The following is a 144179-nucleotide window of genomic DNA, read 5'->3' as shown; positions in this document are numbered from 1 at the left end:
TTTCATCCTAGTTTTCTGTAGTAACCATTCCTGCCATACACTTAATCAGTGTCCCTTCTTTTATTAATCCCCTCAGTAAGATGGTGGGTTTTGCTAGAGTTGGGAGCTCCAAAGATTTTGTCAGGGTTCCATCTACTCCTGCCAGCTGCAGCACCTGTTCTGTACTTGCACTTGCTCATTCTTAAGGCAAGAGCCAGAGGAGGTGGACATCTTCAGGGCAGATGTCACAGAAGAAGTAAGGTTAGAACTATGTCTGGACATGCCGGGGCATGCTCATCTTCCATGACGACCAGGAAATGTGTGAAGCAGGCGGAGCCAGTGAGGGATTGACCACTGCAGGTCATGTTGTGAAAGGGAGCTCCATCACACCTCATCTTCCATGAGGCCAGGCAGAAAAGTAGCAAAGATCTCTCTCTACATAGGACACTGATAGTATTTCAGAGCCAATACAGCTATGGAAGAGCAAGCCCAGTTTTATTTGCCTCACTCACCTAAGTCCTGAGTGCAGAATCTTCATGAGGACATCAGAGGCAGAAAGAACACAACTTGATCTCCACCTGACAGGCTGAGTTTGCAGAGCTGGCACTTAGAAAAATTGTCTTTTGACTTGTGAGCTGGACAAATATAATGTGGGGAAAACTTGGGAGAAAACAAATAGCGAATTCCACAAAAGACTTTATACAATCACTTTTCTGACTATCTGCAGGAGGTCAACAAAATTAGACAATCCCTCACAAACTATGGTCTAATTCAAAGCCCCATGACATCAGTGATTCCCACTGATTTCCATTGGTATGGGCTCAGGCACAAGATCAGCTTGGTAGGTAGAAAAAAACTAAAACACTTGATTTTATTTTTCCAGTTAAAGAAAAAAATTCTAGCAACAATGACCTTGATACAGAGAATTTCTTTCACCTTGAGCCTTCAAGTTTCCCAGCCAGTAATTAATCCAAAGGAAATGCCCTTTGCCTCCATCCTTATTGCTTAAACAATCCATCCTATTTCTGTTCTAATGGTAATCTACAGGCCGATAACCCTAAGTATAAACCCAGGAGAAAATCAGAAAGGTTTACTTTAAAAGGGAATATGCTGCAGCCAAAAAGTAGTCCTTATTTACTGTAACAAAGGCCACATCTCATTATTACCTCTGCATTAGATTCCAAGTCTTAATATCCTGCTGATTTTTTAAATAATGAACCAATATATTTCTAGAAATCTTTAATGGACTCATTCTGATGTTAAATTATTTTACTTTCCAGTGCTGCCTAGGGCAAGTATTACAGGCAGTTTCAAACATGACTGTCAGCTCCTTGAAGAAGAAATGTTTCTTTTGTACCTTAATCAATTACATGCATCCTTAAAAGTTTGCCAATGGGCCCATGGTACAAAGACTTTAGAGCAGTACTCCATTAAGGTATTTTTACAGTATTTTCCAACACTATCTTTATAGTATTCCCCAATGGTATTTTTGCAGCAATAAAAAGTAATAAAGAAATTAACATCGATCAAAGCAACTAATCAGAACAAAATGCTGATCTCAGTCTCATGTTCTGTTTCTTTTTGGATAGAGTGGATTTGCTGATATGTATGTTAGTCTTCTAATCCTTTAATGGGGGCACAGTCTTTTGAAGACTCCCTCTCAGAGGTGCTATTACCAAATATATGCTTCTAATTTAACTTCCCATGCCGTATTACAGTAGCCTGAGGCAAGCATAGGTGTTGGGTTTGTGAGAAAAGCCCAGTGTTGATGTTTATCAGATGACCTTTTAAAGGGTAATGCGGGGGTTATCCACTGAAATGATTAAGACCACATGTAGGTCAGTTTTCCCAGGCGTTCTTTACTGCTTTTCAAAATCCCAAGGATTTTCCCCTAAATTCAGCCAGGTACCATCCATCTCTGATATTTATAGGCATCACACTGGGGTTGAGCCAAAGTGATCTCCACTTTTGAGCGGTCACCCATTCAAAAACTAAGGAACCCACATTCACAAATGTATTTTGATTAATAATAGTGATGGTATCTAGAGGTCCCAAGCAGGATTAGGTGTGGTAGGTGCTGTACAAACAAAACCAAAGATACTATTACCCTTGTCTTAAAGAGTTTACAGTCTAAGAAGACAAGTGGCACAAAGGGCTGTGGGGTGTGTGTATGTGAGGGATATAATCATATAATTACAGTTTTAGATACATAATGTCCAATTTCTTTTCTTTATCATTATAAATAAATATAGTAACCACCACTGCCCCTCTTGCAACCACTACTGCCCGTCTTGATTTATTACAGAAATCACAGAGGAGGTTTGTCTTTTGTCTCCTAAGATTTCACAGGAAAGTGTTGTAATGTTGAATCTGGACTGACACCAACAACTTAAAACATTAGCTAGCTAGACATGCTCATTTTTTAATCTGCTGTGGCCCATTACAACACCCTTCAGCGATCAGGGGGATTTCGGTTCTGAGCACTGATGGAAACAATCTTGCAAGAAGGTCCAGTTATGCAGCTGCTAGGACCTCTTTGGCCTCATCTGAGTACAGCTTGGTGGCAGACATAAATTCAGTTATTCTAAAGGGGATGGAGGGAACCTGTCTCCTTTAACTTCCAGCTTCCGCTGTCTTTCCCCCAGCCCTCATCCCTCAGCTTTCAGCTGGCAGGGACCTGAAGAAGGGATGCCCATTCTGAGGGTGCTGATGCACATGGCAGCACTTGGCAAACTCCCAGATTGCTCAGTTGGCAGGAGGCAGCTGGAGTCCATCTTCCTGGACACTCCGGCTCCTTGCTGGACAAGTAGGAAACTGCTGCTGGGATTTCTCTCTGGGCTGAATCAGCTCCCACCCTGCCTGGACCTCTCCCATCCTCCTCTGCCCAGAAGAAGGAGAAGGAGAGGACCCAGCTAGGGCAGGAGGGAGCTGAACCAGCAGAAGAGGAGATTCAGCATCTGTACCCACCTCTGACTCTGCAGCAGAAGCTTTCACCCCTCCTGTCCCCAATCAAAATCCAAGAAAAGGGGGGACCGAGGCACAGAGAGAATTTGAGGGGCTCTGGAGAGATGAAGAGACAGAGGCTGGGGGAATAGGGGAGCTGGGGGCTGTGACCCAGAAGAGTGTAACAGGGAGTGGCAGGAGCAGATGGGCACAAAGGAAGTGGCAAAGGCTGGGGGGTTGGGAGCTGATTGGGGAGGGGAACCTGAGGATGGCCTTAGAAATCTGTGAGTCTATGTCTGGGGAGAGGTCGATGAAGCTCGAGAATTAGGGATAGAGAGGGGCATTTGCAGGGAAGGTAGAAGAGACTGAGGGACTAGACAACAAGAAAGGAGAGGACTAGAGTGGAGGCCTTCTGCACCATTCCCATAACATGGGCCCCAAACATGGTAACTCCAGGGACAATTTAGCACCCTGCTGTGCTGGAAATGGGTCTGGCTGAGGGGCAGAGAGATTGCTGGCTCAGACCATTATCTCAACAGCCAAGCAAATCTCCAAATTATGGGCCAAATCCTGCCAGAAGCTCCCACTGGCTTTAATAGGACTTCAGGATGCTGAGTGCCTCATGCCGTCCCACCCTGTTGGATGACCTGGCGACTCAAGCCTCACCCTGAGAGGTGCTGAGTAAAGCTAGGCACATAATGGATGTTTGGAGTTCTCTAGCAATTTGAGTCATTCAAAATATTTTATTTCAACAAAATGGAAATGTTTCCATTTTATCTGGAGTTGTGGCAGGGACACACCCATGAGTGCCTCGGGTTTGATGCTGCATACTCTCCTGCGCCAGACCTCTCCCAGACCAAGGCTGTTGACCTTACTACGTGGGCCTTCAGTGGTTCAGCCCTCTGGCCAAATCACACAGTCTAAAATAGATGAACCCTTCTGGGTTATTCAAGTCCAAAACAAACACAAACAAAAAAGTCTTCCAATCCCTGGCTCAAGCTGGAGTGAGGCCCTCCTCCTGAGGGTTCCTTCTCTCTTCAGCCCCTCCTGGCTCCCTTAAATCCAGCCCTTACCTCAGGCTTCTAAAGGAAACTCATCCCCTTCTTGGGGCTCAGTAAAGAGTCCCATTGGGACTGTGAGTCTACCCTCACAAGGACCTTCAGCTCTGTCTCTGAGCCCCTTTAAATCTAGCCCCTTTTCCTGGGCTTTTAATCTAGCTGTGTCCCCTTTCCAAGGTATAAACAATCCAGCACTGGCTGGGGGGTTGGGGGGGGGGGGAGGGAGTGCACCTGGGCCCACCCACTACTCCAGATCCCAGCTTCCAGATTTAGCTAATGTAGCCCATCGAGTTCCCTCTAGCCACAGTGGACCATCCTTCCTTGCCCCTTTGGCCCCAGCCAGGAACTGAGCAGCTCAGCCCAAACAGCTCCTTTTATCTGAGCCTGCTGGGCTCTGATTGGCTGCTGTGATTCAGCCTCCCTAGGCAGGCCTAGAGGACCCACCTCTGCAGCTCCTTCCTGGGGTGAGGTGGTAGACCGCAGGGCCTCCAGCAGGGGGCATTGAGGGCCAGGTACAACCCATCACATGACCATTTCTAAATGGTTTTGATTTATTTGAATCGATACTAAAGGACATTTTGAAGCAAAGGCCATTTTTAATTTAAAAAATCAATTTGTTTTGTTTCAAAAATGTCAAAACAAAACACTGATTTTTTAAAAAAAATTAAGTGCTTTTTAAAAGCTGAAATAACATGGCAAAACCAAGATGAAATCATGAAACACTTTGGTGTTGCTATATCTAGTGCTGAGCGCTCTGGCAGGGCGCTCCGCAGGCAAGCACCAACAAGAACTGAGGGTGCCTGGCCCATTGCAGGCTCTTTAGCTTGCTGCAGGTTTCTGAAGAAGTTTCCCTGTTCAGCAGCCTTTAGTAAAAACAACATCTTTTCTATGCAACTTTAATTACATGTTTTATGTGTTAGGAAAGTAAATGTTATTCATGGATAAAAGCAGGGGGGAAGAACCCATCAAAGAAATGTATTAGGCCTTTACACTTCAGAGATCACTTTTCAGACATGAAGATGGAAACAGTAAAGTTCCTCGCTGAGATAAACGGACTATTTATATTTTATTTTACCAAAGGTACCAACTCATTGAAGTTAAATGTCTCTCTTATAGCAAAACATGCCCTGGAGGATGCAAGCACAAAAATGTCAATTATAAATATGGTGACACCGCCTGTTAGCAGACAACTACAGCATTGGAATGTCACTCAGATACGACCTCCCACAGACTCATTTCATTCCACAGGAAAACTGAACCCAACACAAAGGCAGGCTCCTGCGAAGTGCAACGCGTCTTTGGCTTCCATTTTCTTCAGTGGAAGTTCAACATCACTCTGCATTGCTCGACGTCTAGGCAGAATAATTTGTTGCTTCCTGGAAATCTTTGAAAAACATGCTATTTTAAAACAATTCTGCTTCTACTTGCCATAATGTCTACCTCTCTCTTTCCTCATTTAATAATAAGGAGCACATTTGCACAAAAATCAGATCTTGGTGTGATTACAGTCTCTGCTTCCTGCACTGAGTAGAGTGGTAAAACTGTAGACCAGAGGTCCCCAATCTGTGGGGTGCGCCCCCTTAGATGGGTGCTGAGGAATGTTTGGGGGGGCACAGCTGGGCCTGGCCCAGCTCCTATGGCAGGACGCAGAGGGAGTGCAACCCTGCTCTGCTCCTGGCCCCGGGGCACCAACCCCAGCTGCCGGCCCCACACCCGGGACTCTGCTCCCAGCAGCCGTGCCCGGGGTTTGCTCCTGGCCATGCACCCGGGACTCTGTTCCCGGCCCTGCATCTGGGGCCCTGTTCCCGGCCCTCCATCTGGGGCCCTGGCTGCCGGCCCCATGCCTGGGGTCCCGGCTGTCAGCCCCACAGCTGCCCTCAGATGTGGCCCCAGCCATGGCCCCCTTATCCCTGTCCGTGGCCTCCCCTCCCGGAGCCATGGCCCTGCTCCCGGACACAGCTGTGGGGCTGGGGGAGGCACAGATGGGGCGGGGAGAGGGGCGGGGGGGAAGGACGGGGGGGCACGAGGTAAAAAGTTTGGGGACCACTGCCATAGACTGAGGATTAGAGCTGGCTGAAATATTTGGTGTGAACCCTTTTTTTTCCATTCATAATGCTTTTTTGTTTAAAATTTTACTGAAATTTTACACGTTTATATATAAAAAAGGTTAAAACCCCTGAAAATGAAATGAAACCTTTTGTTTCAGGCTGAACATAAAGGTTTTGTTCAACCCAAACCCATTTTTGGTTCAGCTCAGCCGCTGACCTGAAAAATCATTTGGCACAACTGCACCTGGGATCAACGCCAGCAGAGCAACGGAGCCACATGTGATGCCTAGGGGCAGCCCAGGAGCGCATCGAATGGGACAGGGATTCTATACAGAGGCCACAAGCTCTGTTTTAACTTGAAATGGGATAATTAGATTCTAAACTCTTTGTGGCAAGGATTGTACTTTCATGGACCTGACCAATGGGCCTGGGCCTGCAGTCCTTTACTCATGCAAGTAATCCCATTACTGCGCGTATTAATTCTAGGCATCAAAACGAGACTACCCATTAGACTAAATTTGCACGATTGATTCCTGCATTTGTAAAACTCTGCATAAACGTCTCACGTTATCCAAATACTTAATACTTAATGTCATCAATAAATACAGACTCTAATTAAGAATGAGGACCTGCTTATGCTTTGACTCCCTTATTTTACAGAATTTGCATTTCTCTAGTTAAGAGACATTGTTTCCACAGCATCAGCAAACCATAGAAGTTATAATTTCAGGTGGGAAATAAGATGTAGGAGAACCTGCACTCTTTAGAGATAGCTCCAATGTTTATATATGTGTCAGTGCCAGTAACGAATTGGGAGAGAAGAGAAATCCTGGAAGTATGTGCCATGCAGGCCGAATTGTTTCTCGATACTGTTGAATGCCATGGAAGTTCTTCCTGCAGGTGTCAGAAGCTTTTTGGGGATTTGTCTGTCTGTGTTTTAGTCCAACAAAAGTTTTCAAGCTTAGTACAGGGTTAACTGAGTGAAATTGGATGGCCTCTGACATGCACCAGGTCAGACTAGATGATCAAATGTCCTATTCTGGCCTTAAAATCTATGGAGCTTATAGATTGAAAACTACAGCACTTGTTCAACTGGAAATGGCAAAGTAAGCTGTAAAAAAAAAGAGGAGTACTTGTGGCATACAATGGAAAATACAGCATCCGATGAAGTGGGTTTTAGCCCACTAAAGCTTATCCCCAAATAAATTTGTTAGTCTCTAAGGTGCCACAAGGACTCCTCGATTTTTTTGCTGATACAGACTAACAGGGCTACCATTCTGAAATGTAAGCTGTGTTCAACTACATTTTCTAGCCAGCAGGTGGCACTGTTACTTTACTCTGCTCTCCTGAAAGCAGGGAAACAGCTCCATTGGACAGTGCTAAAGAAATCAGTGTTTTTCAGGAAAGCACTTTGCAGCATCTCATGCTGTCACAACTCAGGACATGCCCGTCACCTGCTGCACTCATGATGGCTTAGGAGATGGGTTTACTGCACACAGGAACAAAGAACATGGAAACCACAAATTTTCAGTTTCTGCTCCATGACAGGGAAAACCTTGGCCTCTGTCCTGCTTCTGCATTAAGCACAGAACATTCAGTCTCATCACACCATACCTTGTGGACTCCACTCATTTGCCACATGTCTACACTGCAACAAAATGCCCACTGCACGGCCGTGGCTGGCCTGGTTTGGGCTTGCAGGGCTGAGGCTGCAAGGTAATAAAATTGTAGTGTAGATGCTCAGGCTTGGGCTGGAGCAGGGACTCTGAGCCCCACCCCCCCTCGTGGGGGTCTTAGAGCCCGGCTCCAGCCCAAACCCAAATGTCTACACTGCAATTGTATAGCTCTGCAGCCCGACCCCCGCAAGCATGAGTCAGCTGAGCTAGGCTCTGACACTCGGTATTGAGGGGGTTTTATTGCAATGTAGACATACCCTCTGTCACTACACTCGGGGGTGGGAGGGTGGGGGGCATCCTGGTCTGACTGAAGTCAATTGAAAAACTCCCATTGATTTCACCAGGGCCAAGATTTCATCCCAGGAAAGCCCCCTTTCACTCCCAGCCAGCCCCAACATGCCCCCTGCACCTGGGTAGAAGGAGCTAGATGAGAGTGAGGTAGATATGGCTTATGAGCCCTCATTATGAGCTGGACAAATCCTTAGCTGCCCCTGTGACAGAATGCCCCCCTGTATTCGCCCTACACGCTACTGTAATAATCTTTATGCAAAATATGCCTTGGGAGGTATCATTTGAAAGCTAGTAACTTGATAGTCAATAAAATCATGGTGACATGTACACAGTAACCTTGTGTGAAAAGTTATGAAATCCCCCGATATGTTGTTAAAGGCACATGTTCAAACAAATGTAGCCCCAGTTAGGTAGAACTGATCAAACAGGCCTGTCTTAAAAAAAGGAATGTGTGTTTACCTGAATTTGTGTATAAGCTGTGAACAGAGTCCTCAAATAGTGAGGGCAGGGGGAAGAAGACACAGAAAATCTGCATTTCAGCATAAACAGGTGAAAAGAAACAGCACAACACCTCTTCCCCACCAGACTCCACATCTCCTTGTTCTCAGCTCGAAAGAACTTTGTCAAGGGGTTACTCTCAGGAAAATGCATTTCAAAGGGTGACTGGCCTATAAAAGTAAGAGGCAAAAACACCCCGAGTTTTCTCTCCCTGTGCAACTCTCTTGTTTCACCTACACAGACAGAAGAAATAGCTTTTGGACTTTGGGAGCAGATCCTGACCTGAAACTTGGCCAGCAATGCTACTGAAAACCTGTGATAAGAATTTCACTTTGAACCAAGTCTAGTTTGTTAAGTTAGGAAGTGTTTTATCTTTGTTTTTCTTGTAACCATTTCTAACTGTAATGCCTCAATACTTGTATTCACTTAAAACCCTATCTTCTTTTGTTAAATAAACCTGTTTTATTCTTTAATCAAAATTAATCCAGTGTTGTGAACTGTGTGGGTAACTCCACTGAGGGTGGCAAGTTGTTATATATTGTTCCCTTCCAGGGACAATGGACCTAAAACTGTCCAGGAGGGCTAGAGTGCATTGGGGTCACCCTGAACGTAATAACCCAGGCTGGTGGGAGCCAGGATGTGACCTGCATGCTGTCAGGATGTTTGTGAGCAGCTCAGATGGGGGCTACAGCAGCAAGGCATTGTAAGGCACCCAACGTTGCAGGGCAGGGGTGACAGAGCCCCACCCCCCACTGGTCTGAATTGTGCCCCGGAATGTCATAGCTCCTTTATTATTATTATTTTGTATTACTGTAGCACCTACGAGCCCCCATCATGGACTGTTGTGCTAGGTGCGGTACAAACACAGAATAAAAAAGACAGTCCCCTTCAGGGAAGCTTTAAGATTATTATGTGCTGCAGTGGTAATGCAGTAACCATAGCAAGAGAATCCCACATTTAGACACATATGTGATTTTGCATTTTCCTTTACAGTGAATGCAAATGGGGCTACTCAAGGGAGAAAGGGTTGTAGAAGAAGTCACATTGCTCGGCAGTGCTCATGGATTGCCATTTAACTAGACTTAAAGTTTGCCCAATTAGCACAGGGACGTTGAGCTATTTTTACAACTCTCTGTGATTTACTCTGCCCTGAAATTTAGGATGAGATTTTTTTAATGGGACTTGGGTTTCTAAATACCATAGGCACCTTTAACTGCCTCACCCTTAATAAATAACAAAATAATAAAGTGATAAGCTTAACCCACTCTAATTTCCTCCCTCAATACACTTCCGTGGCATTTTATCTCTTTACAATGGGTGTGGAAATTGTCCTGTTTGTTGCGACATAAGCCAGGAAGCTCCTACGCAGTGTGATGCAAGGAAAATGTATTATTTGAAAACACATTATGTCATTTGCTTTGGTAGAAGGTGGTGAGATTAACTATTTTTAATCTGTAAATGGGTAATAGTGAGAAAATATTTTAACACTTGTGTTTTTTGCTATGATGAGGAACATTCAACAACCTGGCATATCTGCTTTTCGTCATTCAGTTGTTCATCCTATATGTAGGTAAAAACTTTTTTTAAAATTAATGGATTTGCCACTTTTTCTGCATAAATGGGCCTAAGAATAGCTCATGGGTGGCAGGACCAGTAGCCGTGAATGTTTGAGGCAATTTAGATCAATTATTTCCTACTGTACCACTTGCAAGTGAAAGCCACTGCATGAGCACTTCCATGATCGTTCCCCTCTATTTGACATTGGTGAGGCCTCATCTGGAGTACTGTGTCCAGTTTTGGGCCCCACACTACAAGAAGGATGTGGAAAAACTGGAAAACGTCCAGCGGAGGGCAACAAAAATGATTAGGGGAATGGAACACATGACTTATGAGGAGAGGCTGAGGGAACTGGGATTGTTTAGTCTGAGGAAGAGAAGAACGAGGGGGGATTTGATAGCTGCTTTCAACTACCTGAAAGGCGGTTCCAAAGAGGATGGCTCTAGACTGTTCTCAGTGGTAGCAGATGACAGAACGAGGAGTAATGGTCTCAAGTTGCAGTGGGGGAGGTTTAGGTTGGATATTAGGAAAAACTTTTTCACTAGGAGGATGGTGAAACACTGGAATGTGTTACCTAGGGAGGTGGTGGAATCTCCTTCCTTAGAAGTTTTTAAGGTCAGGCTTGACAAAGCCCTGGCTGGGATGATTTAGTTGGGGATTAGTCCTGCTTTGAACATGGGATTGGACTATATGACCTCCTGCGGTCCCTTCCAACCCTGATATTCTATGATTCTATTAGCCAGTTGTCAGAACTTTCTCTCTTGTTTCCATGTCAGACTTTGCGCTGTGAAGGGGGTGTGTAGGCTGAAATGCACGGCAGAGGAACAGAAACCATTGCTTAGCCAGAAGAACCTCCAGCGTGTAGTTCTATGAAAATGTTTAGTTCCTTTAATTTTCTGTCCTAACAAATCCCTGAGTGCCATCACACAACACTACTGGCACCTCAAGATGTTAAGATTGAGTCTGCTAGGAGGGAAAAAGGTCTGATTCTTTACTGCTTCATCCCCTAAATATGCAATAATAACCCTGAACTTTTGCAGGACTTTTTCACTGCATGCTCTACAAACATTCACTCATAACAGCTGTTTGAGGTAGGTATTTCTTTTTGCATCTCTTTTACAGGCAGGTGAACCAAGACCCACAGCTCCAGATTTTTAAAAGAACTCAGCCCTAGAGCTAGGTGGATAATTGATTTTTTGGTTCAAATTAAAAAAAAAATTGGTTTGGGTCACCCCAAGTGGACATTTTAGTTTCTCACTAAAACATAAAACAAAACAAAAACCGAAAAACCGTTTCTGCTTCAGGGTTTTTGACTTTTTAATCCTTTTTTTTTTTTAAAAAAAAAGTTCAATCTAGCTAATTTTCAAAGTGAAACTTTCACGATGAAAAGTGAAAAAGTTTGAAATATTTCACTGACATTTTAAAAACAATTTGGGGAGGGTGAAACTATTCAGCTAATTCAAGCAGAATTCATGAACAATTGTGGTTGACCTGAAATTTGAAAGATAATATAATAATTCAGCCAGCTCTATTCAGCTACCATTTAGCCACCTATGAACTTAGCTCCCTGGCCACCCGGGCTGCAACACAAAGGGGCCAGATTGTCACAAATGCTCAGTGCCCTTAGTTCCATCTCTCTCCATTGCAGTTGCTGAGTGCTGATTGATCGTTTCTGAAAATTGGGCCACTTCATTCAGGTGTCTTACTGGGAAATGCGTTCTTTTGAAAATCTGGCCATAAGATTAACAACAGGAGCTTCTGGGTTCTGAGCGCTTTTGAAGCTCTAGCTCTAATTTAGGTGCCTAAAATGAGAGTTGAGGTCTTGCCCCAATGATGAATCAAGAACACTCCAGAAATCTGGTCCAGAGAGGTTAAAGTGACATACACAAGGCCACAAATGAGTCAATGACAGGCCTGGAATGGCAGTCCAGACCTATGCTCTTATCATCGTGCAACATTTCCTTTCATCCCAGAGCAATTGTGCCTCCAAACCAAAGTCAAAAGCCATTCTTATTTGAGGCTTTCAAGGTGTGGAACTTAGTGGGTGAAGATTTTTTTTTTAACAGAAGTTTGCCTTTAAAGAAGTGATAGCTGAAAAATCAAGCGTTGTGGTTTTTAATTTCCCCAGTTATGTTACTGTCCACAGGGGTTTTGTCAAAATCTCCAGCTCTGTTCGGATGGCTCTGGGGGACCCTCAAGGCCATTTGTCAATTAGTGGGCGCTCAAAGGTTTCGAGCAGTGATTTTTCAGTTACAAAAATTGCAAGCCGTCTGCTCTGGAAAGCCTGTGGGGATTTCTTCCTTTCCCAAGTTAAAACTGGTTAAAAATAAAACTGATTTCTGCAAGTGTAACCCACACACCTCCTGGGTGTGGTGTTCTGTCCATCTAGTGGCACCGAGACCACTTAGAGAGAGTTAAGTGAGTTTGCTCTACAGCTTTAGTTAACAGTCAGTTGGCTTTTAGCTCATGGGGTAGAGGCTCATGCACTAAGCTCCAGAGGTCCCCGGTTCAATCCTGCCCGCGGATGACCAATGTTTGTCAGCGTTACACAAGAACTACCCAGTGAGCTCTTAGAGGGTGTGAACTGAATATGCAAGGTAGAGTGCCAGTTCACAGAGGTAATGAGCTGTATGCAGAATAGATCCAGAGTAAACTAACTATAGATCCCTGAAAGGATGGCTAGAGCATGGCCATAACAGGGACTCAAATTTCCCAGTTTCCTGGCTCTGTGATTCACACATTCTGTGACCTCCGACTAGTCACTTACCATCTCTGTGCCCTCACAGTTTAGTCAATTGTAAAATGGAGATAATACTATCTACCACAGACTTAATTAATAAGTGTTTATAAAGTGCTTTGAGATAATAATACTTAGTACGCACTACACACAGCTCTCTAGTTCTTCAAGGCTCTCTACAAAGATTAACTACCCCTTTGATGAAAGGCACTACAGACATCAGTTGCTCTCCACCCAAATCATCGGGGATCCAAATAGTGTTGTCTTTTTTGCTTCATGTAGTTTGATATTACCTCGTAAGTCACTGTGGGATGCTTGGATTTCATGCCGACAATGATAAGACCACAAAATTGATATCCAACCCAGTCTTTGCAGCCCCTCTCTCTTTTTCCAGTATCTGTGCACTATAGTTATCTTCTTTGCTTGCCTATGTCACACTCAGAAGAGCTCACCATTTCTAAATGACTCTGTCAATAAACATCCAGAAGTAGTTATGCCGCAAGTTTAATAGGGGCAATCTGGGAAATGTTCATCAGATCTGCTTTCCAATTTTTCATCAGGTTTTTGTAGGAAACCTCTGATTATTTTCTATTCCCATCTTTTTAAGGTGCCTTGAGCCAGGCTTCCAAAAACGGAGACCCCCCAAATCACTTGTCACTTTTGAGAACTCTATTCAATGCCAGTGTGTGTGTCTAAACTAAGGCATGCCTTTCCTTTGGCTGTGACCATGTTACTGCATAATGCATTATGGGTGTGATGTGTTACATGATTTATTTACACTTCATTCATCATCAGAGCTATTGGCTGTGACCCTGTCACATTCTGAAACAGAGCAACGAAGTATTCCCACTATAAGACCTGATAGGAACCCATTAGAGAGATAAAGGGAGAAAATCTAATCTCAGATAAGCACTGTGCTTTGCTGCGTGTCTCAGAAAATGCCACGGTTGTACTTGTACAATGGGATCTCTGTATAGAGCAGGTTTGCCTAAAGAAGTTAAATGTCATAGATACTCAAGCACCTATCTGTCTCCCCAGGTAGATACATACAATCAAACCAAACTTTCTGAATTGTTTCATCACTATGGAAAGTTGATTTTAAAGGTGTGGCAAGCTTGGAAGGAGGATTATGGTTGATGCTTCCAAAGCTTTTAAGAATAACATTAACAGAATTAAAAAACTAACCTGGTTTAGAGGGGAAGTGAAGGCAGCTGTAAAAAAAAATAATTAAAAGATATAAGAAATGGAAGAAAAGGGACTTTGATGGTAAAGGTAATAGTGTTGGCATAATAGATCTGGATTGCTTGGTAAATTGGGCACAAGCAAACAATATGCATTTTAATATGGCTAAATATGAATGTACACATCTAGGAACAAAGAATGTAGACCACACTTACAGGATGAGGGACTCTGGCCTGGGAAGCAGAGATTCTGAACAAGATTTGGGGATCATGGTAGATAATCAGCTGAAATGAGCTCCCAGTGTGATCCTGTAGACAAAAGAGCTAATGCAATTCTGGGATGCATAAACAGGGGAATCTCAGGTAGGAGTATAGAGGTCATTTTACCTCTGTATTTGGCACTGGTGCAACCGCTGCTGGAATACCATGTCCAGTTCTGGTGCCCACAATTCAAGAAGGATGTTGATAAATTGGAGACGTTTCAGAAAAGAGTCACCAGAATGATTAAAGAATTAGAAAACCTGCCTTATAGTGATGAACTAAAGAGATTGATCTCCTTGAGTCTAACACAGTGAAGGTTAAACGGTGACTTGATTGCAGTCTAAGCATCTGCCTGGCAACAAATATTTAATATTGGGCTCTTCAAGATATCAGAGAAAGGTATAAATTATCAAATGGCTGGAAGCTGAAGCTAGACAAATTCAGACTGGAAATAAAGTGTAAATTTTTAATGGTGAGTAATTAACCACTGAAACAATTTACCAAGGGTCATGGCAGGTTATCCATCACTGACAATTTTGAAATTAAGACTGGATGTTTTTTCTACAAGATCTGCTCTAGGAATTATTTTAGGAAAGTTCTCTGGCCTGTGTTTTACAGGAAGTCAGACTAGACGATCACAGTGGTCCCTTCTGGCCTTGGAATCTATGAAATATGGACAGTTAGCCACCTCCTTGGCTACAACAAGGGAGCGCACATTGCAGCCCAAAGGGGTTGGGTGCAAACCTGCCCTTTTCATTCTCCCTATCCTGATCCTTCTCCATTCTGGGCCAGTCCTAGAGCATAAGTTAAGAGCAAATTGTGGGCTACTTGGTACCATAACTAACCCGAGAACCAACCACTCACCAATTAAGCATATCATTCTGGAGGCAGAAATGCACAGGCCCAACCAGAGACTCCAAGGCACAATGCCGTGGAAGGCGTAACAAGAGACCCTGCTCTGAGAAGAATGATACCTCATCCCAGCTACTACTGGGAAAGAGGGGTTGTAACCAATGTTCCCTCTAATTTTTGACAGGCCATGTGTACAAAAAATTTCTTCTGTGCAAATTTTTGTGCTTCTGTGCAAATTTTTGTGCTCGCGGTGTTTCGATGTACGCACACGGCTTAGAGGGAACAGTGGCTGTAACCCTTGGCTCCTTAACAAGGCCTTTGCTCTGAGTACAAGCCTCAGCATGCCATGCTTGGAGATGTTCTAGGCCTCTTCACATTGACATTGCTGTAGATGGGGGCTGTACATTGACTTCTATGCTTCACAGCACTTGATGCATCTCAATCCCTCATGATCCCGCTGCCACACTGACAGGAACACAACTGAGTTGATCAAGATGCACTGAGGACAAAGCTTCTGGCATCGGACAGTGCCTGCACAATGGGTCATCTGTGTGGAGGTGAATACTGCAGAGTCCGGCTACCCAGGGCAGGGGGCTGACCAAAGACCAGCTAGGTCCAAAATCCCTTTGACTTCAGAGTGCAGCAGAAGCTATCACAGGGGAGATATCACAACAAAGCCAAGAGCCATATGAAAAGCAAAGCAGCTCAGCTAGGAAATCTAACAATGCAGAAAGGCAACCGGCGCTTCTTTGAGTGGGCAGATCATCTCTACCTCTCATCAGATGTATGCTCTTCTTATTTGAAACTGGCAGAAGAGAGCCAAAGATACTGAAATAATCAGTTAAAAATACCAGGGGGAAGCCCTGGAATAACAAAAATAGGTATAGGGGAGTCCCACACCAGAATAGCCAGAGAGAGATTCTTAGTGATCAGCGGGCACCAAAGATACTGACAGCTAAAGGCATCAGTGGCAAGACTGGAATGTTCCATTTGATGACAGCTCATCAAACGTCTTTTAGCTTCAGGAGTTCTGGTGCTGAGGGCTTGAGATTCAAAAATGAGATTGCTGCGATGGTGTCCTTAAAGGAATGGAATTACCCATAACTCTGATGGGTGCATGGTTGCACCAAGATCATATTAAACCTCCTCACACCTTCATGTTCCAGCCTCATAGGCCAGTTCCAGCCACTGTAACAAAACCAGTGCTTTTGGAGTAAGGGCTAAGGTGGAAAGAAATGCATGGAAATACAGTGGTCCACAAAGCCTGAATACCTGTAGCTAGAGGATAAAGCTTGTTACACTGTGATGGAGAAACAGGATGGTTTCCTTGATAAATTGTATCAATAATTTGTACCTCTCAAGACCCACATCATGCTATCTAAAAAGCCTCAGAGTAAAAAATTGTTTTTTTTTAAATATTTCTAATCACTTTCTTCTTTGATTATAGTCAGGAGTTTAGCAGAAGAACTTTTAAGATGACAAAGCAGAACTTGCATACATTGAACTATAACTTTGCCTGGTCATATCCTGCATCTATAAGATCAGATTCCAGAGGACACGCTGTGCACATTAGAGATTTGAGGATGCCAGAATCTTTAGCCATCAAAATGAGGTGTAATCAGTGGCAGAGCATGAATTTGCCTATTGCAATGAGCCTCGTACCTTAACACTGAAAAACAAACTCTGATTTTGCACATATGGGTGCTTGTTCAAACCAGCCTTCCCAACCTTTTGAGACATCCCTGTCACTAATTGTTAATGCAGAGCAACACAAGAGGAGACAGAAGTATGGCTGGGATAAAAACCAAACTGAAATCTGTCAAGCATGTCACCTCCTTAGTAATTGTAGACTAAAATGAAAGACAAGAGACAGGTAAATGACTAGTAGAATTTCCTAGTAGAATTTTGACTGGTAGAATTTAGGGTATGCCTACACTGCAGTTAAAAACCCATGGCTGGTCCATGCCAGCTGACTCAGTCTCACAAGGCTCATGCTAAGGGGCTGTTTAATTGTGGTGTAGATGTTTGGGCTTGGGCTGGATCGTCTAATCATCTCTGTTGGTCCACTGGGAAGAGGAGAAATGGACTTTGTAGGTAGGTAACAGCAACATCAAAACTGACTACACAATCTTAAAGCACAAGGATCCAGTGACCTGTTGGAGGAATGTACCCTCCAGGTCACCCTCTTATCTTCCACAATAGTTTGGTGACTTCATTTCTCATTGTTTTCTTCTCAGAGTGAGCCAATGGAGATGACTGGATGATCAGGAGCAATACTGGAGAGATGGTGAACATGGGTACTGCTAAGCATGTCCATAAGCTAGTTAAGAAAACATTTCTAGGATTGCCTATGTTATCACCTAGGCATGTAATTGTCTTTCATGTTTAAAAGACAGTCACTTAAAAAAACAGGATAAAAAAAGAAGCCTACTGACTGATATTAAGTTCTGTTCATTTGAAGAGTCTAGCTTTAGCAATCAAAATATTCCTCTAAATTTGTGTAAAGGGCTGGATCCTCAGCTCGTGTAAATCAGCGTAGCCCTTGGGGGTCTGGCCCAATACTCTTCCAATTCCAAAAATCACCACCAAAATATCACCAACATTGCATAAAGCTGCATCCAATCCCTTTGTCTAACTGAGCTCCTCAGGCACTGACATAAAGAGGTAATTCATCCTTGTAATGATGCTTCTCAGCTACAGGGTTACTTGGTAACAATCCTTCCATTAGGGAACAGTTGCATCAATAAGGCAACTGAAGGCGGAATAGTACAAATCAATCTGCCCCTTATTACAGGAAGGAATAGAATGCATAATGGGGAAAGGAATTGATGAAAGAGTGACAAGGTGAGTGAAGAATTGGTGAAAAGCGGAAGTAATTGAAGGAGAAAAGGGGAAATATTTATGGTTTCAAACTGTAGTTCTTGCTTTTCAGATAGTTTAAAAAAAAAAGAAAAAAACTCTAAACAAAAATACCTTGCCTCACATAAACAACATTACATGTGTCATACATGCATTTATAGAGCTTATTTTTCATATCAGATTGCTTATGTGATGTAAAGCTCTTTTTTGTTTTCAGAAAATTAATAAAATATTTTAGAATATAAGAAACATTTTCTATTATGTATATTTTAAATTATACATATGTACACCCCCCTCCTTCAAACCAATTATTTTACCTCTGTACATAAAATGTGTATAATAAATGAGGAGCTGTTGCCTGATCTATGGATTGTGTATTAATTATATTGATTACTTAAGAATTCCCAGTTACCACACTGAGCTTTGATAGGTTCTTGTCCCAAGATCAGGCCCAATATTATTAAAATTACTGTTCATTTGGGGACCCCGTTGTGCACGATTGCAACACTCTCACTTAGGAAAACGCTTCTGTATTTGTAATAGTTTTCTCGGCACAGTTAGCGAAGTTAGACACTCGAATCCAGCAGGGAGAGACAATACAGAATGTGCATTTGAGCCTCCTCACACCATCCCTTGCAAAAGGACACAAAGTGTTATTCATCCTCACCATTATCATCACCAGTGGTCATCATCCTGGCATCTCCCCAGAGTTACATCTCCAAAGGCACACAGGTTGGGATACATCTGTTATAATGTGTTACCTTGACACCACTATGCCCCATTCATATTAAGCAGATATTTCATCCCCTTTTCCTTATCTGACTTTCCTCTGTCTACTAATGTTGGGTTGCCCTTCTCCCATAGGTTACTAGGCCTTTTACCTGAAGGTTATTAGCATATATGTCATTAGTTACCATGGCACTCTTGTGGTCAGCCATCTGCTGATGTTCCTAACTTAAAATATCCCAAGTTGGTATAAACTAGCATCTTGTGGTTATCTGCCAGCAGTTTAGTCATTACACCATTCTAAGGGCAGGTCTACACTACAGCCAGCATCAACGCTCTGAGATCGATCCACTGGTGGTCGATTTAGTGGGTCTAGTGAAGACCCGCCATATTGACAGCAGATCGCTCTCCAGTCGACCCCTGTACTCTACTCCTGACGAGAAGAGTAAAGTAAGTAGATGGGAGAGTTTCTCCCATCAACCCCCTGCAGTAACTCCACCTAAGGTACATCGACTCCAGCTACGTTATTCACGTAGCTGGAGTTGCGTAGCGTAGGTAGACTTATCGCAGTAGTGTAGACATAGCCTATCTTGCGATAGCTTATCATCTAGGGTTACTCCTGGTTAGCTGCTTATGCTAAGGCTTTGGGGCCTTATGCCTTGTAGGCTCATTACATTACTGCCTTACCTCATACCCATGTCTCTTACCTAGCAAATACCTACAGGCTCCAGAGCAGTTTCAAAGTATTCACTCATCTTTTCACTCCTCTATACAATATTATAGATTTGAACAGTTATTCCCCATACTTATGAGGAGAACTACTTGCTAGACCCTCTAATGTCCTACCTACAGGTAAAAGGGGAAAAGAAAACATTTTCATTGCACTCACTAGATGTGTCGCCCCTCTGCCGAGTTGTAACAAATTTCAAGGCTTCGCTGGTCAGTTTTGATCAGAGGAGAAATCAGTGACATGGAGTCTGGGTATTTTCTTATTGTAATGTCTTCTATTTACACTATATTCACCAGTCTTTGAACAGAAGTGGTCACAGAGCAGGCAGGATGGCCATCTCTGTCAGCAATCTCAGCCAAAACACCAATGCCCAGTTCCCAGGGAGCAATTATGTCCCAAGAATTGACTTTCATTAGAGGGAGATTAAGGTAGAGCAAACTCTCCTACTTGTTGCAGCAGCTCCCCATGAAACATCACCACAAAACTAATAATGCAGCATGTTTTCAAATAATGAACAGGGCTTGCACGCTCAGAAAAGGAACTTTTATGAATGTATGTAACAATGCCACCCAGTGACTCCTATCTCAATATATATTCAAAATATTTTAAGGTAGAAAATGGGTATTGCAAATTGTGCTCATAAATACATCTACTTTCCATGGGTCTGATTGTGTCTGACTGATCTGTGGATACATAAGAAAAGAGGCGCGTATAAGAAACCTCTCCTGGGTTTGTGCCCCCAGTCAGTGCTGGGCATAATCACAGTTCGTGGGCTCCCTAAGAACAGCAACTGCTCCCTTAAATACCCCCGTGGCTTCCCCAAGGATGGGTTGGGAAAGACAAGGAGAAGTTTAGCTATTGCCCCATTCCACTTCAGCCCGTGGGTCTTGCCAGGTGCACAGGGGAGTACATGTGCCATGGAACCTTTTAGGTTCTCTCACTGCCCATGTTAGCTAAGCAGCACAAGGTGTACGTTTTCCATTGACTGCAAAGGGAGTTTCATGCCTATTTGAAAATGAGCATGGTCTAGAGGAGAGGACACTGGATTGGGACTCAGGAGACTCAGTTCATTTCCACCTCTGACACTGACCTTGGTCAAGTCATTTCTCCTCTCTGTGATTCTGTGTCCCCTCCCATCCTTTATGGATCTTGTTTATTTAGATTGCCAACTCTTTGGTGCAAGGACTATTTCCAACCAGAAGTCTGTACAGTACCTAAAACAATGGGCTCTGATCTTACTTAGGGCTGCTAGGTGCTATTGCAATACAAAACAAACAATAATAATCTAGAACTTACATTATAGAAGCAAATGTGCTCTTCTATGCTGAAGTTCTCGAGGGAGAGGAAATCTTTTGATCATAGAAACATAGGGCTAGAAGGGACCTCAAGAGGTCACCTAATTCATCTCGCTCTCACCTACACCTAGACCACCCCTGACATCTGTTTTCCCAATCTGTTATTAAAAACCTCCAATGATGGGGTTTCCAAAACTTCCAAAGGTAACCTATAACTATCCTTATAGTTAGAATGTGTTTCCTGATCTGTAATCTACATCTTCCTTGCTTCAAACTAAGCCAATTACTTAATTTGAAGAACAATTGATCACCATCGTCTTTGTAACAACCTTTGCCATTTTACTGCCTAGCTCCCTAAAGTCTAGCGATTAGAGTTGGTTGGCATTCTGTGACTGAAAAATTTCCCAGGCAAAAAATAGGATCTTATCCAAAAAATCATTTTTGGCAGGAAAATGTCTTGATTAAGGGTTTTGGTTTGTTGTTTGAAACGTTAATTTTGGCTTGAAAGAAAACATTCATTTAGTTTCCATTTTGAAAATGGAAATATTTTTGAAATTTCAGATTTTTGTTTTTTTCCTGTTCTGCCCTTTCCCCCTCCCCTCACCCCCCACCCCCCATTCTGCCACTAGCTGCAATAGATATTTAGATTTGGGGAGTTTTTTCCTCCTTTTTCCTTTGTTTCACTAATCCTTTTCCCACTCCAACTCTTCCAAACTTCCTCATCTCAGGAAACTTAACAGTGACAGAGTTACAGGATTGATTGATTTAGATTCAAAATAACGACACCTATCCAAAGCTCTAGGCACCCTAACATAATGAATCATATAATAAGTACAAATCTTTACAGCATTAAAATCAAGTTTCATTTTTCCTTTGATGCATTGTCAATTTTCCAAAGTTAGAGAAGTTTTGTAAAGTTACCACATGGGAAAAAGAAAAGGGGTGTGTGTGTTAAACTGGTCATTATTGAACTCAGCGAACGGGAAACAACTTCAAAATTCAATTCTTTCCTTACTTTTCAACCTGATCTGCTTATGACTTGTGTCCGGTGTGTGTGTGTGCTGGAGTAGGATGGAGGGACAAATGGATTTGGACAGTCTCCTTCTTCACAGTTCACCTGTGCAGGAACAACTGGACTTTGTTTCTGTAAATCTCTAGTGGATGAGAGATGTTGGCCCTTAGAGCGTATATCAGAATTTCTGATCAACTGCAAACCCTATATTGGAACCTAAGCATCTCAAGTTTCTCTGCTTCTAATGAAGATTCATTAGCAGACAGTGATAAAAGTGATTAATTTCCCTTTTAGGTACTTTTGAGAAAACTGAATCATTCCGAAATGTTTCTAAGATTAAAGAGGAATGCTGTTCATGAAAAGAGACACAGATCTGATGACATAAATATTTATATACAGCTAGATTTTCAAAAGAGCTCAGCTCCCATTTAGGCACATAAATAAGGGTCAGATTTCCAGCAGTGCTCAGCACCCAGCATCTCCCATTGTGACATGTATGGCCAGCACCCACTGTGCTGAGAGTTGTTTGCAAATCTGGCCCTCTGTTTTTTATATTAGCATTTATATTATTTGCATATTGTGCAATAAGCAGGGCCACTACAAACTGCAGCACGGGAGAAAGGCTTTATCATCCATAATTATAATCAATTGACATTTGTCTAGCAATATAGTCAAATAAATAAACAAAGACTGCTTGGGATTTTACTCTTTCTATGATTACACGGAGCAATCCAAAGCAGCATGGCTACACAGCACAGAGTGTCTGCAGCAGGCTTTCTGTAGCGTTATCGGTGGAAGAAACATGGAACAATCTGAAGGAAAATATAATCCAAAATAACAAGCCGGCCAAAACAAAGAAGGTCAGTGCTTAAAAGTCACTGTTGGGGAGAAGAAGAGACTCAGTGACTCTGTGGGCCCAAAGAATTCCTTTTTTGTGAGCAAAACAATGCGCTTGAACAATATAGCTACTTATAGTGGTTTCGAGGCAGTAGATTAATTTTGTTTCATACTGAATGAAAATTGGAACTGCTTCTGTAAATAACGAACACTGGCCAGAGAAGAAAGCATGAGCTTTCATAGAGACTTGAAAATAACCCAAAATAAGGAGTGCATTGGCAAACTGTTCTGTTTTCTCTCTCTGAACAGCCCAGAAAATGCAATGCAGCCAGGAGAGTTAATGACGAGAAAGGCTGAGAAGACAGATTAGAAGATATGATGTAGTTATCTTTAACATGTCAACTTCTGTTTTATAAACCAGCATTTGAGGACAGTCACTTCTTGATGGGGATAAGGAAATTGATGAAAAGTTTTGCCAGCTCTTTTTCCAAAGATTTCAAATCTTATGTTATACCGTACCCCAATAGACTGGTTTATTCAGATTAATTAAACCGGCATTTATTAGGCCCTCCTCCCCTGATTCAGTATGGTGTTTAAAGCATATCCCTGACTTAAAGCACATAATCTTTAGGGCAGGGATCCATTGTTCTCTTCTGTGCCTGTACAGCCCCTAGCACTAAAGGGCCCTGGACGGTGAGTAGGGCTGCTAGGTGCTAGAGTAGTACAAATACATAATACTGAGCCCATTGACCTCAACAAGACTACACACATTCTTAGGCCATGTCTACACTAGGGCCACGTTGTGGCATAGCTATACTGTACCAGTATACCTCCTAGTGTGGTTGCAGCTTACCCTGGCAAAATGACACTTTTGCTGATACAGTTTATTCCAGCCCTCGGTGTGACATAAGCTCTACCAGCAAAAGGGCAGTTTTACCAGTATAACTGTCTGCACAACTGGCTTTTGCTGCCACAACTGTGTCAGTCACAAATCACGCCCCTGAGCAATACGGCTATGTCAGCAAAACTCTGTAGGGTAGATCTGGCCCTAAAGTAAGGCATGCGGTTAAGTACTTTGCTGAATCAGGGCCTAAGCCCTGGTCCACACTAGAAGGGTTATACTGGTATAACTATGTTGGTTAGGGAAGTGGTATTTCACCAGTATAGTTATACTGGTACAAGCCCTAGTGCCTTAGCCCTGGTCTACACTAGGGGGAGGGATTGACCTAAGATACGTAACTTCAGCTACACGAATAGCGTAGCTGAAGTCTACGTATTTAGGTCAACTTACCTCAGCGTCTTCATGGTGCTGAGTCGACCGCTGCCACTCCCCCGTCGACTCTGCCTCCGCCTCTCAAGGCGGTGGAGTATCAGCGTCGATGGGAGAGCACTTGGGGATCGATTTATCGTGTCTAGACTAGACGCGATAAATCGATCCCCGATAGATCAATCACTACCTGCCAATCCAGCGGGTAGTGTAGACCTGTCCAGAGAGTAGTACAGTTTATTTTGCTTACCCGCTCTTTGGTATAAGTGCCTTTAAACCAGTATAACTGCATCTACACTAGGGGAAGGTTTGCTGCTTAACTATATTGGCGTAGTTAAAGCAACAAAACTTTTTAGTATAGACAAGCCCTAAGAGAAGTCACTCCCAAAAATGTCACCATTATGGCCAAAAGGCCTTTAACATGACATATGTTGAGGAAGAAGAAACACTTGTATTTTTGTGACTGCTACCTGACCTAATAAATACCAATTTAATTATTTTATATGAGTTGGGTTTGGAACGAATATAGTATAGCCGGGGGCGGGGGAGGGGGGTCCAATTGGAAGTCAGCATTGTTGAGAAACAACTGTCATTTATAGGATCACCCTCGTTATTATTTCAGAGTGGTAGCCATGTTAGTCTGAATCAGAATATTTGTTAGTCTCTAAGGTGCCACAAGTACTCCTCATTCCTCGTTATTATGAATCTTTCTGTTAGCTATTTTAGAGTACCAAGAACTTCTTTTTTATTGTCTTCTTGTTGTCTTTGAAACTGAGCTTTGTAACTGTATTTAGAATGAAAATGTCTTTATATATACAAAGTCATAGAGTTTAAGGTCAGAAAGAAAGACCAGAGCACCCACTTTGACTTCTTATACATCACAGACCACTAAATACCACCCAATTACCCCTGCATTGAGCCCAATAACCAGAATTAAATGAAAGTATTACAGCCCTCTGGAGACAGAACTACTGAGGTACACCAGTGCCCAAAGCCCTTGCAACGGCAGCGAATTGATTAAGTGAGATATACCCAGGTGATTCTATTAAGTGACCCAGGACTCTTCCTGCAGAAAAAGGTGAAAAACAAAAACAGGAAACAAAACCCAAGGTCCCTACCAATCTGACGAGGGGGGAAATTCCTTCCTAACCCCCAAAATGGTAATCCATTTGACCCTGAGCAGGTGAGCAAGAACCCCTAGCTGAGCATCTCAGAAAGAATTCTCTGTCCTGCTTTAGATCACCAGCCCCTTCACCTGGTGGCCCATTTCCAGCTAGAGCCTTCTCTGACGCTTCAGAGAAAGGAGACAACAAAAAATGGGGAAAAAAACCCCAACCCCCAGAATACGTTGTGGGAAAAGTTTCTACTTGACCCCCTCAGGAGACTGGCTGAAACACTGAAACATGAGATTTAGGAGTTAAGACACAGGGCCAGAAGGGACCCCATGTGCCACCAATCCCAGCCCCACCATCCTAGGCAACCCAGTTATGCAATCACACTTATAAATTTAGCAAATTCTATCTTAAAACTAATTAGGTTGTTTTCCCCCACTATTCCTATTGGGAAGCTGTTCCAGAGCCTCACCCCTCTGGAAACATTTTTCTAATTTCCAGCCTATGTTTACTCATGGCCAGTTTATATCTATTTGTTCTCTTGCCAACATTGTCCTTTAGCTTAACGAGCCCTTCTCCATCCCTGGTGATTACCCGCCCCCCTTCCCCCTCCCCGCCACCCCCCGATGCATAGAGAACAATCATATCCCTTCTCAGCCTTCATTTTCCTAGGCTATTTAGGCTCCTCTCATAAAATAGGCCCTCCATCCCCTGATAATCCTAGTAGGCCTTCTTTGCACCTGTTACAGTTTGAATTCATCTTTCTTGAATGAGGATGACCAGAATTGTACACAGTATTCCAAATGAGATTTTACCATTGCTTTCTACAATGGCATTAATGCTTCCCACTGTCTACTGGAAATACCTTGCCCGAGGATCGCATTTGCCTTTTTTGCAACTGCATCATATTGGTGGCTCATAGTCAGCCTGTGATCAAGTCATACGTCTCCTCTGTCACTTTCAAGTGATAAGCCCCCAGTTTATAGCAGAAGTTCTAATTAGTCCCACAGTGCATAACCTTGTACATTGTACTATTAAATGTAATCCCATTTCTGTTACTCCTATTGTCTAGGTCATCCAGTTCTTTCTGTATAACAGTCCAACCTTCCGCTGTATTGACAATGCGTCCCAACTTTGTGGCACCAGCAAACTTCATTAGCACACTCCCAGTTTTGTCAAACTCATTAATAAAAACATTAAATAAGATCAGTCCCCAGGCTGATCCTTGAGGAACTCCACTAGTAACCTCCCTCCAGCCTGATAATTTCCTTTACAGCACAACATCTTCTCTCCTTACTCACCTTAAAATTCTTGTACGAATCCCCATCTTATCCAACTTAACTACTAATTCCCCATGTAGTGCTGTATCAAAGGCTTTCCTGAAGTCCAGATAGATTAGAGCTACCGCATTTCCATTGTCTTAAAAACCAATTCTCTTATCAGAGAAGGATATCAAGTGAGATGGCATAAACTACCTTTGGTAACACCGCATTGCATTTCATACCATTTTCCATTTACCTCCATGTCTTTAAAACAAACTTTGAAGGAAAGAATAATTAAAGCCTTGAAGGCTATTGTAGTCACACTAACAGGTGCATACCTGCCCAAATCAATCTCCACCCCACCTTCTTAAATATAGCTATTCTCCAGTCAGAAGGCACCACCCTTGAATTGATACATTTTTTCTTATGTTTCTGCAGGCAGTAAACTGTGAAGCTGCCTCTGCACCATCAAAAGACTTTCTAACTAGCAATAATCTGTCATCTACAAATACTCTAGAAACCCTAAATCATAACATGGAGGACCACAATGGACTTTCTTTAACATAATCCATGGGAAACTAGATAGAAAATGGGATACAGATCCTTCCACCTATAAATTGCTGCTTGAAATCTAGCCCAGCTTGGTGGGGAACATAAGAATGGCCATACTGGGTCAGACCAATGGCCCATCTAGGGCAGTGTCCGGTCTTCTGACAATGGCCAGTGCCAAATGCTTTAGAGGGAATGAACATAACAGGGCAATTATCAAGTGATCCACTCCCTTTTGTCCAGTCCCAGCTTCTGGCAATTAGAGGTTTAGGGACACCAGAGCACAGGGTTGAGTCCCTAGCCATCCTGGTTAATAGCCATTGGTGGACCTATCCTCCATGAACGTATCTAATTCTTTTTGAACCCAGGTATACTTTTGGCCTTCACAACATCCCTGGCAATGAGTTCCACAGGTTGACTGTAAGTGAGAAGAAGTACTTCCTTTCTGTTTGTTTTAAACCTGCTGCATATTAATTTCATTGAATGACCCCTGGCTCTTTTGGTATGTGAAGGAATAAAATAACCCTTCCCTGTTCACTTTCTCCACACCATTCATGATTTTATAGATCTCTGTCTCTTTTCTAAGATGAACAGTCCCAGTCTTATTATGGGTACTGGAGTTAGGTTTACCAGCCCATAACTACCAGGCTCGCCTCTGGAGCCTCTCTTAAAAATTGGTATTCCATTAACTAACATCCAGTCATCTAGTATAGAGGCTGATTTAAGCAATAGGTTATATGCCAGACCACAGTTAGTAGTTCTGCAATTTTATATTTCAGTTCCTTCAGAGCTCTTGGGTGAATACTATCTGGTCCTGACTTATTACTGTTCAATTTAGCAGTGTGTTCCAAAGCCTCCTCTAAGATACCTCAACCTGGGACAGTTTCTCAGCTGTGTCATCTAAAAAGAATGGCTCAGGTGTGGGATTTCCCTCACATTCTCTGCAATAAAGACCAACGCAAAGAATTCATTTAGCTTCTCCGCAATGGCCCTATCTTCCTTGAGAGCTCCTTTCGCACCTCGATCATCCAGTGGCCCTGCTGATTGTTTAGCAGGTGCCCTGCTTCTGATGTACTTAAAAAAATTGCTGTTAGCAAATGACACAAAAGCTCATTGCTCTTCAAATTCTCTTATGGCCTGCCTAATTAAATTAAGGACTTAAAGTCGTTGCCTTCTGGCAGATGTTCAATGGTGTGGATGGAATGATATCAGTCCAGTCCCTAGTGGACAAAGCCATCAGCATTAACTGGCACCCTCAGCAAGATTTCACATTTTTTAATGGAGACAGAACAAACCTTTGAGCCACAGAAATGGTGTCTTCAGGTTGGCACTGAGGCACGTTGGCAGGAGCCTGCAGTAGCTGCGCTCTAGATAAATAGAATGCTTGATTCTCCAGGGTTGCCAATCTTGCACCTTCCATGAACTGTGAAACATCGAAAGTAATAATCTTTGTCCTGTCAGTACAATTAACTTCCCTTGCATTTCACGGTCTTTGAGCAGAGGCGGAATTATTTTACCTCCATAGTCAACAGGAAAAACTTGCTTTTGTGAGCACAATGCCCTAATCAGCCACCTCAAAGTATGTTTTCATATATAGAGCAAGAGTTCCCAAACTTTTTCATTGCACAGACAGCATTTAGATATGGAGATTGCCTGACGGACCACCTCTCATCCCATTCACAATTGTACAGATCACCACCTCTCATTCACAACTGCATTACAAATTTGTGGAAACTATTGTAAGTGTTTACATAGGAAAGGAACATTAGCATTTAATGTATACAGAGATATATTTTAATCCAGGTTAAGGCAGATAAAACAGCACCTTGTGACCAGCTAAGTTTGCAGGCCTCCAGTAACTGCTCTATGGAAAACAAACATAGATCCTTCCCCTACAGCTCATCATTGAAGACAACCTATGTAGCAAAGGAAAGCAATGCATTTCTGTGCCCAGCAATGTGACATCCTGCTGTCTACTGAGCCTTGATGGCAGAGGACTATGTTGGGGACTGTGTAGTCGCACAGCCCCATTGGAAGCACAGGGGAACATTGTACCTCTGAGAGACAGCACACCTGCTAGAGGTCCCTGCTATGCAGAAGGAGCATGTCAACTGCCCCCCTCCTTAGGGAGTGCTGTGTGCTCCATTGGCCAGAGCAGGAGGGTGGATCTAGTGGGGATCCACAAGGGTCAATGCTGGGTCTAACACCATTCAATATTTTCACGACTTGGATAAAGGAGTGAAGCATATGCTCATAAAGTTTGCAGAGGGCACCAAGCTGGGACACTTTGGAGGACAGGGTTACAATCCAAAATGACCTTGACAAATTGGAGAATTGGTCCGAATTAAGAAAGACGAAATTTCAACAAAGGTAAGTTCAAAGCGCTTCCCACAGGAAGGAAAAATATCCAATACGCAAACTACAAAATGGGGGACTAGCTAGCTAGCTGCTAGCATTGCTGAATAGAATTTGCGGGCTATAGTGGATAGCAAATTAAATTTGAGTTAACAATGTGACGCAGTTGCAAAAGAGGCTAATATTCTGGGGTGTGCTAACAGGAGTGTTGTATGTAAGGCACAGGAGGTAACCGTCCTGCTCTGCTCCGCACTGCTGAGGCCTCAGCTGGAGTACTATGTCCAGTTCTGGATGTCACACTTTGGGAAAGATGTGGACAAACTGGAGAGAGTCCAGAGGAGAGCAACAACAACAAAAAAGGTTTATAAACCTCACCTATGAAGAATGGTTAACTCCTCCCCCCCCCAAAAAAACAAAACAAAACAAAACAACAAACTAGGCATGTCTAGTTTTGAGAAAAGAAGACTGAAGGGGGAACTGATAACAGTCTTCAAATATGTTAAGGGCTGTTACAGAGAGGATGGTGATCAATTAGTCTCCATGTCCACTGAAGGCAGGAAACGACATAATGGGCTTAATCTGCAGCAGAGGCGTTTTAGATTAGATTTGAGGGGAAAACTTTTTAGCTGTAAAGGTAGTTAAGCTCTGGAACAGGCTTCCAAGGGTGATTGGGAAATCCCCACCACTGGAGGTTTTTAAGAACAAATTGGACAAACGTCTGTCATGGGTGGTTTAGGTTTCTTTTGTCCTGCCATAGCACAGGGCGCTGGATTTGAAGACTTTGAAGTCCTTTCCAGCCCTACATTTCTATGATTTTATGAAAGAGGCTAGTTATTACCATCTAAGAGATTTTTTTTCCCTTCTAAAGCCTCCCTCCAGCTAAAGGGAAAGAAACCAAGTGATGTTAAAACAAATGCCTTATTTAATATTTTACATTTCAAATAAATGCTTTAACTGTTTTCCCTTCTTTTTCTGTATCTTTACTAAAAGGCTACAAGATTTTTAATGATGTTTGCGTCATGGTACTGGGATCTCTGTATACCAAACCTTGAACCTTGTTTAAAAATGTTTAATGTTGTACAATGACGGGGTTATATTAATACCTTCGACTCTTTGAGCCGACCTGAATGAATACAACTCATACTGAAGAGTTATAGGTGACACCTTCTCCAAATCCTAGAAGGGGCAAATTTGAATGGCTGACGGAGGGTGCTATTAGTCAATCATCTAATTAGCTGCAACTGTTACACGTGTAACTCCTATTGAAGTCAAGTTCTTCATGCCCAAGGACTGTAGACTAAGACCCCCAATGCTGCAATTCTATAGGTCAGGGGATCCAGAAATGTCAGCATTGAGAGCAGCAAGTATAACCTACACACACTTTCTGGGTGTGGTGTTCTGTCCCATCTAGTGGCACCAAGACCACAAAGAGAGAGAGAGAGAGAGAAAAAATGAGTTTACTCTACAGTCTTGTTAAGAGCCAGTTGGCTTTTAGCTCATGCGGTAGAGGCTCATGCACTAAGCTCCAGAGGTCCCCGGTTCAATCCCAGCTGCCGATGACCAGGTGGCATTATACAAACATCAGTCTTGGAGGATCTGTTCTTCCTACTGCAGCTTCTGCACCCAGTCAGTCTAATTACTCCTGATTTCTTGCCCATCAGGTTATGAAATGCTTCAGAGAAAAAGATCAAAATGCGGTCTAAACCTCAGGAGGAAGAAGGCATCTGTCAAGACAAGCTCACACTAGAAATGGTATCAAGCATTCCTGTTCACTAAATCTTTCAACTAGTTCAAAGACAATTCAGAAGTCTCATTAGAAGAGAAAACAACTAAAAAGCCCTCAAAACAGCTAATTAAAAGAAATTGCCGGTGTTGTGGCTTAGCAGAACATAATACCTTATAAATCCTTAAACGCCATAACCTGTGTAAGACAAACTTTGTCCAAGGAGATCATTTTGGCCCTATGCTAAGTTGTCAAATGAACAAAGTGAAACAGATAGATTCTCTGTTTGCTTCTGAGTTGCTCTCGTCGCCTATAAAATATGTTACCATACAGAAGACTTTAGACATCAATATTCACAAGGAACACAGTCAGTTCTTGTGTGTGTTAACATGAGCTATAAAGATCTAAAAGCTCTAAGAAAGCTGTTTGGATTTAAAATAATACTAGCTCAAAAACATTCTGGATAAGTGTATGAGAAGAATTAAACTGGCATTGCAGTCTACTATGTATGAACTGGATATACACAACAATGCAAATCCCAGCTAAAACCTAGAGTTCACATACAGTGTAACTGAAAATCAAAAACAAAGCAAGGATACAGAACTTGCCATGGTTTTTTGTATGAGTTTATCAAACAAGCGAACAAGTGATCCAGATTACCTCCTTCTCTGGGTAAACCAGTCAGAAGGGAATGGAGGAAAAACAATCTGCAAGTAGGGGGTTATAGATTTGGAAAGCTGCCAACAGCTTGGATCACAGAGAGCCTGATCCAAAATCTATTGATTTCAATGGGAGTTTACATCAATGAGCGTTGGATCAGGCTCAGAAAGCGGAACTATGTTGCAAGCATGGTCTAGGCCAGCTTGAAAGCGTAGCTCCTTCAGAATCTTTTTTACAGAATCCCTGCAAGAATTTCATGACAAACTCATACCCCCCATTCTCCCCCCACCATACCCTCCATTCTCCTTTCCATCATCCACAATCTCCAGGGTTTCCCCAGGCCGCACTTTTCTCCTGGATGGTCATTTGGAACCTGACTCTGTCCTCCATGCTCAAGGCAAAACCTTGACACTCTGCTTGAGTTTAGAAGTGCAAGGCTGGAGCCATTCTGCAGCAAATTTTCCTCCCCACTGCCTGTGTTATTCTTCTTTAAAGCCCTTTCACCTTACACTCTGCAAGTAATACAAAAAGCATTGCCATTTATATATATATAAAAAAACAATACAGCTCCCACAACAACTTAACAACATTGGACAGAAATGATTACTACTGTATATAACTCTTCCTTGTCCCTAAAGGCACTGAGAGAAAGGAAGAGGTTCAGTTATGGAACCTCAGTGTCATTCCCTTTGTGATCATACAAGAGATATCAGCATCTGTGGTCTAATACAAAAACCTCTTTGTCGAGAGTCTGAGAGTCGAGCCTAGAGTTTCAAGTGCTTTTCAGAAACAGGCAGCAGGCGCTCCTTAAGAGCAATTGTTTGAGATGGACAGGAAGCAATGAAAAGAATGCATGGTTAAACTTTTGCCCATACATCTGGTCTGTGCTCATCACGACCAGGTTATCTTTTGATAATAAATTAGTCAAGTGCTTCACCTGTTTTGCACTGCGTTTATTTTTGTTTTGAACCTAATTACCAGCTACATATTAAATATAATCCTAGTTCTATGGAAAACCTTAGTTGTTAAATCAACTAAAGTTTTTTTTTTAATTATTAAAAAAAAAGGCTTTAAAACATAGTTAGATCAGAGGGTTCACACTGCCAGTTATCTAAAGCTGTGGTTTCTTCCATGCCTATGTTTGATATTAACTTTGCCCCGAGGTGCTAACCTGACATGTTAAAAGGGAATGAAAGACGTTACATTTGGAGAAAGTGGTGCTCAATCAATCACAGAGAAACCCAGAGAAAGCTCCCGACAGCCATCTCTGGAAGCTAGTGTGCAAAAGCGCACAAACTGATCTGCTGTTGCCATCTGCTGGATGCCTCCTTGCATATTATTAGTTCCTTATTATGAACACTCTCCCTTTTGCCATATTTGAATGTGGATATCAGCAGCACATGTGGTGTTTATATACGTGCACGTATATTCACTGCTTTAAACTTCACTGAAACAGCTTGTATTGCTGATGTTCTTTCTGTTCAGAGTAGTTACTGTACCAGTCCCTGACTTTGCAAAGTACTTAAGCAGGTGCTTAACTTCAACAGCAGTGCAGAGTAGTAAACACAACAGCAATACCTTCATTATATGACCCTACCACCAATGCTAACTCACTGCTAGATTTAAAAATCTTCTGTGACCTGCTTTTATCCTCTGTAAAAAGCCTGATTTCATTAAGTTGAATAGCTCTTGAATTGTGCCTTCAGGCATAAATAATTGTTTTCCTCAGACACTCATTGTGATATCGCTAAGGCCCACAGAGAAGGACTTGGAAGTACTGGTCAACCTGTTTTCAAGCTCCTGCTTTGTGCTGGAATAACAATGTGTGCAAATGAATTCTGACTGGCTTTCAAAAATCTTCTCTCAGCTATCTTCCAAGCAGGTCTATTTCTCTGGTTCAAGATTAACAAAAGGTTTTCAACTGAACTCTTAGCACTGGGTTACTGAAATGCGTAAGTGGAGAGCAGCCTTCAAGCTTCTCTGAATAGAAAAAGTCTCCTGAGTTTGTTGTGCAAGGATAGAGGCCCCAATTCCGAAAAGCACTTAAACACATGCTTCAGTGTTTTGCTGAATATGGATGATGTAAGCATGTGTTTAAAAGTTAATCATGTCCATAAACACATTGTTGAATCAAAACCATAATTTGCAAACATGTCAGAAAGTGCAAATGTATAAGACAGGAGGCAGAGTCATTCTTTTTGCACTTCTGAGGAGGTGCTGATCCAAGAGCTGTTTGCAAGCACTGATTTATTCCTTTATGTGTTTATTTATCAAATGTGCCCCTCAGTCATTTTTGCCCCATTTATAACTAACTGTGCCTATGTATGATTTATAGCAATAAACCCATCAGGATGATATGCCAACTACATAAGAGCTGATTAATGCAACAACTTGACTCCTGAACCAACCCAAGACTTGTCCCACTCCATCAAATATGCCACTCAGGAAGACTGGGTAAATAAATACAAGTTTTCATCCACCCATATGTTAGTATCAGCCTTGGCTACTCCACCAGCAGCACGGAGAGGAACTTGGTCAGTTCAACCAGGATGGGGTGGCCCGTACAGAAGCACAATGTGGAGTGGGAGACTCCTACATGTAAGATCAGATGCAGCCAGCTTATCCACATCACCTCCCTGATGCTCCCATCTTTCATACTGTGACTGCAATATCACCCAGCCAAGTGCTGGCCAAGGACATCATCCATGATCAAACCACAGATGATGGTAACTTTCTTAATCCTACCAAGAGTGCAGGGGATTGGCCTAGATGACCTCTCGAGGTCCCTTCCAGTCCTATGATTTTATGATTCTCAGCACACTGTTATAGATATCAAAGATAAGATCAGTGAGACTCGGGTAAACACCAAACACCTAGTCTATGCCTTAAATATGACTTTCCTTGTGTCTACCTTCCCTTGCCCATCACAACAGGGACTAAAGAACACAAACCCCTGCAGCTATCCTTCCACCAAGCTCCACATCTCCAGCTCATGGCACTATTGGTCAATTATCTTAGCAGTCCTAACGTGACCACTGAGTAAACAAAACCATTGCAGTGGGGTGTATGAGGAAGGCTGTCTCTAAACTAAAACAAAGACAGCCTTACAGAAAATTAAAAATAGAAGATAGTCCCAGTCCCCAACAAGCCCTTGACAGAAACCCAAATCCCACCCAAAAATAAAACCACTGGCCCACCTAGCAGTCCACAGTCCAATCAGAGTGCTGACACGAGCGTTATCCAGGAAGATCCTAGATTCCTGCAGGTTTTTACACTTGCTGACCAAAGTGTGTAGCTTTAAATTGCTTTGGCCTTGGTCCTTCACTAACCTGCTGTTCAGTAGTATCTGCTATTAGAACTTTACACATAATCAAGCCATTGACTTATAATGTCCTTCCATTGACTTCGATAGGCTTTGGATCAGAGCTGTAGGGCAATGTGGGAGGAGATGCTGGAGTCCTTCTGAGGGCAATGCTGAAAAAGCCCGGTCTGTTTGCATGTGTTGGAATTCTTATTCTAGAAAAGGATTTTCTTGTTCTTGCTGATAGTCTGCTCCACCAATTGAGCCAGGCTGATTAACCGCTGTCCGAAACTATACCTTTTCGCATCCAGTCCACAGATGCGTGGCCTGTAGGAGGATATCAATGGCATGGTGAGGTGGAAGCACAGGTAAACTAGTTACAACCACCTACAAGGACAGTGACAGTGGTCAGCACTTCATCCTGCATATCCCATTGCTATTTGCAGGTTGTTCCTACTGCATATAAAACTGAAGTTTAGCCTTTGTGGCATGGAGAAGTCTGCATCTCCATTCATCGGAATTTCATGAGATTTCAGCCCAGCTTTGGAGCAACAAGGTACATGGGGCAAGCGAATGCTTGTAGTATCTCATGCTGAGGAGAATGTCAGAGTGCACTACCCTCCGAGCCACCAACATCTCCTGGGATCTCTTGTCAGGTTTAAGCAGCCCAAGGCCAGCTAAAGGGACTCCGTTTATCACCACTAGAATTGGCCAAATACTGAAAGAAACCTGGGTCATGAATATATTTGCAAATAAATGACACGCATGCCATTCACTACAATTTGTGGGGGATCGTTACTCACAGATATTGGGATAATCGCTCAATGTTCACAAAGCATTCCTGGATCTGAAATGTTTCACATATTTCTTACTGGGAGTGTGTTACTTGTTATTCTTTTGTTAAAATTAGAGCTCAGCGAAATTCCGCATGTCCATCTCATCATAAATAATGACATTTCAACACGTTGTCATCCCAAATTGGGACAAGTTGAGATTTTGAAAGATTTTAAAGGAACAAAACACTCCATTTTTAGTGAATTCAGTGTTAAACGGTATTCCTGTATTAGCACATTGCCTTATGGGAGTTGCAGTTCTGGTCCTATGCTCCCCATAATCCAGGCTTTGTCTCCCATTCTGCAACCATAATCATGTGACTCTCATGAGGCACCATGCATAGGCCAGAGGGAAATCCACATTGCACTGTGGGAGATGTAGTACTTCAGGGAACCTGGCCCATTGGAAAGAATGGGGACCTGAATTACAATCCCAATAATGCACTGAGACAGAGAAATGTAGTTGAATGTTATATTGAACTGATACAAAACAAAACATTTTGGGACCGTAAAAAAAAACAAACAAACAAAACCCAAAAAACAAAACAAAAGCAAATAACCCCCCCAGAATGAAATGTTTCAGTTTTATTTTCTTGATGGAAAATCAAAATTTTTCGGCACAATCAGAATTTTTCCTTGGAAAATTCCGATTTTGCAGAAATTGCACTTCCATTGAAAAATCATTCCAACAGAAAATTTCCGACCAGCTTTAGTTCAAATGTTTGTCAGCCAATCAGGGATCCAAAAAAATACCATGTCACCAGACTCTGCAAATAGGGCTCAGTCCTGCTCTCATTGAAGTCCATGGCAAAATTCCCGTTGGCTTTAGCAGAAGCAGAATCAGGCCTGTAGTGAACTGGCAAGTGAACAACACGTAGTCTGAAAATTATTTGTCCTGATACTTATGAATATTAAATGTTGGGTGTGTGTGTGTGTGTCTGTGTCTCTCTCTCTCTCTCTCACACACACACACACACCTTTGCTTGACTAGCTATGGGGTTTGCTTTAAGACTTTAAAGCAAATGCCAGAAACATTTCTCTTCTCCTTGATTTTCTTCCCTTGGCTGAATCTCACCACAACAGTACAATGCACTGGAGAATCAGACCAACTCTTGTGTTTGTGCCTCTGAAAAGGGAAAAGCCATAATAATTCCCAGTCTCCCAACCTCTGCCCATTCTGCCTATTTAGATTGTAAGCTCTTTGGGACAGAGACTGTCTCTTACTATTTGTATGTACAGCACCTAACACAACAAGGCTCCAGTTTCATTTGGGGCCTCTAGGCGCCGATGGAATAAGAAGAACTCTCACACATAATTCACATATTGTATAACTCACCACATCCAGCACGTGAGACATGAATGCCCTTTCCATAGAAAGGCTAAACTCTCTAAAAAATCCATGGCAGGAACACTAGAACAATGAGAAACCAAAACAACTCAGTTGTCCAAGCAGAATTAGGGAGGAAACGTTGGACGAGCAGCAGCACTGGATCCATGCCAGGTCTCTGCATGCTGCAGAGATGTAGAAGCAGAGATAACACATCTGTTTGGCTGAAGGTTTTAAGGCTTAAAAAAAAAAAGTTACACAAAGATACTCCTTAGAAGGCCAAAGGCAGCTGTTGTCTTAGGACAAGGAGTCAGGAAGAGGCAAAGCAGACCAAAAGCATCAGAATGGGCTAACCCATTCTCTCTCCACCCCTTGTACCTCCCCCCCACACCCACCCCCCAATATCTTTAACAGCCAACTTAGAAATGCTCTGCAGAGTTCTGTCTCGAAGGAAGTCCAGAGCCAACCAACTAAAAATGATACCCACCCTCCAAGCAGGGCCACTTCACTTGTTTGATTTCATCAACAACAACTTCATAGTTCCCATTCCCTGCCCAGTGGCGCTACTTCCCTGCTTGGCCAGGCTGCACTGAGGTCTATCAGAAGGTGAATGGCACCCTGCGCCTCCTAGTTAGTGAGGGGATGCTCAGATTTTCACAAGGTTGCTCTGGAGAAAATTTACCCCTTTTAAAACAAATGTAGCTTGTCATAAACAGCATGCCAGAATGGGGTACTTGCTAGGGGAAGAGTGTGTTTGGCATAGACAACAGAAATTGGGGGGGGGGGGGGCAGCAGCAGCCTTTTGGCACTGTGAGGGAGGAACAGGAGCTGCTTCCAGCTGCGGGGGGGGGGGGGGGGGGAAGAGGAAGGGATGACTTGGCCTGTGTCTTCGCAGAGTTCACCTCTTCCCCCCTCTTCTGTGGCTGGAAGCAGCTTGTCCCTTCCTGCCCGCACAGCGTTGAAAGGCAGCAAACACCTCCAGGCTGCTTCTGGCCACAGACATAATCCAGCCACCTCCTGTCTGCTGGGTACAGCCTGGGCAGGAAGGGGCTAACCCCTAAGGATGCATTTTGTACCAGGGCCCAGGGAACCTGACTGCAGGGGCTTCCGAGAACCTGGCCAGAGAGGTGGCTCAGCAGGGGAGGGTGCCTAGGGGACGGAGCAGCCCCGCGCTCCCTGGGGGCAGGACCCAGGGGAGGGACGGGGGGTGAAGAGGGTGCTAAGCCCCTGCCTGGGGGTGCTGCTGTGAAGCCTGCAGGGCCAGGGTGCGAACAGGCTGGAAATCGTTCCCCCCACCCAACTCCAGAGCTCAGCTGAGGGACAGAGAGGCTTCCCCGTGCCAGAGCTGCGCAGGGCTTGGGCACGTGCAGGGCTCGGCTCCTCCTGGCCAGCGGCCCGGGCCGGAGGGTCTTGGGTTTTCCTGGGGCGCCTGCCCAGCCAGAGGCAGTGGCTGGGGGAAGGAAGGAGCCTGCTGGCCAGGCTGTTGGCAAGCTGAGTGCTCCGATCAGGGGCTGGTTCTCTGCACAGCGCTGGAGGGGCTAGGGAGGAGCAGCGGGGCTGGAGGGGGAAGGGGCAAAGAAGGGAGAGGACAGCAAGAGGTGGAGCACGGAAAGGGCCGATGGATGGGCAGCAGAAGTGACAGTAACTGGCCGCCTCCTGGCGCCTGCCCGCACTCACCAGTCCCTGCAGCTCAGCTTGCAGTGCGTAGCCAGTGCCGGCCAGCAACAGGACGGGGCCCTGCTGGCCACAAGCTGGCCTGCAGCAGGTGTTTGCGCTGACGGACCAGCAGGGGGAGCTGCTAGCCCTACGCACTGCATCTTCGCCCTGCCACCAGCCTTGCACACTCAACCGCCGTCATCGGCCCCTGGATCCCCATACTGACCCCTGGTGGGTAGGTGATCGGCGAGCCAGGATCCGGCCGGCAGCAGGACACACCAGTACTTATCGGGAGAGACATAATATAGGGGACAATTTGCCCCTTTTAAAGAAAAAGTCGATACACCTGCAGGAAGGCTTAAATACAAGACTGTCCTTTAAAAATGGGACATTTGGTCACCCTAGCAAAGAAGCAATTGGTGAGAGGGGAAAAAAGCTTTAACAGGCTTTGTGCTGGGTTGGGGATGCCCGTGGGTCCCCACCAAGCCACGATTTAAGTTTTTTGCAATGTCCTTCTGTTCATCGCACACAAGGGGTTCTCCAAACAAAAACAAACTAGCAAACAAAGGTCCTTTCCTCTCTCTCCCCCTTGAGAGAGAGGGGACTCAGAGTAAAAGAAGAGAAAGGCCGAGGTGGTCTATCTATTAGGCAGTCTTTTGGGTTGCCCCTTTGGGGCTTGTCTTATCAGCAGGTATAGTGTCTAATCATGATTAGGATCTGCTACCAGCCCCTCCTCTTGGGTTACGCTGCTTTATACCTGGTCCATGTAGTCTCAGGGGTAGTGAGATCTGAGACTGTCTCCCTCTTGGCTGATCTGTCTCGGTGGTTCAGCAGCTTTCTTCCTGTTCACCCTCCTTCCTGGGCCAGGCTTTCCCTTTTTAAGCTTCGCCCCCTCCAGGCACAGCAAGACTTACAGGTGTGCCTGATTAGTGCTGGCTGAGCCAAGAAAAGCTTGTTCACCTCCTCTTTGCTGGAGTGAGGTTGTGTGCCCTCATAGGAGCCTATGTCCACAGTACCTTTCCACTTGCAAAACAAACCCAGTATGCAGCAGAAGTTAATTTTTTGTTATCTATTCCCCCCTTAAATATGATTATTTATGTAACAAAAGTGTAAAGTAAACACATGACATAAAATCAGGCTTGTCGACATGAGAACGAGGTTGATCAGTCAGCGTGTAGGTCGCGGAATTCACATTGGCTCTGCCTCTAGGGCTCTGGCTACACCCAAACTTGCACAATTTTCACTAAACGTGTGCTTGAAAGTCATCTAGCTAACCCAGTGCAAGTGTGTGGTGTAGATACTGTTATTTGGATTTAACTTCACCCTTGAAATCAAGGTCAACCAGTGGCACAAAAGTTTGCAGGGGCCTTTAAAATAAAAGGGGGGGGGTTGCCATTTCAATTATCTACCACAAGGTGGCGAGGAGGTGATGCTTTCTCCCACGCTCAGACCACCCCTTGCCCCCGCAAGGTACAGTCTGTTAAAAGTCTCTGCACTTGCCTTATTCTTAGCTAAAAATATAACAGTACCATCAGGAAATAGTTATTTTCTTTTAAAACGGCCCTGGGGTGCAACTCAAAAGAGAGAAGCATTATTTTGTTGCTTAAATATCTTACTGATTCACAAAACAAACAAACAAACACAGCTTTTTTGCCATACAGCATGGAAGTAATGCTGTCATTAGAGAGGGGGGAAGTTTGACTTCGTCTATCCAATATAGAGTTGGATTCTCAATAAATTTTTACCCATCGCTGTTGCTTGGCTCTCACTCCACTTGCTTTCCTATGTCACAACCAAGCGTCGTGATGTCTAAGAAGCAGTCAGACTTTCCATCTCAATTTGGAGGGGTGACACAGCAGCATAGGGTGGACAATTTCCCCTCTTCCCCCTACCCCTGGATGAAGACTGAGGAGTAATTACATTTTGTAGCTTTAAAAAACCCTCTCCCTTCGGTAATGCAAAAAGTTGTCTCAAAAATAAATGAGCCAGGCCATTTATTCTCTAAAACGAATTTACTGCATTGAGTTTATATAAGGAAACGTCTGCACACATGGACAGGACCATTTTCCTCATCAAATACTTCCCTCAGGGTGAGTTCTTGCAATTTTATGGTACCTAGTTTGAGAAACCACAGGCTACCCTGGGTCTGATCTACAGTCCATTGAAGTCAATGGGAGGTTTTCAAAGTTTTTCATTTAACATTTTCAAACCAAAATCTAATTAACAAAAGTATATACCTATTTAGTTGTACTTATATACTAATAACATGGTAATAATTAGCTGTTAATGAATTACTTTGTCACGAGTGTCAGAGCAGATCAGTCATTCATGGGTGGTTTGCCTGATTATTGAGAGATACAAACATGTATTTAATTTGTTTATACAAACGTAATAGGAGATTATTTAAGTAACAGTCTATATCTGTAGATGTCGAATCCCTGTAAAGCACCAGGACTACAGAAAGAATTGCTGACATGCCTAGTTAGCTTAGCATAAATGCATTTGCAAAATGCTCGCAACTCTCTAAATAGTAACCAGACCCCCAAGAACGGATAGGCTTTATAAAGAAGATGGTGGGAACAATGACACGTGGAAAATGCAGCAGAGCAGGGTAGAGTATGATAAAAATCAGCTCAAAATGTGTGCTCATTGCAAAGCATTCCTCTCACTGAGCACCAGGTAGTGTCTGAGGAGGACACTTTTGTGCTTCGGCTGTATTCTCCTTCTGTTGCATAACTGGGCTGTCATAAATATAAAGGGAAGGGTAAACCCCTTTAAAATCCCTCCTGGCCAGAGGAAAAATCCTCTCACCTGTACAGGGTTAAGAAGCTAAAGGTAACCTCGCTGGCACCTGACCAAAATGACCAATGAGGAGACAAGATACTTTCAAAAGCTGGGAGGAGGGAGAGAAACAAAGGGTCTGTATGTCTGTCTATATGCTGCCTTTGCCGGGGATAGACCAGGAATGGAGTCTTAGAACTTTTAGTAAGTAATCTAGCTAGGTACGTGTTAGATTATGATTTCTTTAAATGGCTGAGAAAAGAATTGTGCTGAATAGAATAACTATTTCTGTCTGTGTATCTTTTTTGTAACTTAAGTTTTTGCCTAGAGGGATTCTCTATGTTTAGAATCTAATTACCCTGTAAGGTATCTACTATCCTGATTTTACAGAGGGGATTTCTTTACTTCTATTTACTCCTATTTCTATTAAAAGTCTTTTTGTAAGAAAACTGAATGCTTTTTCATTGTTCTCAGATCCAAGGGTTTGGGTCTATGGTCACCTATGCAAATTGGTGAGGCTTTTTATCCAACATTTCCCAGGAAAGGGGGGGGTGCAAGTGTTGGGAGGATTGTTCATTGTTCTTAAGATCCAAGGGTCTGTAGTCACCTAGGCAAATTGGTGAGGCTTTTTACCAAACCTTGTCCAGGAAGTGGGGTGCAAGGTTTTGGGAAGTATTTGGGGGGAAAGACGTTTCCAAACAGCTCTTCCCCAGTAACCAGTATTTGTTTGGTGGTGGTAGCGGCCAATCCAAGGACAAAGGGTGGAATATTTTGTACCTTGGGGAACTTTTTGACCTAAGCTGGTAAAGATAAGCTTAGGAGGTTTTCATGCAGGTCCCCACATCTGTACCCTCGCGTTCAGAGTGGGGGAGGAACCTTGACATGGGCTCTGAGATTTGTGATCATTTTTGGAGACATCAGCCAAAGTTTCAACAGAGATGAATAAGGAGTAATTTGAAGTCGGATGAAATTTGCCCAGTATGCTACCTTCCTGCTGGATGGAAAAATTATGTGAAGCCCAGGTCTGGTAAACCACATATACCTTTTGTGGAGGCTCCAATTAGGAATGAAGCCCTCCCCCCATCCAAAAAATCCTGCATCTTGACAGGGGGTTAGACTAGATGACCCTTGCAGTCCCTTCTAACCCTACGATTCCAACATTTCAAAGTTCTCCAGGAAGGAGAATGGAGTCCTGAGGCCGTCTGCTCCCACCCTGCGCTTCCTGACTCTGGGGCAGTCCACATGCCCCAGAACTGTGGGCCCTCTAAATTCAGGCACCCCAGCAGCCTGCCAGGCCCGTGGAGATGGGTGAATGAGCTGGCAGAAAACCAGGCAAGGAACTTTGGTGAAATCAGGTTACATCTGCAAAACATTCCAATTTCTCCAGCTCAGCAATTTCTGAAGAAACAGTGTTTTGTCAGAATTCAGCTCTACTTAGCACCAAAGGCTTGTGTTATGCACAAGGTCAGACTATGCTGGTCCCTGCAGGCTTCACAGTATTAAAGTAAAATCATCTCTGAAATTCCGTGTGTTGCTTCGTCTCTTGAGGGAGGGAAGGAAATCCTTTCCACACAGCTTGTAATTAGACTGTGGAACTGATCGCCACTTGATGTTATTGAGGCCAAAAGCTTATCAAGATTCAGAGAGCAGCTGGACATTTTAGGTGGATAACAAGAATAGTCAGCATTTAATTGTTAAATCAAAAACATTTTTGAATGGATACTAAACCTCATGCTTCAGGGCCTAATCCAATCTCTATTTGGATTTAGGATGAGGCCTTCCTGGGGGCCAAGTTATCCCACATCTGCTGCTGTGGGGGTTCTTGCACCTTCCTGTAAAACATCTGACACAGGGACAGGAACAGAATATAGACTGGAAGTACCTTGGGTCTGATCCAGTCTGGCAGTTCCAGTGTTGCTATGGGTACCACCTAGAGGCCTCCCTGGTGATTTAATGAGATATCTCATGGGTTGTGTTTGTTGCCCAGGCAGGATTACACTTCTGAAGAAATCACTCAAGTTGACCTTTGAAATCTACTTCCTCCTATGCACCCGGCAGACAGCTGGGAAACCCCCCAGTGATGTCTGGCACGCATGGGAATGGCCTCCAGAGGCCAGAAGAGGCCCAAGGAGGCAAGCTAAGGAGAGGTGAAAGGCCACTTGTAACTTCCCTGCCCAATGCTGATGGACGTTTGTGGGGCAGCACAGGCCTCTGAAGACTCCCAGCTCTCGAGACATATTTTGAGTATCAAAAACTCTTCCCAGTTCAAAAGGAGTACTTCTGGCACCTTAGAGACTAACAAATTTATTAGAGCATAAGCTTTCGTGAGCTCACTTCATCGGATGCCAAGGTGCCACAAGTACTCCCTTTCTTTTTACGGATACAGACTAACGGCTGCTACTCTGAAATCTTCCCAATCCAGCTCAGATTTTATTTCTTTTTTATGACTGAACATCAACACCTCCTGGTATTTGCTCCCACTGCCCTTCTCCCTCTATCCAATTTCCAGACATATGAATTCAGATCCACAGACTAAGGCACTGCCCCATATCAGATACTCCTCTCTGTGTGACCCATTAGCCAGAACAATTGTTTCTCTGAACCAGTGTTCTACCCTACAACTAAATGTCTTTATCTGGTTCATACAGACTATGCTACCAATCGGGCAGGCCATGAACAAGCAGACCCCATAGAAGTGAAAGCATCAGATTCCACCCTCCAGTAAAGGGAGCAGATATGACAGAGAAAAAGCAGGAAAATCTAAACGCTGCCCTGACCAAAATCCCATTTTTATGGGGAGATTTTCCACTAGAAGACAGAGATAAGAGGCGGAGACAGCAGCAGATTAGGCATTGTGGTTTGCCTTGGCGTCATGTGACATAAGCCCTCCTCTTCTTCTCCCCCCATTTCACAGGTCAGATTTTTGCAGATACCTATACAATTGAGAATTCCTCTAGCAAGTTCAGTGACTTGGACAGACAAGCAGCTGAGAACTGTGTGTTGATTTTCACATAACATGTTGTCAAGTTAACAAAGATAGCCTTGCAAAGCTGAGAAAGATATGCCATTTTAGAAGAAAAAATGATTTTATGCACGCACGCACACACACAGCACTGGGAAAGATAGCATTACTCTGTTCCTTTGACAGCGTATGTACAGTAGGTTTCTTTACTTTCTCACTTCCAAAGCTACGTTAAAATAATCTTGAGGGTCAGACACAAACTCACAATACTAAGGAAATTCAGTCGGTCTGCCTCTTCTCAGTTAAAGATGCTTTTTCAGCACTTGTGTAACAGCAGTCTGTAGCTTTTTACATCTACAGAATACAAAAAAAGGGTGCAAAAAAGATTTTTCATTAAAATCTTGGGAAATAAAAATGCACTCTTTAGCTGAGATCATGTTGCCAAGTTTCAGCCTAAGGCTATTTGCAGCTGGGAAATAAAGCTCTAACTACATGGTTTATAACGGAAATGCTGACAGACCCTCAATTTTAGCTATATACAGAGAACATTAATATGTATATTCCAATTAGAGAAGTCATTTCATAAACTATTCCCCCCCCCACACACACACTTTAAGGGATACAGATGAAAATATTGGTTTCAGAGTAGCAGCCATGTTACTCTGTATTCGCAAAAAGAACAGGAGTACTTGTGGCACCTTAGAGACTAACAAATTTATTAGAGCATAAGCTTTCGTGGGCTACAGCTCACTTCATCGGATGCATAGAATGGAACATATAGTAAGAAGATGTGTGTGTGTGTGTGTATACATACACACACACACACATATGGGGTCTGATTCACCATTGCGCTGCACTTTGTGTGGTCATCTACACCTGTGCAAACTGAGTGTAAAGCACTCCCAATTCAGTCTGGTGCTGGTTTACACCCATGTTGCACTGGAGTGAGTGGCTACACAAGGAGCAAGTGTAACATACTGGTCATTGTGTGGTACAAGTGCCTGAGCCGCAGAGGATGTGAGCCTGCTGCTGCTCTAAGCTAGCAAGCCTGGTTCGTTAACTCATGCTTTTAGCTCTGGAAATCTCCAGTTCAATCCCAGATGGCAGCTGTCACACAAGGCCATGGTGAGTTTCCTGATCTAAAGCCGACTGATGTCCATGGAAAGGCTCCTATTTGGATCAGGCCCATGATACTTTTGAAAAGTGCTGGATAGACAGGTCTGGAGACCATTGTCTGCTGAAGGACAGATACAGTATGGGCATGTGACAGGGTACCCAGGTGCAGTCTGGACTGTGGGATTGCTGAGCCCTCTGTCCCAGCAACCTGGGCTGGCCCTCACACTGTGTTGCTGATGTCAAGTTACACACTTCTGGCAGGTGCTGCACTTAGGCCTTGACTACACTACAGAGTTTTGTCACAAAAAAGTTATGCCGCTTTAATTAAAGCACTGTTGCGTGTCTACACTTTGCTCCTTGTGTTGGCAGAGCGTATCCCCGCTAACAGCTGTGGCATCGACACAGAGAGCCATGCACTGTGGGTAGCTATCCCACTGTGCAACTGCCCGCAGGGTGCTTTGGGAAGGGTTTGCAATGCCTTGTGGGGCAGGTACAGCGTCACATGATGCAGGTGTCTCAATCCCATCGTTCCATGGGCATCCTACTAGACTGCCAGCTGCTTTTCAACTGTGTGGGGGAGAAGGGGGAGAATGTGTGGGGGAGAAATAGAAACAGTGTGTGTGTGGGCATGTGGTCTCTTTAATTTCAGACAGCAGCCGGAGCAACCAATCCTGAGGCAGGGGGAGGGACCCCCCCCCCATCATCCCTCAGCTCTGCACAGGTCTTCTCCCGCCCCACCCCCGACCCCCAGCAGCAGCCCACTCTGCCTGCTTGCCAGTTCCACACGGATGGTTCTGTGAGCTTTGAAAGGTGAGGAGCACATGCCTGCATAGCTTGATGCAGGGCAGCAGAGTTCAAAACAGTGAGCTGAGCAGCCACTGGAGGCCAGTTATGTTGGCATAAACTACAGCGTCTACACAGATACTTCATCTCTTTAACTTTGCTGGGAAAAGCACTATGCCTTTCATCAAGGCATTTTACTTTGTCAGCAAAACAACAGAGTTTTGCCATCAACAGTAGCTTTGTAGTGTGTATACCTCCACTGTTTTGTCAGCAAAACCATAGAGACAAGGCCTTACATAGCTATTCACAGGCAGGGACACACACAGCTGAGTTACATGAATGTTCTCCCAGACACTCATGAACCAACAATAGAGAGGTTTCAGCCAATTCCCCCCAACTCCCCAGTCTTGCACCCCAGAACTGTACCATCCTGCTCTGGTCAGAAGCCTGGCCAGCATAAGTTCATTAACCAGTTCGCCTCTCCCTCTATATGGGGTGGACGTCCGCTAGATTCTGTAAACTGAGCTGATTTCCCCCAAGCACTTCAAGCAAAACACATTGTTTTAAGGAAAACATAAAAACAGGTTTATTAACTACAGAAAGATAGATTGTAAGTGATTATAAATAGCAGACAGAGATTAGCGTTGGGTACTTAAGAAACACAAATAAATGTGCAGTCTAAGTTCTACAGACTAAACCGGATTGGATTCAAGCAGGGTCTCACCCCGACAGATGGTACAAACAGGTTACAGATCCTCCATACACAGACTAGACTCCCTTTTCCAGCCTGGGACCACCCTTCCACAGTTCAAAGTATTTATCCTGCAGATGTTCCTCCAGGTGTTGAGTTGGGGCGGGAGAGAGACCAAGTGATGATGTCACTTCCCCTCTTTTATATTTTCTTCCAGCTTTCTGGGAAGATCTTTGCTGTGACCTGGGGATCAGGTAGTCCCCATTGGTCAGTCAGTCTCCATTGCCTACATGCCCTCTCTGAGAAGTCTCTGGGATGGCCAGAGTTGGGAGAGTGGATTCCTTTTAATGGCCTAGCAGCACACACATCTGGCTGGTCCTTTGTTGCAATTGAAACATTGATTGTGGGCATCTCCCAAACTCACACTGTATTTCAGTAACGCATAGAGCAATGCTTCATATCTTCACCTATAATGACAGCACATACAATCCGACAGGACATAAATGTTCAACAGATCGAGACATTTCAGATGATACTTCACAAGGCACTCTCCATACAAAACTTATAATATCACCATGGTGATTGACGGTTCCAGGGTGCTATTTTGAGGTGCAGACTGTCACAGGGCAGTAGCAGGATAAGCTACCCTGGTGCGGTCCCATCAAAGTGCTTCATCCTGGATGGTAGGTTCCATCTTCATGCCCATTCAGCCATTGTCCTCTCTGCTGAGAGGCATTCATGGGTGCCTGTTGTGATGGAGATTTCTGTTATGTAGTCAGAAAATAAGCTCTGCTCCTACCCTGAACAACCAATCCCCATGATATAGAATGCAGCCGTTATGGGCATTGACTTGCTTTGGAATAGCAATTGACATGGTATTTCCACAGTTTCCTATTCCTTCCGTCACTTGAAGTTTGCAAAATCAAGGCTGGATTAAATTGGTCTAGATGGATATTCTGCTGCCATTTCTTATTATTCTCTACTCTGGCTGTACAATCTTGTTATGCCAACCATGTTCCATCTTTGTATGTTATACGAGATTTCCACCCAGATGATCCCAGCTGCTGTAAATACCCCATAAGAGTGCTGTGATCCTGCCACAAGCAAATAGCCTTTTTAAAGAGGGGTGTGGAGAAAGGGCATCTTAGCGGGTATGGCACCAGAAGGGGAGTCAGGGAATCTGCGTTCTATCCCCAGCACTGCCACAAACATCTTATGTAACCTTGGTCAAGTCACTTTCCCAATAAATGGCATAGGTTCCCCATTGTTGGGGAAAAAAAAAACAATTAGCCCCCCCCCCCTTTTTTTTTTTTTTTAGGTGCTTGATTTGATTTTAGGATTTTACAGAATTTTAGATGTAGAGTTTAATTTACACAGGCATTTTTTATTGGTGTACAGAAATACAGCTCAAGCTGGGTGCCTCTGGAGAGGAACCCCGCCCCTCAGAAATTGCAAGCAATTATATCCTCGACAGTTGGTAACACCGCCCTCGCCCATGTCCAAAGTCCAATCCCCTAATTTGAGTAGGGGTCTCTGCTTTTTCCCATTGGACAGTTCTGTTGCTGAGTGGACAGTCCGTTGCCAGGTGCTGGATTTGCTCCGGGAGACAGATTAGTCCTATTTTTTGTTGGTTTTTTTTTTTTATTATTTTTAGTGATAACGGGCAGTCTCAACTGGTTTTGAAGCTGCTTTTTTAGCATTCCTCTCAGGTCAGCTTGACCTCGGCCTAAGGCTTCAATTACTTTAATTACTTATGCTAAATTAGTAACTTATGCTAAGTTATAAGAACAAACTTATTAAACATTCATATAAAATAGCATATAAGCACTTTTTTATAACAGTCCCCCCTTTGGTTTTGTAGGCATCCCTGCCTACTTATGCTACAATTTACTTTGCATGAGCAGTTTGCGATAGCCTTGAAAAGAACGAATTAACATATTTTGCAAAAGTTTTTTAATATGCGACACTGCACAACATAATATTATTAGTACAATTAATACAGGAAGGAAAATTTTAAGTAATAAACTGAACAAACCACTAAGCCATGATGATAAACCCCACCCTGAAAACAGAGTTTGCAACCAATTGCTTTCGGGGCGGTGTAGGCAGCTTGTGCTCCGACTCGGGCATGGGCCTTTGCCCGTACCATTTTTTTTTTTAATAGACTTTATAGCTACTATTATTTACATACATATAACAACGGGACCCAGTGAGAGCGCAGACCCCTCCCTGGGATGCTAAAAGATAGTTTAAGGCCAACCTGTTTTGGAAGGAATACGTTTTGAGTTGTTGCACTTTTTTATTTAATGTTTTTATTGCTGATTTTAAACCACTAATTGAGTTTTTTTAATTTTAAGGCAATCTTTTTAAGTACCATGTGAAGTTTTACGGTGTAACGGCTTATGCATGTTATGGCTGGCCCTGTCAGTAGTGGTACTATTCCCAGAATGGGACACCCTATGAGCTTTTCTGCGTTGCCCTTTAACGCAGCATTTAGCCGTTGAAGAGTTACCCCCCGTGATTTAATAGGGGTATTCCGGATGTTTTTAATTTTGCTTTTAGGTAAAGTAGTAGTAATATAAAGATGGGGAATTCCATGGGCTATATAACAGCTACTAGTCCAGTTAGCTGGTAACACTTTATAAGCTTTTTGGCCACACAGAAAATAATGACCCTGTAGGGCCTAATAAGGACTGGCTTTTAGGGGAATTCCTGCAATGTTTAACGCTGCTTTCCCGAATAGCTTATATGTTCCCAAGGGGGCTTTCCATTTTCTTTGTTGACTATGGGTAGGGGTGTTTTTGGTTGTACCATTTAAATTACACTTTTTATAGGGACTACTGCAGACTTATCATTGGCCTGATATATCAGAGACATTAACCGAACGACAAGTTATACCTGTTTGACTTTTTATTGTGGAGAGGTTATTTGTAAGAGAGTTTCTCCGAAAGGGGAAGAATTACTACTTTTACATTGCCGGCCTTTACCCTTCATTTTTATTTAATACTTATTTGCCCACTGAGTGATAACACAAGAACTTTTTTTTTTTTTTTTTTTTAAACAGGACATGCATACTGGTCAGATTGATTTCGGGTAAAACAAAATACTCCCTTAGTTAGTATTGCAATTGAATATTCCCGATCCTGAGAGGTGGCTTGCTGCAAAGACGTTTTATTCCAAAAGGGCGAGTCTGTTCGATTAAGAGGGATAGGTACCCCTACCAACGGGACCCCCTGACCTAAATATGTGGGGGTATGAATACAAATTTAACATTGTGTTTGATTTACTCCTTGTTTTATGGCGCGGGTTAAATTTAAAAAGCTAGTGCCCTCCCATCCTTGTACTGGACTTGGGAATAGGGAGAGGAACCCCCAGGCAAACCATACCAATGTCGGCCTTTTTTTTTTAAATATACCATATAAAAAACACCACCACCAATGTAAGTTTAATAAACAGGAACACAAGAAGTCCTGGAGGGCTGTGAAGGTCCCAATAACTGGAAAGCTTAGTCCATGGGTTGGTAGTGGCGTTTATTCATGAAGTGGCTCGTCCGATGGCTTGTCAGGGTTAGGTGGGGGTCCCAGCGCTAACTTAACGTAGCTATGATGGATTCAGGAACCTTTACCTGCAAAGGAGTGGTGGCAGATGGTGGGAGTAATGTTCGTGGCTGTAAGGCGTTTTTGGTATTCATGCTTGTGGGCAAGCACCGATTCCAGCCCCTGGAATAAACCCACCCCACCGCTTCACTCCACATTCCCAAGAATACATTCTGCAATTTTTTTTTGGCCAATGTACAATGCTTTGTTTTTGCCACCAAGGCCAATTTTTAATGTCTTTTGCAGTCAGGAATTCTTGGATTTTGGTGGTTTTAGCAGAGCAGGCGTTCCTTTTTTCTTTTTTTTTTTTTTTGGGTGGGGGGGAGAACAGTCATGGTTTTGCATTATACAGGGGAGAGGTTACTAGCATGTTATCCTGTTGTGCTTTGATTTAGCAGCAAATACTGAATGCAGGTTAGCTCTGTCAGCGGACAAGGGAGAGGTTACTAGCACTTTACCTTGTTTTTTCCCCTGCTGTCCAAAAGGAGGAAAGAAAAAACCCAGAAGGAGGGACAGGCTGATCAGTAGTCGAAGTGAAGTCATTTTAAGGTGGAGGGGTCTTTTGCAGTAAGAAGCATGGGTCCAGGCAGTCAGTCCTTGGCACTTTACAGCGGTGTTGGTAGTTAGCAGGACTTAATAAGGGCCTTTTTAGCATGGGGCCAAAGTAGTTTTTTGTTGATGGACCTTTATGTAGACCCTGTTATTTGGTTTTAGCAAATGGCAGGTTGCTAAGGATTTTTGGAGCAAGACTTTTTTTTTAACCTGTAAATACAGAGACCTAACACATTTTATTAATGTCTGGCAGTGTTTTGCAGATTTTACAGGTGCTTGGGCACATTTAAGCCCTCCTCTTTTTTGGCTGTCAGCCAAATTTTAGCTGTGAGTAGTGTCCTTGGGCAGGCCAGCGTCTTATTTTTGGACCGAGCCTGCCAGCTACAGCGTTGAATTAACTTGTGTTTTTGTTTTTTGGCTTTTATTAACCTGCAAAGGAAACTTTTACTTTTTATTTCTACACTTGTTTAAAAATGAACACATATATATTGCCCATTATACAGCACTTTAGTTTTATTGTTTAATGTATGCCACATACACCCTTCTAGGAAAATGACTATTACAGAGCTTTGGAGCAACAAGCCAGGACAAGAACACCCACTTTTGAAGAGTCCACTTGGTAAAACCTCCGGTGTTTAATAGCTTTTTTTTCCCCCCCTAGCCCTCTGGCTAGAAATCTGAGGTAGCCAGAAGGATCCCATGTATAATATGGGGAGTAGGTTAACCTTTCATGTCCTTGCTTCCAAAGACTGTTGGTGTGCAAATTTTAACAACATTTTTTTTAATTAAAAGATTTGGCCAATGAAATTTTTTTTTATTTAAGCAAATGTATTAAACTTTAGCATATTACTTTTTTTTTAATATTATTTAAACATTTTGTATTTTAAGTTGAATAAAACAAGTATTTGCATTTTGATTTAACCCTTCTATTTAGGTTTTAAACGAAACTGTTCTATGAAAAATTAAACACAGCAATTTTGGCCACAAGACAAACACAAGACAGAATATAGAACACAGAACATAATTCCTGTTGTGCCAGTAAATTCATAATATGTTGAATTGCTTTTTAGCTGGCATTAGTTTTTCCTGATTTTTTGAAAGACAAAAAAACCCCAAAACATAGATTTACCCCTTCTGGGCGGGCAGTCAGTCATTGCTTATTATGATATATATATACATACATACATACATACATACATACACACACACACACACACACACACCCTTATTAATTGCAGGCAAAACAGAGGAATTACACTTTTGGTATTTGTTTTATAGGCAGCCCAAGTTTCAGTGGCTTTTACCTTATTAGTTAGGTAATTTACATTAAAACAAATGCTTTTTGGCTTGCTTTTGGATTTACAGCTTAAAGATTTTTACTTTAAAAAGGGCACAAACTTTACCAGACTTTTGATTGCCTTTTACTTTTAACTCCTGCTGTTAAACACACAGCGACCTGAAAAGGAAGACACCACTATCGTCGCCCTTTGGAGCCTAATAAGATATTAATTAAGTAGCGCTGTATAATTGCATTCCTTTGGAAAAGGGCCCATTTTTCTTAAAATGGCTGCAAAGAAACCAAGATTTTTTTTTTTTTTTAGTATTTTATAAAGTTGAATTGCTTAATTTTTTTTTTTAGCAACTACAGAGTTATTTTTAAATTACTTGCTTGTTTTTTAAAACGACACCTAATTAACTTAGATTTTACCATTTTAAGCATTATTTTGTGATTTACTTTTTTTATTTTTGTATTTTCTTTTTTCTTATTATGCCTTTTAAGTTTTCAACCTGTTTTTTTAATTTTTTTATTTGTTGCCTGCCCGCTTGGGCCCGATCCTGTTTTTTTTTTTTTTCAGAGCTGTTTCTTTTATGAGCACCAGCTTTGTTCCACTACCAATTTAACAAGGAGGGCGGGCTTCTTAACTAGCCCCCCAGCCCTTTTGGTCTCTTTTTTAAAATATTTTTACTTACAAGGGCTACCCGAGTCCTCCCCCATGAGGCTTGTCACCTGGACAGACTGCACGGCCAATTGGCAAGCAAGGAGGCGACGGGCATAAGTCAGAAAGCCAAGGGTAAGCCGGAAGAGGGGCAGAAGCAGGCATAGCACAGAGCGGGGCTGGAGACCCCTGAGATGAATAAGAAAAGAAGGAGGAAAGAGGATGTCCTTTCACATGCACATAAGCCCAGTTGTTCCATACATACCAATAATTCACCTGTTTAGAAAACCTATCTTTCAATTGTTGGCATAAAAAGGTTTTGATTTACAAAAATTAAGTCCCTACACCTGGCCATCGCTCCGCAGGATTACCGCCGTTGGTTAAAAGCGACCAGTCCTCCTGACACAGCTGTACCAGCTTCTTTTCCCCTAGCCCCTTGGTACCATCAATCCTTCTCCAATTTTCCAGCACTTCGGACAATGGCGTCCCCTTTTCCACGCCCGAAGAATTACCCATTCTATTTTTTTTTTTTTTTTTTTTTGGCTGTGCTTTATGCTGACCAGGCCACGCACCCTTCCCAAGTGCACTGTAACCAGAAACCAGAATTTAGAATGTGGGAATTTAAGACTCACCCTTCGGTGCCTCCTGCTGCCAAAGATCCCAGGTGAATTCACCCGTTGGCGCCAAGTGGACGTTTGGAGGCAAGAGGCCCCGACGATGGTTGCCTAGAGTCCTGCCACGGTCGCCAAACTGTTAGGGGGAAAAAAAACAATTAGCCCTTTCTTTCACCCCTCTAGGCGCTTGATTCGACTCTAGGATCCCACAGAATTCTAGATTCAGAGTCCAATCTACACGGGCATCTTTTATTGGTGTACAGAAATACAGCTCGAGCTGGGTACCTCCGGAGAGGAACCCCGCCCCTCAGAAATTGCAAGCAATTATATCCTCGACAGTTGGTAACACCGCCCTCACCCATGTCCAAAGTCCATTCCCCTAATTTGAGTAGGGGTCTCTGCTTTTTCCCATTGGACAGTTCTGTTGCTGAGTGGACAGTCCGTTGCCGGGTGCTGGATTTGCTCTGGGAGACAGTCAGTCCTACTCCTTGATTTCTTTCTTATTTTCAGTGATAACAGGCAGTCTCAACTGGTTTTGAAGCTGCTTCTTCAGCATTCCTCTCAGGTCAGCTTGACCTCAGCCTAAGGCTTCAACTACTTTAATTACTTATGCTAAGTTAGTAACTTACGCTAAGTTATAAGAATAAACTTATTAAACATTCATATAAAATAGCATATAAGCACTTTTTTATAACACCCATCTACAAAAAAAAAAAATGGGGAGAACAAATACTTCGCTTCTCCAAGGGGGCGCTGCAAGGCTTGATTGGGATTTGTGAAGTGCTAAGAGATCCTTTGTTAATAGGCACAATAGAAGTGCATCCTATTAAATTAGCAGGGTACATATTAGGAACATTTTTAAAAAATTCTATATTTGCTCATGAACAGCATCAAATTAAAAGCCACAAGAATCTTTTTATTTGCAAAAGTGATGCTATATTAGCAGCAGCAGCTTCTCCTAGCTGATCTGCTAACATAATTATTAGTAGTAGAACTGAAATAGCATGTAGGGGACCCAGTCATGGATCAAAGCCCCACCGTGTATAGGCACTGTACACATCGATAACAAAAAAGATAAGCTCTTTGGGGTGGGGCCTACAAGATACACATAAGATGAATAAAATCTCTCAACCCTGATCTGGAGAGATCACCTTTAAAAATGAGAAAGGAATTCAGCCTGCTATTCAGCCCTTTAATTGAGATGGATAATAAGGATTTCAACTGCGGCGTGTGCGCTCTGTCTTTATGTCAGGTACTTGCATGGCCCCATTGTGAGGCACTCTGATCCTACAGCAATCTGCAAAGCATTTACTCCCAGAATCTGCCTGTGAGGCAGGGCAATCCTATTATCTGCATTGTACAGATGGGAACCTGAAACACAGAGAGACTAAGTGACTTCCCCAAGTTCATACAGGTAATCGGTGGCGGAACAGTTTTGTGATGCAAATACTTGCCTATTCAGAATGAAGATCATCAGATCATTTCACCTGGGCCACTGAACACTTATCAGAATGCAACATATTTTAGCTGCTGCTATTGTTTCATTAGCCAACATTTGTATTATGGTAGCACCTAAAGGCCAAACCAGATCGTGCCACTTATGCTAGGTACAGTTCAAACATACAGGAGAGCTTCTCCTGTTGGCGTAGTTAATCCACCTCCCTCAAAGGCGGTAGCTATGTTGAGGGGAGAAACTCTCCCATCAACATAGTGCTGTCTAAGTGGATGGTTAGGTCAGTATAACTATGTTGCTTGGAAGGGGTGTGGATTTTTCACACCCCTGAGCATTGGAGTTATAGCGATATTGGTCTGTAATGTAGACCTGGTCTTAGCCAATCAGGGGTGGCGATCACAACTGGCCATGCCCTAGCCTCTCTCAGATTGCTGTAAGACTCACAACCAATGGCAAAGGAGAGTTCTGAAGAATGACCTGAAGGAAGACAAGGTGGGGGCTCTTATGGATTTTGAGTCGGAGTTTTCCCCTGGCAGTTACTACCAACCTGGACTGCACTTAAAACACTGAGCAAGAGGCGAAAGCCATCATTTTTCCATTGCCTACACCTTGGGCTATCCCAGTCCTCTATTCTGACACAAGCCAGTTTAATATTTCAAAAAAATAATTGGCTGTGGTTCTCATTTTAAAACATACCGATCAGCTAATACAATTTACTCCTGTTATTACATTAGTGGGGATCTCCTTGGGCTCATTTTGACTATCACCTTTCTCTGTCTGATAGTTCAAACCCCAGTGCAATTAGTGCCATTAATTCTTATTCGCTAAGTGCCCACAGCATTCCTTGCCTTGGATCCATCACAGAATTCCTACAGATCCTATCTTGCAGTGTGGCCTGCCTGGCTGTCTTGTCTCAGACACTTTGCTACGGTCTCTCCTCAGCACTTATCATATGTTGCAGTCTGATGCTGTAACGTACAGTTTTCACAGCTTGACTTTGAACAAGACCTTGGTTTTTACAGTGTGCCAGGGTCTGTGTTTCAAATGCTCTCCTGCTTTTGCAGCTAATGAAGTTTGACAGGCCCATCCAGATTACGCAGAGATTTTCAGGATACTGTATCGGAGGGACATTTTGACCGCATATACACCTTTAAATATGGTAATATCGAAAAGAATTATAAAAATGTGGTGTTCATTTACAAAGTAAACGAGCGTACACTACAGACAACACAAAACTACATAGAACATGTGATTTCATCTTGCTTATGTAGAGCAAGAGTGTTGTTAAACTAGGATTTTGTTCCTGTTGTCAGAGCACTTTGCTGCGGAGAAAGATAAACACAATCAAACTTACCCAAACCAGTCTAGAGTTACCTCTCTGAGCCCTGATGTTCCCCCAGCTGGCAGGCAGCTGGGGGCAAGAGTATGACTGAAATTGTACCACCCTTCTCTCTCACCCAGAGTCACACCAGCCACCCCACTTGTGTAGAAAACGGAGAGGAAGATTGTCTGGATACCTTGACCTTTTTGCTTTATGTAAAAATCATTGTACCATGGTCATCTTCTAGTCCATCTACATGCATGTGAGTGCTCTTACTGTAGACTCCGGGTAAAGGCACTGTAGGCAACCCTCTGCATGAGAGCCCAGTGTTGAGGCTTGGTTCCTCTCTAGCCGTGGGAGGGCCCAGTCAGTGCAGGAGTCAGCATCATAGAATCATAGGGTTGGAAGAGACCTCAGGAGGTCACCTAGTCCAACCCCCTGCTCAAAGCAGGGCCAACCCCAACTAAATCATCCCAGCCAGGGCTGTGTCAAGCCAGGCCTTAAAAACCTCTAAGGATGGAGATTCCACCACCTCCCTAGGTAACCCATTCCAGTGCTTCACCACCCTCCTAATGAAATAGGTCCTTTGGTCCAGTGGTTACAAAAAATCAGTACTCACAAGAGGACCATTGAGGTCTTTTCTTCCCATCTTTGGAAATGGTTTCCTGAGATGGTAAACTCAAAATAGTTATTTATCTATCACTATTATTTGTATTACAGTAGCACCTAGGAGCCCGTCATTGACCAGGCCCCATTGTGCTAGGTGCGGTATAGACAGAGAACACAGATGGCCCCTACCCCAAACAGCTTCCAACCTATACAGCATTGTAGGTGTGCATGGGGCTTTACCAACAAAGAAAATGTTAGCACCTTGCTCTAAGGCCCTTACAAACAAGATTCCCCTAACCCAAAAAATCTATTTGCTTCTGAAGGTGCAAAATGTTAAAAAGGAAGAGTTCTAGAGGCCTCAATTCAGCAAGCATGCACATAAGTTGAAACGCACGAGTAGACCCATTGAAGTCACGGCAACTCCTCTCTGCTTAAAGTTATATATATGCTTATGGATCCAATCAAAGCCCACTGGAAGAGAAAAGATTAATCATGTTGATATTTTGCTGCAGGATGGATAGCTCTCTACTGCAGATGGAGTGATCTTCAGTTTGGATTTTTCAGGAGTTTATTTTAAATGACGGTGATTTACAAACCTGTTTTGCAATCTAGTGATGGGTGAATATACTTTGAATGTCCTTTGCCCCCAGTCTCCCCCTTCCCACCCAGCTGCCCGCGTACACAAAGCTTTTCAAAAAGTGAAACCTGGAAATACTCTCTCAACATAGCCGAGTCATTCGGAAAAGGCACGGAGGGAGGGAGGTCACAAGCAAGAGTCAGTTGTGGTAAAATGCTCGCTAATGCATCAAGACATTTTGATACCCTCATCAATGCTGGTGACAGTGAAAGCCAACAAGCATATAGAAAACAGATGTGGTGGTATTAATACCAGTGCCAGAGTTCATTGCACAAATGACTCAATTGGTCATTGAAATAAGAGTCTGGAAATGCTGTTCACATCAAAAGAAATGTACATATTTGTGTCCCCTGCACCCCATTGGTAAGCATGTGGTAAGTGAGCTACTGACATCTCAGTAATTCAAATAAGAATTTGGCATCTGTCATGACTCTGAATGATGACATAATATAGTTTAAAAAAAAAAAAAAAAAAGGACTTAATCCCAGGTCTTCTACACTTTATATTTCCTGACTACCACAACCAAAGACTCCGGCACTTCAGACAACCTTGATTTTCCATGGGAGTTCTCAATGACAGATGAAGGTGGTTAAATGCCCTTTATGCATGATTGGAATTATTGGGATTGCCCAACCAGAGTTCTGGAAAGGGTTGCACACAGCTGGCCAACGAAACAGCGTAAAGAGCGTGAGCAAAATTGAAAAAAAAAAAAAAAAAAAAAAAAGCAAAATTTTTTTCTGCAAGTAGCTTTTCAGTTATTCAAAATCATCAAAAAGGTTTTGTTTTGAAAATTTAAGGGGCTTGGGTCCCCTCCCCCTTCTTCCAACTTACCACTGAAGGGGGATGGGGGGGGGGAATGGGGAAGAGAGGAAAATGAACAAAAACAACCGGTTTTATACAAAAATCATTTTGAAAAATATATGAAAAAAATATTGGTAAAAACTCCCCATTTTCAAAAAGGGGCCATATTTTAATGACTTTTTTTCATTCAAAAAAAGTCAGCCCGCTCTATTCAAGAAGAAACAGCGCAAAATGCTTCATATCAAACAAACAAAGACACACTTGGCCTCCACAAACATTGCCTTGTTACTTGAATCAAACCTTTCAAGGGTTGGGAAATGGATTACACACACACGGAATATTTGTGCGCGTGTGTATATATCTGGTCCCCTGTGGCCCTATTTTCCCATTGTAGGATATTAGTATAGGTACTCTAAAGTGGCATCCAATATATTCCCTATTACGTTTTTTCTGGAATATTTTTACTTAACTTTTCATTGAAACGAACATCTGTCTCTTTCATTTCTCCCCTTTTTTGACCACCTGTGTTTGTGTCCTATTATTTTTTTCAAATTCAAAATGTCAGTGAAATAAGTTGTACAAATTTGAGAAACAGCAGTCAGCTCTAAATAGGAATAATTCCAACTGAATTCCATGAGAAGACCTCATATAGAGTTGATTCTCCAGTTTACCTGAGATAAACACCACAAGACCAGGTTCTTACCTAGGAAAGGCTGTTCAGGTAAATATTTGTCAGCCACCCAGTCTTATGGGTGTTGGGAGTAGTCCGCTATCATTCATTTGAACAAGTTATTCTCTCTATTGGTAGTTCAGTTACCGAAACCCAAGCTAAATTCTGCCTTCCCACATACCCCTGAATCTCTGATTGAAGTAGAGGGGCGCTGGGAATGGCTCTCAGAGGGTGGATTTGATCCTGTTATCTCTCCACTTTACTGAGATAATTGTTGATAGTTTATCATAACTAAATAAGGATTTACCCTGACAAAATTACAACCCTAATGATACCACCACACAGAACTCCAAGCCATAACTGCTTGTAGGAAACAATCCTAAATTACTAAATATACCTCAGGAGCCACAAATGACCATGTTCTCATGCAGTAATCTTATAACATACAAACTTCAACCAACTGCAAGTCACCTCCCAACCCTGTAATGAGTAAACATGGAAATCACTGGATCAGATGTCTCTGCTTACAGAAAAAGATGGACTTGAAAATTAGCTTTGGAATTCGCTTCCCTGCTTGGCCCACCACAGCCTCAATCTGGTGACCGTTAGGGCACCCACCATACTGCATGTTGTTTTGTTAACCTTTCCCTGGCTTGGCAAGGAGGAAGGGTTAGCAGAGGATGAGTGGGGGATGGCTAAGGCATGCTGGGATGAGACATGTTGCTGGAGCTGGTATGTCAGGTGGACTATCTTTCTTGGTATTTGTGACAATATAGTCTGTTGTTATGAAGGTAGACATCTTATAGACTTTTGAGCTATGGAATTGTACTGGATGATCAGTTTATAACTGTGATCATTATTCATATTTAAACTAGAAGGCTTTAAATGCCTTCTGCTCAAGCAGGGAGAGTGATGGTAATGCCCTTGCTCTTATGCTATGAAGATTATCTTGCAAATGGTATGGGAGACAGAACCACAAAGCTAAGACCCCTCTAAGCACTGTTACTGATGGTCATTCAAACTGTACCATGAGCAGTTCTAACACATGTTGCTCTACCATGTCATTCTCTTATTTTTGCCAAGCGAATACTTCTAGCATTGCAGTGAAAATTCACCAGCTGAAACTAGCATCATGAAACTTTCCATTGTGAAGGACACGATCATCCTCAACTAATCATGTTTCTCAGGCAACACTACTCGGCTAAATAAGATCGATTCAGCATTTCAGTGAATCCTGGAAGGAATCAATGGTATAGAAAATACAGAACCTGGGTTTAGAGCTGGCTGTGAAAATAACTGATTTTTTGGTTTGCTGGATGATCCGAGTGGGGGAAAAATTGTTTCAGGATAATTCAGAATGACAATTTATTTTCTTCCAATAACCACAAAAGTACATAGAAAATTCATTTTTGGCCAAACAAAACATTTCTGGTGACCCAAAATGGAGTGTTTCATTTTGTTTGATTCTTAACATTTTCTTTAAATAAAATTGAATTAGAATTCAAAAAAGAAAAGTTGTTCTGAATCAAAAAAATCAAAATATTTCATGAAATATGAAATGAAACAATGAAATGAAATGTTTCAATTGTTTTCATAATATATTTTTCCGGCAGTGGGAGGTTATGATTGAAACTAATTTAGCAAGTTCAACATGAATTTGCAAAATGTTTCGGTTGATCCAAATCTGCATTTTTCAGTGAAAAAAGTTTTGGATTAAAATTTTTGCCCAGCTCTGCTTATGTTTATACATGTCACAGATTGCAAAACACAGAAACTGCAGCATAATTACTAACCCAGTAAGTAGTAAATATTGTGCCATCACAAGGTAATAATTATCTGGTTATAGCTGTCAGCTCCACTACAGCATTATCATAAGATCTGAAAGCTTCCAGAAACATTTAGCAATATCAAGTATGAGTGCCATTCTTCTGCCAAAATCACATATAGTGTTTACATGGAATTGTCATGTTACTCCAGTACAGGCTATTTGTATGATGTCCCCTGTGAAACAGTGAAACCCATCATTTATTTATCAATTAAAATGATTAAAGGTACTGTTAATCTCTTGAGTTGTTTTTAAAACAAACTCTTAATCCACAGCTGGGAAGAATAGTGGGAGTATCATGTACAGGCTTGAGGACTAGATTGAGAATCCGGAGATCTGGTTCAATTTCCAGCTGTGTCACAGTCTTCCTGTGCAACTTTGAAGAAATTACCTGTTCCTCCTTTCCCCTCCTCCATCTATCAAATAAGGAGAACACCAAACACTGACATGGGTGAATTGGGAAGCTCATGTTAAAAAGCTTTAAAAACCTTGGCTGAAAGTGCTACAGAGGTGCAAAGCATTAGTGTTAGATCTGGCTTAAATTTTTTCCCCAACATTTCCAACCTTTTGTTTTGTTTTGTTTCCCTTCCCCACTTTTTTAAAAAACAAGGAGAAATCCTAATTTTTGTTTTTTTTCTGAAAAACAAACCAAAAAAGTTTTTGGAAAAAAATTGGGACACTTTGACCAAATGTACTTATTTAGTACGTTTCTCAGATGTCTCGGAGAATGCTTTATAAGTCATTAAATGCTCACGGCAAGCAAAACTAAAACCGACATTAAGCAAAAGTTACAGCCCTGCTCTGCATTAGCTTATGCAGACAGGGCATGAAGTGGAGACTCACGACCTCCTGTCTGATGCCTGCTCTGAGCATGCAGCTGTGTTAATGCACTTGCCATGTACGCACGCAATTGTTGCACTTGACCAGGGCATGCTTTAAATGGCTCTTCCTGGGTGCATTCCCTTGACCCCCAGTCACACATGCAGCCAAATGCAGCTGCACGTTTGTGTGCGCATTTTGGCTCTGCCACGAACATCAAAAAAGTGCAGGGTCAAGCTCTTTCCCACATGGCCCTCCCATGAATGCTACAAAAATATTGTATCTGGATCTTTTTAAAATTGTACTTATGGGACCTCAAATCAACAAAATACATTAGCACAGGCCTAACGGTAAGCAGGTAATTAATTCATTGACTTTGCATGCTTGAAGTTAGGCCCATTGTGCTGGATCAGGTCGTTAGTCCTCCAGTTTAAAACATGGCATTGAGCAGTAACACAGGTTAGCCATCCACAGCTGCTGTTCTATTTAAACAGTATCTAAAATACGAAGGGTGAATTCTATTAAACTTGAAAATACCCACCGCAAACACCAAGGAAAAAAAAATCTTTGCAATTTCTTTTCAAGATTGTTGACAAATTTCAATCCTCTAGTGTAAAGTTCCATTCTCACACAATACCCCACAAGACAAAGCATGTGATACTTCTGGCTTTGTTTGAACCTTTGGCCTTTTGGGGGGGGCAGCTGAAATTCTTATTTCATCTTGCAAATGCAACAGCCATAATTAGCAGCAGAGCCTTGTTATTTTGTTATGCATAACCACAAGCTGTTAATTAGGCAACCATAGCAGAACAATAATCGAAAGTGTAGGAGGGGGAAGGAAACTAGAAGATTAATATTCATGTTTTGTTGTTATCCTTGTGTCTTTCCAGTTAAAGAAAAAAATGAAATGAAGGGCACGACAGCTAGGTTTCCATCAGTTACAGATGTATTAATTAGCTCTGCTTGGCATCAATAAACAGAAGCATGTGTTTATTGGCTCATGGATGCCACCGTAACAACATGCCCGCCTGGTGCTAATATGGAGCTTGGTCACTTCACATACATTAGTCAGAAGGCCATCTTTTTTCCCCAAAGAATTCAGAAGACATGGATTCAATTCCCAGCTCTGCCAATGACTTTCTGTGTGGCCCTGAACAAGTCATTAGCCTCTGTGCCTCACTTCTTTACCTTAATAATTCTGAAGTGCTCCTATCCTGTGGTGATGAGGGCCTTATAAATGACATGGGATTGAAACCAGCCAAGAGAAGAGCCTTGCTAACAGCATACATGCTCCCAATCCCAAGCAGCCCAAGATTGCCCGTTCCTTTCCCTAACCCCCATCTCTAAGACCGCTCCCACATCTGAGAGGGAGGGAAGTGTGACACCCTGGCACCCCAGTATTCACCACTGTCACGTCATTAGGATATGTTTTGTACAAAGAGGTATCATTTTAAAAGTCTTAATCTGCTAGAGATTAATATCTTGTTGGATTGTGTGTACTGTCACTGTATGTGAAGTTATGGAGTTTGGCTATGTATGTGTTACTGAAACATGAAGTGAGGCTGAAAATACCCACAAGCAGTCTTTCAGGTACAGCAGCAAAAAGGCCAAACAAACAATGTTCATGGCTTATTGAGGAAATGCAGACAAGCACAAGGATTACCCCAGGAGCTGTATACAATAGAGCCCTCTCTGAGATAGCACTACACAATGGGAACTGTTTGACCCAGGTCAGAGCAAAAGAGCTTTCCAGCAAGTGGGAAGAAGATATAAAATGGGGGGAAAATGACATCAAGATGGGACCTCACTCTCTGCAACCACACACCTGGAAACACCTGAGGAATAAAGACTGAACGGGGGGAAGTGATGGTCCCATGCTAAAGGGATTTCTAGCCTGTGTATGTAAACCTGGGAAACCCAAGTGCAAAGCCAAGGTAGCTTGTGCCTTAAAAATCTGCCAGCCTGTTTATCACTCAGGGTGAGAACTATGTTAAACAAAACTGCAAACTGAGTTTATTTACTAGGTGGTCTGCTTTGATCACTTATAATCCGTTAAAATCTATCCTTTTGTAGTTAATAAACTTATTTTATGTTTTAATCCAAACCAGTGTGTGTTTGACAAGGTGTCTGGGGAAAGTCTCAGCTCGGTTACCACAAGTGTGCATGGTCCTCTTCATATTGATGGAGAGGCAGACTGGGTGTTAATCCCATATATTGGCCAGATTTGACCAGGGCAGGACGGTACTGCTCTGGGGTCCTAGGCTGGGGGCTGGTGGTTAGAGAGCCTGCATGTGACTGCAGCTGGGTGTGTCCCTACCTGTGTGAATGCTGGTGGAAGTGCAAGCTTGGAGGGCTTTGCAACTTGTCACAGCAACAGTGTGAGAGGGAGCCCAGGCTGGTGGGTCAGAGGGCTCAGTGGTACCCCAGTTCTAGGTGCCACCCTGAGCAGAACCAGCCACAGGAAGGATGCATGAGTTTTTCCCCAGTTAAAAATAATAAAAATTGTGAACATGATTTTTAACAAATAAATGTAAAGAAAGAAGGGGTGACCTTGGTCCACAAATGCCCACATCCTTTAAGCACACAGAGGAAACCAACTATTATTATTCATTACTGTAGCACGTAAAGGCCTCAATAAAAATCAGGGCCCTGTAGGTAATAAGCACTGTACAAACATTTAGTAAGAAACAGTTCCTGCTCTGAGAAACTGAATCAAGACAGACAAAGGGATGGGGGAAATCAGCATTAACATCCCCACTTCACAGGGCAGGACCAGAAGTACAGAGAAATTAAGTGACAGGTCCACAGTGAGACGGGGAGACTGTGGAAGCCAGGAATTCAATGGAGATCTCCTACCTGCTGTCCTGTGCTTAATCACAAGGTCATCCATCTAACCATGGTAATAGATGTTCACTTCTCAGTTATCAGGTGAAAACTGAGCTCTAGAGAAAAATTCCTGCCCATATACTGTGGGGTAAAATTCCTCCAGGATTCCAAATCAGAACTACCCCTGGTGGTAAGTGCTCCCAACAGTAGTCAGTGTTTGCATAAGCTGCGCTGTAGGGAGTGTTTCGGCAAAGCGCAACATTACATTTGTCAGCAGTTTGATATACTCTAATTTAGTTTGCAACTAAAAGAATGAAAAGAACAAAACCAGCTGGTCTCTAGTGACATGAAAGCAGGGATCACAAAGCATTGCACTCAGTGAACTTTTAACTCAGACCCATTAACAGATGGCAGATACCATTCTGAAAACAAGAAATGGAATAAAATGAATTTCATCTAACATTACACTGAACCCACAATAGATTTGTGCAGATTTGCACTAGTGTGACATAGCTGATGTGACAGAATATGTGAAAAGTGCCGACATAGAATAGAATCATAGAATATTAGGGTTGGAAGAGACCTCAGGAGGTCATCTAGTCCAACCCCCTGCTCAAAGCAGGGCCAACACCAACTAAATCATCCCAGCCAGGGCTTTGTCAAGCCAGGCCTTAAAAACCTCTAAGGATGGAGATTCCACCACCTCCCTAGGTAACCCATTCCAGTGCTTCACCCCCCTCCTAGTGAAGTTGCAGTTTTCCTGCCCCATCCTCTTATACACACACACACACACAGAGGCTGGCACAGGAGACAGGAAGGACGGACTACAGAAATGGGGTTAGTAATACTTGCTACCTCAAGGGGATGTTTTGAATTTTAATTTCTATTCGAAAAGTGCTTCGCAGTCCTCCGATGAAGGCATGAAATCTGTTAATAAAGAACCTGGCAAAGGTTTTGCTTTGGAAGCGTGCCATCTGAAGCATTTTAGCTGATTAGCTAGTTCTGGTTATCCACAAGAAGCAACGTTTTTGTGCCACAGCATCCACTACCAGTGCGAATATATCCCCACCCTACTTTGTTTAAGCCTTCAGCTGATATTTTCCAGTTGTTTCTTCATCTGTATATTTATGTGACCACCATATAGTCTATGTCTACACTGCAATCCTAACCCCTCTTCCAGCTATACACAAATCACTGTAATCCAGGGCTCGAATCCTGGGTCTGAGGACCCCACGGGGTGGAGGGCCATAGCCGGAGTCAAGCTGGAAGCCAGGGTTAAAGCCCTAGTGGTTTGCAGCATAGATGCACCCCTCCTGGACTCGTGCATGCTTTGGGAGTCTGCTAAAAGTATCCCTTAATCTCACAGGCCAACTTTCTTTGCCCTCTGGACAATCAAATTTTCCCTCACTGCACCACAAACAAAGGGCTAGAGTGCCCACGTTTTGGGAGGGCACTAGCAAATCTGGCATATGGGTGGTTGGACTTGGGCCTGCATAAAGCAGTGTAGACCCTGGAGCCCCAGGTAGGGACCCAGGGTTCAACAATTCTTAACCTGGACTTACAAATGAGTATGGAAGCTCAAGCCCTAGGTTAACAAATCTAGGGTCTGCTAACTTGAGTGTAGACATACCCACAGGGTCTGATTCTGCTCTTACACTGGTGAGGTTCCTTTTAACTGCAGCTAAGGGGTCTCCTGGCAGAGGAGCTGGTGCATATGTGCTGGGAGTGTGGAAGGACAGGTTGAGTCTGAGAGCAGTGCCAAAGAATTCATTGCTCTGTGTGTGTGTGCGCACACTGCAGAAGATACTTCAGCCAAGAAGATGCCTCCTTTCCCCATAGACATATGCCCAAGCACCTGGCTGGGCTAAGCAAACATATGGAGTCCAAGGTATTCTGGAACTCAGCAATAATCTCAATGACATTTTTCGATGTGGGCTATTAATAAAAACCCAATATCCCCAATTGCTCTAACGGGATGCTACGGGTTTGACTTCACTATACAAAAGAGAGCGCCTTTTTGTGCCTTCATATCAGGAGTCACCAGATGGTGCTGCTGTGCATAGTTTGACAAGTAGAGCTGGCCCAACTAGAATAGCTTCCCAGGACCTAGCATTGGCTTGTCAGCTGAAAGAGGGGCTTGCCCATGTGCTCCTTGTGACTGCCTCCCTTCCAGGAGAGGTGTGTGCACCAATAAAGCAGGTTACCCGAGAGCATACCCAGACTCACTGATCTTGGCACAGGGAAGCTGACCAGCAAGACCCCAGAATTCTGTTTCCGGGCTACAGAGGGTGATGGGACACTGGTGTCAGAAGTGACAACACTATATTTCTCTGGCACCGAGCTTGGTTCATTTGCCCATGTTGTGCCTTTGATTAAAAGTTTCCCTTGTCCTAGTGCGTTAAGCTTCCAGCTTCTCTTCAATCACTCGACATTTTTTCTGTGCCGCCCCCCAGCAGAAGTGCACCTAGGAAAACATTTGAAACAAAAACCCCCATGCAGTTTTAAGAGTGACTTTCACTTAATCAGCCAACAGGATACATGCATGAGGTGTACTGTCTATTTATGCTGAAGCTCTTTGGGACAAGGACCACTTCTTTTCTGCATTGTATAGTGCCAGCCACATGCATGGTGCTCTATAAATGTAACAAGTAGATCAGGATAAAACTCCATCCTTAATCCACCTCATTGGGCTTAAAAATTGCAGCGGTCTCCCACCATTCTGCCAGCTGTATGTCATACTTAAGATGACACAAACAGGATGAGAGAAAGACAAGGGTTTCAGACAGAAGACATGATTCTTAGTTTTTTGTGGGATCAGATGGTTCTGGGGGGTGTTTCTGGTAATTTACCTAGAGTATATACACAGGCAAAGCAGATTTGTTAATATTGCTTGCATTACAATGCCACCTAGAGGCTTCTACCAAGACTCAAGCTCCATTGTACTGGGTACAGTCCCAAACAGCTTACAATCTAAACAAAGGGTGGTGGTGGGCAAGCACAGGCACAGAGAAATGAAGTGATTGGGATTTGGCTCAGGGTCATACAGCAGGTCAATGGCAGAGCTGGGAATAAAATCCCTATTTCCTGACTCCAGTGCCCTATCCTCTAGCCCACACTGCCTCCCAAGTGTCAGTATGGTTGGCAGTCGCCGCAAGATAATAGGAGCCTACAGTTGCATTTCCTTTCCTGTACTGCAGTGGGTATGATGGCTCACTGTAATGCAACCCATTGCAAAAATCTCAGAGCCATTGGTAAACATCAACACAAATCATGAAAATGGCCCCAGTAGTGCAGACATTGGCCTTGCTACAGAAAGAATAGAGAGATTGCAGGAGATCCTTTCCACTCCCCTCTCTCCCTCTGCAATTTAAAGTCACATCACATCTCTGTCTCCAAACAGTTTAGACATGGACAGCTCCTGGGCTTTCTGCACCTTCCTGCAAATGAAAGTGAACTGAACATTTGTGAAAGGCAGATTGAGTTCTGCTGTTGGAGAACACTTCAGACACATACAGTCAATAACACCAGCTCCATAGTGATTTGGGCATCTAGCCAGACCGTGCTGTTGCTTAACTTTATTTTCTATAATGAATATGCTGTTGGCAGGGTACCAAATGCCTTATCTTCTAAGGAAAGAATTCCTCGGGAAGCTAGTCCACAGGCCCAGCTAGGTCTGTGATAACTTCTTCTGGCAAACAGGGCAAGCTGAGATGCAAGATACCTAAAGAGGCAAAGCTAGAGTATCCTTCACTTTTTGGGAGTGCACACACACCGTGGTACTGCTGGGTAGCAAATTAGCCACGGGATATTTTCTGCTATCTGTCTAAATTAGGGTGTAATAAACTGTAACACTGACTCTCCCCTACATTTATCGGCACGCGTTAATGGTATTTCAATCAATCATTCTCCTTCCAGTATAACTGAAAGACTATGGGCCTGTCCAATTCCCACTGATGTCAATTTCCATTGTCTTCAGTAGAAGCTGGATCCAGTCTATTATATTGTTGCTTCTTCTCAGAAGCAGAACTATTTCATAGGTGCAAATTCTACAATACTTAGTCCGCCCCCACTTCCGCGCAGGCAAAATTCTCACTGGCTTAAGTGTATGTGCATGTACCTACAAAGCAAAATTTCTGCACAGAAATCAATTAATTGCATCGGTATCTCCACATACAATCCCCAAATACTGGTTTGCCTTTGGAAATGTAAGTGGAGATCACTCTCACGCTTGAGATGTAGATATGAGTCCACTAGGACCAAGACTGACACAGGTAATTCATATCGGATGAGTCACTGAGTGACTTCTGTAGAGTTACAACTAGAGATAGGCCCAGGGGGGAAAAAAACAAAACAAAACAAAACAGCCACACACCTCTGGATCTCAAGATTCCCATCTCTTAGTGAGAGAATGGATTCAAAGTGAAGATCCAGACTCAAAGATATGCCCATTTTTACTGGTGAATTTGGGCTTCTATTAATCTGGGTCACTTTTGCCCCAGTCTTCTAGAGATGCAGGACTCATTACCACAAAAATATTTCAGCGAATGTGACCTCCTTGTCTCTCCTGGCATTATGCACAGTAGGAAGAAAAAGAAACTGAATTTCCAGTGTTATAGAACTGTCAGTGTACAGTTGTATATAAAAAAAATAGCCCCTTGTCTTTGGTAAAGCTGTAAAAAGTCATATTCATGGATTTATGGAAACCCAAAAAGTGTTTTGTGTAGTTGATCCCAGGTGCAAATGCATATCTGCACATTCTTTTACAGGTTATATCTATCTAATGTTTCCCCTGGTCTAGGGAAACTAGAGTAATATTGAGTAGAAGCAGAAACGTGTTATTGTCACTGTATGAGCTTTAGCAAGGCCATAGCCATGTCTAGTTCTGTTGTCTACAGTGTGAAAAGGTTCTTGATAAATTGGATAAGGTTCATATTATGCAACAAGAATAATAGGAGACATGGAAAACCTGACTTACAAGGTGAGACTAAAGAAGCTCAATCTATTTAGTTTATCCAAGAGAAGGTCAAGAGGTGATTTGATCTTGGTCAATACATTCGTTTGTGGAGAGAATCTTTCTAACAGTAGAGGGCTCTTTGCTAAATTAAAGGCGTAACAAGATCCAATAACTGGAAGCTGAGGCTAGACAAATATGATTTGTAATAAGGTGCAAATGAGGATAAATTAACCATTGGAAATTACAAAAGGATACAGTGGATTCTCCATCATTTGAAGTCTTTAGATGAAGACTGGATGCCTGAGAGATAAGGGCGTGATGCTGGAATTATGTTGTGTATTTCTGTGGCCTATATAATGCAGGAGGTCAGACTAAATGATCATAATAGTCCCTTCTGGACTTAAAAAAAAAAAAAAATCTATGAATCTCCAAAACCAAAGGCAGTTCTTGCTGATGAAACCCTACTGTTAAAACAAACAATACAAAATTGTGCCCTAGAGCAGTATGAAGAAGATGATCAGTGGCAAAGTTTTGTCATGCTCATCAGAAGAAATAGCGACATATCCCTCCAGACTAAGGAGATGATGTTCAAAAGCAAAAATGGGAGTTAAACATCCAACTGCCTTTTGTGTTGGTGAAAAGTCTTTGTGAAGGCCTTATCCAGTGCCCGTTTGTCCATTAAAACCCAATGGAAAGATTCCCATTGACTTAATACACATTGCAAATGTAGAGCCAGAATCAAAGTCTTGTAAACGATCCTGAAACACCTGGACTTTCACTCACTATATGAAAATTAGTGGTTTCCCATAGCTGTTGATGGTAACACTCACCCCTCAGGCTAGAAGGTCACAGTTTCAAGAGTTCAAAATTTAAGGCTCATTGATCCTCTCCCACAAGAGCTTGAGGCACAGAATTGATGATGATGTTCTCATACACTGCATTTCTAGATGTGCCTGCCTCAATATAAGACACTAAAATGAGCTCCATGATTTAGTCCCATGGCTGTATGTGAGGATTATTGCCAAGCACATGAATTATTGTTGCATTTACCCGCACAGTCCGTGCCTCAGCACTATCTGCATCCTCATTTTGTCACGTTTCTCATGTGTCCAAGGCACTATGGAAAATTTAAACTATTTTATTTCACATGGGGAACATCCCTCTTGGATAAATGATAACTTGCTTGCTTTCATTTGCACAAAGTGAGATTTTATTCAGCAGACTGGCTTTGCGAGCCTCAGCTTCTGAACTGAAGTTGAAACCAATTACAAAAGTATTAAACGAACAACTTTTGGGTATTACTTAACGCTCTACTTAAGTCTCTTCTTAAATGCTTATACAAGCAAACTAAAGACACAAACTGCTAATGTAATTAGTAATAAAAATAATTGCAAAGAACAATTACCTCATTAATATGCAATGAAGTACAAATTACACAAAAGCAAGCATGCTCACTGGTTCAAAGCTGGTGCACATGTTAATAGACTCATAGACTTTAATGTCAGAAGGGACCATCATGGTACATCACAGGCCACAGAACCTCACTCACCCACTCCTGTAATAGACCCTTAACCTCTAGCTGAGTTGCTGAAGTCCTCAAATCAGGATTTAAAGACTTGAAGTTACAGATAATCCACATTTACTCTAGTTTATACTAGCAAGTGACCCACACCCCACATTGCAGAGGACGGTGAAAAAAAAACAAAACAAGGTCTCTGCCAATTTGACCTGGGGAAAATTCCTTCCCAACCCCAAATATAGCAACCAGCCAGACACTTGGGAAATAATTTTCTGCAGTAACTCAGAGCCCTCTCCATCTCTGTCCACTTGGTAGTAGCAATCTAAGATTGTCTACAATGGCACTTGACCCATCTCATCAGACCACCCCCTCCATAAACTTAATAAGCTCAGTCTTAAAGAAGTTAGGTTTTTTGCACCCACTACTCCCCTTGGAAGGCTGTTCCAGAACTTCACTCCTCTGATGGTTAGGAACTTTTGCCTAATTTCAAGCATTAAATTAGTAATGGCCAGTTTATATCTGTTAGTTCTTGTATCAACATTGGCCCTTAAATAACTCCTCTCCCTCCCTGGTATTCATCCCTCTGATGTATTTATAAAGATTAATCATATTTCCCCTCAGCCTTCATTTGGTTAGGCTAGACAAGCCAAGCTCCTTGAGACTCGTCTCAAAAATAAGTTCTTCATTCCTAGTAGTCCTTCTCTGTACCTAGTTCATCTTTCTTAAAAGGTGGGAGACTAGAATTGCACACAATATTCCAGAGGAGGTCTCACCAATACCTTGTATAATGGCAACACTTCCGTTTCTCTATTTGAAACACCTCGCCCGATGCATCCTAAGATGGCATTAGCCTTTTTCATGACCATGTCACATTGGGGGCTCATCTTCATCCTCTGAGCAACCAATACACCCAAGTCTCTTTCTCCTCTGTCACTTCCAACTGACATATCCGCAGCTTATAGCAAGTATTCTTGTTGTTAGTCCTCACATGCACTATTACAGAGATCGGCGACCTTTGACACGTGGCCTGCCAGGGTAAGTTTGTTTACTTGCCGCTTCCGCAGGTTCGGCCAGTCGCGGCTCCCACTGGCCGCGGTTTGCCGTTCCGGGCCAATGGGGGCTGCAGGAAGCGACACAGGCTGAGGGTTGTTCTGGCCACTGCTTCCTGCAGCCCCTGTTGGCCTGGAGCAGCAAACCATGGCCAGTGGGAGCCGCGATCAGCCGAACCTGCGGAAAACGGCAAGTAAACAAACCAGCCTGGCCCGCCAGGGGGCTTACCCTGCGGGCTGCGTGCCAAAGGTTGCCAATCCCTGCACTATTAAATTTCATCCCATTTCTATTACTCCAGTTTTCGAGGTCATCCAGACGTTCTTATATGATATTCCGGTCCTCCTCCATATTGGCAATACCACCCAACTTTGTATCATCTGCAAATTTTATTGGTACACTATCACTTTTTATGCCAAAGTCATTAATGAAAATGCTAAATAAGATAGGGATCGGTCTTGGGAGCAGAGGAACTCCACTAGTAACCTCCCTCCAGCTGGACAGCTCACCTTTCAATATGGCCTTTTGGAGGCTCCCTTTTAACCAGTTCCTTATCCACCTTCAATTCTCATTTAATCCCCATCTTCTCTAATTAGCTAATAATTTCCCATATGGAACTGTATCAAATGCTTTTCAGAAATCCAGGTAAATTAGATATCCTTTGTCAAAAAAAAAAAAAAAACAACCCACAAACTATTGTCTTCTGAAATTGTTCATGTTGGTCTCACAATCTACTTTTTGTAAAACCATGCTGTATTTTATCCAAATAGCTGATTACTTCTATGTCCATAACTACTCTCTCTTTCAAAATTTGTTCTAAGACATTGCATATAATTGAGGTCACACTAGCATGCCTGTAGGGTTCCCCCCCCCTTTCTTAAAAGTAGATACTTTATTAGCAATTCTCCTGTCAGAGTATGACCCCCAAGTTAATGGATTTATTAAAACTCCCTCCTATTGGGCTTGCCCTTTCATGGGCCAGTTTGTTTATATTGTGAACGGAGGAGATTATCCAGGCTCCTCAGTTTGGTCCCATTACGCTGTTTGAGTTTTGACTTCCACCTCAGATGAGGTAATTTCTACTTCCATATCCTCATTTCCATTAGCCATCCTGCCACTACCCTAAAGTCCTCATTACCCTTATTAAAAAAAATGAGGCAGAGTATTTATTTAGGTGTTTGGCCATTCCTATATCATCTTTCATCTCCACCGCATCTTCTCTGCTTAATGGTCCCACTTCATCTTTGCTTGTTTTCTTTTTATTTAGATGGCTATTTCTGTTTTTCCTGAACAGCACATACCCTTTAATACCTGTACTCTAGTCGTGACTACTGTTCCACCATGTTTCTGTTATAAGGTTTCACTTCCTGCACCAGTAGTTCTAGTTCCTTCACTTTGTTACTTTGGCTCCTCACACTGGTGTACAGACATCTTAGTTGTTTCTGCTAGGCTTCACTCAGATTCCTTGCTTGATTAGGTAAAGTCACTCTACTGCCAATATCACCTACCTGTTAGCATCATTGGACACCAAGAGGAAAGACAACGCCACTACCATTCTCTATGTTCTGTCATTCCTTTCTCAAAGGCTCTATCCTTTTTTACTTGATTTTCCTCCTGGCTCAATATCAGGAGGCATAGAAATTACATAAGCATCTCCCAACAATGTACCCTGAATTCCTAGCTTAAAGTTCTTTTAGTCAGTTGTGCCAACCTCCATCCCAGAAGTTTACTTCCCTCCCTACTCAGGTGGAATCCATCCCATGAGAACAGTCCTCTGTCCTAGAATGCCTCCTAGTGGTCAAACACTCCAAAGTCCTCCTTATAGCACCACTGCCTGAGCCATCTGTTGATCATCAACATTTTGTCTTTACTTCGTTCTCGTCCTCCAGGCACAGGTAGAATCCCACTGAACGTCAAGTGACCCTCTTTCTTTTAGAGTCTTTCCCAGCCTTGCACAGTCTCCCTGGATGTACTCCAGTAACAATCTAGCTCTATCATTTGTTCCTACATTTAGGGCAATCAGTGGATTCTTTCCTGCTCCACATCCTGTAGCTGAACTCCTGGCAGACAGCACACCCTTCTGTTCTCCAGATCAGCTCTGGTGACAGGCCTGTCTGTTCTTCTTAGTAGGGAGTCCCCAATCATGGAGACCTGCCTCTTGGTTGGTGCGATTCTCCAGCCTTCCTCCTTCTGTTCTTTCTCACTGCAAGTCCTTGTCTTCAGTTCTTCCTTGCAATCTTCTGCAAGTCATCCTCTATCCTCCTAGTGCTCTGAACTCTGGCTATTTCCACTGACTCTTCCCCCTCTTCCTGTAGGGCTAGCCACTCTTCTCTTCTTCCTTGCCCTCCCACTGCCTGTAACTGCCTGATGGGCCCCTTCTTCATTTTCCAACTAGCAAACCTGTTCCTGAGCTCTATTTCTCCTTCACTAGCTGGTTTTTAACTCTGCCTGGTTCTCATAGTCACATACTTCCACTGGCCTGTTTCCTCACCCATCAGTCTACCCTCACAGTTCTCCAGTCCAGCTTGCATCTGCGAGTCTTGAGTTTTGCCTTCAGCCTCCTCTCACCTTCCCTCTATTATCTGCTCAAATCCCCTTTAAAACTGAACCATAGTTTCTACCTGCATCTCCAAACCTCAGATCTTCTGGTCCATCAGGTGGCACTTCATACAAACGAAGCACTTTTTAGTACCTACTCCAGGATAATGTACATGCCTCAGCTTCCACATCCAGTCACCTTCATTGTCTTTCATTCCTTGGGTCACTGCTGCTTCTGTAGCATTCATAGCCTTCCCTGGAAAGAAAGCACCTGGACTCTCATCACTAATCATAGGGCCTACCTCATAACAAATATATTTGGTTTTCACAAGCATCAAACCTAATTTTCAGGGCTTTGGTGATATTGAAGTGTTCTGAGATTTTTCTATAAAAATCTAGCTCTGTATAACACTAATAACTTTTCCTTATTATCAGAGTCTTTCCTGTAGCCGTACATCTGACTGCCTCTTTTACTCCATTGAAGTATTCAACAGATTCCCTGCCCCTGCCCCCTCCAGAAATGATTCCTGTCGGTCATCCTTGAAAGCAGTGCTTTTTGGTGATGGCAGCATCCAGTAACTAAGCAACAAAAGATAAATCCCTGAAAAAGAATTCAAGGTGGATCAAAGTATAAACCCTATTGCATACATTCTGTTGCAATCCAATTTGCTGCATCATCATTTTTCTCACTTTGAAGTAATTTACACCAGAGACTTATAGTCTGCAACCTTAAAATTATATATGTTATTTATATAAATTACACTAAAAATCAATGTTAAATAAAAAGACTAATTGGAGCACGAACTAAGACCAAGGTTTCCTCTCATGCCACCAACAGGCCCTAAAGCTAGCCCAGACAGACCCCTGAAGGAATACTCAGTGTAAAGGGATCCTTTGTTTAGATCAAGGCTCCTAATCCCTGCTCACTGCAATTGGGGAAAAAATGGGTGTGGTCAGAGCTTCTCTATGCCTTGGTAATCCTTGGCTACACCTTTCCCCTCCAAGATCATGGTGCATCCTGGGAGCCCAGCCTAAGGAAGAAAATGGGGAGGTACAGTCACACTGCAAAAGAGCCCACAGCAGCAAGTCTCAGAGTCTGGGTCAACTGACTCAGGCTCACGCGCCAGGTCTAAAAATAGTAATGTTAACTTTCCCGCTATGGCTTTGAGACCCACCTCCCTTGGCTGGAGCCAGGGCTCCAAGATCTGGCAATGGAGGGGAGTCTCAGAGCACAGGCTCCAGCCAAGAAAGAACGTCTACACGAGGGAACTTGGTGTACACCAACAGCATCTCTTTTTAGCGCGAGCCCAAGTCTGTTGGCCCAGGCTTTCAGAGTCACTGCCCTGTTCGTTGTTTCGTTTTCTGCAGGGTCAGGGAGGGGGGAAATGTACCCTGGGAGTATACGATGAGGTGCCACAGCAACATTTCTAAACTGAAATTTTTTTGGATTCAGATTCACTGAAAAAACTGAAGTTCCCCATGGGAAAAAACACCAAACCATCTTGCCACCTTTGCACCACCTGGTCCTAACCCGCACTGTGCATTCCTTAGCTGAAGGCCTGAGCCAATATATACACACTCTTCTTGTAAGTGATCACTTCAAAGTCCAATACAATTTTGCTTGGATTTAGTTAAGCATCTTTTTTAATTAGGCACATGGTTTTAACTGGTCCCTGGGTGGTAGCTTAATATGGGATTCATTACACAGGCTATAGTAACCATTATATACAGTGTACATTTGGTTTTTAATGCACTTGTTAGTGAACGCGCACAAACCCTGCCATATGAATGTGGTAAGAGCACCTAAGAGCAGAACAAAATGCACAATCCAATGGATACATGTAAGGGCTAATATAACTGGAACATATTAATAAAAGTATAAATAACCCATTCGTATCTCTCAGGATAGGTTTTCCCCACTCATTCGGTGGAAAATATGAAGATTCCAGTTAACAGGAGGCTGGGGTGTAAAAACACAATTAGCGCTGATTTTCATTCTGGGGAGCTATGTTCAGAAACACAGAGGGAGTAGGTTATTGACTGGGATCAGCAGGCAAGGTGACCAATAAGCCAGCAACATTTAAAGGGGACACTGTGAATCAACAAATAGACTTTACAATCACCCAGGGACATAGGCTCAATTCTGAACTGCAGTCTATGAGAAAGAGAGCCATAAATGAACCTGTTTTCTATGAAATGGCCTGGGTGTGAGAGTCAGTCAGCAGAGTTTATTAAATACCATACTCAGCCAACACATTTATTAAAGGAGAGAAATGTCACTGGAGAAATTGCATCTATGGAACAAACAACGTCTGCCAAGAGACAGTTGGCTTAATTGCTATGCTTTCCACAGTCTGAAATTCCCCTCCTCCATTAACGTGGGAGGAGGGAAGCAGACTCAGGGGAAGTCAGCCAGCAGCTGCAGAAGCATGAGAGCAGGGGCTTTGCAGCATGCTCCTCTCGCACCTGAGCTGGTGAGGGAGCAAGGCGAGAGGCATTTTCTATTCCTCAGTACTGCAGGGACTTCTCTGTGGATGATTATACTGTGTTACCTGTGCACACCTATCTGTGCTCTAAGGGATGCTGCCAGCCAGGAGGATAACTATAGAGACACTGTGGCCCAATTCTCCAGTCTCCCCAGTTTTGACCTTGGTGTAACTCCACTGACTTCGGTGAAGTGGTTCCCGATTTATACCAGAGGGAGAGGAGAATCAGGCCCTTTGGGTTACCCTGCCCTGCTTCTTTGCTTCTACAGACCCTGGCTGTGAATTCTGCCCCTGCTTAAACAAATTCAAAATCCCCGGCCTTTTGTTGACAGAAACACAGCCCTTGTAAGAGGCTGATAATGATAATCCACTGCTGAACATCAAGAACCACAGGGCTCTTAGCAAATGTATGTTGGCATTCAGGAAAGGAAACCACCGCCCCAGCTTTTGAACTTAGTGCAAACAACTCCATATGGCACTCCACCCAGCTGCGTCTGGCGTCCACAGCCTTCTGGAATGCTCTCCCTCTCTGAAATCAAGCCCACCAGAACTATCCCCTCTGCGGGTGATGGTCTCACTGCCAATTCAGCCCTCACACAACAAATTAGACACAAGGTGCTTCCCCCCTGTTCATGAGAGATCTGTTCTGAGGGACCCTTCAACCGAGGCAGAGGTGTCAGAACCCCAATTCCTGGCCTAAAATGAGTCTCCTGAGAACTTGTCCCTTTCTTTCTCCCCACTCAGAGGCCTACTTCTGTGTTCCACCTGTAAGGAGATGCTCATCATATCACACGGTCCTTCATAGAGGGCCAAATCCTGCTGGAGCCACACATGGACCTAAGAACAATCACAGGTATGGTGTGTTTCACCCCATTTGCCAGAAGGGAAAGCCTGCCCTCCAGATGTAAACAGTGAAGGAAATACTGTGAGTTAAAGCTAAAAGTTTCCTGGTCCCTACATGGACCTCCCCCCCCCCCAGCCCATGGAGCCCCACAGACACTCGGTTCTTGTTACTTATATTCCTAATGTTTTTGCTCTGGCAGTATTGATCCACTCTTAAATTTGTTACTTGGTTCTTCTGCACTCCCTGTCATCTTGCAAAGCCAATTTGTGTGTGAGATCTTGAAATCAATAATAATAATAAAAAGAAGAAGAGGCTGCTCACTTGACTGTGAGGCATCTACATCACATTCGATACCTTGGAGGGGCTGTTCTCCAGCACTGTAATAAAGTACAGTTTGTTAAACAAGCTGGCCACCCTTCCTTTCTCTAGGATGTTGCTGTGGGAAATTGAAACAAGGGGAGAGCCATTTTTTGCTGTGCAGAAGCTTGTTCTCCATTCTTTTTAGGGCCAGATCCTGAGCCAGTCCAGCTGCTTGCCAATCATTGGATCTATGCCAATTTACACCAGATAACAATCCGGCCCTTCAAATATAAAAATAATTTAGGAAACTGGTTTCACCTCTAACAGGCTTTTTTTCCCCCCAAAGCTTACTCAGCCCTTCACAATTTCCAGTAGAGACAGAAAGTCACTTGTTTGCCTATGTACTAAGTAGCTTCTTATAGCAGAATGTTGCCGCTGTGTAAGTTTATCTTCTGTTTCCTTGCTGGATTATTCTGAAGGCCATCTGGGGGATTTGTTAATACCAGCATTAGTGGCCAAATTCCAATTTGGAACCCTCTATTTTACCTGCTTAAAATCCCCCCGTCGCTTCAACTGGATGATGCATTCTTCACCACTTTCTTGTCCTCCAACTACTATAAGTTATCATGGATACTGTGTTCTTTCCTAGAGACTGCATTTCAGTGCTGGATGGAGTGAAGAGACTCCTCTGTAATTCTGTAAGGAACCTACCTGCTTGGGAAAAAAGACTCTGTATAAACCAGAGCACACAATAAAAGCTATAATAATAAAAATAAAAATAATAATAAATACTCCCCCAATAGTAAAGACGTTCATCCTTATTTTCAGTTTCACCCAGCTACCAAGGACTCTTTAGCAATGCTGCTTTTCCCGTTCATTGTGTGCATTGATGCCTTTGCTTTTTATTACACTCTTATTTCATTGCTCTGCTCCCTTGGAAGCTCTTACTTAATTGTTCCCTGCAGCTCAGCAACCTGAAGTCACCTACAGAATGCATGTGGCTGAGTCATGTAATATTTTTTTTCCCTACCCCTGCACTTTCTCACTTAATGAATTTGTTAAAGCTGCAGCACTTACAGGTCAAGAGGCCAGTTTGGAAGCGAATTTGTCCTTGGATTTGGATCAGGACTTGGCAAACACTCAGTTGGCTTCTTAAGCAACTCCAGCCGAAAAGGTGCAATGCTACTTTGCAAACCTTTTTAAGTCAATGGGAATCTGTTGACTTCAGTGGGTTTTGGATCAGGCCCTTAGTGAATTCTGGTCAAAGATATCAAAGGGCCCAATTCAGCAAGGTACTTAAGCATGTGCTTAAACTTAAGCACACAAGTAGTTATTACTATCAGTGGCACTATTCACATGGCTTAACGGAGGCCTTATAACACCCCTTGAGGAAGGGAAGTACATTTTACAGTGGGGGAGTGAAGAGGGGACAGGGAGGCATAGACTAACATTTCTGAACTTGAGTGCCTAAAATTAAACACTTAATTTCACATTTAAGCACTTAAAAGTCTGTGGCAGAGCCAGAACAGAACCCAGGTCCTGTAACCCTGTCCTGTGTCTTACTTGGACCTGGTCAGAAAAGAGAAAACATTTTTCATGGAAAAATGTGTTTTTCCTCATGGAAATTTTTTCCAAGAGTTTCTGATCAGCTCTAGTTTTAACTGCCAGACCATCCATCCAGGGAATTCTGCCTTTAAAAACAGACCTCTCCAGAATTTGTACCAACATGTTTCCACTTCACACCACTAGAGATTTGCAGCATTTCTGGTACATCTAACAACACACCAGACATCCATTAAGTATGACCATTTTGCATGTTTTCCCCTACATAATAATAATTTTAAAAAACCATGACTCGTTTCCAATGGTGCCTGGTGCAACAGCATATGCTATTTGCCCTGGGCCTTGGAAACTGTGCGGATTGCGGCAAGGTGACATTTGAGGGAAATGTGCCAAAAAAGATTTTTCTTTCAGAAATATCTTGTCATTGCAGACCACTTTGCTCCGTTCTGGGTGGATAGACAGCTCTTGTGCGCTAGGGTGATCTCTAGTTTCTCTTTCTACTACAAAAACAGTGAGTAATTTGTAAGATGGGGGAGTGGGGGTGGAAGAGGATAAAGTTTGTCCAGTGGGACGTGGTGATGTCTTTTCCGGGGAAACCTCTCTGGAGAATCAGGTCAGTTGGTGATTTGCAAATGCAGGGGGAAATGGAAGAATGTTCAGTAATATCCTTAGGAGCTGGGAATAAGTTCTCTCTAGTGAGGGTTTTCTTTTACCATTAGCACAATGTGACTCTGATCCTGACTGGGGGTACTCAACTCTAAAATGTTACAAATAAATAATAAGCCAGAGAAGGAAGCAAATTGCGGTAAAAGAAGGAAATCCCCCTCCTGCACTCCAACTTTACACTTCACTTCAAAGTCGTCTGTGTATTAATAGCTATAGTCAAACATTATTTGGTTTTATTTCATGCTTTTTAGTATTCAATCCATGCATTTTAAAAATCGTAGACTGGCATTTTCAAAGCCATGTAAGGTGCCTAAAAGGCCAGTTTGCCTATAGTTGGGCACTTAAATGGAAGATGAGTTTCCATTCCCAAGATGGGTCTCCTCCACTCTCCACAGACTGGTTTGGGCTGGAGATGTGGCTTAGTCCTCCAGACTAACTTGCTACCCCAGAAAAGGGTTAAGAGTCCCAACAAACAAAAAGTTACTTCTGCCCCTCGGGGGCTTCTCTTCAGGCCATCCCTCTACTGGGCCCTTTTTCCAACCCCTTTCTAGAGTACTTGTGTGAATTTGTCTGGCTCTGGTGCAGAGCGCTGGGTCCCCAGGCACATTCCTCTGAAGCACCCAGTCTCTTGCAGACATTGGCTCAGGGCCTTCCACAGGAACTTGTCCACTCCCTGTAGTTCCAACTCCAGACTGGCCTCACTCGCTCTCCTTCCTCCCCTCCGCTCCCACACAGGCTGGGAGGTAGCTAATCAATAATGGCAGGGAAGTGCTGTGATCCCCATTTTACAGATAGTTAAATGACTTGCCACAAGTCACACAGAGCCTGTGGAAGAGCAGGGAATTGAACCAGAGTCTCCCAAATCTCAGGCTTGCACTCTAACCACTGGATCATCCTTCCTGCCCAATGAAAGAAAGAGGGGGTGCATAGACCTTTCAAGTGTTATTCCTGGCATGCAGCAGGGTCATATCGGGGTAATGTGGTGGGGGGGCATGCACACCTTGGCTAGTCAGGAATGAAGCCTGAAATTTCTCTTACCTTTTGGCTAATGGGATAGGGGAGCTGGCTGAGCCCCACACAGGAGCTAGTCGAGGGCACTGATCCTTTGGTGTTAGGGTTACCATACGTCCATATTTTTCCGGACATGTCCGGCTTTTTGGTTCTTAAATCGCTGTCCAGGAGGAATTTTTAAATATCTAAAAACCTCTGGGATTTTGCCACATTGGTCGGGACACCCTTTGTCCCGATATCGGGAACTGCTCACCTCACCGCATGCACTAAAGTCCCAGGGCTGGCGGCGCTTCCTGGGGCAGCTCCCGGCGCACGCCCGCCCACCGGCAGGAGCCTGCAGTGCGGGCGGCCCCTAGGCACAGAGGCAGAGGGGGTCTCTGTGTGCTGCACCGGCTCCCTCCTGCCCAATCAGGGCTGCAGGGGTGGGGCTTGCAGATGCCAGCAGCAGGCAGAGAGCCCTCCGCCCCATCCCCCACCCTGACCTGACCCGACCCGACCCGCCGGATGCTTCCCAGGAGCCACCCCAGATAAGCACTGCCGGGATTCCCCACCTTGCCCCCAGCAGGTCCCTCTGGCTCTTAGGGTCGGGGTGGGGGATGCTCTGCACGCTGCAGGCGCCTGCAAGCCCCACTCCACAGCTCCGGCAGCTCCCATTGGTGCTTTTCCCAGCCAATGGGGGCATGGACTTGCGCTTGTAGCGGGCACAGCACGTGGAGACCCTTCGGCTGCCCCTGATCCCAGGAGCCAGAGGGACCTGCGGCAGGAGGGGTGAGTAGGCAAGCAGGGCGGGGGGTGGTGAAGAGGCGAGCGGCAAGGGAGCCAGCAGCAAGCGGGGTCCAATGGGGCAGGGAGGGGGAAGGGGCGAGGCTGTGGGCACGAGCAAATCCCCCCCTCCCCTCCCATGGAGTGTCCTCTTTTTTGAATGTTCAAATATGGTAACCCTATTGGTTTGTGCGCGCAGGGAGTGGGGAGCCAGTTACCATGAAGTGACTAATGCCCCATAGTTTCTCCAGGGTAGCCAGATGAGGTTAGCACTATACCCCTGCCCGTGGCTGCCCTCACCTACTTTACTTGGTGGTAAACACTACAGTGCCTTGTTGCCTCCACTAGGACTGTACAGCAGGACAGTTCACACCCATCATTCCACAGCAGCTGTCCATCTTTTTGTCTCCATTACACTTCCCCCACTCTGTTGCTTCCTGCATTGTCGAGGCCTAGGTCCAATATTCATATATGTTACTGCACATCCTTACCAGAGCACTACCTTGCAGCACTATGTGGTACAGCATTCAGCCTCAGTTTCCCACCTGGTCTTCCGCTACTCCACACCACCTCCGATACCTGCTGGGCTGAACAGACTTAACCCTCCAGCTAAGCCTTACGCTTACAAGTTTACATCTTCCAGAGCACTCAAAGTCTAAAACAAGCATGAAACAACACAAACTCTTCCCTTACCTCCAGGAAATCTGCTGGCCCTGGCCAGTCTTCCCTCCCACTGTGAAGGCCCCAAATACACATTCTCTGCCTGCCCCCTCCACCTGAGCTGGGCTCTTCCTCTAAAGCACCTCAGTGAAAGCCTGGCTCCTGCCACAGATGTCCCAATTTGGGCTGACTGGGCCTTCAGTAGCCATTAACCAATTCCTGCCTTCCATTAAAGACTGTTGTGCCCCATAACACCATACATTGAACTCTGAAATTCAGGACTTAAATTCTCAGAGTATTTCCTAGAGTCCCCTGTACCTCTCCCTGACATTTGGGGCTCCAGCACCATGAGGCCCCGCAGATCCCCTAAAACCGACTCGCAGCCCCTTGTGGGCCAAGGACTCCCGGCTGAAAACCAACAGCATCAAACTGGAGTCAAGGTTGAAAACATTTACCAGCACTCCACTCCAGACAGCTCCAGCTGAATTAAAGCCCTGCTGAAGTTACACACAATCCTTCATTAAGAGGAAGAATGAAAAGATGGGAGAACTATTGTCTAACTGATTATGTTCAACCATAAACACCTTAGATTGTTCAAAATAAGTTTGTTGGATACTACATACAGTGGTAAGGGGCTTAGCTGCACAGCACATCCCATAAAATCAAGGGGGAAAACCTCCACAAAGCTAAAAATAATGCTTAACAAAAATCTGTTCTAACATATTAAACAATTACATTTTTACTACTCAGCCTGCCAGTTTCCAGCAGTTTCGCTCTTCTTGGTTTTTGTCCTTCAGAGTTGGCTAGAAATTGACTCTCTGGGTTCTGCGGCCATTCCTTTTGTGCTGGCAGCAGCTCTAATTATGCACCAATTAACCTTAATTAAACCAATTCTTGTATAACTGCACACACAGACAATTCACCGAGCAAACAGCTTGACAAATATTGTCATTTAAAAGGCTTAAAAACAAGTCAAATCCTTAATTGGAAAAGCCAGGTTCTAAATTGCTGCATATTGCTACCTCTTTGCTGTTACAATGATAGAAAAGGAGTGGTGGCCAATCACCTTCAATGCTCCCCAAACCCTAGCAGGAATTAATTAGTTCTGGCTGATGGGTCTGAAACTGATTATTCCCAAAGGAAAGCAGGGTAATAAAATATACTTCATTATCGTAAGTGACAGGCTCGTGTGGTAGGCACTGGAGTAATTGTCTTGACGCTGGACTGGGAGACTGAAGACCTTGATTTTATTCTCTGCTCTGTGACCTCAGGCAAATTACTTCATTTCTCTGTTTTCCCTCCCCAGCTTTGCTGGGCCTGTTTATTTAGACCAGGGGTCTCAAACTCAAATTACCAGAAGGGACACATGAGGACTAGTACATGGGCCCGAGGGCCGCATCACTGAAACCTTTTCATACAACGATACAAAAGTATAGTCAAAAATTAAAAAAAAAAAAAAACGAACAACTACAGCTAAGTGAGACCTGTGGGGTCCTGCTGAACATATCCTGGCTCGCCTACCCCGTCAGCTACTCTGCAGGCACCAAGAGAGATTTGATCTGAAAGGGAAAATGGAGAGCCTGGGCAAGACACTTGGCTCTCACCTCCTGAGTCTAGGATTTAAAGCCAAACTGACGTTACATGATATGAGTTTGCTAGTCTCAGCTTAGGCTCTGGTGGTCAAGTCTCTTGTGACTCCTGTCTGTTGATTTAAAGGTAGTCTAGGGCTCTGGGGCCAGAGGTATGGCAACATGTGCAGGATGCAGTCCTTGAGACTCCCCCAGCTCTGAGCACCTGGGCTAGGGTTAAAGGCAAAGAGGACACTAGCTTCCACAACGTGATGTTCTGTTGTAACCATTCCTGTGGGGGAAGAGCCTCCTAGTTCATGTACATAAAAGAATGAAAATGCTGAAGGGGCAGGCAGCAGCCAGCTGCAGTTTGTAGGCATGGAGCATGTGCAGCGTGTGAGCACATGTCTTGTAACAGGAGGCAGGAGGTGCTGTCCTGAGAGCGTGGGGGATAGAGGCTCTAATTCAAGTAAACAAAACCATCCAACCCCCACCCTGAGGAGAACTTCCCACCCAAATCGCTCCCACAGCAAATTGCAGAGCTGCAAACCTTCCACCTTCGGCAGACAGCAGCCAAAGTAGAATGGCAAACCACCTCACTCAAATGACAAAACACACCCCCTCCCTGCCCCAAATCCCCGCCCCAGCCCCGCCTCTTCCCCGCCTCCTCCCCTGAGTGCACCACGTTCCCGCTCCTCCCACCCCTCTCCTGGAGCAGGCAAACAGCTGTTTGGTAGCAGGAAGCGCTGGGAGGTAGGTGGAGGAGCAGGGATGCGGCGCGCTGCGGGGGGAGGAGGAGGTTGAGCGGGTGGAGGAGGGGAGCTTGGCTGCTGGTGGGTTCAGAGCACCCACTAATTTTTCCCCAAGGGTGCTCCAGCCCCAGACCAGCCACGGAGTCAGCGCCTATGGTGGGCCACAGGAAATAACTCCACAGGATACATACGGTCCATGGGCTGCGTGTTTGAGACCCCCGATTTGGACTGTAAGCTCTTTGGGGCTGTCCCTTGCCTAGCAGCTTGGGTCCCGATCTTGTTGGGGCCTGAAAACCCTACATTAATACAATTAGGGCAAGAGTCATCAGATGGCGATGTTACAAATCACTTTACTTAGCAGGCAAACACAGGTCAGTCTTTGAAGAAATGCTCTGTTGTTAATTTTGGAGTGCAGGGTCTTTCTGAGGGAGCTGTCGTGAGCAGCAGCTGAGTTTGCTGTCTGCCTTGTCTACACTACAGAATTTCGTCGACACAAGTTATGCCGACGTACAGCCCCCGCTGTTGCGTGTCCATACTATGCTCCTTGTGTCAGTGGGACCACATCCACACTAGCAGCTCTTGCATCGACACAGAGAGCAGGGCACTGTGGGTAGTTATCCCACTGTGAAGTTGGCTGCAGGGTGCTTTGGGAAGGGTTTGCACTTTATATGACCAAACTGACATTGCTGAACTCTAACACAAGAAGCCCACAGAAGTGTGTATGGTGGGGGGGGGGGAGTGTGTGTGTTGGGGGACAGTGAGTGTGTTGGCATGCTCTCTCTTTAAGTTCAGACAGCAGCCGGAAGCAACCAATCCTGAGGCAGAAGCTGGTGCACAGACAGCGGGTGTCCCCTTGCTCTCCTGTAGTCCAGGCAGGAGTGCGTTTACTGCCAGGAGCCAGCATACTCAGCTGGGCAGTAGCTATGTGAGCTGTCCACGCTGCTTCAAAACTTCTTTGGGTTTTGAAAGGGGAGGGGTGCATGCCTGTGTAGCTAGATGCAGGGCAGAGAGTTCAAAAGAGTGAGCAGAGCAGTCAAGGTGGACATTATGGGATACCTCCTGGAGGCTAGTTACTGTGACGTAATGAATGCAGTTCTACACTGAAGCTTTGTTGATCTAACTTTGCTGCAAAAAGCTCTACGCCTCTCATCAAGGTGGTTTTACTTTGTCAGCAAAGCTGGAGAGTTTTGTCAGTGGGAGAAGCATTGTAGTGTGTTCACCTCTGCTGTTTTGTGACAAAAGCTGCCTTTTGCCAACAAAACTGCGTAGCGTAGGCAAGGCCTTAACCTCTCTAATTATATCAGTTTTTTAGGGCAGAGGTGCTCCCTGGGAAACAGGCACTGGAATTTGGGCTGAATTTCCTGAAAGAGGGGACTGCCTATGTGCTACTTGGCCACCTCTGGTCTAGGACTTGGTGGAATTAAAACAAGTTACACTAAAAAATTCCCAGATTCTGCATCACTGATTTCTCCTCTAATGGGAAACTCATCTGCAAGGCCCCAAAATCTGTTACTGTTTGGCAGAAGAGTGACAATACAAATCATAAATAACACTATGATTTTAGACTTTTATCTTCTATAATGTACTATTTGGTGGCAAAACCTTGACTTGGTTATATTTTAGCAAAGGAATACATACTTATTTGACAGAGCCTATCATATAATATTATGGGGGTTTTTTGCAATTTTTCAGGTAGCCTCGATACGTAGTACATTGGGGTAAATATCCAGCCTATAGAATACTTTTGTAAATAACAAAAGATAGTGGATCATGTAAATCATGCCTTCATAAATCAGTTGTTAGCTTTAGGGAGAGCATATAGAACAGGGCAATTACAGAGTGATCCACCCTGTCATCCAGTCCTGGCTTCTGGCAGTCAGAGGTTTAGGGCCACCCCAAGCGTGGGGTTGCATCCCTGACCCTCTTGGCTAATAGCCATTAATGGACTTTTCCTCCATTAACTTGTCCAGTTCTTTTTTAAACCCAGTTATACTTTTGGCCATCACAACATCCCATGGCAATGAGTTCCACAGGTTAGTTTTGTGTTATGTGAAATAGCACTTCCTCTTGTTTGTGTTAAACCTGCTGCCTATTAATTTCATCAGGTGATCCCTAGTTTTTGTATTGTGTGAAAGGGTAAGTAACCATTCATGATTTTATAGACCTATTATATCCCCCCTTACTTGTCTCTTTTCTAAGTTAAACAGCTCTAAGGTTTTTAGTCTCCCCTCATATGGAAGCAGTTCCATACTCTTGATAAATAAACAGGAGGAGGTGGGGGTGGTTAGCAAAGGATTCTGGGAGGAGAATAGGGAAAAGAGAATGGCAAACCAGCTAGAGTCAAATGAGGCAACAATAGAAAATATACAAGAATGTTAGGAGGCCAGAAAACACTGCATTAGACCAGAAAGACTTGTAAGAGTCTGAAAGAATCAGACCTGTGCCAAAAATGTCCATAGGTTGGGAGGGAGAGTGTCATAGATTCTTATACAGAATCCACAATCATCCTTCAAAACCATGAATATTTTCTTCCTATATGTCCATCCATGTGTGCTTTATGCACAGAAAGCACCTTCGGTTTCTTGTTTCAAGACAGAACATGGCACCTCCATTGCAAGTCACAACAGTTGTTCCATCAGTGGCCATCGTCGTCACTCGTGTAGAAGTGTACCCTAGACAGAAAGTGCCTAAATGCTCTCAGAAATGCCCATTAACCTTCTCAGGAGTTCACTTGGCCTCTGGCCTATATAATGTGCCTGCAGGAGCTGGTCAGCATCGCCCCTTCATTAACAGGGAAGGATCAACACTTCAGACGTCAAACCCTGGGCCTGATAAATGAGCCTGGAAGCCCAATCACATGCCTCTCAGAGACGCAACCAACAGACCAAAGCAAACACATGGCCTAATCAGAACCCCAAAAGCTGACACCCAAGGCCCCCATAGGGACACAACACATAGACCAAATACCCAACTTGCCAAGTCCTTACCCTGTAGCACAAGATCTGCAACTACTCCTCAAACACTCCTTCTCCACTCCCCCATTAACCTGCTCCCCATTCACCTGCCAGTAGGACATGAGCTTCCAGACCTAGCTGATGTCATGTTCACAGTCCTAGAACAGTTTGATAGGAGTCTGTCTTACTGGAAATTGCTATTGGATTCCTAATAAACCTCCCTCACAAAAGCCCAGAATGGGGACTACTGTTATTTCTCTTTTGAACTTCAGAGATTAATGATCAAACCATGAAGCTGCCAGGGCCCAGAGGGATGTTGTCTTCAAGGGTCAACCAATCTTCCGCCTTCTTAAAATTCTGCTCTCTCTCCTGCATTTGTCCCTGTCATAAATATAAAGGGAAGGGTAACCACCTTTCTGTATACAGAACTATAAAATCCCTCCTGGCCAGAGGCAAAACCCTTTCACCTGTAAAGGGTTAAGAAGGTAGGATAACCTCACTGGCACCTGACCAAAATGATCAATGAGGAGACAAGTTACTTTCAAAGCTGGAGGGTGGGAAACAAAGGGTCTGTCTGTCTATGTGATGCTTTTGCCGGGAACAGATCAGGAATGCTCTTCAGAACTTCTATTAAGTTAGTAAGTAATCTAGCTAGAAATGTGTTAGATTTCCTTTTGTTAAATGGCTGGTAAAAGAGGTTGTGCTGAATGGAATGTATATTCCTGTTTTTGTGTCTTTTTGTAACTTAAGGTTTTGCCTAGAGGGATTCTCTCTGTTTTGAATCTGATTACCCTGTAAGGTATTTACCATCCTGATTTTACAGAGGTGATTCTTTTACTTTTTCTTTAATTAAAATTCTTCTTTTAAGATCCTGATTGCTTTTTCATTGTTCTTAAGATCCAAGGGTTTGGGTCTGTGTTCACCTATGCAAATTGGTGAGGATTTTTATCCAGCCTTCCCCAGGAAAGGGGGTGTAGGGCTTGGGGGGATATTTGAGAGGGGGAAGACGTCTCCAAGTGGGCTCTTTCCCTGTTCTTCGTTTAACACACTTGGTGGTGGCAGCATAGGGTTCAAGGACAAGGCAAAGTTTGTACCTTGAGGAAGTTTTTAACCTAAGCTGGTAAGAATAAGTTTAAGGGGTCTTTCATGCAGGTCCCCACATCTGTACCCTAGAGTTCAGAGTGGGGAAGGAACCTTGACAGTCCCACAAACATTATTCCCATTGAAGCCACTGGGAGTTGCATACTCAGTTGTACACGTTACCATTCATGTTGCGCTGGTGGCTTAGGATTTGATTCTGCTCTTAGAGCTGCTTGGGTGGATTCCTGTGCCAGCACAGTGTTTGAATGAAGTCAATTTAATTGCAGGATCAGGGCATCATGCAAGTCATTTAGCATTTTTTTTGTTCCTTCCACAGCACAAACTCAACATTGCTATTATTACTGTCAGCTCTACAATTTGCAACTCATAGGCTGTGCTTGTTAATGGCAAAAGTTGCAGCTTGAGAGTGGCCGTCTTTCTCTGCTCCCCCTGAAATCACTGGTAAAACTCCCATTGCCTTCAATGGGAGCAGAGTTAAGCCAGTGCAGCACACTTTGGAAAATCCTATTATAGAATCATCGGAATGGAGAGCTAGAAAAGACCTTGCAAGTCATTTAGTCCAGCCCCCTGTGCTGAGACAGGATCAAGTAAACCTAGATCATCCCTGATGGGAGTTTGTCCAATCTGTTCCTAAAAACCTCCATTCTTCATTGTGAACAGTATAGTTAATATTTTTTTTCCATTCAAATTATCTGCAGTCCCAAAATTACTAGCTGAAGAATAATTCTCAGTACACTCCAGATTTTCCCAAGCTATTCACAAACAGTTCAGGAAGAATGGTCCAGTAGTCAGGGTGCTAACCAGAGATCTGGGTTTAACTCCCAGCTCTGCAACAGACTTCCTGGGTGACCTTGGGCAAATCACTTAAGCTCTCTGTGTATCAGTTCTGCGCCTGTAAAACGGGGATAATAGCCCTTTCCTATCTCACAGCAGTGCTGCAAGGATTAATATGTTAACGATTGTGAGATGCTAAGATATTATATGATGGGGCCCTGATAAGTGTTTAAGATAGACAGATAGAAAAGAGGAAATGCATTGAATACATTTGTTGGGAATTCTCCCCTCTAATGTTTAATCTTCCCATCCTCTCCATCACTATAATCCACCACTTTTCAAATCTTCATTTGCATTCTCACCAGAGTTTGGTCCCTTTTCAATCCCTGCCTCATTTGAGTGACTGCTCAAGTTTCTCTGTCAGTGAATGGCAAGGATTATGCTACCCATCAGCCCTCCTATAAGGCCTTGTCTACACGGTCTGGTAGGTGTGATTTGTAAAGCACACTAATGTTCTGCACTCTAACTACCCATGTAGACTCTGCAGGTGTGATCTAAAAAGGTACCTACTTCATGTTAAGGCAGACTGTGTTAACCTGAACTTAGCTTCCTTTCAGAGCAGGCCCGTAGGAGCTACACAGGCCAGCTAGAGTGTGGTGCTTTAGAGTACTTTTCAAATCACATCCCTCTAGTACACTTTGCCAGCACTGCGTAGACAAGCTCTAAGCCTCTCAAAGGAGAATTGCTCACACTCTCTGGGGAGGATAAGGGTTTCATCTGAGGGCTTGCAAAGCCTCCCTGAATAATGTCTCTTTTCTCTTTCCAGCCTGGTGACACATATATAACTGTCTTTCCAGCCAGGCTGACACATCTCACAGTTTTTCACTTTGCGTAGAAGCAGAGACAAAAGACCCTTCTTTTATCTCCTGCAGTTTCGTTTGGGTCTCAGTACCAGCCCGTGCACATGGCACGCCTCGTTCTTGCTGATACGACCGTTCTATTTTTCAGCAGTGCAGCTGGCAAGCCTGGAAACAGCAGAAACACGACCCAAGGGCCTGCCATTGCACACTGCATTACATGTGATAGCCAAAGCTGTTCGGCTTTTCACACCACTAGAAATTCAATAGGGATGTGTTACGTTAGCACATGTAACAGTCCTGGCTGGTAGCAAGCCTACGGTTTCTTTGTGTATTTTTTTCCCTGCTGCTCTGCTGTCTTTACAGAAGACATTTTTACTTAGTGTGCTGTACCTCCATTTGAAGCAAAATGTGCCAACCTTCCCTTCCCCCCTCCGGAAGGCTTGGGTTTTGCTTTTGTTGTTAGTGGTGATGGTTTGTTTTCAAAGTACAGCCATCCCGATAATTTTGCCAATAGGATTCTTTATAGCTGTATTAGCAAACACACCCCCGTTCACATACAGATAAGTGTGCAAAATGCACATAATTTCCAATTTATTAGCTTGGGTCACATGATATTATCAAGAATTGATGTTAAAACTAAGTGGCATTAGCCGTACCTTCCTATCAGAACAACATTCATTGTCAGTTACACTATTAGAGCAATTATATTATCCACATTCAGCTTGTATTGTTGTACACAAGGCTGGTGCCATATCACACTTCATTAACATGCTAGACAGGACAGCTCCCACAGAAATACATTTCCTGACACTTTCCATTTGAAATACTATTCTACTAATTAATATACTGTAGATCAGAAATGACACATGCCAGGTAAAAATTAGCTTTCCTATATTAATAGAGGAAGAGCATTAATTAAAAGCCATTCTGCTGAAAATTATCACTTTACAAACTTACAGAGAAGCTGTCAAGGTTGGTAAATCCCAGATTTAACACCCTTTGTTTTCCTGTCTCTCTCTGCAAAGTCCCTATAATTCTCTGTGTCTTTGTCATCACAAAAGCGTAATTGCTCTTTAAAAACAAATCAGCAACCTGGCATAGAAGAACAAACCTATGATACCACATCAGTGTGATTTCAGAATGGAGGTAACCAAAGAGGTCTTGTTCCTTTTTCCAGAGGGGAGGGGCAGGAAGTGGTTGCTACATTATTAAATATTATTTTTTTAAATGATTGTGCCTGGTGCTGTATAAAACATGATTAGCTCTGCTCCTTTCTTTGATCAGCCCTTCCTGGGTGGGACAAGCTCTGCCAGGAGCCTGTCAAAGGTGGGGAAAAGGCAGAACTTTACCTCCTATTCCCTCTGTTCCTTGCTTCCCTCCTTCCAATGGCTCTGGCACCCCATCTCTTACAGGGCCAGAGCAGGAGGCTTGTGCTGACTAGACTGTGTTGCTGATTCCTCAGACTCAGGTTGCAATGTTGTCACCTGACAAGTTTGGCACATGGCTTGTGTGAAACATACACTGGCTATATGGTAAGAGAGAAGTGGGGCAGCACAAAACATTTTATAGTGAGGAAAGAGCATGTCTCAGACAAACATTTGTAGTTTTAAAGAACCCAACCGCATTGTTTGATGAGAAGAAAAGCCAGAACCTTTCAGATATTCTGAAAAGAAGTTGTTAGGACATCAGGACAGCCTATGAAAAACAGGAGTTGGTTATTATGTTTCCCAGCATGCAAACAGAGGAGCAGATGAAAACAAATATTCTAGTTTTGAGAATGCAGAACACACAAGAACTCAGAACCACAGGGAGCACGCACACGCATGTGCTCAGGCAGGCTGTTCCCTAAGGCAGAGAGGTACAACTCACCCCACCTTGCTTTAAGCTAGCTCTTCCCAGACTGACTCTGCTGCTGGCCCCCTACACTTTGCTACAGAGCCCTCTAGCTTGCAAGCAGGATCAGGAAACCCATGATCTTAAAGTGATAGCGGACATCTCCAACACAGTCCTCAACACGCTGCAATTCTAGCAACTCCCTCACTCAGAGATTGACTCTGAATGGAAAAATATAGAAATGTAGGACTGGAAGAGACCTCGATAAGTCATCTAGTCCAGTCGCCTGCACTGAGACAGGACTAAGTATTACTTAGACCTTCCCTGACAAGTGTTTGTCTAACCTGTTCTTAAAAACCGCTAATTATGGAGATTTCAGAACCTCTGTAGTCAATTTGTTCCAGTGCTTAACTACCTTTACAGTTCGGAAATTTTCCAGAACATCTAACCTAAATCTCACTTGCTGCAATTTAAGCCCATTGCTTCTTGTCCTGTCCTCAATGGTTAAGGAGAAAAATTTATCATCCTCCTCTTTATAGAATCTTTTACGTGAAGACTGTTAAGCCTCCCCTCAGTCTTCTCTTCTCCAGACTAAACATACCCAATTTTTTCAATCTTCCCTCATAGGTCATGTTTTCTAGACTTTGTCATTTTTGTTGGTCTCCTCTGGACTTTCTCCAATTTTGACCACATCTTTCCCAAATTGTGGTGCCCAGAATGGACCCAATGCTTCAGTTGAGAAGGGGCGCTCCTCTTACAGAAGTAGGTGCCTTTGTAGATAGCCTTCAGCTTAGCTCCCAACTGAGAAATGGCTGTAAATGTCAACAAGCAGAGGTGGTACAGACACAAACACACACACGTAAGCAGCTAGGAGTCTGAGTGCAGCTCAGCTCCTTGTTTCATCAGATCAATTTACATTGATTTTCTTTTTCAAGGTTATCTGTGCAAGGAGATGTGCTAGAAACACACTTACTTTCTCAACAGAAGCTGAGATTTCCCCTTTACAGAGCGCAGAAGCTGGGTCTGTTAAGGCGTTCCTGTGTAGAACTGAAGGAATTTTTTTTTGATGAATTTTTTTGGCAGATAAATGCAGATTCAGCAACATGAAACAGGTTCACCTCAGTACCCCCAAGATGTTTCAGTTGGAAAAAGAGTCTGAAAGAGCTTCTGAAAAAACAGATATTTTGTTTCAACATTTTTGAAATGAAATCTTTTGATTTTTAGGTTTTAAACAACTTTAAAAAAAATTAAAAGAAATTTTGAAACAACCAAAAACGTTTTTAAATGGTCATAATCAAAACAAAGTTTATTTCAACCTTAAACAAAGTATTTTTTAACTTTTAAATTCATCAGAAAGTTAGAAATGTTTCAATTTTGATTCACCACAAACATTTTCCCCCCCCCTGGAATTATCAGCGAGCCAAAAAAATAACCATTATTTTCTCAGCTATATTCACCTATGCCTCCTCATCAGAGGATAATGTTACTGGCCTGGTAGAAAAACCTGAGGCTCAAACTGCAGCTCAGAAGGAGGAGTGTAGTGCCATGGCAGGAACAGAGTCCTCCTGTGGGCCTTCTATTGCCCCAATGTGGCTGCAGGTCTCCCAGGGAAGAAGTCTGCACCTCCAGGGCACACTGTAGCAGAGCTCTGGCCCACCAGCTAATTGTCCCTCCAGTCTTACTTTCCCTGGTGGGGGAGGAGAGTTGAGCCCCCAAAAGTTCCAAAATAAAAGCAAATCCAACTCAATGCTGGACCATCCCCCAGCCTTCCAGTGGGGAGCCCTATCCTTCTTTGCTCATGCATCGCTCGCTCCTGGCGTCTGACTGCTCCTGCCCAGTAGCTGCTCTAGTTAGCAGCACAGAGGCAGAGCTCCATCCTCCTTCCCGACCCGCCAGTCCACAACTGAGCCAGACTCTCTCTTTTTATTCCCCCTCCACGCTTGGCATTGGCTTCATGTATAGCAGAGGCAGGGCTAGCTGGGGGCCATAGGCTCTCCTTAACCCCTTCTCTGCTGGTGTAGGGCCTCTCTGCCCATAACAAGGATGGGGGAGAATGAAACTTATGAAACTTATAGTGAATATATGTGCAGTTATGTGCAACTTTGTCCTTTCACAGCCTAACAAGCCTCTTATATTTCAACTATAAGTCACCAGGAGAAAGGCCTGTCAGAAAGACAGTGGGAGATGAAAGCCCATTCTCAAGAGGACCCAGCTGGTGAGAGCTGATTGCAGTGTGCGCCTGCCACCGAACAGTAACTGAGGCCATTTTCACGGTCTCTTAACAATTTATTTTCTGTTTACTCCCTTGCCTCCTTGTATCTCTTCAGGCACACGTGAGTGACACAGACAAGAAGCAGCAGTCTTTTCATGATAAATTGTCCCCGTTTTCCAGATGACTGGGGAAGCACTGTAGATTTTTCTACACCACAGAATTCTAGTTTGCCCTAAGACGATGGCCAGCTCTGAAAGAGCAGGTTTCTGAGATGACTTTTGTATCTCCCCTTTAATACCTGTCTTGTTTGTCCCCTCCTCATCCTCCACTTATCTTCATTAGCACACAATGAAGAAGTGGTCATGGACCAAAGCCCCTTACACATGTAAGCAGGGTCTGAATGAACTCTCCCGACAGTTAGCTGGGAGGGTTGAGAAACTTCAGAAGCAAACTGTATTTACATGAGCACACGTACTCTGCTTAGATATTCAGCAGATAGAGCGGTGTTGCTCAAAGTGATCAATGTTGGCAGGTATTGGGTTACAAAGCACTTTAGTGCTGAATGCAGGGGCAGTGAAATGCTGTTATCAATGTTCTTTTCTTTATTGTATGAATAAAGGGGAGCAGAACTGTGCTTAACCTGTCCCAAATGAAGGGATCACCCTCAGCTAATAGGACCTCGTTAAGCTAGGGGCTCAAATGCCAGACCCCTGTGAAAGTAAAAGGGTTGGGGACACATGTCCCAGCCAGAAGGTGTGGATTCTCCCTGTGTGTGCCTGGTCTGGTTTAACCTGTTCCTCTCCACTGTTCAGAGATAGAACTAAATAGGCTTCATTTCAAGGAATCCCTGTTGAGGTTACAGGGACAAACCATCCCAATGAGTCGAAAGAATAGTAAATATGGCAGGCGACCACCTTGGCTTAATGGTGAAATCCTAGCGGATCTTAAACATAAAAAAGAAGCTCAAAGAAGTGGAAGGTTGGACATATGACCAGGGAAGAGTATAAAAATATTGCTCGGGCATGTAGGAATGAAATCAGGAGGGCCAAATCGCACCTGGAGCTGCAGCTCGCAAGAGATGTCAAGAGTAACAAGAAGGGTTTCTTCAGGTATGTTGGCAACAAGAAGAAAGCCAAGGAAATTGTGGGCCCCTTACTGAATGAGGGAGGCAACCTAGTGACAGAGGATGTGGAAAAAGCTAATGTGCTCAATGCTTTTTTTGCCTCTGTCTTCACTAACAAGGACAGCTCCCAGACTGCTGCGCTGGGCATCGCAACATGGGGAGTAGATGGCCAGCCCTCTGTGGAGAAAGAGGTGGTTAGGGACTATTTAGAAAAGCTGGACGTGCACAAGTCCATGGGGCCGGACGAGTTGCATCCGAGAGTGCTAAAGGAATTGGCGGATGTGATTGCAGAGCCATTGGCCATTATCTTTGAAAACTCGTGGCGAACGGGGGAAGTCCCAGATGACTGGAAAAAGGCTAATGTAGTGCCAATCTTTAAAAAAGGGAAGAAGGAGGATCCTGGGAACTACAGGCCAGTCAGCCTCACCTCAGTCCCCAGAAAAATCATGGAGCAGGTCCTCAAGGAATCAATCCTGAAGCACTTACACGAGAGGAAAGTGATCAGGAACTGTCAGCATGGATTCACCAAGGGAAGGTCATGCCTGACTAATCTAATCGCCTTCTATGATGAGATTACTGATTCTGTGGATGAAGGGAAAACAGTGGATGTATTGTTTCTTGACTTTAGCAAAGCTTTTGACACGGTCTCCCACAGTATTCTTGTCAGCAAGTTAAAGAAATAGGGGCTGGATGAATGTACTATAAGGTGGGTAGAAAGTTGGCTAGATTGTCGGGCTCAGCGGGTAGTGATCAATGGCTCCATGTCTAGTTGGCAGCTGGTGTCAAGTGGAGTGCCCCAGGGGTCAGTCCTGGGGCCGGTTTTGTTCAATATCTTCATAAATGATCTGGAGGATGGTGTGGATTGCACTCTCAGCAAATTTGCGGATGATACTAAACTGGGAGGAGTGGTAGATACACTGGAGGGCAGAGATAGGATACAGAGGGACCTAGACAAATTGGAGGATTGGACCAAAAGAAACCTGATGAGGTTCAATAAGGATAAGTGCAGGGTCCTGCACTTAGGACGGAAGAACCCAATGCACAGCTACAGACTAGGGACCGAATGGCTAGGCAGCAGTTCTGCGGAAAAGGACCTAGGGGTGACAGTGGACGAGAAGCTGGATATGAGTCAGCAGTGTGCCCTTGTTGCCAAGAAGGCCAATGGCATTTTGGGATGTATAAGTAGGGGCATAGCGAGCAGATCGAGGGACGTGATCGTTCCCCTCTATTCGACATTGGTGAGGCCTCATCTGGAGTACTGTGTCCAGTTTTGGGCCCCACACTACAAGAAGGATGTGGATAAATTGGAGAGAGTCCAGCGAAGGGCAACAAAAATGATTAGGGGACTAGAACACATGACTTATGAGGAGAGGCTGAGGGAACTGGGATTGTTTAGTCTGCAGAAGAGAAGAATGAGGGGGGATTTGATAGCTGCTTTCAACTACCTGAGAGGTGGTTCCAAAGAGGATGGTTCTAGACTCTTCTCAGTGGTAGAAGATGACAGGACAAGGAGTAATGGTCTCAAGTTGCAGTGGGGGAGGTTTAGGTTGGATATTAGGAAAAACTTTTTCACTAGGAGGGTGGTGAAACACTGGAATGCGTTACCTAGGGAGGTGGTAGAATCTCCTTCCTTAGAAGTTTTTAAGGTCAGGCTTGACAAAGCCCTGGCTGGGATGATTTAATTGGGGATTGGTCCTGCTTTGAGCAGGGGGTTGGACTAGATGACCTCCTGAGGTCCCTTCCAACCCTGATATTCTATGATTCTATGATTCATTAGGAGGCTTTTGTTACGTTAACTACTCAATGAGATCTGAAATCACTTGTGCTGGGGCAGTGTTTCTGCCCAGCCTGCTGAGAGCTAAAAATCACTAAGAGACTGACCTACAGAGATCGCAGCAGGAGGTGACTGATGGGCGTGGCGAGCAGTCAGCTGGTAGGGCAGCCAGCCAAATCAAGTGCTAAGATGGCCGAGCAAGCCAGGTGACTTCTTCCCTGGGTGGGAGGTGAACTCACACAGAGGCACTTCTGAACCCTGTGTCCTCACTGACCAAGGACAACCACTGTGAGGGGGGTGTGGTGAGGGAGCAGAGGGGAGCACAGTAAAGGAACTTTGGGTTGTATAACTCAAGAACATGAGGCAGAAGACTCTGCTCCGTGCACCTGGGGTGGGCGTCCTGCTCACAGTTTTAGCTTTATAAATCATGCTTGCAGCATTTTCCCTAATTAATGTCGGGTGATTTCCCTCCTTTCATTAAAAGTTTCTTTGCTATAGTCAGACTCTCTGCTTGTGAGTGGGGAAGTACTGCCTCTCAGAAGCATCCAGGGGTGGTGTGTAATGGGGGCGAGAGCCACTTCTGTGTTGTCTTGTTGTAAAGGAACCCCTCGATATTGAACCTGGCCCTGGTTGCTGCCAGCTCCACCTGGCACACGGGTTACACACAGCTAATGAAATTAGAGGCACATCTGATAGATTTACATAATATTAACAGCCACACTCATGCTCTTGTTGCCTGTCACTCCCGGTGAAGTCTTCCAGTCCCTGTGAAAGTCAGGCGCCAGCTGTATTCACTAGCATTTTTTGGCATATTAAACAGAGTCACCCCAGTGACCTGAGAGAGATTGGAATGAGTCTGAAGGGACTCAATATGCCATAAATATCCATGTGTGCGTATGCCAGTAACACAGACAGCTTTGTCGCAGTTTTGAGTAGGTTCAAATCTCAATGACAAACTGCTTTCGAAAATTCTCTCTCTGAACCTGAATTAACCGTCAGACTAATCCCCATGCAGCAGGAGTACATCTGGAATGAGAGAGGCAGTTATCCCCCAGTGAGAGTTGGTCAGTCGCCCCCGGTGCCCCAGACCAGACCGCGCTAGGACGTTTCGGATTGCGCTGCCAGAGGACTGGCATGACCGGATGATGAGACCCCGGGAGCCACAGCAAACATTCTAGGAGCACCTGTCCTTTGTTTGCTCCTGCGTCACCACTTTCCTCTCGTCGTGCTGACTCCCCTTGTTTTGTTTGGATTTTGTATTCCCCCCTCCCCAGGCTGCCAGCTGCTGCTGAGGCCTCTTTATTCACACCGGCAGGAGAAATTGGATGAGTGCTGTATCAAACTTACACCGCTTTTCCACCTGTGTCACTCCCTTCACGTCAATGGAGTCACTCCTGATTTACACTGGCAGGAGTCAAGCCCAGCGAGGTGAGTGAGAAGAGAGCCAGACCCCTGGCCTCTTGTTTGAGCAGCGCTCTTGCCGTATCGGAGACCAAGCTGAAGCACTCTAACACTGCCGCCTCTCCTGGGGCTGACAAGCAACAATCCTAGTTATCAACATCTCCACCCAAACGTCAGCCATTTCCGTGGCTTTGCAGTTTGGGGATGAGTCGCAGCAGCCGGCTCCTATCCCCGTTTAATTCCCCTGCCAATGTCAATCGCCAGCTGGGCCTCAGTCCTTTCTAACGAGGGTAACAATATTGTTCTAGGTGCAGCAGAACAAAAACCACCACCAATTTCTGTGACAGGTCACTTGCAGCTTCAGAGAGCCAGCCTGGCTGGCGGGCTGCCCTTTACTGGCTGTTGTGTTTGCTTCAAGATGAATGGAAGACAATTCATTTGCAGATCTCCTCCCGCACTCCTGACAAAATGGGTTTTAATGTACTGATGCATTAGCTCAGCAGTGCAGAATAGTATTAAGATGCTGACCCGCTGGATACTCACTGCACTTCTGCTACCCATTGTTAAACTTAACAAGAAAAGGAATGGAACTGAAGACTCATTGTTCTTTGGATGAAGAAAAATAAATCAGTATATGGGCCTCGGGGCTCTGATCAGAGGTATGGCTTCAGGATGCCCTTCGCTTAATAGCATTTATACTAACTATTTTGCTTTTATGTGTGTCTTTGCTAAAGGGTGTTTCCAGTGGGGTCCCATAGGGATCGGTTCTCGGCCCTGCGCTATTTAACATTTTCACCCATGACCAGGAAGAAAACATAAAATCATCACTGATAAAGTTTGCAGATGACACAAAAACTGGGGGAGTGGTAAGTAATGAAGAGGACAGGTCACTGATTCAGAGCAACTGGATCACTTGGTAAGTTGGATGCAAGCAAACAATACATACTTAAATACTGCTAAATATATGTATCTAGGAACAAAGAATGTAGGCCATACTTACAGGATGGGGGGACTCTATCCTGGGAAGCAATGACTCAAAGATTTGGGGGGTCATGTGGATAATCAGCTGAACATGAGCTCCCAGTGTGATGATGCGGCCAAAAGAACGAATGAAATCCTTAGATGCATAAACAGGGGAGTAGATAAGTTGTTTTACCTCTTTAATTGGCCCTGGTGTGACTACTGGTGGAATACTGTGTCCAGTTCTGGTGCCCACCGTTCCAGAAGCATGTTGATAAATTGGAGAGGGTTCAGAGGAGAGCCATGAGAATGATTAAAGGATTAGAAAACATGCCTTATAGTGATAAACAAAACAGATAGAGGTCCTTGAGTCTAACAAAGAGAAGGTTAAGGGGGTGACTTGATTACAGTCTACAAATATCTAGAAGGGGAACAAATATTTAATAATAGCCTCTTCGGTCCAGCAGAGAAAGGTATAATATGATCCAATGGCAGGAAGTTAAAGCTAGACAAATTCAGATTGGAAATAAGATGTAAATTTTTGACAGGGACCATCGGAGCAATTTACCAAGGGTTGTGGTGGTTTCTCCATCAATGAGAATTTCTAAAATCAACACTGGATGTTTTTCTAAAAGATCTACTCAAGGAATTATTTTAGGAAAGTTCTATAGCCTGTCACCCCAGGTGAAGTCTTTTAGCCTCTACGAGAGCCAGTATCCACTAACCTTTTTTTGGCATTTGAAACAGAATCACCCGAGTCTGACAAATGAAGATTCCAACCTGTGCATAGATTCCCTACGCAGGGTAAAACTCATTCATTGCCTGCATAGTTATAAGCTTGTGAAGGCCAAAAGAAATCTTGAAGGCTATTTTCCCCTACTCTTTCAGACCTGGAACGATATTAGAGATGACTCTGCATTTTGGAAACTTCCACTCAAGCAGCTATAAAAGGAGAGCGCATCCGAGCAGATGCAGAAGAGGCGAGTGAGTGGGGTAGAATGCCTATTGACAAAAGATGGTTACATTTTAAAAACATTCTTCCTGATGAGAGCAAATTTTTAAATGGAGGCATTCTGATTTTTTTTTTTATTTCACCTCACTGGGTTACTGTATACTCAGATGTTGTAAATCAGAGCAGCTCCTTCAAAGGAAATATTTCAATTTGTGAATGATTTTTTTCATTCTCCAGATTGCTCCTTTTCTCAGTTTCTATCCAATCAAAATTTTTTGCAAAACTTTTTTTTAATTTTCCTCCTTTTTGTCACTGAAAGAGGGGCAAAAATGAATATGTTTTCATAGTGGGGTTTCATCAAAATTGGGAAATGGGAATTAAACAATTTTCTTCATGAAAATATTTGCTTTTGAAAAGAGGCTTTTTGATTATTTTTTTTTAAAGTGTTTAATTCCAGAAGTTTCAGCCACCTCTAAATAAAGTTGTTTAAACTTGCTGGGTAATGGGCAAGCCATGCTATACGTGGTTCTAACATAGGCTCTTTCCTGTCCACATATGGACAGGAACCATGTTTGAGAGCTATGTTTTAGCCTAGGTATCCACCAGAGTTAACCTGCTTCCCCTAGGCCTTAGCCATACTGAGGTTTTTCTGTGGAAGTCTCCCTCGTTTCTGAAGCACTGTATTGAGAGGAGTGGCAGTGCAGAAAAGCCACGGGAGCTTTACCCATTGTAACATCTAGACCTGCTCTGCGCAGCGATAGCTGACAAGGTGGCAACCGCAGCAGAAGCTGAGCTATGCTCTCACTGCTACCAGCCCAAATATCCATACAATGGGAAGAGATTTTCATAGGATACGTAGTGTAGCTCTTCTGTGTGATTTACTGGAGAAAGTAACTGTATCAGAGGAGCCACTAGGCCTGATTCCTGTGCCAGTCCGACTTAGCTTTTATTATGCTCAGCTGCATGCTGTGAACCCATGCTGGGTGGCAGGACCTATCTGTGTTCATCTAGAAGGAAGAGTTTTCAAGCTTCAGCAACTAGTACTTTTTGACTGTGTATGGGAGAGGAGGCCTCTCCTGCCCTCAGACCAGCTTGTTAGGCAGTGAAGCTATTGGGAAGTCTACCTGAATTTAATTGCAGACAGGAGGTTACAAGGCTGAGAAAGCTGATGTCTCTCACCATAAAGTTCTATCTGGTACCAGGTGCACTGGCAGCCCGTGGGGAAATTCTTGCCCTCCAACTTTCTTCAGCAAGCTGCCCTACGTCTTGCTTTCCTGATGCTTATTTTGTCATTGAACAGTGATAAAACTGCACCTGATGTATATAACCCGGGGTTTATTTTAGGCCACTTTAAACATTTTCTTTTATGTTAATCCCGAACAGAGCATGGTGCAGGAGAAAAGCAGAACTGGCTTGTACAATGTAAACTGCAGAAAAGCTGGATCAAGGCAAAACTCCTTTCTAGAGCAGCTGTGTCCATGGGTACATCATAGTCTGGTCCTTTTCCTGAATCCTTCAAGCTGAGCAGGAGGCCAGGGTGTGTCCTAGTGCCCCACAGTGAAAGCAGAGGTTCACCTGTTGTTCACGCTCTCTCTCCTCCAGGGTTAGACAGCAGCAACCCAGATTGGCCTGCATGGGTTCAGGACGTGGTTCTAGAGACCTCAGTGTGGAGAGCAGGCGTGGGGCTGTCGGGCCACCCCTCCTTTCCTCCATCCGTTCAGGCAGCTGAGAGTCAATGCATAGGATGAGCTCAACAAAGAAGCCTAGGTACCTAGAGGTTTTGACGCAGGCTAATTCGACTTTTACCTCATCATTGAATCCTCACTGGAATTGGTAAAGCTGGGCTGCCTCATTCCATTCAACATCATAGAATCACAGAATGGTAGAAGATTAGGGTTGGAAGAGACCTCAGGAAGTCATCTAGTCCAGTGGTTCTCAAAGCCGGTCCGCCGCTTGTTCAGGGAAAGCCCCTGGCGCGCCAGACCGTTTTGTTTTTCTGTCACGTCCCGCAGGTTCGGCCGATCGTGGCTCCCACTGGCCGCGGTTCGCCGCTCCAGGCCAATGGGGGCTGCGGAAAGGGCGGCCAGCACGACCCTTGGCCCGTGCCGCTTCCCGCAGCCCCCATTGGCCTGGAGCGGCGAACCGCAGCCAGTGGGAGCCACGATCGGCCAAACCTGCGGGACGTGACAGAAAAACAAAACGGTCCGGCGCGCCAGGGGCTTTCCCTGAACAAGCGGCGGACCGGCTTTGAGAACCACTGATCTAGTCCAACCCCCTGCTCAAAGCAGGACCAACTCCAACTAACATCAGCCGTGAGTAAGGCGAAGATTTAATCATGGGTATTTTTTAGTAAAAGTCATGGACAGGTCACAGGCAGTGAACAAAAATTCATGGCCCGTGACCTGTCCACGTCTTCTACTATAAATACCCCTGACTAATTCTTAGGTGTTCTGGATTGGGCCAGCCCAGGGCGCCACCACTGCAGAAGTCACAGAAAGTCACAGGATCCATGACCTCCGTGACAGAATCGCAGCCTTACCCCTGAGCTGTCAGAAATTAGTGGCCAGCCCGTGCCCTAACGAAGCTTCCAGAGGGCAGCCTCTGCAGAGCGGTCACAATCCGGGTCATAGAAGATGGTTGCAAAGGCTTGCAGGAAGGCATCCCCGTCGGAGAACACTGGGCTGTTCGCTCCAACAGTGTGGAGGCCCAATTGAGCGCTTCACCAGAGAGCCGCTGACCACTAGCACCACCTTAGTCTGGTCTGTGGGGTATGCAAGGGGGTGGAGCAGGAAGAGAAGCCTGCATTTGTCCAGGAAACCCCAGGGGCTGGTTCAGGCATGCATTGTCTGTTCTCCCTGTGAGCTTGCAAGCTGCTCGCATACCATCTGTGCTTCGGCAGTGAGCTGCACCACCTGAGCCTGTGACCAGTCTAATTGCTCAGACAAGTGCACACTGTGTAGCGTGGGTCTGTAACGCGAGGTTCTCCGCCTGCAGGTGGGTGACTAGGTCCTGCAGGTCCCAAGCCAGCCGGGAGCCCGTGGTTGGAGGGCAGCCCACCCCTTCCATCATCTGTAGAGGGGTTGGATGGATTTGTGGCAGGTCTGAGCAAACTGTCACAACCAGGACATAGGCAGTCAGACCCAGCGGTCAGAGCAGGAGCCAGGCCAAATCAGGTACTGGGAGGTCAGAGTTTGAGACAGGCCAGAGGGCAAACCAAGAGTCAGGTGTCAGGAGGCAGGCAGGGTCAGGTTACCTGGAGATCAGGGTCAGGCATCAGGTTACAGACAGCAATCAAATAGCCAAATTGAGGACAAACCAAAGTCAGAAGCTGAAGTCTAGGGTCTGGAGCAGAGACAGGCAGACTGTCTGTATTGTTGCTCAGACAGTCCCCCTTCATGGCTTCCTGGTTTATATACCGGTATCAGCCAATCAGGAGGCTCTGTGGAGACGTCACTCCGGCCGTGCTGGGTGGTACTTCCTGCTGAGCCCCACCTCACAGGGTCCTCCTGTAGAAACCTAGCCTAAGCCTCCTATAGTCCCTTTTGTAGCTGAGTTGCAGGCTCAGCAACCAGAGGAATGCTAATTCCACACCCACCTTAGGGTAACCAGATAGCAAATGTGAAAAATCAGGATGGGGGATAGTTAATAATAGGTGCCTATTAAGGCAAAGCCCCAAATATCAGGACTGTCCCTATAAAATCAGGACATCAGGTCACCCTAACCCACCTGCCCCTGGGTTTAATCAGTTGGGTGTGCACTAGCCCTGTCTAACTTTCAAGCATTTAAGCCTTTCGGGGTCGGTGAAGCCCCAAACTACCAGGTGTCACCCTCCAAAGACAGACAAGGAAACCCGCTACACTGGGTACCACTAGTTGCTTAACTACAATGAAAGATTTGACATATATCATGCTCGAGGGATGCAAACAGCTTCCATTTAAAAAAACTTGGGGATTCCTATGACAGGTTCCTACCTGTCAGACTGCTCTTGGTCTGGCAAATGTAAATCTATTTTAAAAAAATAAAAAATAAAAAACTTCTTGCTTGTTAACAAGCAAAATATGCAGTAACTAGATGGAAATTTAATGAGAGAAGGTGGGACACCAAAGCTGACAAAACAGTGACCTTTCATCTGCAGCTCTCAAGACAGAGTTTATCCAGAGATGCTGAGCTTAATGAATGTGCGGGTTTCAGAGAAAAACTAATGGGCATTATTCATATCACAGGACTAATATATGGTGATGCAAATTTCATCTGACTGAACTCCTTGCTTAAGAGAAGCCCTGAGCTGAGCTAGCAAAGGATCATTGAGTTATCTGCTATACCTAGCAAGCAGACGCCTCAGGTCTGGAGCAATCTATCTGACATAATTTAGCAAATAACTCATCTAACATGACTACAATTTTTTGTCCCATTTATTTGTATCCGAGGCACCGATGCATCAAGTTCATTTTAATCTGTTATATTGCTGTGTTAAAAAGAAATAACTGTTATAATTTATGTCAAGGCATCCCCACCCAAAGGCAGAGCTGGTAGCACTACATATATTTAAGGTTGCTCAGCACCTCCCATTATACAACCTTATTTTTGGTTGCTTATAAAACTCAGCACAAGAACCACAATAGGCAGCAGGTTTAAAACAAATAAAAGGAAGTATTTCTTCACACAACGCACAGTCAACCTGTGGAACTCCTTGCGAGAGGCTGTTGTGAAGTCCAAGACCATAACAGGGTTAAAAAAAAGAACTAGATAAATTCATGGAGGATAGGTCCATCAATGGCTATTAGCCAGGATGGGCAGGAATGGTGGCCCTAGCCTCAGTTTGCCAGACACTGGGAATGAGCGACAGAGGATGGACCACTTAATGTTTACCTGTTCTGTTCATTCCTTCTGGGGCACCTGGCACTGGCCACTGTTGCAAGACAGGATACTGGGCTAGATGGACTTTTGGTCTGACCCAGTATGGCTGTTCTTATGAGCCTCTCTGTATAGGCAAAAAGAAAAGGAGGACTTGTGGCACCCTAAAGACTAACAAATTTATTTGAGCATAAGCTTTCGTGAGCTACAGCTCACTTCATCGGATGCATTCAGTGGAAAATACAGTGGGGAGATTTATATACACAGAGAACATGAAACAATGGATGTTACCATACACACTGTAACGAGAGTGATCACTTAAGGTGAGCTATTACCAGCAGGAGGGGGGGGGCGGGAACCTTTTGTAGTGATAATCAAGGTGGGCCATTTCCAGCAGTTGACAAGAACGTCTGAGGAGCAGCGGGGGGGGGGGGGGAGGGAATAAACATGGGGAAATAGTTTTACTTTGTGTAATGACCCATCCACTCCCAGTCTTTATTCAAGCTTAAGTTAATTGTATCCAGTGTGCAAATTAAATTCCAATTCAGCAGTCTCTCGCTGGAGTCTGTTTTTGAAGTTTTGTTTTTGAAGAATTGCCACTTTTAGGTCTCAGAGTAGCAGCCGTGTTAGTCTGTACTCGCAAAAAGAAAAAAGGAGTACTTGTGGCACCTTAGAGACTAACCAATTTATTCAAGCATAAGCTTTCGTGAGCTATAGCTCACTTCATCGAGTGACCAAAAAGATTGAAGTGTTCTCCGACTGGTTTTTGAATGTTATAATTCTTGACGTCTGGTTTGTGTCCATTTATTCTTTTACATAGAGACTGTCCAGTTTGGCCAATGTACATGGCAGAGGGGCATTGCTGGCACATGATGGCATATATCACATTGGTAGATGCGCAGGTGAACGAGCCTCTGATAGTGTGGCTGATGTGATTAGGCCCTATGATGGTGTCCCCTGAATAGATATGTGGACACAGTTGGCAACTGGCTTTGTTGCAAGGATAGGTTCCTGGGTTAGTGGTTCTGTTGTGTGGTGTGTGGTTGCTGGTGAGGGTGACCATCCATCCCATTTTTAAAGGACAATCCTGTTTTTTGGGACTTTTTCTTATATTGGCGCCTATTATCCCCCACCCCGTCCCGTTTTTTCACAGTTGTTAACTGGTCACCCTATCTCTGCACAATGCCCAGCACATTGGGATCCTGTCCTGACTGGGGCTTCGACTGGATCTACAAGTTTCGTCTTTTAATGAAACAGTTTAAGTTCTTCTCGAAGCCCACTGCAATCCCATTAAGCAGAAATCAGATCTTCAGAATGAAACCAAATGGGAACCAAATAACATAGAGTGACCGAAAGGCCTCTACAATTCTATCTGTGCAATCTGTTGAAAATCTTTGCTTTAATCTTAAGCAGGCTGACAACCAGAAAGCCTAAAACTCCTGTCGTGTAAAGCTGCTCAGACATAACCTACTGTCAGTGCAAGGCACATTACAATTATTCACAGATAAGAACCCCCACTGCATAGTGCTAAGGCTGTGACAAACAGGCAATTCATAGCTCAGGCTGACATTCCACCCTTAATTTGTCACCCACTGAGGTGTTTTTTTCCTACCTGTTAATACCATTGCAGGAGTGGAGGTCAGCACCTCAGCTTTAATTCTGAATGCTCTGGATGTTGTTAGCCTGCTCTACTCTCAGTGCAGTTTAAATTGATTGTCTCAATGTTATCTTCTTCTTCATTACTGGAAGAAAAAAAAATTTCTGTGGAGGGTGGAAAGAACCTCATTAGGAAGAGCATAGAAAAGGTGCTGTAAATGCATAGGGCCCGGCAGTGTAATTCACACATTGTGGAGCCCCATAGCCCCAGAAGCAGTCACCTTTGTGTTCTGATCTCTTTCTCCCAGCCTGCCAACCCCACTAGGTGGTGTGGAAGGGGAGCGCGGCCATATTTACCATCTTCCCTTCTTCACTCCCTGCACAATCCTTTGGTTGCCTTGGCACGTTAATAGCAAGTAGTACTTGCATTTCACTGAGCTCAGGGATTTCAACTGTGCCCAGCCTTTTCAGGGCCAGATTAACCCATCACTGGGCCGTGGGCAAACACACTTCTGGGCCCTGTCACGACGGAGGAGCGGTCGGGCCTAGCCTAGCAGTGCTGCAAATCTGCATCATTAAAAAAATCATCCCCTCTTCCCAACACACACACTTTGGGCCCCCTCACAAATTTGAGCCCTCGGCATGTGCCTAGTTTGCCTACCCACTACTCCAGCCCTGGCACTAGGAACCCCAATGGGGAAGTCTCCTTGGCTGCTCCTCCCATCCCCCTGTATACCCCAGGCAAGAGTGAGGAACAAGCTAGTGAAGCTGAGTGCGTGAACGATTTTTTCAGTTCAGGGGCTGAACTGGAAAAAAAAAAATCAGTTCAGTTTGAACCAAAACTGAAATTTTTCCAGGTTTTCTCCACAAAAACCAAAACGTTCTGTTTAAACTGAAACTAAGGGGTTTGGTTTCATGTTTTTCACCCTTCATTTTTTGACAGCTGGCTAAATTCCAAAACAAACCTCCATCTGGAAACAAAAAAGTAAGTGTTTCATTTTGAAGGGGCCAAAATGAACCAATTCATGGAAGAACTTTGGTGCCCCCCAGAATAAGGTACTTTTGGTGAATTTACTCATTAAAAAAAAATTGCCCAGCTCTACAATTAGCTCCAAATGAGGATGGGTTATGATAATTTAAGTTGTCCTTTTTAATCGTGGGGAAGTGACAATCTAGTGCTCATGAATGGTACCTGGATGATACAACTGGAAACTGCTGCCCTAGTCCTAGGTCACTGTATTTTCCATTCATCTTAGGGAGGTTTCTTCCCCTGTGTAGGCCACACATTGAGGCACTGGAAATTTGAATTTCACCAGAGGCAAACACACTGGCTCTTGTGTAGAAATGCGAGGGGATTTTTTGTGATCTGCGACCTTAGATTTATGCCCCAATCTGAACCGAAGGAGGGAAGAGGGGAGCCAAGCCTGCATGCTCCTCCAGCCTGCCGAGACCACCAACACATGTGCCCCTTAGGATTCGGTCACGTGTCCACTAGGAATTGAACTAAGCGCATGAACTGCTTTCAGTTACTGAGCGGGTACCAGGTGGTACTTTACTGACTGTGGGCCCATGCAGTAATGTAGTAAAGTGTAAATCTGGTAAATTGAGTTTACCTTCTTTTCATGTGGGGAATATGGAGTTCAGGTTAGGTTAGTTTACACACTCCTTTTTTTGTCACTATACCACTGGCCCCAAGTCACAATTGCCCTGCATCTAGTCAGTGGCACCAGTGCAAAGTAGATGTACTGTTCTGATTCAGTAGCATGTTTTTCTCACTTGACGCTGGTGTAAGTGACTCCAGAAGATAGAGGGCAATGGTGAATTGAGCCTTTGGCTTGATTTGGCTCAGTGCCCCAAAGATAGAACACCTCAGCCCCTGAGCAATGTCAACCCCACCACAGTATTTAAGGAAAGGTGAGGAAATTGGTACACAGGAGTCTTCTTCAGAGCCCCCAACCCCAGGTCAGCAGAATTTATAGGCTTCATCCTGTCCACAGGTAAATAGCTGCATATCTTGTCAAACCAATTACTGCACTTCTGCATAATAGCTGATTTCACAAGGTCTGTGATGAGGAGAGCTACATCTTCAAAGACAGGCTTTAAACCAACAGCTGGAACGTCCCGTCCCCCCTTCCCCCCAGCCCACCATCCCTACCATCTATGTATTTGTATAGAGCATAACCTTAATGAGAGTCCACACATAGGACCAGAGGAGGTAAGCCAAGCAAACCCTAATAGTACTAGTCCTGGGTTTATAGCCTAGACTTGCATCATATTGCATTGCACATGGGTCCTGATCCGTAGCCTCTTGGAAGTCCCATGGCCTTTGGATCAGACCCACAGACTGTTATTTCTGTTTTAGTCCTGAAGTTACTTACATGTTCAAGACAACTACCTAAGAACTCCCAGTATTCAAATACAGTAAAAAAGCCAGCTAACCACAATTTCTCTACTTTACTGATTGTGACGTTCCCCTGGTGTTACCCAGACCGGTGATCGGCTAGGTCACTCCAATCCTTGACTCTGGGAGCCAGCCTTACCCTGCTCTGCTGTGAGAACCCCCACTCCTGGGTTGTTCACACACACAGCCTCTGGCATGTAAGCTGCTCCTTGGATTGTGCAACCGAATGACACTAGCCAATAACTCCGGTCCCAGACACAACCCTAGGACCTCCGCCTGGCAGTGCCCAGTTAGAAAGGTATTTAAATCTTATTAATGACTGTCATGAACTTACAACTTGAGTCTTCCTATGTCATTACTTCAAGACAGTTGTGGCTGGTCAAATGATATGTTTGCTATTTGCTAGTCTAACTTAGCTTCCCCAGGGTGGCTGTGTCACATTTTGGATGTGACGTCCTCAAGATGGCGGCCACTACTGCCGAGTGCTGTGCAGATCGGCATGCAGCCGGATACGCAAAATAGTTGTCTTACCAAGAAACTAGAAATCAGTAACACTATCCCATTGATGGGGGAATCATGGGGTGAAGCCATGTAATTTCAAATTAAACTGACAAACGGTGTGTAAAGTATGTTCGGTGTTGAATGGTTCTGAAAAGGGTGAGTTTGGGCAGAGGGAGGGCAGGCAGGCAGAGGTGGAAGCGTGTTCAAAATAGCCTAAATTATTAGTGTATAGATAAGAGTCAGGCCAAGACTGAAGACCCAAAGTCCCAGAAGACTTTAATTCTGGCCTGGTCAAGTGGTATTTGTTCGGGTCCCCTGATTATCTGAGCTTACACCATGTGATCAGTTACATAGCTTTGGTCCATTGCATCTGTTTTGCCGTTGCTGCTGCTGTTTGTCTCCTGATCAAAATATATAGCCCATGACATGAGCCATTGCAACAATACCCAACAAATATTTGCTAATCAAATTTGAGACACGATAAGCCTTCGACCAAAATTAAGGATTTACAGTGGCAGGGTAAGGCTGGCTCCCAGAGTAACAAAGAACATCGGCAGAACCAAGTATAAGACTGATCTGAGGCCTGACTACTCAAAGCTATTTTGTAGTGTTTGATCCCACCACAACATATACATCTAGGAAATAGTTGCGTTTTCCTCTTTAAATTTTGTTCATATTTTTTCATCCCATTACATCCCATCATTCCGAAGAGCAACTGTTCTTCAAACATCTGTTAATTTTCAGTCATTTTTTTTAAAAGGAAAATTGAGTTTTCAGCTAAACAAACATTGCCCTGGAAGTTTTCACACAAAATCATTTTGGTTTTTAGGTTTTTTGGTTTGTTTGTTTGGGGTTTTGTTTTGTTTTGTTTTTTTTACAAAAAGTCAAATTTTTCAGCTGAAAATTTTCACAAGTATTTTTTTCCCTGTTGTCAATTTTTTCCCCACAAAAAAGCTACAACCCATTTTCCAACCACCTCTAGTTGTGATTGACATTATTGCAAGCTTAGAGTCTGTGCTATTTGCTTGAGTCCTGGCTCTTAACATAAAGCGTAAGCCATTGCCTTCAGAGCCAGGAAACTGTAACATTGCAATCTATTTGAATGAGACTTGCACTCTTAAGCCTTGTCTACATTACTAAAATCACCTGTTGCCATCCATTGGTATGGCTGAAACAGAAGTGAAGACGGTTTTAGGGCTTGTCTACACAAGAAGTTTGCCTAGAATAATTATTCTTGATTAACTCCTGTCATAGATATAAAGGGAAGGGTAAACCCCTTTAAAATCCCTCCTGGCCAGAGGAAAAATCCTCTCACCTGTAAAGGATTAAGAAGCTAAAGGTAACCTCACTGGCACCTGACCAAAATGACCAATAAGGAGACAAGATACTTTCAAAAGCTGGGAGGAGGGAGAGAAACAAAGGGTCTGTGTCTGTCGGTATGCTGCTTTTGCCGGGAATAGAACAGGAATGGAGTCTTAGAACTTTTAGTAAGTAATCTAGCTAGGTATGTGTTAGATTATGATTTCTTTAAATGGCTGAGAAAAGAACTGTGCTGAATAGAATGACTATTCCTGTCTGTGTGTCTTTTTTGTAACTTAAGGTTTTGCCTAAGAGGGATTCTCTATGTTTTGAATCTAATTACCCTGTAAGGTATCTACCATCCTGATTTTACAGAGGTGATTCCTTTACTTCTATTTACTTCTATTTCTATTAAAAGTCTTCTTGTAAGAAAACTGAATGCTTTTTCATTGTTCTCAGATCCAAGGGTTTGGGTCTGTGGTCACCTATGCAAATTGGTGAGGATTTTTACCAAACCTTTCCCAGGAAGTGGGGTGCAAGGGTTGGGAGAATTTTGGGGCGGAAAGACGTGTCCAAACTACGTTTCCCAGTAAACCCAGTTAGAGTTTGGTGGTGGCAGTGGATATTCCAAGGGCAAAGGATAGAATTAATTTGTACCTTGGGGAAGTTTTAACCTAAGCTGGTAAAAGTAAGCTTAGGAGGTTTTCATGCAGGTCCCCACATCTGTACCCTAGAGTTCAGAGTGGGGGAGGAACCTTGACAACTCCACATGTGAATCTATTATTCCAGAATGAGAGTGCCTTATTCCCAATTACCTTAATCCACTTGAGAACAAGAGCATCCACAGACGGTATCAATCAGGAATAGTTAATCCACTTTAAACTCACACTCTACCTTATTCTGAATTAATTTTCATGTATAGATAAGCCTTAGATGCAAGTGTAAACAAGGACCATGTTGATAAACCATGACTATACCTGGAGCATTGGGGATCTCTGTAGGGGAGGTATAAGAAGGAATCTTATCTCCAGGCCACAGGGTTACTGCAAGGCTGTTCTGCGACCACTGTTGAGGAGCAGAGGTGCACGGTTTCCTTTACATTGCTTGTGACTCTCCTTTGCAGGGAGTGGTGGCTGGGGAATCGGCACTGTAACAGATCTATTAGTCCCACCCCAAGCATGAGAGTAATTAGCCATGGGGACAGGTTCCCGAGGGTCGCAGTATATTCTCCATCACTGACCATTTTAAAGTCAAGATTGAATTTTTTTTTCTAAAAAATCTGCTCTAGGACAGTGGCTTTCAACATGTTTGGGCTCAGGACCCACTTGTAAATGTTTATGGTCTGCTGTGGTGTAAATAGTCTGGTGGTGGAGGCCCTGGGGTGGTTTTGGTTGGCGTCCTGCCCGGCACTCACCCCACAGTGGTGGCTCCTGCAGTTCCTGTGTTGTGGGGCTGGCTGGGCTTGACTCTCGGCTCTGGGTGTTGCAACCTCTGGGGTTGCAGCACCACTCAGGTTTGGCCCCGGACCCCTGACTGGACCAAATGTGTGTGAGTGGAGTTGTGACCTGGCTCATGGGGTTGCAGTGCCACTCACTCATATTTAGCCTACCTGGACTCCCATCTTCATGACAGCTGGGCCAACCTGAGTGGCCCTGGGACCCCAGAGGTTGCAGTGCTTGGAGCAGGGAAATGATCCCTGCCAGCTCCGTGGGGCAGGAGCCGCAGGAGCTGCCATGTGACCCTTTGACACATTCTGGCGAACCACTTTTGGGTCCTGACCCATAGGTTGAGAAACCCTGGTTTAGGAATTATTTTGGGAAGTTCCATGACCTGTGTTACACAGGAGGTCAGACTAGATGATCACAATGGTCCCATCTGGCCTTGGAATATAAGAATCTATGTTCAGATAGGACAACCTCCATCACTCTGCATTACTTGCCTACCTCTATACTGTGAAACCAAATCCATTTGAATGTGTATTGGGCCTTGCGTATTGCAAGAAGAGGGGCCAAGATTTGTTCCCCTGACAACTCAGTCTGCAATATGAAACAACTGGGTACCAGTTCCTAATGCTCAGAGATTTACAGAAAAACTGGAGCTAAAGAAAAGGATTTCCAAGATGGAAGCATTTCAGTGTAAGAGCCTATGGCTTTGTGTTGCATGTCACAGGGCAAGACAGCATTAGACTGCTCAATCTAGCTAACTGCAGCTATGGAAGCACTATAGCAAAACACTTCATTAGAGTGGAATTAAAGGTTCATAACCTTATTAGTTCCACCACTTGCATGCCTTTGTGATATACCTTGAGGCACTGAATTCAGTGAAGGAGAAAGAAAAGCAAGGGTGTATAAACTCATGCTCTGAGCAGGAGGGGGAAGTTGGTAGGACAATCACTTCACTCTTTTACCCTTCTTGGGTAAGCTCTACTTTTAGCTCATGTTTTCCTCCTGGGGAGTTATTTTTGCGTGAACTTCCACAAATCTGTTGGCTAGCTGATTTTGCTTTCTGTCGCAAAGCCCGGTGGGAATAAGGTAGTCATAAAAAGTACAAGTAAACAGTTAATATTCATGCATGGTGAGTGTCCCTGGCTAGCTGTGGCTTGTTACCGAGGAAAGTCTCCACTCTTACCTTTAGTTTATGTTGTAGCGTCTTACATTAATTGGGGGGGGGGGCAAAGAAACCTTGAACCATGTGTACTCTACCAACCAACAAATCTGATTTTAAAAACTCTTTAGGAACGGGGAGGAGATTTTTAGAAGTGATGTGTATTCCTTCCAGTTAGCAATGGGCCCTTGCACCAGTCCCCACTCCCACCCCCAAATCTAAACACCCCTGAACTTAAGGAAAGTTTGGAGTTGACTCCAGCTCAGACAAACAAAAGAAAAACTACTTTGTGGCTTGAGCCCATCTCTAGCTTCAATATTATAAGGTGTGGTGGGGTGTATAGGTCTGGTCCCTGGAAGGGTGATGAAGGGATTCAGCCCATAAATGGACACGGAGGCATACATCAGTCAAGATAGCTGGAGCTGCCAGCCTGCATAGAAGAGGTAACAGCTGTGGTTTGTTGGGCTGCTAGGAGGTCAAGAAAGCCATAAAAAGCAGCAGAGTGTGCCTGCCAGGAAACTGAGGGATTCTTGAGAAAGGAGGCAAGGGGCTCTCTGGTCTCCTCTTAACCCAGGAGACTCCCAAACCTTACCATGACTGGAAAGAAGAGAGGAACTAGGAAACCCTCTGGTTTACACTGAGGCAAACTAAACTAGCTCCCAGGAAGGGCTGTTGTTCATTTTGGATCTTGGGAGGAAGGAAGCTCCCCTTTGATGGTGCTGGGCCCCTGAGTACGGGCCCCCTGCACAAGTATTTTTCTGTATCTTTTGGAACTTGACTTAAAGAGCCAGTGATCCAACTCACAGGGTTAGCAGCTATCCCATTAGCTGGGATGGAAGGAGGCTTTAGGATTACGAGTATGGAGTGGCATTCTGGAGACCTGCGTTCAAGTCCCACTACCACAGACTTCTTGTGTGGCTTTAAGTAAGTCACTTAATCAGTGTTTCAGTCCCTCCCCACCCCATAAAATAAGGCTAAAACCTCCTTCCCAGGGACGTTATGAGGATAGACTTGATTGGTAACTATGGTGATGAAAGCCATAAATGACTTTGCAAAATCTTGGAACAGAGCACTGGACCATGCAAGTTAGCTGTGGTACGATCAGAACCATGCTCTGTATCAGTTCTTCAGGAAAATTGTGAGAGTTTCTTCTTCCCCATTTATATTTTTGTAACTTAGTATTTAGCATAGCTACAGCGATTAAACACCAAGTAGTCCCAGGCCTGTGCTGATTTCTTAAAGTATGGTGTGATGAGGCACAGTGACTGGCAGTGCTAATGCAGAAGAAAACCACAATATCCATTCCTGTATGGTTTTGAATGATAGTGAACAGGATGACCACCTCCTTATGCACCTATCTATAACGTGTAGGAAAAACTGGGTGATCATAGGACCCTTCAGTTGGAGTGACATATGCTGAAGGTCTCATGCTGCCAGGACTAAAAGATCTTTGGAATTTTTCAATATTCTAGCTGACAATGACCTGGAAGAAAACATAAAATCACTGCTAAAGTTTGCAGATGACACAAAAAATAGGTGAGCATTAAATAAGGAAGAGGACGGGTCACTGATTCAGAGGGATCTAGATCACTTGGTGACCTGAGTGCAAGGAAACAACATGATTTTAATAGGCCAAATGTAAACATATACATCTAGGAATAAGGAATGAAGGTCATACTTAAAGGATGGGAGACTATCCTGGGAAACAATGGCTCTGAAAAAGATTTGATGGTGGTGGTGGATAATCAGCTAAACATGAGCTGCTAGCCTGACTCCGTGGCCAAAAGAGCTAATGCGATCCTGGGTTGCATACACAGGGGAATCTCAGGTAGGTGTAGAGAGGTTATTTTACCTCTGTATTTGGCACTGGTGTGACTACTGCTGGAGTAGTGTGTCCAGTTCTGGTGTTCCCAGTTCAAGAAGGGTGTTGATAAATTGGAGAGTGTTCAGAGAAGAGCCACGAGAACGATCAAAGGTTTAGAAACCCTGCCTTATAATGATAGACTCAACCAGCTCAATCTGTTTAGTTTAAGAAAGAAAAGGTTAAGAGGTGACTTGATTACAGACTATAAGTACCTACATGGGGAACAAATGTTTAATAATGGTCTCTTTAATTTAGCAGAGAAAGGTATAAGTTTAGGTTGGAAATTAGGAAAAACTTCCTAACTGTCAGGGTAGTTAAGCACTCGAATAAATTGCCTGGGGAGGTTGTGAAATCTCCATCATTGGAGTTTTCTGAGAGCAGGTTAGGCAACTATCTATCAGGGACGGTTGAGATAATATTTAGTCCTGCCGTGAGTGCAGGGGACTCTCGAGGTCCCTTCCAGTCCTGTGATTCTATAACAGAATCCAATGGCTGGTAGTTGAAGTGAGACAAATTCAGAATGGAAAGAAGCTATACATTTTTAACAGTGAAGATAGTTAAAAGGAACAATTTACCAAGTGTCGTGGTGGATTCTCCATCATTGACAATTTTGAAATAAAGATTGGATAGTTTTCTAAAAGATCTGCTCTAGGAATTATTTTGGGGGAAGTTCTATGGCCTGTGTTATATAGGAGGTCAGACTCATCCAGTGGTTCCCCACTAGGGGTGAATGCACCCCTTGGGGTACACAGAGGTCTTCCAAGGGGTACATCAACTCACCTAGATATTTGCCTAGTTTTACAACAGACTGCATGAAAAGCACTAGCGAACTCAGTACAAACTATAATTTCATGCAGACAATGACTTGTTTATATTGCTCTATATACTAGACTCCGAAATGTAAGTATGATATTTATATTCCAATCTATTTATTTTATAATTATCTGGTAAAAAGGAGAACGTAAGCCATTTTTCAGTAGTAGTGTGGCTGTGAGATTTTTGTATTTTTATTTCTGATTTTGTAAGCAAGTACTTTTTAAATGAGGTGAATCTTGGGGGCATGCAAGATACATCAGACTCCTGAAAGCAGCACGGTCGTCTGGAAAGATTCAAAGCCACTAGACTAGAAGATGATCACAGAGGTCCCTTCTGGCCTTCGAATCTATGAACTTCTTTTCTAAAGTCTAGAAATCAGTGAGTAAAGATCCCCATTATGATCTCCACTGAAAACCCATAGCAGCTATTTTTGTCCTGCAATCAGCTGACAAGTGAAGCCATCAACACCCACAGTATTAGGGCAAGTACTAAGAGTGCTCAGCACGTCCCTTCTAATGAAGAGAGTGAGAGTTAAGGGAGTTCAGTAGCTCAAAGGAACACTCAGAGTTTTGCAGGATTAAACCCTACATGAGGGATTCCCTATCTGTCTTCAAAGAGGCGAGATTAGATGGAAGAATAGAATGAGGAAGCAGGGGGTGGGAGGCGTGGGGGGGTTAACTACCCATTCAGCCTTTATTACCTTGTGATACCTGATGTGTAGCAATGGTCATAATAGCATGTCAGGAAAATATACATTTACTGATAAAACATTTAAAATTGAGCAATGGCATGTCCAACTCCAAGTGAGTAACCTACTTTATCAAATCATGTAAGCACTACAGAAAGAATCCCTTTCCATGACTTCCCTGTTACAGTCCCCTCTAAAAATCTCCGCTATTCAGCTGACCAGTGCAGCTCCTACGTCTGCAATGAGCAGCCGTCTCTCTCACATTGCATAGCCAGCCAGGGTCATTCCACTCTCCTAATTTCAATCAGAAACTCAGGATGTAGCTTCAAAATAAAACCGATGAGTGATGATAGGATTTAAAAAACACTTGTCCCAGACACACAACGGCTGCAGCAGGGTACAAAGTCTTAGCAAGACACTTGAATCATAGTATATGGGCTGCCCATACAGAGTAACCCGCAGAGCTTGCTGTGGATGTGTGTGAATTATTTTAGTAAGACGTGTTCCTTCAGAGAACACAGTCTAAATATTCAATACATAAATTCTTGCAATACAAAAAAGCCCCTTAACAGCTGTTCCTATTTCCTTAAACTACGAAGCTGTTTTCTCAAGGTCGTATTGCTGGTTTAAAACACAAAACCAAAAAAAGCCCAACAAAAAACACAGCAGCATAAAGCCTTTTAGCAAGCTTAGAATTCATTTTCCTATATTTCAGGAAGTGAGCTTATTGTATGCGTTCTGACATTGAAGTGTCATTGAAGGACACTTACCTGTGCTACTTTTCTTGTTACCATGGAACAGGAAGCTTGAAATAATTGAGGGCCACGGAGGCGCCAGCTCACAAGTTTAGGAGGGTCACTGGAAACCAACTTTCTTGCATACGTGGACAATAATTAAGGGCACTCTGTCAGGCATTTTGTTTAATGGAGTCCTGCAGCTGCTTTGGAGCTCCCTATGGAAAGCTGCCCATGAGCAGTAGAGGCCTGGGTCACTGGAGCATCATACCCCATGTGATGCTTCCTAGGGGTTACCAATGGTTGTGAGGCATCTTGGCACCACCTGCCCTTAGCATGACGAAGCAATGTCTGTGCCCGTCCAGGGATCAGCTTCCCAATTCCACCAGCTACAGGCAACGCAAGCCGCCCCACGCCTAGCCAGGTCCTGCTCTTTCTTTACAGGTTAGCGATTAGCACAGCTCAGCTCTCAAGTTCTCTGAGCATCTCCCTGGAGTGTCCAGTCCCTGGTCCACTGGCCACTCACAATATTCACAGATTCGCTGCCTGCAAAGCAGTAGTACCTCCCAGTTTACCAGTTCCCTCTCAGATCACTGCTCCACTTCGATACGTTTGCAGTGAAATCAAGTATAGGTTTATTTAACAAAGCACAGAGATTCGAGTAGTCGCAAGTAGAAGTATTGGAAACAAATAATATAAAATAAAATCAGAACATGCATTCTAAAGCCTGGACTTAATTAACAAGGTACTATCATTTCTCACCAAGTATTGCCAACCCAAAATCCCTGCAGCACTTTACCGGCAAGTTTGGCTGTTATGAGACAGACATGCTGTCAGCTTGCCTCCTAGATGAAGGAGCCTTTATGTTTATTTGCCCCCTCCCTGATTTATACCAGTACCATCCTTTGTCTTTAGCCTTGGTCCCATCTTTTGTCCCTGCTGCTTGTTGCATCTGATATATTTCCATTCTTGTAGATTCTGCAAATTTTTGCAACTAGCTCAGTATGCAAATAGGCATAGAGTGTGAAGCATACAACACACAATGCACAAATGGCCAGACCGGGAGACAGGCATCTGTTACCTGAAAGGAACGTTTCTGAAATATATCACCTGCTGGTGACCTGTCCTACCTCCAAAACCTTAATATAATTTGCAGTTTAGATACAGAACTCCTTAGAGATTATCCATACATACATTTTGCAATTATTATGATGACCAGTGTGCCACTGGCCCTTGGCAGAGACATCACATGCCACCCTTGTGAACTCTTATGCATATATCCAACCCAGGGGGTTCCTGTAAAACCCTCTACACCACCTGTGACATCTACTGACAGATGCCAACAGGTCCCTGGGGACAAACGTCTCACCCTGCTCCTTCAGCTGGAAGAACTAATCTGTTAAATTAATAGCTGTGAATGGCACACGGAAGTGGGATGAGGAAGAATTTTACTCAGTTTTCTCATTTTCCTGTAATGGTCAGCACCCCAGTTCCCAAATGCAGAGCTGTCATTGAGTGTATAAAATTGACCATTTTTCATGTGACTAAGATGACCTGATCTACTAGGATTTTTTGAATGTGTCAAGATGACAGGGGATAACGGAGAACTAGCTGCTATAATTTATTGGGATTTACAGAAATCCTTTGACAAAATCCCTTACAAGAGGCTATTCGGGAAGTTAAGTAGTCATGGGGTGAGAAGTAAAAATTACTGTCACGGATTAGAAACTGGCTGACAGGCAGAAAGCAGAGTACGTATAAAGGGTGAGATTTCAACCTGGCAAGATTAAGTAGGATGCCTCCAATTCTGTTCATAAGAAGGAAAGGGCAGATGCCAGTAAGTGGCAACATTTTCAGGTTGCAAGTATTTTTAGCTTGCTCAAGATGAGAGAAGACTGAAAATCTTTTGGGAGACCCTAACCAAGCTAAATGAATTGGGAGCACAAAAGCAGATACGTCAGTGTTGGCAAATGCAAGATGCAATGGGAAGAATACTGGAAAGAATAATCTGACTATTCAAGCACACAGCTTTGCTGTAAAGTACCTGTAACTGCTCAGGAAAAAAACCAACGACCCTGACATGTCCCATGCCCAGATGGTCAAACAGAACAAAGGGAGGAGATATAAAATTTGAGGTCGTAATAGTATAATTCCATTTTAGAGAGTGATGCTACGCCCTCAGCCTGAAACACGGCATTGAGTTCTGGTCCCCACCCAGAAATGCAGAGGGTCCAGTGACAGGCAACAAGAGGATTAGAAATGTCTCCATACAAGGAGAAAAGGTGAAGGCTCTTGTTAGTTTAGGGAGAAGAAGAATAAAAGGGGGACACGATTGAGGTATATAAAATCATGACTGTACAGAGAAGGCAGGTCCAGGCACTCCTAATCAACACAAGAAGAGGGCAGCCAATGGACTGGAAAGACAACAGATTTAAGACTGACAGGTAATACTTCTTACATAACTATATAATTTACCTGTGACATTCACTTCTCTGACCTCATTCAGGACAAGAGCTTAGCAGGATTTTAAAAGGGTTACGTTTGTTGTGCTAAGCCTCATCTCCAGCGCACACCAGTGTCTGGGAAGCTGAGGAAACTAACTTCAGTGAGGGAAAGTGAGGCAGGGAGTGGCAGCTACCTCATGCTTGATTAAAAGTTGGGGGGGGGCCTATGGGGTATGGAGGTGAACAGCTTGTAGCTCCCTGCTTCATAACTGGGAGTCACTTAACTAAGCAATGCCTCTGAAGCAGGCTCTCCACAACAAAGATGCAACAGTGTCCTATGTGCCAAAAGCTGGTGCCGCCAGGCAGAACAGGGGAGGTGGAAAGGAGCTGCCGCTTATCTAGGAATGACAAACAACTTGACTTTATATGAGAGCAGCATTAAAGTTATCTGTGCCCCCATTTTAGAGATCACAGCAGCAGCATTATTAGGGGAATAAGTTTAGTGAGAATATAGCTAGCAAACCAGTGTGGGTTTTCTACCAGTCATGAAGGCAGAGGGCCTGGGAGGCAGGTGTAGGGAAAGCTTGTCTTGCTCACCAGCAGAAGTTGGTCCAATAAAAGATATTACCTCACCTCCCCTACCTGGTTTCTCAAATATCCTGGGACTGACACGGTTACAAGTACACTATATACTTGCACCTGAGTAGTCGTTTACTCAATGAGGGTGAAAGACACTAAGCAGTGATTTGGCGGTATTTTGCCACCATTACACACAATCACTTTGCACAGGTGTAGATGACTCCACAAGGCAAAGAACAAAGGAGAATTAGGCCTTATGAGTTTCTAAAAAGGAGAGGAGAACATGGATTGAAACATAGACACTATGCAGAGGAAGAGAGGGTTCCTTTTCTATTGACAGACTGTGGTAAATTCCTGCTTTACAATCTCTGGTACTAAATATAGGTTGAAAATCTTTTCACAATATATTCTGTGTGGAAAGATTCCACCTCTCTGTCACATCCCCTCCAACAAGGAAATTCACCCTCTGGATTACAGAAATGATGGTTGTGTGCTCATCTAGATGTCTTTGTTCATAAAGATGAGAGGTCCAGAAATGCTCCCCATGCATCTTAAATACTTACCATCCTTTCACTGCTAGTGCCAAGAGCTATTCAAAGGAGAAACTGCTCTGAACAATAGATTACCAGGGTGACAACATGGGCAGCTGTGGATTCATTCAATTAATCAGAAGCCACTTCCTTGCAGCAAAGTGGGTCACTGAAATTAGCTTTTTAATTGACAATTTCAGAGTAACAGCCATGTTAGTCTGTATTCGCAAAAAGAAAAGGAGTACTTGTGGCACCTTAGAGACTAACCAATTTATTTGAGCATAAGCTTTCGTGAGCTACAGCCCACTTCATCGGATGCATACTGTGGAAAGTGTAGAAGATCTTTTTATACACACAAAGCATGAAAAAATACCTCCCCCCACCCCACTCTCCTGCTGGTAATAGCTTATCTAAAGTGACCACTCTCCTTACAGTGTGTATGATAATCAAGGTGGGCCATTTCCAGCACAAATCCAGGGTTTAACAAGAACATCTGCGGGGGTGGGGGGTAGGAAAAAACAAGGGGAAATAGGTTACCTTGCATAATGACTTAGCCACTCTCAGTCTCTATTTAAGCCTAAGTTAATTGTATCCAATTTGCAAATGAATTCCAATTCAGCAGTCTCTCGCTGGAGTCTGGATTTGAAGTTTTTTTGTCGTAATATTGCAACTTTCATGTCTGTAATCGCGTGACCAGAGAGATTGAAGTGTTCTCCGACTGGTTTATGAATGTTATAATTCTTGACATCTGATTTGTGTCCATTTATTCTTTTACGTAGAGACTGTCCAGTTTGACCAATGTACATGGCAGAGGGGCATTGCTGGCACATGATGGCATATATCACATTGGTGGATGTGCAGGTGAACGAGCCTCTGATAGTGTGGCTGATGTTATTAGGCCTTGTGATGGTGTCCCCTGGATTTGTGCTGGAAATGGCCCACCTTGATTATCATACACATTGTAAGGAGAGTGATCACTTTAGATAAGCTATTACCAGCAGGAGAGTGGGGTTGGGGGGAGGTATTTTTTCATGCTTTGTGTGTATAAAAAGATCTTCTACACTTTCCACAGTACGCATCCGATGAAGTGAGCTGTAGCTCACGAAAGCTTATGCTCAAATAAATTGGTTAGTCTCTAAGGTGCCACAATTACTCCTTTTCTTTTTAATTGACAATATGCAGCTCTCTATTATAGACACGCCTCCCTGTTGGTGAAAGGTGCCCCCAAGAAGCATATCATCCATGCATATCTCGGCTCGCTGTGCCTGCTTCCAGAAGGGAAAGATTCCAGTACTCTGCCATACTTGCCAGGAACAAACATTCTTTCTCTAGCGGATAACTTCCATGCTACATCTGATGATCTGTGTGTGTGCCACATGGATTCATTTTCAATAAGGCCAGAGGACCAGAATGCCTGTGTATCATTTTTATTCCATGTATTGCTGTCAGCTGCTTTGACTATTTGAGAAGTCAGTCATTCCAAGATTAATTATTATTGTAGAGTAAAAATCTCTCCCCCACTGCATTCTTGTGTCGTTAACCTTCTCTTATTTTGTTTGGAGAAATCAGAAATCCCTTTTGACTGCATAGCTGTCATTTTCAGCAATTTACCAAGGTCACAGAGCAAAGGTTGCCTTTGTGGCTATAGGTATAGTTGAATCTACAACGTGTGTCATCTACAACAATCCACTAAAAAAAGAGAACATTTTCTATGGTGTCTTTTTAACCTTGTTTTGTTTGAAGTGTTGCCAGTTTGAGAAGTGTTAAATGATAAGTGAGGAACTCTACACAGCAGTGCTAAAGAGACAGCTGGGGCTCTGGTTCTCCGGTAGTTGGCTGAGCAACACTTCAAGCGGCCTGCAGTGCTGCATTGGTCGGTGGTGAAGCCTCTGTCAGCCTTCATGCTTGCTGCCTCAGTAGCCGTATCCCAGGTCAATACTATTTTGGGGTTTCCAGAGCATTCTTAACCCCCGGACCCCCCTCCTCTCTGCACTTGGCACTGCCGCATCATGCCTCTATCCTGTGCTTCTTTGATGCTAATACTTCAGCCAAAAACCAACTTTGCCAAACACCTCCTGAACTGGTGTTGCACTGACACCGCATTTAGAGGTGACAGAACCAAACTTCAAAGTGACCTGGAGAGAGGAGAGCAGTGTGGGGAAGGGTGTGTGCAAGAAACAGAGATTTCCTTCTAAGCATGGAACCGAGTGGTCTGGGAAGAGGGTGTGCAGTGGTCACTGCTAATTGTTTGCCATTGTATTTACAATGGTACCACAGCATTTGTAGTATTCCCAAAACCATTCAATGTACGCTTGCTATTAAGCTTGACTAAGGTGGACAGGAATTGCTAGAGGGAGCCTGGTATATAGAGGATGTGTTAACCTAAGGGAGTTCATTTAACTATGGGGGTTTCAGGGACAGAGAGTGTCTAAATCCTGATAAAGTGGAGTGACTTCCTTCCGAGCCTGTTCTGAAAGTCTAGTGAAGATGCAGGGAAAAAAGATCCAGATCAAGCTAGTTCTTGTGGCCATCTCAGTTATACAGTCATCTTCCTATAGTCCCTGTCTAAGATGGCTATTGGATCTCGGTTATTCTATCTACTGGGTAAAACCATTTTATAGCTCCTGAAATGACCTTCATGTAAGCTTGTGTCAGGACAGGCTAGGAGACCTAGTTGTGCTAAAGAGGAAAAAATAAACATCTTTGGGTCAATACATGTTCTCTTTCGGGGATCTATTAATCCCAAATTGGAAGGGCCAGGGTGCAGATGTGGCATTAGGTGCTTAGGTACTATGGGAGAAACCTCAGTTACACATTTCTGCCTAAAATATTCCTTACATTAATCTATATAAAGAATCTGGGACTAAAGTCAGAGATAATTTAGACTGTAAGCTCTGTTGGGGACCATCTTTGCTCTGTGTTTGTATAGTGCCTAGCACAATGAGGTCCAGATTCCTAGGTGCCACCACAATACAAAATAAAGATAAATGGCCCACCTTGATTATCACTACAAAAGGTCTTGTCCCACCTGCTCTCCTGCTGGTAATAGCTCACCTTACCTGATCAGTCTCATTACAGTGTGTATGGTAACACCCATTGTTTCATGTTCTCTGTGTATATAAATCTCCCCACTGTATTTTCCACTGAATGCATCTGATGAAGTGAGCTGTAGCTCACGAAAGCTTATGCTCAAATAAATTGGTTAGTCTCTAAGGTGCCAAAAGTCCTCCTTTTCTTTTTGCACATAAAGCATTGTGGATCTATAGATGACTAGCATACAGATGGATTGTGAACTGAATGTTTACGTCTATGAAGTTGGGTTCGGTTCCTGAACCCAGTTTGGCAGAATGGGCTACTGCTTGAGAAGGTAAATTACTGAGGAGCTGGCCAGAATAGGAGCAGTGTTCGGGGAGGTCAGAATTCATGCACATTGTCGGAGCTGTGTGGGGAAACTGGCATGGGGCCTGTTCACACTTGCCTGCTGCCAGCCAGAGCTATCAATTCTTTACCTACTCTGTATTAAAAATTCTCAATAAGATTTTTTTGGTGTGTAAGTGCACAATGCATTGCACATTAAATTACTCAAGTCCAGAAAGGATGCATATATGAGCCTGTTATCTGAATAGGTTAGCTACTTACCAGAGCCTGGGCTAATAAGTAGTGATCTCCATTTAAAAGTAGTATCTTAGGTCCCAATCCTATTCCCCCTAAATGATCCATGCACTTCAGGGGGAACGCGATCAGGCCCCTAATATTTTAATAAGCCACTTCCTTGACAAATCACAAGTTCATGGGCTACACAAATGATCATTCAGGATAAAGAATATCTCATAATCAAATTAAATAGACCTTGATGGTAACGAGTGTAATTAATCACTGCTACTGTGCAGCATCTCTAACATAGCAGCTGCCTATAAGCAAAACGGGGCAACCAAAGGCAGCCTGAGAATTTGACCATAAAAAAAAGGAAGAACAAATTAAAAATGTTTATACTTCATTTTGTCAGGCTGGGTTAACTATCCTCTAGTAATAAGGTGATCTAGAAAGAGTCCTGTCACACACGACACTGTTCCCATTAAGGGCCTAAAGCTAGTTTTCTCATTGACTTCACTGACCCATAGCTTCAGCACCTTGAATTCAAGTGCCTGTCCCTTTACACAATTGCACAGGGGGGACAGCACAGCCAAGAGTCACAGATCCTATTTCTTTCAGAGGGCTGCCGAGACAACTAGCATGAGGAAGATGCCACTGTCTCAATACACACAGAGAGCAAAATCCTCCAGAAAGTAAGTCTCTTAACATCAAAGACTGAAGAAAATTGCCAGCACTTGGTTTAGGGGTTCACCGTAATTTTTGCTGCTTGCTGCCAACTCTAAGCTTTTTCTTTAGAAGTCTAGTTTCTTTATTTCTCCTGTGTAAATCCAAAGCCATGACTGTGATGCTGCTCTCCTGCAGAAAGTTCTTCCAGCCAAACAAAGGCAGTCGCAAAAGCGAGCCAACTCTGCCTTTTTGCTAAAATGAACTAGGCAAGCTCAACATTGCATTGGTCAGTTTTTGCACTGAGCATTTGCGTGCAGTTGTAATTAAAATGGTATTTGTCAGTAAAAAAAAATATATTTTTTTAAAGCCCTCATAGACAGACTTTAAGGCCAGAAAGGACAACCATGATCATCTAGCCTGATGTCCCGCACACTGCAGGCTACAGACCCTCATCCTATTATTGCATAAATCAGGTAAGACTGATCCTATCATGAAAAGGCCAATTTGCTTATTTTAGCAGTCACTATGTAGTGCATTGTGTAGACACACACATACACACAGAAAATTGTTGTTTTTTTGTTAAATAAATGGATAGTTAGGCTCCAAGGATGGGTTTTTCAAAAATACCTTAGTGACTTAGGAGCATAAATCCCTTTCACTTTAAAGTATGGTCCTGATCCTGCAAATGGCTCAATACAAGAGAATCTTTGAGTCAGCAAAGCAAATTTTATACCACCTGATTCCCTACACTTGTGGGGAGTATGGCCAGAGTGAGGAGGGGGTGGGCTAGGCTGCCCAGAGCTGCACCCACTCCTCAGTGACCCCTGCGGTCCTTGTTAAACTGCTGCAGCCAGCCTAACTCGAACAGCCCATAAATTACCCTAGTTGCTCGGGTAGCAATTTCAGTCCCTGGTAGGGTTGCCAGGTGTCCAGTTTTCGACCTTGAAAAGGGACCCTGACGGCTCCAGTCAGCACCGCCAACAGGGCCGTTAAAAGTCCGGTTGGCAGTGCTCTGGGCCTAAGGCAGGCTAGTCCCTACCTGTCCTGGCACCGCACTGCACCCCAGAAGTGCCCGGCAGGTACAGCTCCTAGGCAGGAGCTCTGCAGTCCCATTGGCTGGGAACCTTCCCGAACCCATGCCTGAGCCCAGTGAAAGTGAGTGAGGGCAGGGGAGAGCGAGCCACCGAGGGAGGGGGAATGTAGTGAGTGGGGGGCCTCGGGGAAGGGGCAGGGCTTGGGTGTTCAGTTTTGTGTGAGTAGAAAGTTGGCAACCCTAGTCCCTGTCTGGACTGTGAAACAGGGAACACTCAAAAGGTGGTTTAATCATCTTTGCCTGTCCTCTCCTGAGATGATCCAGAACAGCCATCTGTTTCTAATCACCTCTCTCTGGTAGGTATTGTGCCAGGGTTATCTTTACCAATCCTCCTCCTTTCAGTCTTTGTTTTTTCAGGTCTCCCCCTCCCCCCGCCCTATTATTTTGATTGCACTTTATTCTTGTAAAAAATTGCCAGGTTGGCTGCTTGAGACCAAAACCCCTTTTTCTTTCTCCATAGAAGAGCACAAGGAATAGGCACTTCCCCAAGCCACCTACCCATGCGCAACCTCTATGGGTGAACCAGGAGAGTCCATTCGGCACAGTCAACCCTTGGCCTCTCTCTACCAATAGGGATCAATGACATGGGGCTGTGGGCACCTGCCCATAAGGAACTGGAGTGAGTCCCACATCAGACACCAGGTGTACCCCCTTTATTTTCCGAGTCATGTATTTTATACGCTTCAGAAATCATTTCACTCCTGGGTCCTCAAGCTCCTACTCTGCTGTGGATTCCCCTCCAATGAAGTTGTCAAGAGCCCTCATGAAACACAAGTCCTTCTTCAGCAATAAGAGGAACATTACTGCACTGGAATGATTACTAATGGCTGCAGACAGTGCTCTTCGGTCATACAACAGAGACTGGAATCTGGCATTCCCGTGTTAAAGCCGACCAAGCTCTTGCCTTTTACAACAATGCTGTTGCAGAGGAAGAGAAGCAAAACACACGGGGAAGGCGATTTTATTGGCTTAGAGAGCTTTAGGTTTAATGCATAAAACAGAAACTCCCAGCGTTTGATTGCTATGTCAGGCTAAAGCCATGATGACAGCCAGGCAGCAGCTACATGACAACCAACAATCAGTTTGACTTTAACACACGCTATGATCCTAAAGCTGGGCTGAGTCCCAGCCTGTACCCAACTCAACTGCAGCGGCATACAAAACAGCCAGTCTTACAAAGATTGGCGCACTCACATTCAGTCCGAATGGTTCTAACAGCCGTACAGCAAAAGCAGAGCAGTGCTGCTGCTGTTGTATAAAACTCAGCTAGCTCCTCCGCAAGTGAGCATGAAAAAGGGAGCGGGGTTTTCTTTAAAAGAAAAGATGCTCGGACTGCAGTGCTAAACCCTATTGTGAAGACTTTCTTCGCCTTGCTTCGATCACTACGGACAAAAGGAGGTTTGCCTGACCCAGGAATTGGTGATCTGCTTTTTTGTTTTTCCAAAAGGGAATGCTTTAAATGAAGGATATGTTTATAATTCATTTGTCAAGGATTAATAAAGGATCAGTGAATGTTTTCATAAATGGTCACTCAATTGTTAGAGAGCCAAATGGGTCAATAAGTTGCTTCTGGCCATTTAACACCTGCTACTGATGTGCTTAACATCATTCTGGAAAAAGGGAGCTGGGCCCAGGAGCACTCTCCTGTGGCAGGCCACAGCACAAAGACACACCTGCCTCCGTTTCCCCTGAGTCCAGTCATTCAAATGCACACACCACAGTCTCGCCCAGGGTCCACTCAAAATTCCATCTTTGAGCAGAATTTATTCAGGTACACACACAATAGTGCATAGAGCCTGCATGGCGCCTCCAATTCCTAAAGTAAGGCACAGAAATGCACAGCAATTTCCCAAGCTGCTCACCCAGGAGATCACCAGCACGCAGATCCCAATTCCTTTCTGCCCCGGTTCCAGACCCGCCTCCCCCTCTCTCCAGGCTTTTGCAGTGAGAGTGACGAGTCTCATGCCTTCAGCCCAAGACACAGTTCAATGGCTCAGCCCCTTTTCAACCTCCCAGCACAGAACTCTCCAGCTCAGGACAATCAGCAACTATCCCCCTGCTGGCCTCCTAGCACTTTCCGTCTTCCCAGGGCTGTCCTGTAGAGCTTTCTGCTCTCTGAAGACTTTCTCCCAGGCAGGTCTCGCCTGCCCCTTTCTTTGCTCACCAGTCTCTCCCATGTATATGGCCCAGATGTGTTCTCTTAAAACCCAAGTGGAGTGAGCTGATGAGTCACAAGTGCACTGCCCTGTTCCCTGTGAAAGGACCAGTGTCGCTCTGTGACATCCATAACATGCTGATCACATCAGTCAATCATAGAATCATAGAAGGTTAGGGTTGGAAGGGACTTCAGGAGGTCACCTAGTCCAACCCCCTGCTCAAAGCAGGACCAATCTCCAGATTTTTGCCCCAGACCCCTAAATGGCCCCCTCAAGGATTGAACTCACAACCCTGGGTTTAGCAGGCCAATGCTCAAACCACTGAGCTATTCCTCCCCCTCAAATCATTTAATAACCCTTTGTCAGCTACTTATATTAAGGGTACGTTTATAAAGTAGCACCACTCGAAGTACAGCCCAGACCAAAAAGGGTTAAATTGTGAGAAGGAAAAATAAAATCAAAGCCACCGACAATTAGCACCTGGACCCTGTGAAAACTAGCAATGAAAAAAATAGCATAATTGTCAAATCTGTTGCTACATTTTGTGCAATTTCTACACGGCAAAGAAAAAAATAAACACATTCGAATAAATAAGTGGAGGCAGAAATCCTTGTGCTGCCACAGTATCCTCAGCTTTCACGCAGAACCAGGATATTTAACTATTTCCAGCCAAGGTTGCAGGTAGAAAAATTTTCAGAAGCAAAGATTCCTCTTCCTTCTCTGAGTATACAGGCAGCCGGGTTTTCTTAATACCAATTTCTTAATATTTCCTACTGTCATCCACATCAAATTAGAAGTATTTTCCTCAATGTTCACACAGTTTAGACAAATACAGGACAGTACATCCCTTTTCTTTAACGCAGATATAGTCTCCCCATAATTCTGAGGGAAGTTAGGGTTCCATTACAACTCCAGTTTGGATCACCCCTAAACTAACCAATCTGCCTATAAATTTCTCATGTGTAATCCTCTGCTAGAAAATTCTGTGACAGTGGAGAGAAGAGGCTTGGGGTTAATGCGATGCAAAGATGAAATAGATATCGGATTCGGCATGTGTTAGCTACTGCAGTTTAAAATAAAAACAATGCTTTTCAGCTTTTAGGGGGAAAAAAATTCTTAATGTTTTTGAAGAGTCACAGCTGACCTAGAATCTCTAAATGTGTCAGGTATTCTGCTTTCCCCAGCTAGGACTGATGGCAGACTGACTTGGGAGATTTGGGTGGGTTAATCTGAGTTCTTTCCCTCTATATTTCTTGTTATAATCTTAAATGGGAAGTTTGAAGAGGTTATAAACTCTAGGACTGCCAGCCCAGGTCAGAGCAGTGGTCCATCTAGTTCAGTTTGCAGTCCAACTCAATCAATATACATTTCAGTGGAGAGTCCAAGAAACCCCTTGTAAGCAATTAACCATCTCAGTATTTATTTGGAACCACTCAGAGTAGGAAGCACCATGCTGGGTGGCAAGCAGTTGTATATCACTCCCTTAAACTGTAGGCCTCTTCAGACAGGAGTTATTTGCCTTTACAGTGTTGATCACATGGATGGCCCTTTATAAATAGTGAATAAAGGCCTGGCTCTGTTTTCCTTGCACACCCCAAACTCCCTCTGAAACTGCTAGTAGTTTGGGTCAATTTCATCATCAAGTTATTGAGCACTTTTTTTTGCGCAATGCAGACAGACATCTCCTCAATGACCCAGTTCCATACAATATGAATTTCAGTGGAACTACTTGCAGAAGCAAGCAAGCACTATGCTCAGTACTAAGTGTTTGGGGCCCTAGTTTGATTAAGGAGACAAGCAAAGTTGATAATGATACGACATGCATTCAGTTGTCTGAGATCCATTCCTTTCAGACACTGAAAATGTCCTTCATGCAGTCTATTCTGCCTGTTTAGTTTTCATTTATTCAGTTATCAAACTTATCCCCATATATCTCCTAAAACTGTGTTTGACTTTGACAGATTTGGGGGCTTTTTATGCTCAACTCTGCTTTTTGCCTTGCATAACCTTGTTGCTGAAAAAATGTCAGTGTAGACAGCCTTGCCACTCTCTGAATGCTGCTGAGAATGGAGCTAATTTTAGGCTATTATCTGTTGCAAAGTTAATATTTTTTCTTTGAGACTTGATAAAATGAATAGGATAAAACTGCATTTTATCTACTGTATTCTATCTGCAGTGATGGCCTCATTAAATGGTGGATTTCTTTCAGTCCTTTGTGAGCTGTAATTCTTTTAGACTTTGGGTTTTCTAAATATTCTCAATGCCTTTTTGTAGTTTAACTGATTGTTTCAAGGATTCTTTACCGTACAAGCTGGAAGAGGTTTGTTTGTTTTGCTTTCCTCGCTCTCTAATTTGTCCTTGGCTTTGTTAAGGCAGCTATGATGATAGCTCCCCCACTTCCCCCACCCTGTATTTTTTTTTTTATTACACCAAGTTTTTCTAGCTTTTTTAAGGGACACTGCAGGGGGATCCAATTTCATGCATTCCTCTTAACTCTGTTCAATGTAATTTCAGAGTGCCCATTGATTAGGGCTCTCTTCCCAAAGGACACAGTATAATTCATGTATTGTGTAGCATGTGTGTAGATTTTTGCGAGCCATGTGGCATGAAAAGTGTAATTGTGACTGGGAGGCAGAGAAGCTGTGAATCCCTTTCCTGATTCTCCAAGAGCCATGGCTTTTGCATATGTGTTTACACGGAATGGACACAAAGGCAATTCTCCGATACTTTTTTCCACCCTCCAAACGGGCTTGTAAATGTGTCTCACAAGCAGTGCAAGCTTTGGTGAAGCTGCAGTCCTGATGTCCAGTTTTGACAGCAGCGTTTTTCCATACATAGGATCCAATCCAAAAGCCCACTGAGTCCACGGGAGATTTTCCATTGACTTCAATGGGCTTTGGACTAGGCTATCAAAGGCAGTTGCATTTGCCCTGCAAAAAAGCATCCCTGTTTACTTCCCTGCCTCCCATGAGCCAGGCACACAGAGCTGAAAATAAAGTCCTGGTTTACTGATTTCTTTCATGTTCTGAATGAGAGATGGATATGAGCTGCAGTTTGATCTAGAGATAGATTTTTAATACAAAATCGGGGTGGTCAGAGCTGAAGTTCATTATAAATGGTAAAGGCTACGCTTTGAAATGTGGGCAAGGCTCTGGGTTGAATATTGGACCCTGCAAAGTTTGGGGTGTTTAGATCCAGAGCCAAAATCCTCATACCCAATACATTTGGGAGCATGGGGAGCACTAACACACTCTCTTTTGCTCTCTCTCTCTCTGGGGATGGGCAGGGGCAGTTCACCCAATCATGTGGTTATTTACAAAGAGATTATATTGTTTTTTAGACTGTTTAATGTTTTGGGGGCCAATCTCCTGATTTGTTGGGGATCTGACTCATTTATGTTTTGATCTCTTGAGTCTGGCAATACTCCTAGTGGGACTTACTTAATTACATTGCATTGCATTTAAGAACTGCGGAGAAAGTTACACACGCTTGGGAAGACTATTTTGGGAATGAGAAGAAACTGTGAATTTATGAATTGCTTGTCATCCCATAATATTATTCTCAAGTGTATGTCACTTTTTCCACTGAGCATGCTTTAGTCCAGAGTTCTTATATTTAGCTGTAATGTTAGCTTCCACCATTGAAAATGTTAATTCTGGCACAAAAGATGGATCACGATCTAACGTTAGCTGCCATGGCTGTTTTGATTTTAATCCTACTAGCCTTGTTCTGGATTGGCTCATGAACCAGCAGGGGCACTTGCCATTGGCCACTGTCAGAGGACAGGATACGGGGCTGGATGGACCTTTGGTCTGACCCAGTATGGCCATTCTTATGAATATTCATGAGCTCATTTGGAGACAATATGGTGGTGTACCTCAAAATAATGAAAGGTATCAAGGTGTGATGCAGCAGGGAAAAAAAGCGTTGACAACCACCGAGTTATTGAGCTTGATGCAGGAATCACTGAGGAAAAATTGTCTGACTTCTATGATGTTCAGACTAAATGAACCTAATAGTCTCTTCTAGCCATAAATAATAATAATGTATGAATCCAAGGTACATTAGTAGATCTAGGGCTGCAGAATACTGCCTCTAGCCTGCAGAATTTAAACTCTCCTGGTTCAGAAACTTCATCCTAGTATTCCCAAATGGACAAGTCTCAAAGGAAGCTACAGTAGCAAAGAATTGTAGCCAAAAGGAAAGGAAGCGGGAGGGAGGAAGGACAGTAATTGAACCAAAGTGCTGTTTCTTTTCCTATAAGACAGAGGCATCACATAACCTTGGTCAGCCTGAGAAATTTTCCATGTAGTCGTTCTTTGTGTTTAACACACGATTATTCAAACCCTCCTCCTTTGACTTCATATATTGGACGAGTTTTATTGCAAAGATCAGTATCTCGGTAACCGCTCCATACTTTTATTATATTCCATAGGCGGGGGGGGAAAAGCAGGTTATTTAATCTCTCCTTCCTTGATGTTGTAAAAACTCATCTATCCATGTAGCCTGTGGCTTTGCTTCACTTTCCATGTATGAGAAAACCTCTGATGCAGCCTGTTTTACAGTAGCACAAAGCCATGGAGGGATTAATTGAAGGTATTTGACATTCACACTGTGCTTAAGAGGCTGTCAGAGATATGTATATTTGAATCCAGCATCCAACTAAACCACACGGGTCTGAGCACGGGCATGATTTACAAGGGCTAGCGGTTGCCCAGTTACAGTCAATAAACCACATTTGGTATTTAATTTGATAATGCAGAAGAAAGAATGCTAACAGATTAGGCAAAACCTGTCAAGACAGAGATAAAATGTCCACTTTCCCAATTAATAATTGGGACTTATTTTTATTTTTTGCATCAACAGACCAAGCCAAGATTTCCTTTATAATTGCAGAGGTGGAGTTCCCTGTATTATATGATTTTAAAAGCAGGACTCACTGTGACGCTAGAGAGAGGAAGGGCAGTTTTGTATTTGAGGCACTAACGTGGGATTCAGGAGATCCAGATTCAGGTGACGGATCTGCCATAGGACTTGCTGTGTGACTTTGCTCTGGGCCTAAATTCTGCATCTGTAAAATGGGAATAATCCTTTTCCAACACACTTTGTCTTGTCTACTTAGAGTAAGAGACAGACCATGCCCTGAAGAGTTTGCAGTCTAAGTATGTACAGTGCCCAGCACAATGGAGCCCTGATCTCAACTGGGTTCTTTAGGGGCTAATGCAATATCATCACCACCACCATTAGTGTTATGAACAATAATAGCCCCCCTGTTATGGGGGTTAAATCAGTCCATGCGCACACGGTAATTTGTTTATTTTTATTGTCATTTAGAAAATCTACCAGCACTGAATTATGAAATTACAACATAAATAGCAGGACAGTATTTCCTGAAGGTAGGCATGCTAGATGGCATTGAGATAACATATTTGCCTTCTTTTCTGGAGCATGGATTTAAATCCTCCTTCCATCACAAGTGAAATGAATTTGGAAGGGTCAACCTAATCTTTGTGGCCACATATCCACCTCAGAGAGTCACCATGTATCTTAGAGTATTGCTTACAAAAAGCCCAGAAGTGGGATAGTAAATCAGGGCTAAGATGCATTGGCAAAGCTGTGGACGAAAGTTTGTATAACACCAGCCTGCACTAGGATAAATTCTAGCTAGCTCTATCAATCCCTCAGCCGTCAAGGGTTAGTTTTTGTCTTGTGCTCCAAGCAAGGCTACAGTATAGCGCCCCATAAGGATGAACGTGCTATTAGGAAGGAATGTAACTAATTATATAAAAACGTTCTGACTTCTCAAGAAAGAGGGCCAAAGATTCCTATCTGCTTCTGCATCAGCTCTTGTTAACTTCCAGTGCTCCACCAGGCTAACTTCCAGTGCTCCACCATTACGGACATGCTAATGTGCCTCTCTGCCTCATTCGAGTGCTGCAACAGTTAACAACAAAAGGGTTAACTGAGGTGCCAAACGAGGAAGCCAGAGGCCTGGAATTCTGCCTGTGTGGGGCTAAAAGCCTAGGCAATGCCAGTCTAGCAGTTGCTTTACATTTAAGTGAGTAATGACTTTGTCTGCGGCAGATAAACAAGGCAACATCCTACATGCACCTGTGAGAGTCACAGGCACCTGCTTGCTTCACACGCTGCAAAATCCAGTTCTAGCAGCAAATTTTCCTCTTAACCTGAAGCCAATTTGACAATTAGAGTAGCAATCCATTCCACGTCGTATTTACTAATGTGCACTAAAGGTTTCTCTTTTAGGCTGAAATACATGCCCACATATCATTCATAAACAGAATACACAGTGTGATTATACCTGTATCATACATATAATAGACAAACTATTCATGTATATCTATATTCCTAGACAAGCTACATAAAGGCTGCATCTACCCTTCGAGCTGGGGGGTGTAATTCCCAGCTTGAGTGGACATAGTCATGCTATCTCTCAGCGAGCTAGTACTGTAGCGTGGGCAGCCGTGAGCCGTAGCATGGGCTAGCCACCCTGCGTACAAGCCCGCCCAGACCCTGTGGGTACCTACACAGGGCGGTTAGCCTGTACCATTGCTTGCTGCTGTGGCTATGCAGTTTTTAGCACGCCAGCTTGCGGAGAGCCAGCCTGAGTGTGTCTGTGTGCACTGACAATCACACCCCCAGCTCCAAGAGGTAGCCAAAGATGGAGTTAAGGTTCAGAGTAGCCTCTGGGTAAAAAAAGTTCCAGAGATGTTATCCCAAAACCTGAGCATTACAAACCCAAGAAATTCAGAGTTTAGGTTAAACTTAAAAGAAATTCAAACATGTTAAGGCACAGAAACGCATTCCCAGAGACATCTCTGGATTTCCCCAATGCTCGTGATCAAATGCCTTATGTGGGGAGATGGCATCCATGCAGTACGTGCCCATGAGAGCCAGTTAGGAGAAGAGCAATGGGTTGAGAGCCTACCTAAACTCTTGCTGAAACTCCTACTGTTTATCTGATCCTACTTACTCAGCTCCTGCTTTATGGCATCCTGTACGAAGATGGCACATTACAGGAAGCCCTGCTTGCCAAATAGGATTGCATGCTGCAGCCTCTGGAAACTCCTGCTGTGAGACGTGATGAGTCCCTGAGCTGTGTGATGTTATTTCAGGCCCATCCTTTCAGACTCAAAACAACCAGGTGTCTGAAGCCCGAAAGCAGCTGTTGAGAATTTGGAATTCCACCCCCCGAGCCCACAAACCAACACCACAGCCAAGCACGTAACCAAGTCTGCTTTGCTGAGTGAGTGGGAGGAGGTTGTTGAAACTCCCTGGGCATGATCCAGCCTCATGGGCAGCACATAATGGAAGCTAGGGGAGGCTAAGCCTCTCCAAACCTCACACCGCCGGGGCGAGGCAGTGGTGGATTGGGGTCCCCTGAAAAATCTTCCACCCCCGCCACCACCCCAGGGCTGGAGAAGCTCTCGCTCCTTGCTGCAGTGGGGATATAGAGCTTTTCCAGTGTCAGGGCGGTGGGGCAGGGGAGAAAGGAGCGAGCAGGGGCAGGGCCTTAGCGGGAAGAGGTGGAGTGGAGTTAGAACAGAAACATGCCCACGCTTGAAGAAAGAAATCCAGGCTGGTCCCTTCACTCCACCGCACAATACGGCATTAAATGCAACAGCTAGCACAGCACTGGAGCATGCTAATCCTGACCGATTTGGGCTGACATCAACAGAACAGCACCATTCACGGCGAGATCTCCCGGGATGAACAGTCAGTCATTAGGTTATTGTTTTCCCCGGCACTAGATTGTCTCCGTGGATGCTCACTCTGTTTTAAATTACCCTCATGCACTTTAATACTAGTCATGAAAAAAATAACCGACCACTCATGCCTAACAGATTTTAAACGATCAGAAACAATACAGGTAGCTATGGAACTGTGATCCTTTTGTTTTCACCTAGTGCATGCTTTCAAGGCCTAAGCACTCTTAGTGCTATCGAGTAAGTCCTGCGGGCAGTGTAGAGACGCTACACTGGAGGTGCAGCCTTTGTTTTCCTGGGATGCTTCCTGCTGAGGACGGGTCAAAGAAGCCCAAGACAGGGCAGTCACAGGCTGCAGCTAAATAGAGTAGTAGACAGCTTTGTTACCTCATTTCTGTACATCATTCTGTTCATAACAGCGATTTCATCTTGTCAGGAAATACTACACTCTCCCTATGTGGAGATTTTGGGGGCCATTTTGTTCTGAGCGCTCAGTTCAGATTGTCAGAGAAAGCACATTGTGAGTGATCCCTAATGGAAACATAAGAATGGCCCTATTGAGTCAGACCAAAGGTCCATCTAGCCTAGTATCCTGTCTGCCGACAGTGGCCAGTGCCAGGTGCCCCAGAGGGAATGAACAGAACAGGTAATTGCCGAGTGATCCATCCCCTGTTGCTCATTCCCAGCTTCTGGCAAACAGAGGCTAGGGACACCATTCCTACCCATCCTGGCTAATAGCCATTGATTGGCCTATTCTCCATGAATTTATCTAGTTCTTTTTTGAACCCTGTTATGGTCTTGGCCTTCACAACATCGTCTGGCAAGGAGTTCCACAGGTTGACTATGCGTTGTGTGAAGAACTACTTCCTTTTATTTGTTTTAAACCTGCTGCCTATTAATTTCATATGGTGACCCCTCATTCTTGCATTATGAGAAGTAGTAAACAACACTTCCTTATCTATTTTCTCTACACCAGTCACGATTTTAGAGACATCAATCATATCTCCCCTTAGCCATCTCTTTTCCAAGCCGAAAAGTCGCAGCCTTATTAATCTCTCCTGATATGGAAGCCGTTCCATACCCCTAATAATTTTTGTTGCCCTTTTCTGAACCTTTTCCAATTCCAATATATCTTTTTTGAGATGGGGCGACCACATCTGTACACAGTATCAAGATGTGGGCGTACCATGGATTTATATAGAGGCAACATGATATTTTCCGACCTATTATCTATCCCTTTCTTAATTATTCCCAGCATTCTGTTGGCTTTTTTGACTGCCACTCCACATTGCGTGGATGTTTTCAGAGAACTATCTACAATGACTCCAAGATCTCTTTCTTGATCTTTATTTTTGTTTTCTTGTTTTGCCATTCCCTTAATCTAAAATAGAGTCATTCTGACTGAAAGCATCCATTTGCTCTGTGGGGCCACTGGGAGCAACAGGACTGGTATGATCAGTCAGAGGAAAAGGGGTTGACAGAAGCCTCACCCTGCAATCTAGGCAGCCTGCAGTACTGCTGTCATTGCTGTCTTTGCAGAGGAACGGGTGGCAGATGCTTCTAAGAGTTGCAGTCATTTGGGTGGGTCGGGACATGGGACTCTGGTACTCAGGCAAGAGTTTGCTGCTTCTCCTCATCTGCTGTTGCAGTGCTGAGGTGAGGCAATCAAGCTCCCAGACCTTTTTATTTTGCTTTACGTGTTCAGTGTCTGCAATCTGAGCTGTTGAGCGGATAGTTAAGTCCCTCGAGCAATACGTGTTCCCTGAGTAGGTGAGCGTAGCTGTTGAATCCCATGTCCAGTTGAAAGCCTCCAGCTGTGAATTTTAAATTCACCTGGTGCAGGTATTCTGCAGGGTTCACATAAAAATCACTCCCGTGGCAAACATGCCTGGCAGTAAACTCAGGCACTAGTATCAGGAAGTGCTGCTGTCCCTGGCCTGGGAAGCAATGTTCCCTCTCACCTCTCCCTATTCCTTGGTTGGCACAGTCAGAGTTCCCCTTCCTGCCTGTTCTAGCCACTGAGCAGAACCTTTGCAAAAAGCAAACACACAACAGGAAAGAAGGCCCAGTCAAAGCAAGTCGGTTTAAACATTCAAATGAATCATCATGGATAAGCATTCCCAAAATTCACTTCCCTCTTTTCAGTGCCCTCTATACATACAGCTGGTTGTGACGTGAACGAGCACCTGCCCTGCGCTAATGTTCCCTTCCCACAATGCATGAATACTACAGCCAGCTACAGAGAGCAAAAATGAGGCTCTATAGACCCTAATTTGCATTTAATAGCAGCATCACAAAGCCAACCTTCCTTCCCAGACCACGAAGGGACTTTTCCTTTTTAAGGGGACTCTGACTCCTCCCACAACTTCACCTGCCACTCACAGCCCTCTCTCTGGTATGCCTCCCTTCCAAAGGGCTCCTTCTTATTAGGGGGAAGGTGATGTCGGCCCTCCCCTGGTGGACAAGTAGGGTCACTGACAGCCCTGTCCACATTCAGGAAGGAATTGGGAGTTAGAGCCAAGCCAGCAAGTAGCAATCACTGGGCGTCCCCGAAAGCCACCAGCTCTGGACCAGCATGGGTCCTGCCCAGTCCCAGTCTAGGATAAGATGAACCCATATTGCTCCCCTCCCCGAGATGCAAGAGACTGGGTGAAGTTAGCCCCTAATCAGAGGCTAGTTTGTTGGGAGCTAAAGCAGCAACAGCCGGGGGAGGAGGGAAGAAGGAGCTGAAACCTTTCCCAAAAGAACTGCTCAGTGCAACACTTTCCTCTTTAATGCTTTACCCACATGGCTGGCGAACTTGCTGCTTTATTCAACTGCATCACTACAAACTGAGTTGAGGCAGGAAGGACGCCCGCTGACAGACAGGAAGTAGGGAGGAGTGGAGCATGCCTCCATCCTCTAATACTCTGGGTACTCCAGTTAACTCCAGCATGGCCACTTTACTCCATGACTCCACTGTCCCCCTGCTACCTAGGGATCAGTAAGGGCACCCCCTTCTGGGACTCCACCCAAGGCACTAGGATGTTTCCTCCATTATCCCTCAAACCCAAGAAACTCCAGGTGGAGTCAGTATCTGAAAGCAAAGGGACTCCCCTTGCCCGTGCCACCCATGGAATTGTCAGCAATGATGATGTCATCAGATGCTGTGATGCAGGGCATTTTTCCTCCTTGCTGATTGGCTGTCAATGAAGCCCCTCCCCACTCCCTCCTCAGTATCATCACTTCCTGTCTTCCATTTGCTCCCTTATGGCCCTTCCTTGTCCTTCCCCCTTCAAAATAGCCCTTCCCTTTCCTGCTTCCATGCCCCTATTAACTCATTCCCTTCATCTTCCCCCACCCCCTACTCAAACCCTCTCCCACTACAGATACATTTAAAAGAAACCAACAAAACGAATTTTAAAAGACCCCAGTAGCCCCAACATGATGTTAACTGTCCATCACCCCGGTTTGTTTGTTACATGCATTCACCTCTCCACCTTTTGTGTGTCTTGCCTATTTAGATTTTAAAGCTCCGCAGGGCGGGCACTATCTTGCACAGCTCCCAGCACAATGGGGCCCTGATCTCAGCTGCGGCCTTTAGGTAATTACTGTAATACAAATAATAAATAAAAGGGACAGCAGTTCATTGGGGGGGGGGTCTACCTGTCAGCATGGGAAATTAGCTGTCCATTCTCCTCCCAGTTGCTCCACTCCAGTGGCCCTTAGCATGCCTGAAAGGAGACCTACAGCCTCTCAGCGTAACCTCTGCGAGCCCTCCCTTAATCTTGGGCTAGGAGTGTGTGTTATGAACTAATCCAGAATCCAAATAATTGGGTTGTGGGAGAAAAATCCAGATAGATTGTGCGCCCTTATTTCTAGAAGCCCATAACTCCCATTAAGGCTAAAGGAGAAGATGGCCTGACTGCCACAGCCACTGAGGCTTGGCTAGCTAGAGAGCTGGCAGCAACCCTCACCCCGACTTCCTGCTGCCAGCTCTCCTCTGATTGGAGGGTGGGGATGCCATTGCAGAAGGGACTACAGGGGCTGCAGGCGTGGGCATGTGCCGCTCCATGCACACAGCAGCATCTGAGCTCTGGGCTGGGGGACAGACCAAGGGAGCAGGCTTGTGTGAGCCTGCAACATGCACTGCACGTTAGACTCAGCCACTGTCCAAAGGGAAGGAGGTGCCTTATCTGGGGCCCAGGCTAGAGGGCCTGGTGAGTGACGGACAGAGGGAGACATGTGGGATTTATGCCATGCTCCCATTGACTCATCTGCAGTGACCCAGGGGTTCTTTACATGCTAAAGAAAGCCCTGGGGTAGAGCAACTCCTGGGTAAATTCCTGTCTCCCCAAACACTGTCAGAGAGAGGAGAGCCCCCACCACCATGTGTTATTATGTGATTGCAACCTTTGCTCAGTCAGCTGCCTGGTTTCCATCCAGGCATACACAAGTGCTGCATCTGGTGGAGACAGACGCTGATCTTCCTGAAGTGTTTTACTTTCTCCCGGGGACTGCATGGGTAGGAGTTGAAAATTAACCACAGAGATGAACCTAACTACCAAGGTCCCCCGTAACCTCCCTCTGCTCACCATCTATTAGCAGCATCCCATAGATGGTTTTTTTACTGAGCCTCAATGAAATAGGGAATGAGGACTTGTGGCACCTTAGAGACTAACACATTTATTAGTTAGTCTCTAAGGTGCCACAAGTCCTCCTTTTCTTTTTGCGAATACAGACTAACACGGCAGCTACTCTGAAAAATGAAATAGGGGTTTAATTTAAACAAGTTTACTCCGCTTCTAATTAAATATGAGCCAAGGAGCCAGGGTTTGAGCCCAGATTAGGTGTAGGCTAGGTATACGGAGGTCAGGTTCAAGGTTAGATTTGGATTCAACACCACTGAAGCTGCACTCCCTGTTGGCACAAGATTCTGGAAAAGAAGCCCCCTTCCTGTCCTGAGGGGCGGGGAGGGGATTTAGATCCAGGGATTCAGATCTGACCCTTCTTTGCCCTGAGATGCAAAGGTGATTTGGGATTTTTGGTCCATCTCTAGTTATGGATGAATCATGGTACCAATTCTCAGCACACGTGCAATGGTTTCCGACGATGATATGTAACACTGTATAGCAGCCACACAGCATTTTACATTTTCCGAATGTTGTAAAAACAAATTGCCACTCACAATCCAAACCATTCTATTGTTGCCCATTTGGACATTACAGAGCAGCCCAGCGGTCCTCAAGACCTTGCAGGTTTTCCTTTCTGATTCCCTGCTCACACACACACACACACACTTCAGCAAGCATCTCCAGCGGCCAAACCTCGTCTGCTGGTCTCCCATCACCGACGGGGTGCCTTGCCTGCCAGGAGGCCTCCTCGGGCTCCTTCCGCAAGCCCTCCCTCTGGCTGTGGGGGCTCCCCACCGACAAGCGGGCCTTGCCAATCAGCACTGTTTCCCCAGAGCGCTCATGCATGAGGGCTGTGCTGCACCCAAGCCTTCGACTATGTCCAGCTGCACTGTGGTCCTGCATTCTTTATTGGACCCTTTCTGGGGCACAGGTCTTAGGCACTCAATGGTGGTTTTGACTGAATAAGGAGTGAGTAAATACTTCTGGATTTGGCCCTATTTCAGTGAAATTATAGCAAAATAAATAGATTAATATGTAACCTTGCATACGTAAGTGTTCTCACTACGCTTCCCAATCACTAGCCTGACACCATACTTGGGATATGTCTATACTGCACGATCAGTCCAGGTCGGTGAGATTCGGGCTTGTGGATTTGGTGTTTCCAAGTCCATTCTTGAGCATCCACACTGCATTGTAAACTTAGGTTTACAATTGCTGGACCACAATTGCTAACATGTCCATACTGCAGTACGCTGGCCCTCGGGCTCAAGTCTGTGGTTTGAGCCATGCCCATCCTGCAAAATGACAGGACTTAGATCTGAGCCGCCCACTCCCCTAGCAGGGCCCTACGGATCCCGAGGGTGTGTCTGCAATGCAAAAAACAAACAAACAACCCCATCCTGTGGCAATAAGTCTCAGAGCCTAAGTCAACGGACTCAGGCTCACAGAGCTCACTCTATGGCTCTAAAACAAGCTGCATGGATGTTCTTGCTCTGTCTGAGTCCCACCCCCTTGCAGAGTTTCAGAGCCCGAGCAGGAAGGGCTACACAACTTATTTTAGCGCCGAACCCGAGTCTGCTTTTTTGCAGTGTAAACAGACCCTGAGTGGTTGCTGAGCTGAGTCAGACTGATTTGTGTGTGGACGGAAGGGGGGCTTGTGCTGGTGCAGTGGAGATACTCCCCCATTGACTAGTAAACTGCCCACATAACACCCATACCTTTAAAAAATAAAATCCCCCTTAAACCATCAAAAGAAATATGTTCACTCCTGCTCTTTGGGTCAGTTGCACGCAATGCTAAAGCCAGCTCTTGGTACTGGTTGGGACTAATATTTGCACCTTTTCTACATGTGTTTGCACGTGAGCCTTATGAGTTGGGTCAACCTTCTGGGACACAGTGAACATCTCTTCAGCACTCTGAACAGAGTCAAGACATGACAACAGTCAACAAAGGGCAATGACCAGTTGTTTGCCATGTGTCTATGAGTGTCCATCAAGAGAAGATTAGATGAGGACAAATCTGCAGACAGATTAATGAACTGATTTGGATATAAAGAAAGGCAACTTTAGTTCCTCTTTAAGGAATGCATTTGTATATAAGTTAACAATTGGGCTACAGTTTCGTATGTCATCAGGTGAATGTTCTGTTTATCTAGTGTTATCCATCAGTTCTTGATTAAACCCCTTTGCGCCTAGCAACAACTACAGGAAGCTAAAATATTTGCGGATTGT

The sequence above is a fragment of the Natator depressus genome, chromosome 3, assembly GCF_965152275.1.
Source record: "Natator depressus isolate rNatDep1 chromosome 3, rNatDep2.hap1, whole genome shotgun sequence".
Classification (NCBI taxonomy): Eukaryota; Metazoa; Chordata; order Testudines; family Cheloniidae; genus Natator; species Natator depressus.
The sequence above is the reverse complement of the archived record's forward strand: the minus strand, read 5'-3'. Positions refer to the sequence as shown.